At 29.8% G+C, this 144179-nt stretch overlaps 12 protein-coding genes and 1 long non-coding RNA gene across 18 annotated transcripts; 7 read left to right on the top strand and 6 right to left on the bottom strand.

Annotated features, from left to right (window-relative positions):
* The first annotated feature begins 28397 nt into the window (after nt 1–28397).
* LOC113555626 (A disintegrin and metalloproteinase with thrombospondin motifs 1) lies at nt 28398–77432 on the top strand. Of its 2 annotated transcripts, none has more exons than XM_026960091.1 (17): nt 28398–29016; nt 47793–47976; nt 52352–52415; nt 53587–53795; nt 59438–59524; nt 66982–67213; nt 67280–67397; nt 67546–67675; nt 68433–68575; nt 69235–69290; nt 70157–70283; nt 70415–70579; nt 70845–70971; nt 71041–71145; nt 71607–71758; nt 73532–73902; nt 76635–77432. In XM_026960091.1, exons 2-17 carry the CDS (start codon nt 47908–47910, stop codon nt 76826–76828), a joined length of 2349 nt encoding a protein of 782 aa, XP_026815892.1. In that variant the 5' UTR covers nt 28398–29016; nt 47793–47907; the 3' UTR covers nt 76829–77432. The 2 variants fall into 2 exon arrangements, with proteins under 2 accessions (XP_026815892.1, XP_026815897.1); XM_026960096.1 differs by lacking the exon at nt 69235–69290 and adding an exon at nt 68779–68831.
* LOC113555656 (transmembrane protein 14C) lies at nt 67523–87682 on the bottom strand. Of its 4 annotated transcripts, XM_026960150.1 has the most exons (4): nt 87181–87457; nt 80865–81038; nt 80399–80588; nt 77860–78211 (listed from the first exon to the last, which is right to left on the bottom strand). In XM_026960150.1, exons 2-4 carry the CDS (start codon nt 80938–80940, stop codon nt 78148–78150), a joined length of 330 nt encoding a protein of 109 aa, XP_026815951.1. In that variant the 5' UTR covers nt 80941–81038; nt 87181–87457; the 3' UTR covers nt 77860–78147. The 4 variants fall into 4 exon arrangements, 3 of the variants coding, with proteins under 3 accessions (XP_026815933.1, XP_026815943.1, XP_026815951.1); XM_026960142.1 differs by lacking the exons at nt 77860–78211; nt 80399–80588; nt 80865–81038 and adding exons at nt 67525–68378; nt 68523–68598 and having other exon boundaries at nt 87181–87668; XM_026960132.1 differs by lacking the exons at nt 77860–78211; nt 80399–80588; nt 80865–81038 and adding an exon at nt 67523–68378 and having other exon boundaries at nt 87181–87682.
* LOC113555646 (glutamate--cysteine ligase regulatory subunit) lies at nt 81380–84253 on the top strand. The gene is made up of 5 exons (XM_026960122.1): nt 81380–81675; nt 81753–81942; nt 82022–82215; nt 82274–82388; nt 83816–84253. Exons 1-5 carry the CDS (start codon nt 81568–81570, stop codon nt 83974–83976), a joined length of 768 nt encoding a protein of 255 aa, XP_026815923.1. The 5' UTR covers nt 81380–81567; the 3' UTR covers nt 83977–84253.
* A 143-nt stretch (nt 87683–87825) lies between the features above and the next one.
* On the top strand, nt 87826–91049 carry LOC113555641 (PR domain zinc finger protein 10-like). The gene is made up of 2 exons (XM_026960108.1): nt 87826–88193; nt 88828–91049. Exon 2 carries the CDS (start codon nt 88832–88834, stop codon nt 90065–90067), a length of 1236 nt encoding a protein of 411 aa, XP_026815909.1. The 5' UTR covers nt 87826–88193; nt 88828–88831; the 3' UTR covers nt 90068–91049.
* A 2568-nt stretch (nt 91050–93617) lies between these two features.
* LOC113549590 (transmembrane protein 234 homolog) lies at nt 93618–98141 on the bottom strand (the record flags this gene model as incomplete). Its single annotated transcript, XM_026950967.1, has 5 exons — nt 97920–98141; nt 94290–94429; nt 94137–94203; nt 93927–94019; nt 93618–93673 (listed from the first exon to the last, which is right to left on the bottom strand). Coding segments are annotated over exons 1-5 (363 nt in total), but the record flags the coding sequence as incomplete, so codon positions are not given.
* Nucleotides 96794–97926, bottom strand: LOC113549589 (NADH dehydrogenase [ubiquinone] 1 alpha subcomplex assembly factor 3). Its single transcript, XM_026950966.1, has one exon. It carries the CDS (start codon nt 97857–97859, stop codon nt 97053–97055), a length of 807 nt encoding a protein of 268 aa, XP_026806767.1. The 5' UTR covers nt 97860–97926; the 3' UTR covers nt 96794–97052.
* Nucleotides 98142–101497: 3356 nt separating the features above from the next.
* LOC113549998 lies at nt 101498–102268 on the bottom strand. The gene is made up of 3 exons (XR_003404981.1): nt 101940–102268; nt 101747–101865; nt 101498–101684 (listed from the first exon to the last, which is right to left on the bottom strand). It is a non-coding gene; the product is annotated as an uncharacterized LOC113549998 (long non-coding RNA).
* Nucleotides 102269–111490: 9222 nt separating this feature from the next.
* LOC113548173 (protein LTV1 homolog) lies at nt 111491–113839 on the top strand. Its single transcript, XM_026948906.1, has 10 exons — nt 111491–111711; nt 111824–111967; nt 112042–112176; nt 112264–112357; nt 112420–112534; nt 112603–112792; nt 112867–112992; nt 113059–113235; nt 113378–113590; nt 113655–113839. Exons 1-10 carry the CDS (start codon nt 111709–111711, stop codon nt 113763–113765), a joined length of 1308 nt encoding a protein of 435 aa, XP_026804707.1. The 5' UTR covers nt 111491–111708; the 3' UTR covers nt 113766–113839.
* Nucleotides 113840–114612: 773 nt separating this feature from the next.
* Nucleotides 114613–118148, bottom strand: LOC113556408 (SNW domain-containing protein 1-like). The gene is made up of 5 exons (XM_026961334.1): nt 117981–118148; nt 117747–117900; nt 116155–116505; nt 115205–116094; nt 114613–114989 (listed from the first exon to the last, which is right to left on the bottom strand). The coding sequence occupies exons 1-5, from the start codon at nt 117992–117994 to the stop codon at nt 114791–114793; spliced, it is 1608 nt and encodes a 535-aa protein (XP_026817135.1). The 5' UTR covers nt 117995–118148; the 3' UTR covers nt 114613–114790.
* Nucleotides 118149–118701: 553 nt separating this feature from the next.
* On the bottom strand, nt 118702–121444 carry LOC113556397 (tRNA-dihydrouridine(47) synthase [NAD(P)(+)]-like). 2 transcript variants are annotated; one of them, XM_026961321.1, is made up of 3 exons: nt 121312–121438; nt 120965–121091; nt 118702–120594 (listed from the first exon to the last, which is right to left on the bottom strand). In XM_026961321.1, exon 3 carries the CDS (start codon nt 120582–120584, stop codon nt 118824–118826), a length of 1761 nt encoding a protein of 586 aa, XP_026817122.1. In that variant the 5' UTR covers nt 120585–120594; nt 120965–121091; nt 121312–121438; the 3' UTR covers nt 118702–118823. The 2 variants fall into 2 exon arrangements, with proteins under 2 accessions (XP_026817122.1, XP_026817112.1); XM_026961311.1 differs by lacking the exon at nt 120965–121091 and having other exon boundaries at nt 121312–121444.
* Nucleotides 121445–121603: 159 nt separating this feature from the next.
* Nucleotides 121604–125340, top strand: LOC113560856 (protein lin-9 homolog). Its single transcript, XM_026966963.1, has 2 exons — nt 121604–121759; nt 123236–125340. The coding sequence occupies exon 2, from the start codon at nt 123378–123380 to the stop codon at nt 125193–125195; it is 1818 nt and encodes a 605-aa protein (XP_026822764.1). The 5' UTR covers nt 121604–121759; nt 123236–123377; the 3' UTR covers nt 125196–125340.
* Nucleotides 125341–127200: 1860 nt separating this feature from the next.
* Nucleotides 127201–136245, top strand: LOC113548720 (cytadherence high molecular weight protein 2-like). The gene is made up of 8 exons (XM_026949756.1): nt 127201–127538; nt 127862–128229; nt 128298–128517; nt 128586–128743; nt 128953–129197; nt 130603–130846; nt 131149–131278; nt 135968–136245. The coding sequence occupies exons 1-8, from the start codon at nt 127352–127354 to the stop codon at nt 136243–136245; spliced, it is 1830 nt and encodes a 609-aa protein (XP_026805557.1). The 5' UTR covers nt 127201–127351.
* Nucleotides 136246–136792: 547 nt separating this feature from the next.
* Nucleotides 136793–139644, top strand: LOC113549811 (coiled-coil domain-containing protein 40-like). Its single transcript, XM_026951281.1, has 4 exons — nt 136793–136982; nt 137049–137240; nt 137890–138048; nt 139081–139644. Exons 1-4 carry the CDS (start codon nt 136956–136958, stop codon nt 139318–139320), a joined length of 618 nt encoding a protein of 205 aa, XP_026807082.1. The 5' UTR covers nt 136793–136955; the 3' UTR covers nt 139321–139644.
* The last annotated feature ends 4535 nt before the right edge of the window (nt 139645–144179 follow it).

Genomic DNA, 144179 nt, shown 5'->3' with positions numbered 1-144179 from the left:
ACTTTATCGTGGCCGGAAATTGGTAAATACAGGACCTGCAAGGGTTGATTCCCAAGAACGTTTCCAAATATTTTCGCAAACGTTCCAAGTCCGCTCGTCTATGTACGTATTGCAAATACACAGTATGTAAGCTTATCAACGTTAAAATCAAAAATCTATGCTACACGCGTTGCGGACGATTTTCACTGCGGTTCCGCCAAGACCGCCGTAGTCTTTCTGCAGGTCGCCACTTCACGAAAACCGGTCCACGACTCGAACGTTTTTTCTGTTTGGTCATTACAGTGCAGCGGTTGTCCAGGTGTCACGCCAACACTGCGAGATGAAAAAAAAAATATGATAAATGACGGTAAAAAATTTGCAAAACACATCAGTATTATACGAGCGCACTTGAAATTGTGTACAGGCATTGGGCAACCTAAATCATATCACATATCACATTATGTCCGTCGTCGGACTTCGCTTCGCGTTATCCATATCGTGGTGTGCGTAAATATTATATGATACACAATAATAATATAGCCATATCGACACCTCATCGGAGTTATACACCACGACGTAATAATTGAGCGCACGGGCTGACTGACGGTGACGTGCCCGAGTCTAGAGTGATATTGTTACGACACTTGGACCGAATTTCGCGGTTTGACGCTATACGTAAAATAATTTATGTGTATATATAATAAGCTTCTTGCCGTGGCGAAAAAACCGCAGAGGAGTGTGTATTGTGTCGGTTTCGAGTCATTGCACTGACCCGATTCAGGGTGAGCACAGGACACTGCATGCAGTCGACTTGTCATCCGTAACGATTATTGTGATCTGCAATATCGCCACGTGGATATCACAATAATATCGTTCATATTCATTTCGGCGTTTTTTTTTTTTTTTTTTTTTTTTTTTTACCGGCCGATCGCAGTAAAATTCGTATCCTACTCTGCAGTGAACAATAATGTTATTGTCATCTGCAATATTATTACATCGATCGTGCGGTATACGTTGTCGGGGTAGGTGAACCTGTACACAGTGTACACTGTACTTAACGCGTAGGTATACTTTGAAATAACATAACGTATAAAGTCGATTTAGTAAATTGACTATATTTTATATAGTAATACGTACACTAAATTTTAATAAGTCTGAAATTAGCCCCCTCACACTTTGTCCAAATTATACCGGAACGATCGTAAGTTGTGAGAAATTGCAGGAAGTCGCATAAAAATTAACTTAAGAGAGGGGTGAACTTTACACATGGCCCTCTCATCTTGCCTTCTTCAAATCTTTGTAAACCTAGTTGTATAGAATTAAATTTGTAAGTAATTATACGATTAAGCCAATTGTTTGGTGTGACCACCCTCTAGTTCTGCGCATATCTACGTATCGATGTGCTTATAAATTCCAAAAATCAACTTATAATTACTATTATCAATTGAGGTCTATCACTATATCACTATATCTTACACTTTTTCGGTATAATTTAGATAAAGTGGTGGTAGGACTGGCTTCACTCACGCATCTCTCTATTTATTACTAACTAACGTAATATGTTTATAAAATTATAGGTCTAGGTTGGTTAGGTTAGGTCTTATCTATAATTATTGTTACATGTTATACGACTGGGCCATTTGGGTATAATATTATATAATTTATATCGTACAGAAATGATAAATCGGACGGATTCGTTTAGAACAAAACCAAAATCATATTTTAAACTATACGTTTCGTGACTCAAAGATAAAGTAAAATTAAAATAAATGATTTTTTTTTTAAACGAACGATATCTAACCCATATTTTTAACATTGACACAGTTTTTACCACGACGCCGCATATTATTATATAAGTCATAAAAACACTATAGCTACTCGCTATAGAGTCGAATCGGATATATTTGGTGATTTCTGCTTTATTATCTCCCAGTTTTAAATACGGCTGTAATAAACCATATCGTCATAACGAAGATTTTCGAAGTTTTTGGCGCGATCGTGTTTATGTAAGTCGTCGGCAATCCCCATTATCCTGCAAACTCTGAGACAATAAGAGTCGTATCACTACATCGAAGATTATAGGTACATGTAACAATAATATAATATGTATATGTTTATCACATAAGCTACCGTTTGTCTGTTTGGTCAACCCATGAGGAGGTAAGTTTTCGTTTTACTGAATTTCCCGTTTGCTGTAGTTCGCCTTGTTTAAACGCACGATCAGCTGCATATACGGTGAGAAGAGTTTTGCGCGCGTCCAAAGTCTCAAGCCAAATAGGTCGACGGGTTTCAACCGCTCTTACGGTTCATTCGCCGAAGTCGCCTGTACCGGCCTGCAAGTACATATGCCAGCTGCGGATAATTCTCTATATATTGTACATGTATACATATTGTTCAACACACGCGATCGTCGACTATCTATCTGCATATACGCGTTCGTGATCGTGTCGATGACCCCGCGGGGTAAACGACACCCGGCCGGCAATTTACCCTCATTGTGTATCGGTGGCAGGTAAAAGGAAAAAAATTATACTCAGGTACCTACATATATATATAGATACGCAGCGTATACATCTTGTAGTACGCGCGTTCCCTTTAATTTCTCTCTCGACCAGAGATCGGAGTTTGTACACAGACACACGCACATATACTCGTATATATTATATATGTATAATATAATAGATTATTCCTGCAGTATATGAACGACGAGAGACGACGACATTCCGCCGCGGTAAAATATATAATATAACCACTACCGCGAGGAGGGTATGTATAATCGGGTAGGAGGAGGCCGCGGCGGTGTATCTCTCATTAGAGAAAGATACTGTGTGTGTGTGTGTGTTTGTACCTTTTGACCATTCGACCGTGCACCCCGGACGCACGCGCATTACCATAAGACTTATGTGTATGTATGTGTGCGTGTGTGTGTGTGTGTATAATATGTACGTGTCTGCCGGTAGTATAGACCACTTCGGTCGGGTCCCCGGACAAGTACGATATTTTTTCTTTACAAACCTATATAAATACATACGTTGTAGATGTATTTGCGCACCGAGTGGCTTCTCTTTTTTCCCCACCGTCACGAATTTCGCAGTATACATACATACATGTATTTCGCTGATTTTATTTATGAACGTGTTTATTGTGTCCGCGCTCTCAACAGGTGAGGCCCCTGCAATTGGAACTGGTCCAAGTGGCTTTTACAGACTTCTAGTCGTCCCGATATCCGTTCTGACATTCCACGTACACCACACACACATACACATCAACATTCACATTCACGTTCGTACGCGTGTGTGCGCGTATAATATATGTACCGGCCGCGGTATATAAGCCTCACCTCCTCTACATAAAATGCTATACAGGCACTTATCGCCACAATAAAAAAGTGTGCGGCGTGTGTGCGTGTATGTGTGTGTGTGTGTGTCGAACTCATTCATCCACGATTCCCGCGAAGGTTTTCCGCACGATCGTGTTTTTCGGGGATGACTCATTACAGCGCGCGCGTCAAAGGTCAATAACTCGTGCAAGCGGCGAAGAGGTGGCAGAGACGGCCGCGGCGCGATCGCTGGTAGAGCACAAGTGGGGATGGGGAGTCGGGGGGAACGAGTTGACCTTAAACCTCTGCAGCAGCAGCAGCAGCAGCAGCAGCGAGCCAAGGGTCTAACCTGTTTGTACGACGCGTTTCGTGTTTTTCTCGGGAAGGAGTAGAAGAATAAGATGACGATGAAAAAATCATCGTTGGCAAAAAAAAAAAAATAAAAAATAAAAAAAATAACTTATTATATAAACATATGCAGGGCCACCTGCGAAGATGAATTGGCGGTGATGGGCCGCGGACGGTGCAGACAACGGCGGCAACGACGATTCGACCCGATGACGTTCTCGCCGGCCGCTGCAGAATACACGAACTGCACGTGAACGGGCGATGGATCGTCGCAGCGCTGTGTACAACGGTGGCGTGAGAAAAATGGGTTGAACACACTTCACTAAATGAGCGAAGAAATATGCAAAATCGTATGCACATCGCACATACGCCGTACGTATAATGAATGTTGTGTATGATTATTGTATGAACGTGTTATGACTTTGCAGGAGGCGACATTATACTAATTTTTATTACACGCACAACACACGTTTACCTATACATTATTTATTTATTCTATCATAATTATTATCGTTATTATATCATATAACGCCACATACACATAAACCTGCCAGAAATTATACCTATCTGACGCGACACTACGTGGCGTGATGATTATTATTGTATTATGATCACTATATAGCTGAATTATCCGATTTCGACCGTGTGCAGTTTTCAACTAAAATGCAGTTATTTATGTAATATATGCCATCGCCCATTATATTTTTTATAATTTGACAACTTTTAAAAAAAAAAAATCGTAAAATTATTCAAATGCCTTTCCCAAAAAAATCATAATATTTAAGTACAATACTTCTCCTACCTCCTAACCTAAAAAAAAATTGGCGTCGTGGGGACACTCAATGAAGTATTTGGAACCACTCTGTGATGAAAATGAATCGTAAAAAAGTTTAATAGTGTCGTCAGAAACTTAAGTACCTATATATAAAAAAAGAACTGTTCTTTTATATAAATATAAGGATAAGGATTATTATTTCAGTGCAGCGTCGACATTTGTTACAACTTAAAAACGATATATTATTATTGTATTGATTATATTATACAGTAGTAGGTACATTAATACGGCATTCGAAAATATTATGCAGAAATAATATATGAAAATGAATTTCCAACGAGAATAATTTAGCCGCATGAACGATTTGGCAGATTCTCTGCGGCAGCTGTAATAATATTTTAACATGATGTGTATACCTAATGTAGTGTATAAGAGTTTGCTGTATATACTTATAGGAATGCATGTGACCGTGTTCGGATTTTAATAATCTTGTTAATTTTAATAATTTTCTAATATACATTATTTTACGTGTACTACTATAGTACAAGCTCGTGTGTGGACATTAATTAAATTACAAATAATATACGCAAAAACCTTGCGACAACACACGCGTTAAAGTCTCTACGATTTATTCAAAATAATGTATTATTATTATCGTCATAATATTGTAACCAGAAATAACGACAATGATTTTAGTATATATTCGCTAAAGAAACTCGAAGCATGGGAAAACACCATAATCTGCATTTTCATTGAAGTGAGCAATATTTATAATCGAATGTCACCGTAGTTTTTCGAAATTTTAAGATTATCTAAAGCAAGCGAGAACCAACGTTATTCAATATTTGTATTATTGATCTATCGCTGAATCGTCTAAAAACGGCTGCAGTGACATGAATACAACATAATAGATACCACAGAGGATACTCGAATTTGTTGTCTGTGTTTTATAGAACACCATAGAATGCGTTTACCTTCGGTAGTTCAATTTTAGTTTTATCAGCTAGTCTTGATAATATTAAAGTGATTGAATACCGGCCTATTATTTAACTTAAAGATAGACGACTAATATATTTCGATAATTTAATGATATTTTATAACAAATTTTATGCTAGTTTTTAGAATTTTTAAATTGTATTAAAAAAAAAACCGATAGTCAAACCGAAACAAAAAGGGACATATTAAAGGTGTGCTGTAGGTTTGAAAATCAATGTAGTTAGTTATTTTGTTTCATAAATTTATTTAGGTGTTGGATATGTTTATATTTAATTTACCAAATACTTTAAACGAGTTGAAAGGAGATCTAAAATATAATTAGAATCAATAGAACCTAAATAATATAATTTATAGGAAAAAAACATTAAACAATAAATTATCAATAACTACTTACTATAGATTATAGAAACATTATTTTTTTCTCTTTTAGTATTCAAATATTAAAGTAGGTACTTTCAATGTCATTATTTATTTGGAACAGTACCTGTGACATATCCTCTATGGCTGTACATCCAATATCCAAAAGATGATCTCATCTCCTAAAGATACAATCGATGTGCCAAAAATCAACACTCAACATGGGGAGCTGCCCCTCAAACACATATATTATTATAAAATACAAGTATTTCAATCTTGAATTGTATAAATAATTTATATAATTTTTTCTACGGAAATGCGAATTATTATATTCTTATAAATTTATAATACTCCCAATCCGTATTGAGTATAATCAGATTTTCACTCCTGTCCCCTCCATCCGTAGGACATTACAATGTTTTGATTATTCAAAAGCTGTGTATAAAAATGTCCACCATGTCGTTCCCACGTTAGATAATATATTGCATCAAACCCATTAACAGCGATGGAACCGTTTATTATATGTATACAACGCCAATATATATATAGGTATAAAATTATACAACATGTTCACACGCGCGAGGGGACCAAGATTTTGGCTCGATCGAGACGATTTGTCAATCGATTAAGTTATCTTATCACGACGACCTTCTCCTTCATTTACGCACAGATTTCCGGAATAAATTTCGAGGAATGGATGAGAATGATGAGTGGAGGAGGGTCGAACAACAAGGGAGACGACACGTGGACGCGGGTAAACAGAAAATCATCAATTTTATTATTTATTTATTTTTATTCTTAGTGAAAAAAATGGATGTACCTATTTTAAGCAAAAAATAAAAACGTGAATTTTGATGAAATGCCAACAATTCATAAATATTACGATAACGCTCCACCTCTGCATATAGAGTACGGGTACCGATAATGGTGTATGCGATAGCCTTGAACCGATATGCGTTGAGTCGTTATTATATTAAAATTATATTTATGGCGATATAAGTATGATTGACGGTAAATTATTATACTATTTTATACGAATACATACTGTATACATATTTTAGCATACATATATAACGGACGGCTACCGCCAATTTGATATCTATAATAGTCACACTAATATTATTTTGTGTGACCATAAAAACGCGGTATACTTAATTATTATAAAGGTATCATAATATGCATTTTTTCTCCATAAAATATCAAAAACTTATAATATTTTAAACATTATTATTTGAAAACTAAGTTGAACAAAACTTTTAAATGACAAGAGACATGTATAATATGTCTGTGGTGTTCACCTCCCCCCCATTTCCTTTATTTACATATAGACATTAACAGCTATTGATTTTATCGCGTAAATCAAATAAATTATCCTTTAAAAGGAAGTTTACTTCTGTACGACTCCTAAAATACAACGTGTGATCAAAAAACTATAAATAATAAACACTTTTCATGTATTAAAAAAAAACAATACAATTAATATAAAACTTTTTTTATAACTCCCCCTCCGTAAAGAAATCCTGTTCACGGACTTGATAAGTAAATAATCCAGGTTTCAAAAGTCCATCACAATATTAAGGAATTAAGGATCAAAATGTAATGTGCATGGATGACGTTTGCGCGACTGACATCAATATATTGGTCCAAGACTCGAATTGCCTTCTATGGCATGCACTATATGCACACATAATATTATTATTTTTTTTTTGCTTTGCTTCTGTCGTCTCCAAAAACGCCACTTTCGATACCATACGGTAATTATTCATACTGTACCTACTTACCGTTCTAACTTTCTGAGTATCTAAAGTCGCTAAAATATTTTCACAAAACTACTCATGAGTAACGCATCTACCAGCTGGTATTTGGTATTATATTACACAAAATTTATCGATACGTTCAAGTATATTCAACTGATTTGAATAATAACTTTTTTAACCATTGTACAGCAAGATTTCTTACCGAACGTACAAAACATGTAAATGTGTTTTTATTAGTTTAAATACGACAACATGACAATTATTTATTATTATAATTATTTTATTTGACCATAAATCACGTGTTTTATTAAAAAGTATTATAAATTATAATATGATATAATAGCTAGTGCCTAATTATAATATGTCGAATATTGTACGACTTATCGTTAAATTGAATTCAAGCCCTCTGTATAGTGCAAACGTTAATTTTACTGATTCGAATAGTGTAGTATTATTATATAGCTGAGTGATTTTTACTTACAGTTATAAATCTCATAATGTAAATTTTTGGGTTTTAATCTTTTGTTTATGCTGGCAAATCAAAAAATGGTATGAAAACTCATTATTTACGCAACTATAATATATTGTGTTACTGAATAATCGTCAATGTTGGTAAGCATCAGTACGGGCAGTATGGCTTCACCGTAGTATATGTAAATATCATGATCGTACCAGCTGACGTACCTTATATAATGTTATATTGTCCAACCCTTCTTCATCAATTAATTCAATGAATAAATTTAAAAAAAAATAATTTCAATATTCTCTTCCTTATTTCTTTATTATCTCTTATTTAATAAAATATGTAAATTATAAATTGATTACGACTGATTTTATTAAGTTTATTAATAATTTGTATTTGTCGTATACCTACTACATATATTGTAAATATATATTATATACCTACCTTCTATATGATTACATTACCACCCACTAATTCAATCATGACGAACAGTTAGTAGTCATTATTTAGTATTATAATAATAATATAACGTAGACTAAGCACGCTGGAAATATTCTATTTATTTGATTTTAATATTAAATTTAATAAAATACATTATATAACGAGTAAACGTCTTCAACGTGTAATTCCTGTTTTACGTTGTCATTTTTAAAATATTCATCCTAGTCCAAATGTAAATAATAACATCATCTTTTACCAGTTTCTCACTAATCGAATGATAATTTACATAAACGCGAATCCACTTTTACGTGTTTCACTGAAAGAATAATGGCCGCAAAAGTGGTCAATTAACTTTTTATTCGCAATAATATATATAAATATAATATACAGAGATGCACGAATATCGCGCAAACAGCAGTCTTATTCTTACAATGTATTATTAATTATGAATTAATTTAATATGTTAAATAAATAGTATTTTTCTAGTTAACGTTGTCCGGTTTGTTTCTATTTTATATTTACAGTAATTTATTATTATAATATAAATATATACTTAATAATATTATAAAAATGGGAAGAAAAAAATCATAATTTACCTCCATATAGATATAATAATTTGTTGCTCTTGAAATTTTACTTAAACGTTTGATATTATTTACAATGATTGGATTTATAGAGTACAACAACAAAGATACATAGTTAATATTTTACTTATAATTATATTTTAATTATACATTACTATGATACAAAAAATATATATAATATATGATCGCAATCGTACCAAAAATTATTCAGGACTGTTTAACAAACGACCAATTTAGTCATATAATATTTTTTTTACTATAAATACAGTATAGTATATATATTTTATTGTAAAATTGAAATATTGTTAACATTTTTAATGTTCAAACCAGTTGTGACGCCAAAAACAGGTACGGGAGGGCCATTGTGAAGCCTCTCTGAAAATCCCTGTCTACTGGCACACCCTAAAATTTTATGAGCATTTAAAATTTTAAAATGTACATAAAAACCTATAGTATTACTATAGTAATTATTACATATTTTTCATGGTCTTTTATTAATATGTGTACTAGGAGAAAAAATAAATGCATTATATATGAAAACATGATAATAGTGATATTTTCATTGATCTATGTTGCATATAATTATGTGATTATTAGTGAAATAGTGTCGTTTATTTTATAAAAGTAGGAGAATAATATTAAAATAAATTAAATGTATACTTCAATTTATAATGTCAATAGTTGTTCCGTTTATGTTAACAAGCTAAAACTAATAACTTATAATAAATAGTAATATAAAACATAATTTATAATCATTTCAATATTATTTAATTATGTAAATATATTTAAAAGTATGTATATATATATAATAAAAATAATATAATGTTATCAAGTTAGATACAACTATTGTGATATATAATTTTGATTCATACATAATATATATGTATATATTATGTATTATAATTTAAATATAGTTTTGACATTTTTAACATTTTTTGGACGGCTTTTAATAAGCGAATTTTGTAAGTATTTGTAAGTACAAGTTCAAAATGTGTAATACATACAATTTTTAATCAATATATCTATTTTTACCAAATTTGTGAGTTTTTTTTAACCATGTGGGCAGAAGAAAGGGCAGTTTTAATTTTCTTACAAAGTATTTATAAAACTTGTATTTTATTTATTATAATGTATATACTCATATATCATATATAATTATAATATATATTTATACTAACCGAAAAGTATATCTATTTTATCCTATAAAATCTTCATGAATGCTTATATGTATCCTAAAAATTGACTCCCTGCTTTGTCCAATCGATTTGATAAACTTGCTAATAACTTGAATATAAATTTAAAATAATTAAATTTTAGAATTTTCAATTTAGTCATTTTAATATAATATAAGTCTAAAAATTGTAAAATTTACCAAAAACATATATATATTGCTTAGCGAATTTCAAAACTAATTTGCAATTGATTTGTATAACATTGGTCATTTTTTCGAATCGACCAGACCACCAGACTTACATTAATTACAAATTGTGCAAAATATTTTAACTTAAGTAATCAACAGCTTAAAACAGCCAATTGGTTTCTACGAAGTTAAACGTGACTTAAACATGTATATAAATATAACTGGAAACATCATCTGAATTTACAAATTAACAATTTATAGTATAGTATACTTATTTGTTGTATTTACTTACGTGTGACTTATTTTTACTTGCCTATTATTTATTAAAAAACTTGAGAGTTAAACCGTTCGTTTAAGTCTCTATGTATGTAATGGAATATATTTTTTCGGTGATGAGTGTGGTGACAACTGTTTTGGTCTTAGGAATAACAAATTATTATTACTCAAACTGAGTGTTGCCTGTTTTTATTTTTTTTTCTCGTTACCTTGACCTTTTAGCGAACTTGACTATCAAACGGTACAAGTATGACGTATATAATGTATATACATAATATACCCTCTTCCACCACCAATTCTGTATGCAAAGAAATTACAATTCTATCTTTGTTTTTGTATATTTTTCGATGCTCTTCGAAATAATATTGTTAGTTAATATAATATTATAATGTGGCAGTAGAAGAATAAGTGCATATGTTTAATTATATAATACATCGTATACAGTTTTATGAGTGAGTCACTTAAAAAAAAAAATAAAAAATAATAAAATAGTATAGCTGGTACTTACATCACGTTAGTGCGTTACTATACAAGATAAGTAAATACAAAGCTAATATTATTAATTATTATCAAAAAACAATAGTATCTACACCAATAACACAGTTGCTGTACTGTAAATACTGAAGAAAATATAGTTATCTCTAGGCTATAATAATGATGAGCGCAGTTTATTTGAAATTGTTTTTCACGGATAAATCGGGCGTTATGTGGTCAATGGTCATTACATAAGAATAGCCAAAAATATATTTTGAGAAAAACCGTTTATTTTTACGATGAATGGAATTACTAATCACTGTATGTCCATAATACATTACTTACACATTTTTGTATTTAGTATCTATCGCGTTATTACCCGTCGGCGATAATCATTAACACGTGCGTACGATATGTGCATTTTACGCCCTGTGGTCTGAGAACGGTCAATTTTTTGGATGGTACATGATAAAAATAACACTTTTCAGAAGAATAAAAATAAAAAAATAAATAGGAATGATCGATATTTACTGTTTAAGTATGCGACAAGAATACTGTAATGTATTGCGAATATCCTGTGGCCAAAATCTGCATCATATCATCATATGGCGATGATAGGTCCGCGCGTTATATTATCGAAGTATATATATATATATAATATAGGTACCACCGGAGCGGCGTACTATAATAATATACCATATTATTTATATTATAATAAAACCAACCGACTGCAGCCTATAATACACGTGCGCACGACTACCATTAGAATTCCATGACATTGAGCCGGTGTCGCGCAAATTTACACACTCACACACACACACACACGTGAGAGTGTACATCCAATGACCGGTTGAACGTTTGCCAAAGCGAAGTCTGCAGCGTTTATATAGGTACGTGTGCGTTGATAACGATCGTACGAGACTGGCGAACGGTTTAATAATAATAATAATAATAATGTTCGTGGTCCAGTCGGATTTTACGACTTTACCTGCAGTATAGGATATTATGCATATTATGAATCGCATAGCTTTTTCGCGGGCAACGATCAAACAATATAATATAGGGGTCGGACCCGGTCGAATGGGTGTTGGGTTTCGTCGCGGCGTCCAACAGGTTTCGCATGCGCGTGCGTTCGCGTTTTTTGGCATGCACGGTTTTCAAACATCTCGTCGGAAGGCCCTTGGATAGAGTACGGACGTTTGAACGTACGGAAACTATAATTTCGATAATAATCGTTGACAAATTCCCGTCACGAGTCGACGACGAAGACGATGGCCGATAAATCTTATAGTTACCAGCTATAAATTATAATAACGAGTCGAGTTCTATTCCAAAACAATATTAGATAAAAATAATTTATATCACGGATAAGTTCTACCATACTGATATAGAAATCCCGACGACTAGAAATACACGATATATTTTTAAAGGCAGGGGTCACTTTGAAAATCTATAATCAACTAAATATTCATATAAAATATTACCCAACTTCAAAGTCGTTAATTTATTTATTTTTTAATTTTCGACTTCGCCGAATCAAAAATTAATCATTGACTCGTCCAACCTTGGTTTTTAAACGTTCGTCTAGTTGTGTACGAAGTAAACGAATAGCACTATATAGCTATATAGCTTCTACATAGCTCCAGTGGCCATTAATATTGTAATTTTACGCGTGCCGGACAATATTGTTACGAAACCGCTGCGCCGACCGGATGACCAGTCATTATACAATAATATTATTATTTTTATTATTATTATTATTATTATTATTATTATTATTGTAACCTGCTGTCCACCATAATATTATATGCGCATTACTTTACATTACACTTTGATCCGAGGTTTCCATTAATACTTACTGCATAACACGCACGTCCACGTCTATCACCGGACTAGCATTTTACATTTTTACCACGAATAATTATTATTTAAAAAGATGTTGCAATATAATATAACGATAATACTATGCGTGTATGATCTATGCCGATCGAATATTCAAGAATATATGCTATGTACGTGTGATGAATACGCAGTGTGATCATTGTAACGTGGTAAACATACGGTGGGACTGCATCGACATTTTGAGTATTCGACGTTTTTCGACATATTTTTGTAAGGACAATTATTTGAGACACGAACTGGGAATTGTTTTAACATTTTATGTCATACATCTGAATTTTTCACTTTCGTGTTTGTTGGTGAGACCGCACTATTCGTCAAATTTTGATTTGTTAAAACGTAAAACTATTTTTCATTTTTTATTCCGTATACAGTCTAATGCGTAAAGCAAAATATCGTTTTTATTTAAATATATTTAAATGTTAATTAAAAATTGTAAAAAACACAGGACAAGTAGGTAACCCTCAAAATTGTTGTTACATTTTTCAATTTTATTTTATCAACCAACTCAGAGGGATTAAAGATATATTGGGTCATATAAAATATCAGAAATGTATTGTAATTATATATTAGACATTCGTTTCAAGTACAACTTTAGTAAAAGTTAAGAATTTTTGAAATAATGACTGTTTACATATTTACGATTAAAACATCCTCTTTGTGTACAAAATATCTACGTATACGCGTGTGCCTTTATCGAGTATAAAACGCGAGTAGTTAACCTTTAACTCTCGGTATATTTTCACTGTGACATTTTTTTCTGCGACATTATGACAAGTAGCTGCAGTGAACTGATCCATCATTCATTTTATATTTTAAAATAATTATATTACCTATGTAATATTGTCGGTTGTAAAATTAGTATTTTTTTTTTACGCAAACATTATAATGTTACTAAACATATTCATTGTGCGCGTAATCTTAATATTATGATAATATTATACTTGCAGTCTGGTTCCCGTGAGCATTATCGTCAAGTTCCGTGTTATAATAATAATAATAATGTCGCAATAAGATAAGAAGTGAACTTCCTGAAAAACGATAGAGAGTCAGCATAATTATTTTAATTATGTGTTTGATTCTTACCCACTACTAATCTGAGTTTTTATTAATGACTTGAAAGTTTAAATGGTTTTAAAATAAAACAATTTACTGATAGTTTGCAACGACAAAACAAAAATAAATACAACAATTCTGCAATTTAATTGGAAAAAAACATGATACTTTTCAAACTATATCAATTGATAATTATTTACGTGGAATATCCCATCGTTTTCAATCTAAACAATATAACTAGACATTTGCTTAAATATTTTACATAATATAATTTATTTTTTTAATTTTTTTATTATTCTTAACAATAACATACGAGCAGTATTTTGTAATGTTTTATTTATATAATATTTGATTTTAAAATTTGAAGTTTTGAAATAAAATGTTAAAAATTTAAAATCGTATTACACGATGCGCTAATTTTTATTATTAATTTTATATATTTTTTTGTGAAATTTACTTTATAATGATTATAGCATTATATTCCAATATTTTATATTATTTTTATACAAAATATACGATAAAAACGGTATACCGTCGTTGTAAGTGTGAGTTTTCAGTTTCTTCTTAGGACGTGACTTTCTTAAAAATGTTTGTTTTGTTAGTTATAAACATAGATATCGCATATACTAGCTTTATGTTTGTGGACACAAAAACACAAAAATAGATAAATCATTTTTATTCCGAGATATTAGAATTAAAATATTGAATCAAAAAAATAATATACAGAATGTTTCAAAAGTCTTCACCCGATCACAAATTTATATAGCTCGGCAATCGTTAGCCGCAGGTAAATTACCCATATACTAATCGAAAGATAACTTAAAATAAACTTGGTTATCTAATCTTTTCATTAATATATGGGTCGTTTACTAGTGGCTAACGTTTGCCGAGCTATATAAATTTGTAATCGGATGAAGACTTTTGATACACTCTATATTATTATGTTAATATATAAAATGTGTTATAGAGTTAAATAAAATTAGATATATAAATTTAATTAAGTACTATTTATATTTAGTTTAAGTTTAGTTGAAATACATAGACATTAGGTGATGCCTATAGAGTTCAAATAAACATATTTCTTAAAAGCGAGTTCACAAATCTTATTAATTTTGTCGTCGTATTGTGCCATAATATTATATTTGTCTCATGTATGAGCATATTTGTTATTCGATGCGAATGCTAATTAAAAATATACCACCCAAAATTATTATTTAGCTTGTGATCGTTTAGGTGGTTTTATTTTATTTATTACATCCGTCATCGGATATTTGAGCTAATCAAGTTAAATTAATCAAAACTAATTTTAACTAACCGAAATTAATTTAAATTAACCAAATCGAGAGTATAAATAGGATGAAATAATTATAAACCAATTTAATATTATTTGTGAGATCGGATATGCATATATGTGTAAGCATATCTAAATACCTAATGTCATAAAATGTTTGCAAGAGATCGGAATGTAATTTATTGAAAAAAAAAAATCAGGAATCTAAATGGAACAAAATATTCTGATAACAGTTATGTTTTAAAATTCACGAAAATCGTCGTTTTCTCTATACCTAAATTATGTAGTTAAGAAATAATGTTTTAAAAAATAATTGAATTTAGAAATCAATTGTTCTAGGTCACGTATTACATCGTATAACTCAGCTAGTAATTTTATTTTCCATCATCAATCACGAACTTGGTTAAATTTATAATGTTTGCTTAACAATATTCAATGTCAAACGTCACCTTAATGGAAAAGATAATAGTTGTCATAAATACGCATGTAATAATACCTATATACGTATAATATTCTACATTATACATACGCATATGCATTACTACATACGAAAGGTACATTATTGTACATTTTATGAATAGTGCAAATATTATTAATGTCAGAATAATAGATGCTAATAATAAAATATTGTTATAGTCATCTAGGAAGTTATCTAGGTAAGTCATTAAATCGTATGATCGTTTTGAGTTTATAATGTAAAAAACAAATTTAACCGTCAGCCGAACAAAGGTTAAAATCAAAATTAATTAGTTTCGACGTTTGACAATTAATACATAATATATATTATTACTGTGTGCGATCGTTGCGTAAATGATTTACTATATTATATATATATATATATACAATATACGAGACGGTCGGCTGTACGATAGCCACGGGTGGTCGGATGTACGCGGTCACAGGAGGAAATTATTATCCATCTCCATCCGATCGCTCGGATTTTTTAATTTGAATAGGTAATTTTTTGTAAGATGTTACTTATAATAACGATAATTTGGAGTCGTAATTTAAAAAACTAATGCCAACGATTTACCCAAACAAATATACGACGCGGACGTTTCCAGTTACGTCACTGCGGGCACATGACTTTATGTATAGGTATATATATAATTTGATATATCATATTGTTCTGCATTTAGTACGCGGCTATCATAGTAAATTGTTTTAATCTCTAAATTGCATATTTGAATTTTTTTTTCATTGGGAAACACATTTTTTGCTGAATAAAAAACCGTCTAGCGTTTAATAGTTGTATAGACAATGAGACATTTTTAGTATCTAAACGCGTCGCTTGCAAAAATATAAATATTCACATCGGCGAACTGTAAAACCGGATTTTTATCAAAGGTGATTAAATATTTTCATATACATATTCTATAGGCTACTGGCAGAGGAAGCTAAGTCGTTCGTTGTATACTTATTAAAGCTATTTTATCCGCGCAATGTATTATTATTTTACGAGTGTTGAAAATTAATTATCAACTGGTTTTTTAGTTCAAAAACCCAATAAAATCGTACACGAAATTATGTTTGCACAACGATAAAGCGTTATTGTAAAAAAAAAAAAATATAATAAATAAAGCGTACAGCTGATATGTGCGGCGCGCAAATAACGTTTAGGTAACATAATATTCTATAACCGCCGAGTGTAAATTCCATAACTCACGCTTGACGGTTAATCGGACTTTCGTTGGGAATGTACTCGAAATGACGAGCACCCACACTTGAATACAATAATATATTTAATATAAATCGATCGTATTATCAATGGGTGTTCTAGTAAAATTGTCCCGAGCAACAAGCCGCGTATGACGAAAATATCATTATTTCTGTCTCTGCGTTATGATATATAGGTAGGTAGATGATAATGTAATGTAATGTCGTGTTGGTTTTCATACGATAATGACGAATATACATTCGAGCAGTCTATATATTCTTGAAAATATACGAATTTATAATACAATATTATAATATCGTATATACATATAGTAATATAGGACATGGATGTTATGCTAAATCGTCGCGTGGTCCATAACTTTGTCGTTGAGATGTTTTTTGATTCTGTTCCAAATTTTAAACGAACGCGCCGTGACTGTTATATTATATACGATTATGCAAATGTGCGCTTTAATAATAACCATTCGCAATTAAAAAACGGCGCACGAGCAGAAGAAGAAGAAGAAGAAGAAGAAGACGACGACGACAACGAAGACGAAGAACTTATAGTTAAACGTGTCGTCGTCGGTTTGACGTATTGGCAACGAGATGGTCTGCGGGGGATAGGAGAAAAAATCTGAATCCAATGCCAAATGCACACGGTATAATAATAATATAATATACGATGTACGACTATTTAGGTTTGTATTATCGTATTAGTACCGCTTCGTCTAGGAACGACAACTATAGGAATAGCGTATATTATTATGATTATTATTATTGCAAAAGTGAAATTTTGTGTAGTATTAAATTACTGTTGACAAGCAATTAACAATAATACGCACTATATTTCATTGCTATTGACCTCGTAGAACATATAATATATATAGTATAACAGACGTATTTTCTTAACCAATTTACATTAGAAATGAAGATTTCCAAGTGAGACGAACAAAACGACTAAAACTCGTTATGATATTCTACTCTTAAGTCACCGTTATGTAGGTATAAGTACCTATATACAAGCGTTTACGAATATAATACTTATAAGTTATAACAATTTTTTTTTTTTTTTTTTTTTGTCTTATATGCGTTAAAAACTGCGTTTAGTAGTTTCTATATCGTACCAAAGTCGTGAAACAAGTGTATACGTATTTCCGACATACAAATATATAGGTTCAAATGGTTCAATTATTTTCGAATAATTTATAGTAATATATTATATATACATTTAACTAAGGTTAAAAATGTTTTTAGCGATTTCGTGTTAATTTACATTTATTTGTCGGCCATAAAATATATTACACTTATAGTTTAACCAACAATTTACTGAGCTAAAATTGTAAATTAGATACATACAGTATACACATTGTGTTTCAATAATGTATTATTTTATTATTACTGAAATATACTGTAATATGCATTATACTACTTACACTTTCAGAGTTTTACAAATAAGTATTGTAAATGAATTGATTGAAGAACTTCAAACAAGACAAATACAAAATATATATTTAATTGCAGGATTACTCCCTGGTTAAATAAAATTGTTAAAATACAACTATAATCTATATTTCTACTATATCTCTATGTAAAATATAATAATTGTTCAAATTTTAAATCGTTCAAAATATATCTATTGTAATATTTGATATTTATAGGTATAATTATAGATATTCTATTTCAATAAAAAGGTAAATTTAACTGCATTAAATATTTTACAAACTACAAATCGACGATAATATATAAATATTATATGTTTTAAAGACATTATTCTTATTTTAATTGTATTATACTATAATAATTGTATTCAATATATATATATATATTAATGATTAGATAATAGCGTTAAAGTATGTCTGGTAATACTAATAAATAATAATAATAGTGAAGTACTGAAATGATTATGATCATACCCGCAGTATATAATATGAAGATAAATATAATAATAAAACTATAGTATAAAATAATAATGTTATATGAAAGGGTTATTTGTTGAAGTTAAAAAAATAACGGATTGGTGAGTATTAGTAAGTAAAAGTGAATGGGAAGGTGGCGAAGAGGAATAGAAAGTGAGGATACATTAAATTATATTTGTTTGTTCAAATGTAATTACCTATTAGACCAACATCATAATCTGTTATTATAGTTTTGATTTGATATTTTAAATTCTACAAAATGCAAAAAAATCCACAATAATTTGAATTAATCAAAATATGCATTTCTATTACGTTCTCGTGGAAATCGGTGTTCATGACTTTTTTTAAATCGCGTTGAAAACTAGAAAGATTCCTATAATTTCATTTAATATTCATAGCAGTTTATTTTTTTGCAGCTGCTTGTTTCGATTATTTACGATTGTTTATGTAAAATATTATAACCTTATAACCATATGTACGTACTTACCTCACTTTTCTATAAAGTTTTGTACAATTTATTCAATTCCCAATTCAGCACTATTGAGTGTTAGGTAATACCTATGCTGCTAGCATATATTATAATACAAATTTTTTTATTTCGTCACCTATATGTTTTTGTACCATTTTCAATATCAGTTTATTATTTTAATTATTATTCATCAAACTGTCCTCACTAATTAATTCATCGTTATTTACAATATTGCTAAAAACTATAATTATTGCAAAACCCATGTATATTATACATTTATATTATGTAGCTTATGCTGTTACGAACCCGCCATCTCAGTTAGTATATTATGTACATTATACTATATAAATCTATTCAAAGCATATATTTTAAAAACTGAAATCGCGACGGGCAGTGACAGCATCGGTGAAATTTAGTGATTCGTTTATTTTGAACGGCACACTCCGGGAGAATTAGCAATTAATTATTCTGTGATAAATCATTTTACGACATAGCTTCAATGATGATGTGCCAGCTCAGCTGGATTTAGCAAACCAGTCAATGTAGATAATATATACCTATATTACCTACACGTCGTATTTATATTGTTTTTGCCTCACGACGTCCTAATCGTTTCTTCGCATTGATATATGACTTAAATAAAACTCTTACGTAACACTATTCACACTATCCATAAGGATTCTTCATAACAGTCATAACCATTATTTTTGCAATAGTTTAATAAATTATAACTACATTGCACTAATTACAGTTGTTAATTTGCATGCGTATGTATGTAACTAACTGCGGATTGTGTAAGAGCAATTTTATACATTTCTTATCGTCTTCGATTTAACGTAACTTTATCTAAACAGCCTCTTAAAAATCCTCAAAATTTCGGTAAGTCCGTCGAAAAAATAATATCTTCTCTGTAATTCGTGAGATTTTGTTTACCCAGAGTGTCTATTGTATTTATAAGTATCTACCGGACGTTATTATATGCTTGGCCACCGCGAATGATCGCAAACCGGATGATGATAAATGTTAAATAATATTGACCGGTGAGGTTTTTTACACTACCTTTATAGTTTGCGCCAAAGTTTATGAACAATAAACATAATATAAATTTCTGATAAAACCAAATGGTTACTATAGATTCGTACGTGTGTTTAATATACGTATTATCTCGCTCTCGTATCGGGACAAAGGCAGCGATATGTATAATAAATGTCAGTCGGCATATAAACTTAATATGTCATGTACAATATATTTATGTAGCTGCGGCCGAAATGATTTCAATAAAATCGTATAATCAAAACAGAGGCGTATTCAGGAATATTTAATGGAATGGAGGGAGACATTAACAGAACATATAGTTTAGTTGCAGCCACAACAACGTTTATTAGAAATTACATAATAAATATAAAAGTAATAAAACAATAATCAAAATAATAATAAACCGTATATTTACGGTATACGTAGGTAAAATCGTTTAATATATTTCTGACCCTCCTTCAAAAATACGCCCTCGATCGAGGTGCAATCTGTCGACGTCGTTAAAAACGTCGATTTAAAATTTAAAATATTATCCATTATATAATAATATTATTATACAATTGTCAATATTGTAGTAGTTTAAATACCTCACATCAATATACGAGCTGACCGATCCTCCTTTCAAAATCAAAGTCACAAGACTATAATACAGTCAGGGACTACACTGACATCTGCATTTTATTGCGGTCGCACGCTCACATCTTACGACTTTATTATTTTCTACGATCGGAAGAGATGCAAACTCCGCCTGTAATATAATATACACATGCCAAACCACATTCACTTATCAATTTATTATTGAATAACACACAAACATGACACTGAAGCATAACTATACAATTAAACATATATATATATAGTATACAGCATGATGCACTCGCGACGACGAGCCACGAATAGAATATCTGATTGTCTTTGCGGAATTCGCAACCGGTAAAATTAAGCTGTAAGCTTATAATTTATGATATCAACCGTTTAATATTAATTTGATTCTATTTTATGCAGTTAGACATATGATAAATATAAAATATATATACTAATTAGTAATTTGTAGCAGCGCGTGCGATTGATGATCACGTTGGTGGTCGTCACTTACGTTTATACTGTCATTATGTTATATCAGATACCTACATCATTAATCGGACCACGATAAAACGATAAAATCCAACCACTTCTGAGGACTGGTAAGAGTGGAAATGTTTGTAGCGATTGTAGCGCTCTGCAGTTAACTACCCCAATACTGCTACTGCTCGTGCGACAGGTAATAAAGTAATTATCGGCCTGTATAAACAATATTATGCGTTACCTATATTAAATTATGCCCGAGGATAATTGAAGGAAGGGGAATTAAATAGTTATGAAATATGCGACCGTCTGACGGCTGCAGCATATTATACTATTTATGCATAAGGCATCATAACATTATATAGGTTGTACAGTGGCCCGAATTTCTCGAAAATTAGCACGTGATCGTACATTATATGATACTATACAGGCGTAGTGGTATATTACCCATAGTGCCGATCGAACATAACTTGTAACTATTTAGCGAGTGTTATATAATTTCGTTAATATTACGACGACGTCGTTTTATGGGTCCGACAATAAAATCGAACATAATTATAATAATATGTAACGTTCACATAATAACATCGGTCGACCACAATCGACAAAATATTATTATATGGTATAAACGTACGCGATTTCGTGTACGCTATTTTCGCACTATTCTGCAGATGAAAGTAGTAGATAATAATAATAATAATAATAATATTCTTGTTATTATTATTATTTTTTTTTTTGCCGTACCTATTCACTGTTTGTCAAGTACTCAAGCTTGTAACAACCGCAACGCGTATTTATCGAGACACGTCGGTTTTGACGTTTATTTTGAACCATATTACACTGTATACGCTTATTGGTTCCTCGAGTCTCTGCTCGTATGCAGATTGATATTCCGTTTGCGTCGTCAATTTATCGGAACCCCGCAGCACTTAGATCGCGTTTCGACAATTTCAGATAATATTATGATGTCCGCGGTTGAGTGGTTCAAGAATTTGATATGATATAAATATTATATCAAAACGATATTATCAATATAGATTCTAAAATTAGACCAGTCTATTTCGTATAAAAGGATTATTATAATATGCATTTGTACATGTATATGAATATTCGTATAATTGTATATACTTTATTCAACTTTTTCAATTCTGCACGCCGATTTAAGACGAAATATTACAATGGGCCAACGTTTGTCATACTTTCCTGTCAACTATATATGATTATTTGCGTAAACTGACATGACTTTTTTTTTTAATTAATAAATCGAAAAAAAATTATTTTTTGCATTGAATACCTGATGAAATATTAACTGCGTCAATGTACATTTTATCTTACGCCTTTTTCAGTATTCCTTTCCTCTCGCAAAAATTCAGAAACATTCATATACTTTGAGTTTAAGCCAATCTTGCCCGCCCGAGTTTCAGAGGACACCATTTTAACCTTAAAGAATCAAGTTTCTATAACTAGAATAACTTTTGTTATTTATATTGTTGATATCAAATCATGTTAAATTTATGTTGTTGCAATAAACTTTATATTATTATTATTTTAAGTTTCGAGTATCCGAATGCTATAACGAGCATATTATGATAATATGACGATAGGTACTATGCAATTTCAAAACCTCAACGAAAACTGTGCACCGCAAATCCGTTTATTTATAAATGAGCACTACAGAGTTAAATTTAGTTAAATTTTTATACGATAAACCGATTTCACTCAATATATAGTCGTTTTAATAGAATATATTATTATTATTATTATGTACGTTTATAAATATATACCACTACACGTGCGACGTGCAACAAGTTTCAAGTTTCTATACGAGTTTTTGTACAAATAACATTGGTTTGTTTACAAACTATGTTCCTATAACATGCCTGTCGTGTCGTACCTATATATTTTGTATGTTATTATTTTCTCAATAAAAACGGTTTTAACATTCTTCCAACATTACTAGTTACTATACATTACGTTCATCAAATTACAATTACTAGATTATTATGTGCAATGGATATATGAATAGTACATAATGCATTACATTTACTAAACAGCGTTGACAATGCGCATTTACACTGCTGAAATTGTAGATATTACGTTATACCTATCAATTATCGTTACTTATAACGAGCTAAATAACTTAAGCATATTTAATTTACAGTGTTTACCTCATTTTAAACTTAAACGCGTATAAGTAATTATGATAGTACTTAGTAAAGAGTAGGAAATTCATAGTATTTTCAAGCTTTCTTAATAATTAACTTCGTAATAGCAAACAGTGAGAAAACGAAAATATTATTTATGTAACATCAGTTTTAAAACAAAACTTTTGTTGTTTTTTTTTTTGTCATAATTCGGAAAGGAATAACCGTAGTCTTAAATTTAAACTTTAAACTAAATATTTATGTTATATATATATTATATTTAGCTGTTTATAAGCTTTTTAAATAATCAATTTTAGATTCTCAAAGGAGCGATGAAAGTATTAATTTTACAATAATGTGTATTTATTTTTTGTCTTAAAACATTTTTCTTACAATAAAAATGCTCCGATTATCGGAGGTGATTTCTAGTATCAAATTAGATATAGTTTTCGCTTTGGGAGGAGGGTCTTAGTTGTAGTTTTTCAAAAGTAAAAACTTCTCATTACTTTTCAAAATAATACGCAATAAAATAAAAATACTATCGTTTGATACAATTTAAATATTATTATTAAAATTATTGTTTGGTAACCGCGCTCAGTAATAACAATAACAATTGTAATGAATAATAATAACAATTCATGTGCTATAAATCTATATCGATATAAGGAACAACGTTTATTCCTCCGTATACAGTGCACGGGTAACCTACCTGTTTCCGTGTTCCATATCATATATTGTACGCTTATTACGTATTAATGTATTATTATAATATATTATTCGTATATTATGCTCAAAGAGATCCTTGTGGATAGCGTAATGGACGCGGAGAAAACGGTCAGTGGCCACTGTTTTGATCCCTCGAAACCGACCACCAGAAAATGCGGCGGTTAACGTTAATTATGAGCGACGTATAACGCCTGTGATGGACGGCGATTCCCTCGGTGACCACTGTCCACTGTCCACATCGGTATATTTGTGACGCGTGTCGCCGAACTGATTTTCCTCGTCGGTCTAAAATAATAAAAATATGACTGTTGTCGTCATTTGTTTTCCTTTAAATTAATTATGCCATACTGGTAATAATAATAAATTCTTATTGCTAATTTATTATAATATGGATACATAAGGATGTAACGTGCCTAAGTAATAATAATATATATTAATTTATTATACTAGTTATTCATAAATTATTAAAACTGTGCCATTCTACCTGAAAAAAAATTAAAATTGTATCTATTTCTAAATAAATATATGATTGATTTGTAACATTTAATACGTTTGTAGACGATTCACCCAATTGTGAAGTGGATTATACCGTTAAGCAAACTCTTTAGCCAAAAAAATAAAATAAACACTATAACAGACAGGAAAAGTATTACAACCGGACCTAATATCAAACATAAATATATTATTAACTTCCTAAATTAAAAGTAAAATTAAATTATACAACTCATTTTAAGCTTATCGTGTATATTGTAAATAAAATGTGAATATAATTTAAACTAATGGCCTTGGATGTCGATATTATTTAGATCAATACAAAATAATACATATATTATATTAATAGTATTTGAATGCCATAAACGCAACAAGTCCACAATAAATGATTATAGTGAAAGAGGTCATTAAACGAACGGAGAACAATGAGAAAAAAAGTTAATGGCATATCGCGTTCTCCGCGCGTTTGATATGTTTAAAAAAAAAAACAAACCCAACATTGGGCGTTACAACGATAATCATGTCAACAATATACACTGTATATATGTATTGAAACGAGTAATTTCAAAAACACGTGTAATGCAATATTGGTATAACCCGCTACTCGACAACCGCCTACAACTCATCTTGTGCGGGTATGCTGTTTGACCTTCGACAAGGGAGAGTACCAATAATACATCACTCGCGTTTCGCGCACGTTGTCAAACGACGATGGCGGTCGGCACGACGGTGAGGTCGGATTTCACCAAAACAGCACATTATTATCGTTTCGCGCGAGGGCAGAGATAACCGAATGCAGACGACTGTACAGTGGAATCAGTCGTTCTCCATCGTCAGACGGAGGAGTGCTGCTCGCCAGTAGAGTAATAAGGGTTGAAGTCCGACTTAAACATATAGATGCCTACCGTATTCTACATATTCTCGCGATTCATTTAAGGCCGGTATATGTATTTGAGTTTTGTACCCAAAGTCGAATTGTACGTCCGTGCAAAGTATCAAAAACCAAATTATGCGACACGATGTTTTTGTTCAGAGTTCGGTTTGCGTATCATGTACAGCAAGAGCGTCGGTAGACTGTTTACGGCTACAGAAGCATTCTAGATTCTTCATAGTAAACATGCAATTATAGAATCGTAAAACCGCCCGAAACACCTATTCATAAACGTAGAATGATGGTCTGCAGACGTTTATCGTAAAAAATATCAACACCTTCGTTCTCCGTGTATATATATATACCTACTAATTTAAGGTAAGAACAGAAATTATATCATTATTAATGTTGTATGCAGTGGTGTTGCAAAATGAAAATTTTCCAGAAACAAGAAAAAATAAGCCAAGGAATCACTGACCACTATAGACGCAATAAATAGTAGTGTGGGCTAATAACATAAATTGATATAACTAATGCATAATAATATAATATAAATAATTATATTTCAGATCAGTATTGACTTATCTGTTGAGTATAATATTACATTTACAATTAAGGGACCCCTCAATTACCGCACCCGCCTACCCATTGAAAAAAAAACTCAGAAGCATCCTGTTCGTATGACGCTATAGGTATCACATAGGAAAAAATCCACAACTATATTAAATGGTTTTGTGCTATTTTTAAAACTATTTAATGCATTTATTTATTTTTATTATTATTTTTTTTTTTTAAAGAAAGAGTTTCTATGTCTTACATATTATCGACGTTCGAAAACTACCTAGATCTTGTTTTTAGTGCTTCGTTTGTATAACTCGTCTAAAAGATTATATTTCATACATATAATGCTACCAACAAAATCAATTATTGTGAAACGATATTTATAATCAAATAAATATTCAGTGGATTTTATCGAGAAACTATCACCACCTTTTTGCTTTCGAATTCAATTTTAAAATATTATTATTATTTGCATAATATTGTAATTAAATAAGCTTCTTAAAAACCTAAGAAAGTGACACATATGTAGTAGTTGTACCTGCCTATTATGTTTCCATTCATTGAATAGACGGTTTTAAATAATCAATAATCAATATTACGAGTTATGACTACAATTCATTTAATTTGTATTTACCTATTATAGGTTTACAGCAATTAATATGTTTACATAATTTGTGCTGTCTTATTAATTTAAAATCCATTAAATTTAATTGGAACTAAGAGGATTTAAAAATGTTATTTTTAACTCGCATGTATTCATTTCTTACACGTCGTAATTTATAACATACCTACACGCGTTTGTTCAACTTGTTGTATAATCATTTTTTTATTTTAAGTCATCGTAGTCTTTTTGTAGGTATTTAGTATTCACTATGTTCGACGATTAGTATTGAGACTATTATAGTTATTTAGATGTACTTTAAACTTGTCGCTTTTAATCACGGATAAATGCACTAACAAATATAAACTGTAATTATATATTATTGTAATAGCAAAAGAATTCTTCGGATACTTAAAAATTCTTTATTATTTCGTTTGATAATTACAGTAATTTTTTACAACACAAAAACCCGCTATAGATAAAAAAAGTATAATTAAAATAAACCGTGTGATTAGTATTTCATGTAAGGTTGACGTGTAATACTTTGCACAGCGCATATATTCATTATGTTTCAATGTAACAACTAACAACAATCGCATATAATATTTATTATCATAGAATATATTTTTAATTATTTTCCCTTTTAGTTATATGTACTATGTATTTATTATTTTAATTATACACGACTGGACTACTTGAGTATTGCAGAAAAACAAGCACTCATTATTGGTATACGTCCAATATGGATAAACAATTTTTTTTAAGTTTATGCATAAAGATATATACCTAAAATGGCCCAACTATGCAGTATTAATAGTTTTAAAGCTGATATGCAATAATACCTATACAATGTAATATATTTTGGTTTAATACGGAAAAAAATTCTTCTTTATTTTCCAATCAGACGTTTGCGTATATATGTGTGATATGCACACTGACTAAAAAATCAGGTAATAATCCAAACTTGAATTTCGCAAAACCGAAAATCATTTAACGAGTTGCTTATATCATATAAATTCGAATACATAGAGGTAGTCATTAAAACCGTTTAATTGTCGGCAATATAATGCGATGCGATGGACGGTGTTCGCAGACGAAAATTGCCAAGCCTCGCTTCTATATGAAAAAAAAAAATAATAATAAAAAACGACCGTGGTCGCGAGCTGATAAGTATCGTATAATTGATCGAATTTGATGGATTGCGGAAAATTGCGAATTCGTCGTCGAGAGTAGCTCGCGACTTACGCATACACCTATTGCACACACACTCGCACAATACGGTACGGCGCTTTCCGCGGTGGGAGTCGGGCATCAAAAGAAGGAGATACGGGTGAGAGTGAGAGAATGAGAGGGGAGAGAAAGACCGCGCGCGACACGGGGAGGGAGGAGAGTGGGAGAGACCGATGACCACGCGAGCACGCCGTGCGCGGACTGGGCAACAGCGGCAGCCGGAGCAGCAGCAACCGCGGAGACAACAACGGCGGCGGCTATAGCAGTAGGTTCGTCGAGAGAACACGACACGGACAAGCGCGACGCCCGGGGGACCTCACGTCGATATATCATTGTACCGGCGGCACGGTCAGTAGTCATCGCGAGTTGACGACGAGTAGTGCTCGTCGAGTCCCCCGCGACTTATAGACACAAACACAATCGCCGACAGTAACAATATACTAATCGCAAAATATTTTATATCTCACACATCATATTATACTATAAAGCGTCGAGTTCAAGTCGGGCCAGTCGAAGTACGCGCGAATATTAAAGTGTCCAGTGAAAGCAGTCCACACCGTGCGCACAACAGTCGTATAACGCCGCTCGCGATTTTTTTTTAAATTCTCAACTTAACGTCTGAACGTTTTTTGGATTTCCGCCGGTGGACTTACACAGACGCCGGTCGTGCGCGCGCGCCAAACCACCGAGGTATTTTATTCTTTGAAGAAAAACTTTTTTTCGTTCACGTCGATACCATCCTTTTCGATCGCCGAATCGCGCCGGAGTCCGGTGTTTTGTTTTTTGCCGCGCCGGAAACGAGCTAGGAGGACGACGATTCCCGCAGTCGTTTCGGATTTTGTTCCCGTTTCGCCGCGTCTACTGTCAAACGAGTAAGTACTTGCATACATGTTATATCCATGATCCGCGCACAAACAATCCGAAACATTTTTTTTCGACACCCGTCTTTTACGGGTAAAGTCGAATGCTCGGCTTATTATTAATATATATATATATAATATATGTATATATTTGTGATTTAGTCTGTACGGATTTCGAGCGAAATCGAAACCGATCGCAATATAATATTATACGACGTACACATTATACTAGTTTTCAGACGAGTTTTACGTAACGACTGTGTGGCGCAAAAGTTGTTGTTTCGAACGTATATAGAAAGGCGCGCGCAATGTTTTTTTTTCCCCGTACGTGAAATATGAAAGTGAATTTACACGTGTACGTATACGTAAGCGCCGCCCGACAAGCAACGCGCGGCCGCTCATCTTACACTCGACTTTTTCCTCCAACCTCCAGGCCCTCGGAAACGTATATGGCGAATAAAATATTAATGACCAAACCTCCTCCCCAAAGTAGACACGAAGTCTGTGATTCTGATAAATCTCGCGTTTTACGAGAACCGTTTCCAGAGAGCTTTTGGTGAATAAATAAACGTTGAACCTTAGTGTTTTAACTGTAGAAAAACGTGTCGGGCATACAGTATTGAGCGTTATTCGAAGAGCGATCAAGAAAGGCACTTAGCTAGGACGACCACCATAATGCAAAGCGTTTGTGGCGCAAAACCGCTAACCATTCACAACACGGTACACATAAATATTTTGTTAATCGAATAGTGTTGGAACCAATTCACAGACAAAATCCTTTACGTTTAAAAACCACGTCGGGTGATGGATGAATAGTGGTTTATTCTGATAAATCCGTGTACAACACTATAGAATCACCAGTGATTATAATAATACCGTAAGATTCCATTAAAACATCGAAATAATATCGACCCGGCGCCCGGTGCGTTGCGTATATAAGTACTGTTGTACGCGTTAACAAAAACCATTCGGAAGAAAGTAAACACGGTGGGCGAACAAGGAAATAATAATAATATATACGGGAGAAATATATTACAGTGTGGGAGAAAATGTATCAACGGTCATTGTGGTCGGACAAAGCGGAGAAATCATATTTGTATTTGGTAAAAAAAAAAATATATATATATATATATATAAATAATAATGATAATAATAATATTTCGTAACGACTATACTAAAAACGATAATGTCATGAGTGCGCTCGATAAAAAAAAGAATTACGACAATAATAGTAATGACGACTGAAAACGTCGCCACCGTGTGTAACTATCGCTGGAATTTGTCATTAATTTCAGTTACGCACGTTTAAGTCTAATCTCGCGACTATATACACTCAAACAATTCAACGTAATCGCCAGCCGTAGGTTTGATTTCAGAGTTGGAAACAATTGAATGATGGCTTCGTGGTTACTCCAATTATTCTCTAGCACTGTGAAAAACGCAAAAAAAACTCTTATGACGACGATTCGCGGATGAGTCTCCGGAGGATTCGCCACTTCGTTTTGTGACGAAATCGACAATCGAATTTCCCAGACCATCAGTGACGATTTACCGTACCCGGCACTCAGATCTTTCATCGGCGGATCGAATTTCGCGTGACTCGTATTATACACGCGTACGGCAATAATATCATTTGCATACACGCTACGTGTGGTATAGGTATACTACTATAGTATACCATACCACACGCACGAAAACGTCCGGTGAAAACATTTCATCGGGAAAGTCGCATATATGGTCGGGGGGGGGTCTTGTAGGTATATCGAAATCGGATGGGACGGATAAATTTAATTATCTCCACCGAGCTACTGCAGTTGCTGCTTTAATGCGCGTTTAAGTCACCGTCGCATACTGAGGGAAAGTAAAACGGAATTATAATTATAATAAAAACGTAGGTTTTAGGTGTAGGCACATATACATTATACAATTATACATTATTCGAATTTATCACACGCACAAACGTTTTCTTAAAAAAAAAAAAAACAAAACAAACAACCGATGAGTGGAAAATAACGGATTATTAATTTTAGGTATATTATTATTATATTGCATTTAAGTATAATCGCCGATTCGCGATCATCCGCATTGAGTCACAGTGTCCGTATTAAGCCCTTAAAATTTTTAATATATTGCATATTATTGTCATTTTTATTAGGTATGATTTTCGTATTTATATAAAAATACGAACGGCGCTGCGCGTCAGTCGCTCGTTATGAAATCTCACGAGTAGGTATAGTTACGATTTAAAAAAAAACCGTTCGGTCTACGTCACCGTGTCCGAAAATTTCGCAACGCCCGTATGCAGGAAGTCCCCGCGTGGAAGTGTGTACTACAAAATATTATTATATTTCAAGTCCGTAACGGGACGGGGGTAAGATTTCGAGAGGGAGGGGCGGGCGGCGTGCGATCACGACGACGACCGTTCACCTTGATCCAAATAATGTAATCGCACTGTAGTGGACATGTACTATTAATATAGGTACATAATATGATATAGGTACAAGCGGACATTCTTGTAAATTGCCGTGCGCTACCGATTTCGCAATGGATTTGGTGTTGTGTCCTACGAATTGTTGTGCCGGTTCGAAGTGTTTGACACACGCACATATATATATATATGTTATTATTGTGTCCGAGAAATAATCGAAAAATAAAATATAATATCCATTTATACATAGGTATAGGTATGATATATAATATCCATGTCTATATAAATTATTATCGATCTGTCTGTACATAAATATACGCGTGTACCGGGCCCACTGTTTTGACACACCATGTAAAATCCATTACCATTTATTATATACTTTTAAAGCTATGGAATATTATATAATTTATGTTTGCGACCGCGCAAGATCATTGCTCGTTGCGGTATATTGTATCGTGTATAACAATATTATAGGTACTATATTATTGACACTGTGTAAAAACGGATATGCACGGTTAGCGTGCAATATTTTTTAAAAAAAATTTTCGAAATTCTTTTATATCACTTCGTTCGGCTTACAACTCTCGATTACATAACTGCAAAACCATCGTCCGTCCCTGGCACTGTCCTCGGAAATTAACGTAAAAATTGCATACGAAACAAACGTTATTAAACCTATACATATATAGATTATATATATAAATATCGCAGCTTTTATACTGTCATATAAAAATAATTATTATAATAATATAATAAACCAATCCGGACGAACGCTTAAAATATTATTACCGTCAACGTCAGACTATGTGACGGCGGCGGATGTAATGATTATGCGCTTACACAATGCGATTATTATTATTATTATTATTATTATCATTATTACCATTGTATAATATTATGATATAAATCTGCGTACACAGCCGTAGCTTAAACTTAACGAGATCGGCCCCGGCCCGTTACCTACGCGCGCACATTTATTTATGTATTATTATACATATATATTTGTCGCGAAGGATTGTCGACGGCATAGAGCCGAACGCTGTCGTAATTTACAACCCAAATACCTAGCCAACCTTAGACCGCTGCCGCTGTGGATAAATACCGAATATCCACTCGGCGGTCACTCGAGTGTTACGCCGCTAAAACCAAAGGTTAGTTTGTCAAGCGCATTTACGCGAATCGACAATGGTGTTATGTGATCTGTTGCTGCCGCACGGGCTGTGTATCGGTCCCGCGTGCGGTCGAGTCGTAAATGCCGAAAACGAAGTATAACATACCTAATGTACGGTATATGATCCGTTTAACCGGCTATTGCATATTTAAATCTCTGTCAACTCGTTGAACTGTACTATACATTTTTAACAGCAAAAGAGACTTAAACTCATTTTTCAAAACCATTTTTCGCATTCCTGGAAATTTTGTAATTATTTCGACGACGCCTTTGTTCACAGTTCACTCCTTACCGAACATAACATGTTTTCCGTCATAAAATTATTCATGTGTGCTATAAGAGCTATAATATAATATAATTTATAAATAATATAAAACTATTATTTCCATTTTTCAATCTTTTTCGACATTTCGTTATTTTGCTATTGCGTTATTAAACGAAGTTTTGAAATTGAATTTGTCTTATTTTTTAGAGCATTAAAATCCGCGCCCTAATTATTATATAAGGTTATATTATTATTACATCGTGATGTCCGTGGCACGCGCCATGTTATAATAGCAACGACCACGCGGTGAACATTTTTATTTCATTTTGTCACGTTGCTGTTAATATTGACAATATTGTTTACTGTTTTTTCTTCATACTGCACATACTAACTGCTATAAATTTAAAATTACTGTATGGGTGCTATTGCATAATTTAATCAAATAAAAAAAATATCAAGTTAAATTGCAAGTACTTATTATAAATAAAAACATTAAAGGTACTTATCCAACATATTTTGTTTTTATACAATATCAAAATGTTCATTAAAAAAATCAATTCAACAATGCAGGATTTACCAACAAATATTAGTAAGAAGGGTGACAAAATAAAGGACGATTTATAAATGTTAAAATTAAATGTACCTATTGAAGATATCTAAAGATTTGCAAAAATAAAAGTTCATTTTTTGAAATAACAACAATTAGCGTTCAAAACAATCACACCTTATATATAGTAATATAATGTGTATTGTGGGATCTGGACGGGTCAAGTATTGATCTTTGGTGCAACAAATATCCTAAATGTATATCGATAATCATAATATATGTACCGTGCTGGTGTAATTTATTTAATATGTAAAATCGATCGTGTCGTGAGCTTTGGCGAGGATAAATTGAACAAAAAAATGTTTTTTTGCGCCACCGCCGACGCCGTGGGTGTGGGCTTAACAATGTGTGTCAGCCGCGATGGTGTCCAGCGGCGCGACAGCATATTTCTAACAATAACAAATAATAATAATAATAATAATAACATTGTATATCAGCGCCCAACGGACTTGTATTACTTCATAATAATATTTTTATAGTTATTTTCGTGCGTTCTTATGACCGCGCCAGTGACAGCCCGCAGTGCAGTCGCGCGAGTTACGGGTCGTCGGCTGTTACGCGCGCAGACGGATATCGGCACGGATGTCGAACGATGCAATCGTTTTTTTACGTTTTTATATTTTTTTAATATATGTAATATTTTTATGACGAAACTAATTATAATGGTTGGCAACCACCCGATCGTTCCCACAACTTTGAACAAGACATCGGAAGACAAAAAAAAACAATAATAATTAACTAATTATTTATTACAGCTATATATATGTATAGGTATTATGTACTTACATCGAGTTTCGAACAATCTTTATAATAATAATAATAATAATAATTAGTATGATAAAATATTACATAGCCGGTTACATTGCGATTGATTTATTTTTTTGCATCTCGATTTCGTCAATTTGCAGTCTGCAAACATTCGACTTTGAGATTTTTTTAATTTGTTACTTTTTTTTAGACCATTAATTAGTTTAAAATTATTCTTGGAATTTGAACAATCTTCTGAGAATTAAGTTATGTTTTTATATGATATAAATATATATATATATATATATATATAGAGAGAGAGAGAGAGACTGTATAGTTAGTCGGTACACCGCATGATTTTGGTTTTCCATTCCACTCGTCCAAATTTTAGATTGATCATAAATAATTTATTATTAAAACTCAATGCTCAATGTTTGGTATTTTATACGTTATACTATTTGAAAATATTTCGCTAAAAAATACTTGTATTAATGCATGAAAAAAAAATCGTGATAAAATAAAATGTGAGTTTAAAAATTGTACTATATAAATAGAAAGCAAAATCATTTCGTCATACTAATATTATACTGAGAAAAGACCGAAGTCGAATTTACTACACGTGTCTACACCGTCTATGGATATAATCATCGGTTTGTGATTGAAGTAAAAAACATATCACCATATATAGTGTAATAAACACTTTGTTTATATATTTTGTTATGTCGTTTTAGCCCAAAACGGTAAATGGGATTTTCGCGACTCAAAAAACGTAAATCGTATATCATAATAATGTATTCTCTGACCAGTCATTAATATATAGGTCTATACAATAATATGTAACAGCCCAGTGTAAAACAATAATAAATAATTATGGTTGTTCGAAAAATCATTTATAGTTAGAGGTACTTTCTAATACAATTTATAAAAGTTATATATCATTATCTGATGCTGTACAACTGGTTCTGAGACCGTTTCCAACTGCAGACTTTAATATAGATGCGTTAAATAATAACTAGCTGACGGTCATATACACATAATATGTACCTATCTATATGTATATTTTGTTTTCCTATACTCGTGTTTATAATATTAGCGCATCGTTACGAATTTCGTTTTTGTTCTGACTATCGTTTGGCGTATGACGTACTACAATAAACTGTTGGCAAATTCATAAAAAAAAACCGCGTGTCTTACACTTATATTCGTATTTATTAAAAATATTTTTAAAAAATCGACAGACGTATGACATCCAGTCAATAACGTATGATAATAATAGTGTTATTATGTATAATATGTAATACAATACGCATATTAGGTATGTATGTACGGTACATATATGCACGTAGGTGCCTATATAATATTGATATGCTGTGTAACACGAACATTGTAAGGGTCAGCGTTTTATCGGTGTTTTCGGTCGAAAGGAACAGTTTTATCTGTCTTTTTTTAATGTACCTCCTCTCCCCCGTTCGTTCGAATCCGTTTAACCTCGCTGACGAAAGCCGAACAATGTACAATATGACGTTGCCGCGGTTGTCTATAACAATATTATCGTTGGTGTGTGAACTCGCCCGGTAGCTCGTGTACCGATATAATTACCGGGCAATTAATAGCCGTATCATGCGTAAGAATGGTCGGGTTGTACATTATAACATAGTTACGCGCGCGCTGTGATAGACGTAGTTGTGCGAAAGGTCTGCTGCCACCTTGTCCTTGTGGGAAACGACCTTATGACGGCGCGACTGCTACCAAGAGCTATATGGCGTTTCACGGTTGATAATACGAGATATCCTTTGTATTGTTCGTCGAGAAACGGAATAATAACAGCGACGATAATAATGATAGTATAATATGACATTTCGTGGATTGTGTAGTGTACAAAGCAAAATGGGCCGCCGACCTCGCAGCCCATGAGACGCGCAAACCCCCACGCCGAATCACAAACACAATACCGATATTATTTAGCATTTATATGGTATATCAAGCAAAATTACGTCGAATTTCGAGTGATGATGGATCCCATGACGTCAGTTATATATATCCAGTACTGTCCACTACATCGATAAAGTACGCAACGTTTAGCTAATCGGAACGTCCGACAAATCGACTCAGTGTCGAATTTTGTCATAGCAATATAATAGTCGTTCATCCGAATTTTCGATTTTCATAATTCCCCCCCCCCCGGTGTGATTTATAATTACATTATAATTTATAATACATATCGTTTATATATCTAATGTATGCGGGCTGTACGCACAGACAAGTCTTTATGATTACCTATATATACTATTTAGCCTACCTGTAATGACTACAACGAAGTGTTTGTTGTGTAGTGAAGTCAGTACAGCGGTATTGCGCCTATAAGCAATATATATATATATATATAAGCAATGCAACGTATATCGTATCTATACACACGTAGTTGATCAAATAAATATACTGTACAGTGTAGAGTCTACAGAAATGGTATGTGCAATACTGCAATATGTATAATAATATATAATACGAAGTTTGGGCCGTAAAAATTAAGCGCACGCACAACGTTTCGGCTATGACCGCTGCCGCCGTGTGTGTGCATATAAAAACAGTTACGATGTAAGAGGATCGCAAGTATACTATGTATACATATATATTATAAGATTACAGTAAACCCGTCGGAGCGCAGAACCGACATGGCGACATTGAGGATTTCACATATCGATTCCCTCTGGCTGGGATTGCCACTCGTTGATGTTATTATAATTATTATGTTATCTATATCGAAATCCACTAAAGCCGCTTATATTGTAAAAAGGTCGTCGGATGAAAAAATCACTAGAGCAGTCTCTATACCACACCATTCGATCATAATATTGTTATTATTATAACTCATTATATTGTACACGTTCATATTTCGTTCTACATGTTCCATCAGAAAAATAGACTCGTGTATGGCGCGTCGGAGAGAGATCACACGCGCTTACAGACGATAACTGAAATACAAATATCAACGAGATAATATTATATGTGATGAGTGTCTGATTATAATGCGCATTATTGCCTTGTTTATGTTAGTATATTCACACGCATTTTAAGGTTTTCAGACGAATTCAAGTCTCCGCGCGTGTAGCTTTCACCTAGGCAATCGAAACGCCGCGAGACGCGAGAAACGCAAAAAAGTACTTTTGCATATACGTATCTAGTATGTGTACATTCAACGAAGCGATTTTGTATGAGCATTTTATGTATTGCATAATACTATTATAACGTTTGCGATCCGTCCTGGCTCACGTCGAATATTATCATCTGCAACGACTGTGCACAGTCCTAGCGAAAACGATACAGTGTATTAAATAATATAATCAAGTGCTGCTGCAGTTAATGTCGTTTACCGGCGCAATAATTTGTCGTGAAACAACAACAACTGTAATTCAAAGTGTAAGAAATAAAATACTTTTAATTATACTACCATAAATGTATGGGACAATCAAATTTTACTCAATGGCAGCAACAAAAACTAACGTGCATTAAAATTATATTTAGTGCACCAACGCCTGAAAGGCAATTTTTCCCTGCGTACATCGCACAAATATAGATTAATAATAATATTATATCATACTATTATGCAAACTAAAATTGTGTCGGAGACAATTGAATTTAAACCGATTTTGTTTTTAATTCATCGAGAAATCAATTTATAACTATTATATCTGAACAAATGCTTACCTATACAAATATAATAAACGTTATAAATCATGCATTATTATTTAAGTACGTTGTATTATATTATGATAATAATTGACAAGATAATAAAGTATAATGAAAGGTGTTATTATTATGGAATTGAAATAGTAGATGATGAAAGATTATTTAATTATGTTTTTAATAGGAGTTGCATAGTGATATACTTAAGGGCTTTAAAGAATTTGGAGATTTACTCAGACTTTGTTAAATATAAGTATGAATGGTATGATACTGCTTTGGCGCTTTCTCACGGGACACGGGTAACTCCGTTTAAGCGAAAAAAACACGCGTACGTGTATGTTAACATAGTGTGCTGTACACATATTTTATGGTCGCGAAACGTACGGTATATCGCGCGTGCGCACAGAGAGCGGGCAATGATATAATCGAGTGTGGTGACGATACATAATATACAGTTTCGACCGTGCGGATTTCGATTTCAATTGCTACATTATATTTTCTCTTTAATGCAATAAAAAGAAAAAACAATCACCGATCGAATAATGAAGTGTCGTCTGAACTTTGAAACTGGAATTGTCTTCCAGTTTTCATTACCGGTTCCCGTTTCAGTTTGTTTTTTTCGGTTATCAACAAATCCAGTTTTGAGTGTTTGCGCCGCGTATGAGAATTTCTACGTTCGTCGAAATCGTGGTTTCGCGGTATAAATAAATATAATCGTGTATAAATCGCACGTCACAGCATTCACAGCGATAATCTCATTACACGCGAAACGACAACGAATAATTTTCTTCCCCTGTCGGGTCCTATCCAACAGTATCTGTACGAAAATGGGAGGTTTTTAAACATGACCCTCTGCAAGACTCGATCAATATTTTAGGACCAGGCGAGAGCTCCGATGCCCGAGGCTACAAAACAAAGGGAGAAAATGATTAAACAGACATTTTTTGTATTAAAGTACGCTTAGTACATTCACACTTAATATACATTCAGGTGTCGGTATTTTTCAGTCTTAACTTCTTCAGTGATTAAAATAGGTACTTGATATACGAGTTATTGTACTTGATCTTCTGTTGAAAATCTGTATGTATGTTTAATATTATCGTAACACTCACGTTATTCGATTACGGGGGGTAAAAAAAGAATTTGAGAATATTTAATTATTCAAGCGGAACGATACATTTTTTTTTTCGAAAACTCCGTTTGCCAGGCGGGTATGTTAGTCGTGTTTCTTGAAGATTCGAGCAATTCGTTTTATTTCCGTGCAGTTGTATCTTAAACAGTGGACACGGTGGAATACCGCGTGTACCGCGCCGCGAGCCCGATTATACCACGACTCGCGAACGCTATATTATAATAAACACGTTCTTCATTAGCCGCTCCGCACTGGCCTCAGTGTTCGGCGGCAGCGAGATTACAATAAAACGGCTAACTGCAGATGCTCTGCTGCTGCTGCATTAAATAATATAATTTATATCCACAGAGAGAAAAAACGGACGACCCGCAGCAAAAAGACGTGGAAAAAAAAATAATAATAGGCATAAACATTAAACACGCGCGTATACGTTTTATAACAATATCCTGACACACGGCCCGAGACCGACCGGTTTTCAGACATACAATAATATAATAATGTCCCGGGAGCGCGTACGTCTCGGCGGTCAGTTCTACGGCGCGGTGGACGGGGGTGACTGCAGGTTTTCCGCCGCGGGTTTTTCTTCGCGACCGGACGCCCCCAAAACCAGACAACGACAACAATAATAACGCGTCGTGTACAATGACGGTCGTCGTCTAGGAAGAAATTTTACTATCACCCGCGTCAGCAGCACCGCGAGTCGAGTGTACACGACTGTTACGAAATCGGAAGTGCCACGCGCATTTCTCTATTCGCGGTGTACGACTGCAGCGTCGTGTGTGCATATCGTATACCTACTGCTGCGCGTACAACATTACAATATGTGAGATCGCGCGGTACGGCGGGACGACCTTGAAGGCGATCGTGATGGTCAAAAGCGTGTGTGCCCTCCAGACGGCTTTAACGCTGCTGCTGCTGCTGCTGCTGCACTGCTATATAATATGATATTATGTTATTGTATTATTATACGTATGTATAGCGGCTAGAAAGTAAAAACGTCGACGGCTATAGTACGTAGGTATATGTGTACGTTTCTCGGGCGTATAGGCGAGGTAAGGTATAAGCGCACACGGTGCGCCGGGCGAAGGCGTCGGCGGCGCGAGAGAGTGAAAGCAACAGGTGGACGGCGGCGGCGGCGGCGGTCGAAAAAAAAACGCACGCGCCGCATTATTATATTACGGTCATGATTGTTGTGATTATTCGTGTGTACGACTGATATAATAATAATAATAATAATAATAATATAATTATATTATCGCGTCTTATATATATTATTATTATTATTATTATACGAGTATTAGATATACCGGCCATTATAGGTATACGCACGCGCATATATTAAACTGGCTCGGTGTAATGCCGCTGCAGCAGTTGTAAATCGTATTGTGTATATAAATAATAACAACACAAAGATAATACGTAAAGTCGACGACACGGAGTTTGTGTAATACGGTTTTCGAATTCGTGAGCCGCTGGTGGTGTGTGTGCGCGCGCGTAAAGGGCGTCGCCGCAACGTGTTGGAGTGTAATACGTAAGTATACGAGTACTTATTCGTAACCTATTCGTGTCTCGCCACCGATTTTCGAGCCCGTCTGTCGGCCATATCATACTATAGGCACCTATATGCGCGTGTCATAGTATTATTGATATTATTGCTGATGTTGCTGTTGAATGTATTGTATACCATCATAAACGTCATCTACATGTCTACTACGATCAGTCGAAAAAACGAATTTGTTTTTACCACTCCCCGTCCACCGTTTTTCGTATGTTTTCTTCAATTTCTCTTCGTCCGTCCAAATTCAATCACCGCCGTATCGATACGATTAGATTATTGAGTATTATATAGAGAGATCGTTTATCTGTATCACACGTGCAGTCCGCGGATTGCAATTATATCACATTATTATCCAATCGTACGAAAAAAAAATAAATAACATTATAACAATAATGTCATTTCGACATCGTTTTTGTAGGTATATAATACCACGTGATCGACAACGCGCGCACACGACACTTGCAGAGATTCTTTCCGCGGTGTCTGCACGATATCATGATACTATTAGTTATTACATAAAATATTCTAGGCACCTATTTAGTACCTAATCAATTTCCTCCTAGAAAAAAAAATCGCATTTATGTACATATTATACTTTTTACATATTTTAACGTACTACATCCGTACGGCGTACGTCAAATTACCGCTGCGCACGAATAGGATAAATCGTTTAAAATTACCTATCAGCGATTGTATAAGAATTACATAATATGTATTGTACACTCACGTGTCACATAAAATATTTCGATATATTTTTATTTTATATGAAAATAATCGAAACAACTTTTGTGCACAATCGCATATAGATCTATTTGCATGTAATATGTAACTTTTATCAAATTATCGTATTTTTAAGTTTTTTTTTTAAATAGAAACAATTATTTCCTTTTCGACTAACAAAAATGTGTTATAGTTTTTATAGTTATTAGTTATTTATTATTTACAGTATACTAACAGAAATAACGAAAATTATATTTTTCATAATCTGCAGCCCGGAACTTTTAATGTAGGTGTACGTATATGACGTATTTTATAAATCGCGACAAACGGGAGCCATTAGTCCTGTATATTGAATTTTAAAAAAATTGCATTAAAATATTCATACTATACATCATTTTTGAAGTCTAGGGTTACTGACTTTCCAATAAATTAACATACCTACTGTTTAATATCATATAACATCGTGTACATTATAGTTTAACTAATAAAAAACTCTCGCTGATAAGTGTACAACGATAATAGGGTAAAATCCTATTTTTTTTTCACTTTTAAATAATGATGGTCATGTATATTACGATACATCAATGATAATATTATACGTCGATTATACAGCGATCGATAAGATACGTCGCAATAATACTATACCACTATGTATAATAATATAATACCTAATAATAATAATTGACGAGCGAATCACCTCGCCTACGATTCCTTGACCAATTTGATAATATAGTTAAACGTTAAGCAATACGTATATATAATAGGTACCAGGTACCTATTTTATATATATAATAATAATATTATGTATATAGGTAATCGTTGGTAGTACACACGCACTCGTCGTTAATGGTTATTTTTTTTTTGTTCATTTATTCGCCTCGTTCGTGATGATAATAGCGGCTATATCACGTGAGGATTTCTTGCGGTCCGACGTTTGCCAATAAGACGCGTTTATTTTATTTATATAGGTATATTAATAGGTACTATAATAATGGCTATAAACTAATTAGTATCGAGTCAAAAAAAATTATATATATATATATATACTAATTATATTATAATTTATCGAATTTCGTATGTAGTCAATGCAATATTATAAATAGGTACATCGCAAATTATACTTAAAAAACACATACACAGTACACACACAAACTTTCACGTTTTACACAACCCACAGGCCACAGTAGATTTATAATAATATAATAAAAGTAAAACTCTGCGATCCGTTTTTGTGTAAGAATAAACTGGCCGATTTAATTAGAAAGTTTAAGTGGGTAATACAGCTAACCTATAAGTGATTTAAATATTATTACATTTTTCACAAATTTTTAAATTAAACATCGATTATTTCTGACGACATTGAGTCACAAAACTGTAATAAACCCAAATTCCAATAGTAAAATCACGCGAAACCCATCGTAGTTTTCGATTGCTGCAATATATTATAACATGTCGTGGCGTTACGCACACGAGTCAATCGCGATTTGTTTTTGTTTTCTTTACGTTTAGATAATCTTCATTAATGTACGATTTGCAACATAATAATACAATTACGATATTTTAAAACGATACTTTTGTTTTCGCGTGAAATGGCGTGTCTTAAAATTTTTTACCTCGATACGGGTAGTCAAATGTAATGTTTGCGGTCAAACGGTGAAAGATTTTCATTGTTTGGAATATATAAATCATAATAAATTGAAAATCGTTTTTATTTTTTCTAAAAACGACTAATCGGCCGGCAATAATATTTTCACCATTTGCCAATGAAACACATTTTCTCGTCTGTTGCAGCCGTAATTATGCTAGCCAATAAATACCTATATATAATATACGCATGTATATATAAGTACCGTTGATCTACAGCACTATTGTTACTGCAGCTAATGAAAGCATTTATCGCACGAAAATGTATACAATGAGACCGGAGGTGATTAAGTAATTTATAAGATAGCATAATAAATTATAATATATATATACTCGTATTTATAAATGGGAGTAAAATTGTAATTGGGCCGTAGACACTGGGTCGCCGATTGATGTATTTAATGTGTGTGATGAATTATTGAGGATAATGGAAATCGAACCATCTTTTGTGTGCTCCGAAGATCGAACGGTTTTGCAAAAATCTCAAAGATAACTAATTCGTTGCACTATTACTTACTATATATTAAAATATCAATATATTGACGGATGTTAATGTATTATAATAACCGGGTCGTTATCGTTTTTATGGCCGGCTGGTGCAGACTTTCGTTCGAAATGAGAGACGGTGGACATATACAAGAACGGCACGCCAAGGGGAAATCCGTATTTATATATTGCGATGATCGAGTGTATATACAGAGTGTCTACTGTTTTTGTACTCGCACAGTCGTACACGGTCTCCCGCTCGTGAATCATTGAATCACATGTACATATAAACTTCTCTATAATGGCTATAATATACAATGTTCTATGATCACTGCTCGTGTATGTCTTAAGTTTTAGAATTTTTTTATTTATAAATAATCATCCTTTTATAAAATATCGTCGGCTTTATCAATTTTTAAGAAACGCTAAAATACAAGCATAATAATTTAATTAAAATTTAATGTTATTGCGGAAAAGTGGAAGAGGATGACGCGAGTAAAGACAATTTATCGTTGTCTAATCGGTAAAAAAAACTTCGAACGTCAGAGGAAAACAGTGGGAAACAATAATTTCGATTCGATGATGGTGATAATAGTAATAACAATGTCATCGCATACGTCGACCACTCCGGCACAAATAACACCCTGTACAAGTGTACATATATTATACACGCAGGTAAAGTATCTATACACAACGCGGTACGTAATTTGTCTGCCGGTGCTTCGCTGCACGGCGACGCAGAAACCATAATTTCATCGTGTATATACATAATGTACATGGGTGTATAAGTCGTGTCGTGGGTATATTGCGTGTGTCGTATAAATCGTATATGTACGAACGTTTAATTCGCCGCGCGCGGCTGCTGCAGACATCGGAGACGTAGTCGTAAGGTCGAGCGGACGAACGAACGGTGCGACGCACGGGATCCCGATAAAACGTGTTAAACGAAAAATACACGTCGCGGGTTTGGACCTAGTCCAAGAAAATAATATTACAACGTCGGCAGATCGTCGTTTATAACATTATATGTATGTATAGGTAGGGTATAATACACGTACGGCGTATATTGGTTTTGCACTTTTGCGTTTTGGTGTCGTGCCAGCAGCAGCAGCAGCAGCAGCAGCAGGCAACAGCAGACCGACGACGACGACGACGACGATGGATGTATATATTATATATATATAGAAGAATACCGGTGCCGCTGCTGTATATTATTATCATTATTGTATTGTGGGTAGGTCTATATACACATCACACGGTCGTCGATTTTGGCTACCGAATTCGTATTATATTATAATTATTAAGTTATGATTGTGTATATGATGTTATATAAGGTCTCACGCTGGTCGTGGTGCACGCCGAGTTCGTTGCGCCCACATAGAATCGCCGTTGACATGCGTATGCTTGCAAAGCACGTTAATATAAGTTTATGAATACCTGAAATGTGCGTTTTTGGCGATTGCGGTTCGCTGCAGTGTAAGCCCGCTGGACAGTCCGCGACGCGTCTTCGACCTGCACCATGTCGTATTCAGTGTATTCTAATCCGTAACGCGTCGTAACAAACTCGAAAAATATTCCGTCTCACGCGTTTTCTGCTCTGTGATGTGGACGATGTTTTTCTCTTGAAAAATTGAGAAAATTGCCGGTCAGGCATTACTAAGCATAAAGAAAAAAAATCGTGTTCGTAGGAGGTACCTAAGTAATTTCCTAACGGGTCCCACTGACAGATATATTGTAACGGTGATATGACGTGTGTCGCGCGTTTCACTATAATATGTTCCAGTTTTGAAATGTCAGATATTATGTGTTTATACGATAATTATAATTATATAGGTACACTGTAATATTATGTTATCGTTATACATTACGGCATACGGCCGGCGTGTGTGCGGTATGATATAAATTGTAATAATTACGCGCGCCCTTGAAACGTGTATGCATTTGTGTGTGAAGATCACATGTATGTTACATGGCGTCGTACGTATTCGAAAAATTATGAAGTATATACCAACCCGAAGCCTATATATATGTGTAATCATATACAATATATAATGTATAAAGTGCCTATTATCTGTTCATTGTCCTTTACGAGTCATTGTTTCCATATCATATTATTATTATGTTTATCGAGCACACGCGCACGGAGCAGTAGCCGGTAGCCGGTTTTAAAACGAGACCCGTGTATATATATATATATATATATATGTATAAACTTCAAAGCATATTTCAATTTGATACGCTTTAATAATGATAACAACCCGTTCTTATAATTACCGATCTTACAAGGCGAACGCTTTTCGAAACGTCTTTGCCGAATGTTAGTAGTATTAACCGTACAAGGTATACGAGTATAAGTACGCGGGACCGTAAAGGATACATTTCTGAACTTTTTACGTAGATAAACATAGTAATGCGCGCGTTTGGAACGCCACGGTTTCTTGTCTAAAATCGTTACTATAAATTATAATATCGTCTATATTTTGATATTTCACATAGTTGCACATAATTATTTATTATAGACTACACTATAGTGTTAGTGTATAATGTTATATTCAATATTCACTGACTATATACTCTTATATTATAATAATTTATAGTAAGTATATGGTACGGTATCGTCGTGACATATAAATTAAAAAAGAAAAACCATTGCTATATTATATATTGTGTTATCGTAACAAAACATTATAACATGATAATTGCTATGTTATGATGTTTACAGTGATTGCAGTTATTTAACTTGCCAGTTTTTCTGAGTTTGTTAACATTCATCGAGGTTTTTCATAACACTAATAAGTAATAACTGTCATGTACGAGTTAAGAAACTGTGTATAGAATGCAAAGTTAGCCATCCATTTTCAGACCTATATTGTTTAGAGTCCATTCTGACATAAGTGCAGCCAATACAATTATACAAATTTACTTCAAAAACTTTATAAATTGGCAAGTCTTACAAAAATTGCATCAAACCAAGTAATTTATTAGCATAAAATATACCTCTAGAAATCTGTAAAAACGCGAAAAAAAATATATTGACAATAACAATAATTTTACGGATCTCTGATCATAATAATTGTTATTGCTTTTATTAAATATGATTCTTTTTTTATTACACCTCCTATAGGCGTTTGTTATATAGGTATAGAGACGTTTTTAAAGCGACGCAAAGATAAGAAACTTATTATTGTAGTTTATAAAACTAAAATTTTCACGAACACTTTCTTCGGATCATATAAAATGTCGCGACGGACAATTAGGTGTTCACGCGTACAGATCGCTTCCATTTTATAAACTTTTCATTTTATTCGCGATCAAAGCAGCGATTTTAAAATCTTAAATGTCTGAAGAATAATTATTTTTAAAACCGTTGGACGTTTGGCAGGTAGCATGGTTAAGATGTACAAATATACAATCGTTCCCGTTATGTCGACTTTTCCCTGTACTTTTTGAAACACTCAATAGTCTTGACTTTGTATTTTCGGTTTTAGCATATAACATAAATTCGAATACTGATAATCCGATAATCACATCGCTATACAATAAAACTCGTGCAGACGTAACGATCACACCCACACCCCACAGATCGGTCAATGTGTCAAACTTAAATACGCTTCTCAACATCCGGAAAGCGAAAGTGTGCGACACGTGTGCACTAAACATTATAATACGCATATACATGGCGTCTGCGAGAAGATAGTACTTATAGCGAATGGAAACGAATAAACGTATATCCGCGTGCGCATGTGGCATGTGTGCACGAAGCGTGGAATATAATATTCATCCATATTTATGATTACAATTTTACGCCTTGTTATATCTATTCTATGTGTGTGTTTGCATACGCACACCTTTACCGGCGATAGGATGTACGCGAAACTCTTCTTCCGGTTATAATATTGTTTTTACCACATAAAACTTTTATTTTATAATATATCATAAACAATGCGGACGCAGACGCATTTAGACGCGGTACTCGCATAATATATAATATACGTCATTAAATTATACTCAAACTCGTCTAATTACAGGCGGAAAATTTCGCGTTATCGTTCAATTATAATACGTACCTACATTGACTACATTGTTCCTACACAGGAATGTGCATTACTACTGCGCCACACGATATCACTACGTCGTCATCGTGTGCTATAATACAAAGTTGACTTCACGCGTCGGTCGTCTTTATGAGCCATATACACTTCCTTCCGTGTAACGTACAGCAGCAGCCTATTATTATGTTATGACAACTGTATAATATAATCACAATTAATGTGCAGCAACAAGCGTGTAATACTCGCGTTTAGTAGCCTTTTATGATATAACAGTTTTTCGTTTGTAATTTGCAGTCTGGCGACGACAGCGGTGCTCGTTTATCCCGGATGACCGGCGGCTACAGAAGACGTCTGTAACGCGCCCGCAACCCCAACACCATCACCGCGGGTCCGGCCTCGAATTGCCGCCATGGTAATAATATCGACATGGAGTTTCATCAGCATAACAGCGTTCGCATCGCAGATATTCGCCAACACGGTAATAACAAAAACATTACATATATTTATGGATATTATAGACTTGTGTATAGGTACTATATATATATATATATATATATATATATATATATGAAGGTATCGTTAGTTATGTCTTCATTATTAAATACAGGATTTATAATATTATAACAATTGTTTTTAATATTTTCTTTTTCGTTTATTACACTATAATAATATGATATTTATAGTCAAGACAAGAGATCTCTGTAACATTTTCTTTTCGGTCGGAGGGTTATCGGGTATATTGTATTATTCCGATTGACATTGTTGAGATTGGAGAATTTTGTGTGACAGTAGGTATCTGTAAAATATTTTTGAAATTTGATTTAGATTTTTATTTGTACGCTTGTGACTTTCTTCGGATTCTTTAAGAACTATAAACTATAATAAATTATATCTTGTAGACTTTTTATCTTGAAAGCATTTTTAAACTTTTTAATTCAAAAATACTTAACATTTATCAATTTTTCCATATTTCCAAGCTTTAAACGATTATAATCTATGTTATTGTACAAATATATGTATGTAGTTAAATAAAAAAAAAAACGTTTATCTTGGTGACCAAGTACGATTATACACGTTAAGATATTTAGTCGTGTACAGGGAGCGTCGTTGGTCCCATTCATCCCTTTTCGCCCCTCCACGATAACCTGACATAGGAAACGCGTATATATGCAAATGCAGCATGTATATTATAATGTATAATAATATACGAGTTAAAGGTAAACGACAACTCATAGCTAGTTCTTATTATAGAAATTGGTTCATATCGCGCCGCAGGTGTCTACCTATATATTATTATACTATGTACACAGTAAAACAACGTTTTTTTTTTTTTTTTTTTTTGTTACCATATCATTATTATACCACCACCGCCTGCCGCGATATATTAAATGTGTGTGTTATACTCTTTTACCTGCCGCCACCGACTGCTGGCTAACAATAATGCGCGTGCACCGCCGATCGGGTTTTTTACGCAAGTGTAAATAGTGAACTACTTTGGAATACGCATGATAATATTATTATTATACACACGCGTGGCGGTTGATACACTCACAGGCATGCGGCGTATATATAAATTGTACAACGACGTAATCACGGCAGATTCGATCGAGATACCTTTTTTATTATATATATATACATATATATATAACGCACAATGTCAAAAACGAAACTGGGCCCGCCACGTACCTGATCGTTATAGGCGGGCAGGGCGATTGCGTCAAGCCCGGCACATTTATCGTACACAGTATACACCATATAATACATAACACGCGTATATTAAATGTATATGTACACCATTATACCTATAGGTACACCTGCAGCGGTCGTGACTCGCGAGTTCGCAGTATATTATATATCATTATATTGGCGAAAACGAGAAAAAAAAAACCAATTCGAATCTAATAACTATATAATAATATAATATCATATTGTTATATATTGCACCTACGTCAATTGGCAACATTATATTATTATGTTGCCAAATGCTCAAACGGCCGCCCGCAAGTCTCGCGACAGAGACACGCGACGCGCGAACAATAATATTCGAAACGAAACAAAATTCCAACGGTGCGGTAAATCGTCGTCGATCGGTTTTGTCACGATTGACAACCTCCTCCCGTGGCACCGCCACCGCGCATTGACACCATCTCGGTTGATTGCTTTATTGTTTCAAGGATTGTGTGCGCACGGTGCGTTATCGTCATTCGATAGTAATAATTGAAACGCGTTTATGATAATACAAAAATGTTTTTCTATTTCGTTTCTCGTACACGTTACCGGTAATAGTCTGCAATAGATCGACTAGGGCAGAATGTCCCAATCCTTAATCGATATAATAATCGATTACGTCGTCTGTTTCATACTTAATAAATAAAAATAATAATCGTTATTGTTTAAAACCGATTAGATTCGATTTTATGTAAAATACATAAGTTCACATCGATTGGCTAACAAAAACCAACCCATTTCGATTTACATGTCACGAAGATCTCTCTCTCTCTCTCTCTCTCTCAGTTAGTAATATGTTAAATGTATTCAAAATAATGTCGATGTTATTATTTGGTAGTTTTTCACGTTTTCTATTTACTTGACGTAAACCTAACGTTACACCTACACCAAACTTTAATCGCAAGAACAATATAAATAGTAAATATGTATAACAATGTGATGTTTCAACCTTAAACTATGTTTGTTTTAATGTAATTTTACACGGAAGATGATTTATGATAATTGAAGGCCTTGTTTGGTTACGATTCACGATTATTATCTAAAAAATTAAAATTCATAAAAGATAAAAAAAATAATCGACGTATTGTGTTAGGTATTCCATAATGTAGCTATGTTACTCAATACTCAACAATAGTGTAGTGCGTACGCGTATAATATTATACGATTTTTTATATAGTTTATCAATATTTGTTCGTACGTCGTACCTAATAATTTACCTTTTCGATCGGGAAACAATGAAAGTGTTTAGTAACATACACATTTCTATACATTTGCAGATATCCTCGTGTTATGATATTAACATTTTTTTTTTTTTAATTCGTGGCGCCAACTTTCGCCAAACGGTTAATGATCCGAATCGTCGTCATATGTATATCACGACCACGTGGGCGAATTCGCGCTTTCTGCGGTCTCGTTGGCTCAGTATACGTGACCAAATATAATAAAAGACATACAAGAGACATTCCTCAAGGTAAACGAAAATCCTTGTGGTCACGATACGAGTTGGGATCCTGCGGTGTTATCAGCTCTTCAGCGGGCCGTCACAATATTATAATGAATTCATTATAATTTTGTTGGTTTTTTAAGTCCTTGGACTCCGGGTATGGTATATATGTAGTACTTACATCCTAACACACACTCGCGCACGCGCACAATCTTATAGACACGGATACGGGACGACGTCACCCGCTGACACCATCTAGTGTAGTTATCGACCTTCTATACGGGACGAGGTCGGTCTCTCTGCGTTTTCGGCCGTAATCCGTCACTCTACTGCAGCTGAACGAAATAATGCTTTTCTCATTGTCCTGGTTTTTTGTGTTATCGTGATAACAAATAATAATAATAATATTATTATTCCGTGTGGTTTGTCGACCGTATAATGCGACGGCGGCCACCGATATCCACCCTAGACAATGGGCTGCCGTCGGGGCTAACGAACTTATATCTCGTCGCATACGTGTACGCCACTATATTATATTATACGTGTGTGTATGCATGGCGTCATGTGCTCGACCTATAGAAGACGTAATAATATATATTTTAATGACGCATTATTGTACGCGCGGTCCGAATGCCTGATGTCCGAACGGCGGACCTGTAGACACTCATCGTGATATTATGTACATTGTATACGTACACACACACACACACACACACACACACATATATATATATGCCGCACCACATCGCAGTCGGAAAACTGCCGTAATGCGAGGGCGAATTGATGACTATATAGTATCCGGTTACCTTTTTTTATTATTATTTCTCGATACTCAATAATTGTAGATGATGATTAAAACTTGAAATATTTTTCGACATAATGTCCAGTTTTTGTTTTTTAAACCACCGGCTTCAGTGTTAAATACTATCTAAGTCTGTATATATACCTATACACCAAGTCCATAACACTCAGAATGTCAAAAACCAAGTTTATCGATTTTTATTATATGGTCGTGAACTCATATGTCGTCGCGGAGTAAACATATTTTCGCAAAACTGTCTGTAACACTTTTTTACTATCCAATTTACTATTCAAATGTTATAGTGTAGCCGTTTTTTTAAAGAAGTCGCAGTGGAGGACTTTTTCCACAAGAAACCCGTTAGTTGTTCCTATATAGGTACGCGTATACACTCCAGAGATGAGGATTTCTACATTTATTTCTCTTTCGAATCGGATGTATTAAACTACTGTGCCTATGTATAATGATGTATTATCTCCGCCATGCGTTACGCAATCGCGGCTTCACGTCATCCGGCTGGATGCGTTTTTATGCAACTCATAAAGGTATCTCGAGATAACTGTTTACAGCGCGGGAATTGGTTACCTATCAGACACCCAACTAAAATACATACGCAACATCTGTTATAGATACGTACTTCGTACACAGATCATAGGTAGCATATCGATAACATACGTACCTATTATCAACGTGTATACTCATAACTTATATTATTGTATGTACTTATGTACATATTATACGAATTGTGAATTAATATTACCATCAAACGTCATTCCGGTCAAAACAGTTATATTATAGAAACAGACGATAATGTCAATATTATTCATATAGATAAACTTAAACACTTGCTCGAATAATAAAATGTTTTATTTTTGATTTCAGTTACACGAGCATATGGACGTGGACGGCTTGAGGACACTGTTTCACGTGGAACATCATTCGGAAGGTATGCGACTATCTCTTAAATTAAAATATTATTTATTTTGTTTCATTATTTGACGCGGATCATATTATAATTCATAGCCTGGGTTAGGAACACATATAATATATATAGCTGATACGATATCGATAAATTATCAGTATTTCCCGTTTTTTATGATTTTTATTTTGTTCTAATTATTATTATAAGATGTGGGATAATTGAGAAAAAAGTGGGGTGGCCAACTTTAACAGACTTGTGATCGATCTCTGAGTTTTCCCAGGTTGTTGCGATCGACAAAAAAAAAGGAACGCATGTCGCGATCGACCTGTTGGAAACCCCTGATATAATATTATAGTGCTTACTATAACCCGTTATAATATAAGTGTTGATTCTGAAAAGTGAGGATACCCGGTTCTTGCATATCGGACCCTTCATTACACGGACGGTAAAAATAAGTACCTTCAATGTTCACATGACGAGATTTTTGTAGAATACTTCATGATTTTCGCATTTTACGAGTAGGCACATGAAGAGTAGCTATTCCCATTTTATACGTTAATAATATATCGTCATACAGTGAATCGCCCCGAAAACTACATTTCAACGAACCAATGTCGTCATGTGGATCTATTATGCACTGCATGTCTATAACCTAACCATCGGTGATGCGAGGTACACCATATAATATGTTAAATATGGACGTTGTGGAGCTATTTAATATTTATCCGTACACGTTATGATACTGTACTGCGTGAGATTTCCTCCTCTTTTTTGCATTTCTTTACACACCGCTATAACAGGAGTTTCTATTACACTAATGTGCTATACTTATGTAGGTGTTTGCGTAGGTTTAAAATTTATACTAATAATGCTGCCTGCCTCGTTAACACCGGTCAACGTTCTGTCTGAACCCCATGCCACCACTGTATATTTACATACACTTTTGGTACCTACCTTTAACTTTATATCATTTGACTTAGGCACGTTTCACCGTCATAAACAGGAGACTATGTTTATTAATATTAAACGATGAATAATCGAGGGAAAAGAATTTAATTTATTACAACAAAAAATTATTAACAAAAGTTTAAAATTTAAATTTAACTTAAATCTTATCTTATAGATCTTAAATACGATTGTATAATAGTAACTATAGTAGACTTGTATGTGTTAATATGCAGTATTTTGTTGACAGTGCCCGTCTACGAGGTGATAAGCCTGCACTCGGTCGTCAAACGGAATGCGGATGGCGCACACAAGGTTCGACTGAAGGCGTTCGGAGAACACCACGACTTGCAACTAGAGCCTTCCGATCGCCTTTTCACCGGCGACAAGTTGCGTGCCTGGACGGCACATCACAACTCCACCACAGACACAGTACACTACACCGAACTGCCAAACGACGTAAGTCCTCACTAATATTTTAATACTAATTAATTTTATTGCATTATCTATACATATTTTCATTAGTATCTATATCGAATACCTGTAAGCAATTTCAGTAAGTGTAGATTCAGTGGTGGCGCCAGGGACGGGCAAGGTAGGGCCATGGCCCTACTAGCTACTTGAAAATGCCTGGCCCAACCAGTGGCCCTACCACTGACCTAACCTTAGACGTTATAATACACTAATTTTTAATTTTTTGTGACCCTACCATATAATTGTTGGCCTCCCATTGGCCCCACCAAGAAAAAATCCTGGCGCCGCCACAGTGTAGATTACGAGGGTGTACACCCTATACGACATTGCTAATACAAATATTTTATAAATGGCCGAATTCTCCTTTATAAATAATGATGCCACTAAAAACTATCTAGTAATAAAAACAATGCTTTTCGTTTCGTTTAAATATTTTTGCTTAAAAATTTTGAAAAAATAATAATAATTAATACAACACGCATGACTATTACATAAAATAACAAACTAGAAACAAACAGTATCGCAATATATTGACAATTAGTTTTGTTTAACTTTTAAACTTCCGGCCACGGCAATCATGTATTGAATCGGATGTAATACAATATAATGACTATATCCTGATAGAGAATTTAATATATTTGGTTATTGGTATATTATATATACATTTTATTATTATTATCACTAATAAATAACTATTAATCCCGTTGATTGCTTACCGGATAGAAGTATTAATTTATTATACTAACTATATGTACAAAAAATTAAATAACGAACATTTCTGTACATGAGTTATGTATGTAGATTTTGGCGGGACGTTATTTTCTTCCCTTTTTAATCGACGATTTGTATTCCAATAATCATATTATTATTGAATCATGACGCATTTTAATGTTTTACTGTATTAACTATTTACGTATAAAAACATAATAATACTTATTTATGAGGCATTGTACCTACGTCATCGTCGTAATTTTACGGATTATACCGGTTCTGAACCTTATTAATCAGGTACTTTTATACTAAAAAATCATTTTAAAAACGAAAAACCAATTTTAATTTACGTTAATTTTTCAGTCTTAACCACGACATAATAATAATAATAATAATAAATAAATTCGAACGTTAAAGAACATTTAGCAGATTGGTTTCAACGTTTCTGCGAAAGAATTTTATTAAAATTAATATAAAAATATTTTTACAAATTAATTATGATTTTCGACGAAAAATTTTTGTTTTAAAATTTTTAATTCAACAATTTTTCCCGTTTCTCTGCAATTAGAATTAAAATGAGCAACGCTGCTTATAAATATTATTAAATCTCAATATTGTTAACATTGTTTCGCTAAGTAATAATTATAATATTTATAATTTTTTGTCTCCGCACCTATAGCGACTAATGAGTACCTACCTATTATAAACATTAAAATTTATTTAATCCACTTTTTATTGTTATACTTATTCGTTACAATAATATATATATTAGAATGCTTTCTCTGAAGTTCCAACCGGTTTCCAACTTTTTGCCTGTAAACGATAACACTTATCGTAGGATTTTCCTGTTTTTATCCTATCTAAAACCAAGCGTAGGTGACGGTTATATACTATTGTATATTATGTACGTGTGTGTTATTTGTATACACAATTCATGTTTGTTTATGTGTGGTGTTATCTGCGTATTGTGATGTCACTCGTCGAGGTTACTATTCAATACTATTAAATAATAATGGAAACGTTAGATAATGAATTAAGACACATACACATAGCAAGATACTATAATATACCTACTATATGAATAAAACATTGACAATGACTATACTCGTTACGACCGTTTACCATTCTAAATTAAAATAAAATTACATATAGGTAACAATTTATAATGCTGAACTCATTAAGCATTGTCCCTGATCAAATTTTGTATTTTTGTGTTTTTTTATTTTTGTTTTTTTAATGCAAATTATTTTATATTTTACACGATTTATGTGTACTTTCATATAAAAATCTGCTTTAGAATATGTAGTAGGCACCTAAAGTTGTAAAAAAAAAATGACTGGGAAGTGGGATAATGAACATTTTATAGAATACAATCATTTATTTTTTAACGATGTAATTATTTAATATTTAGATTGTAGATACATAAAATACATTTTTATTTTATAACAATTTAATACGCAATTCGCATGTAACAGAAAAAAAACTGTTAATCCAGCGGTAAAAGTATACAAATTTTCTTGCGTATGATAATAAGACATTTTACCGTTCTGTTTAAATAAATAAAAAATAAACCATAATGATACGATTTTAATAAGTAAATTATGCTCTTCCCCTCTGATCTCTGCGACGCAACGTTTTTGGCTGTGTTTCAAATATTCAAATCTCACATTATAACGATGACAAGTATTACCTCCATATAAGTGTGCTCATCGTCAATTATAAGTAGTTTTGCATTGGTTATTGGCTATATTTTCCTTCGTCAGCTGCAGACCAGCTTGACAAGTATTATGAAACGATACAAAAGGTTCATTGCTACTACTATATAAATGGAATATTTTATATTATGTATATTATTATCATAGGGTTGATAACAAAACTTGGCATGTGCAAACTTTCGACGCAACTATAATATAACATATTACATATAATGCGTGTGTGAGTATAATAATATGCATTAAAAATCACATAAAATTTTTTTAACCATGGATTTCCACGTTCCTAAGTCTCGGATAATTGTATTTCGGATATGTTTAGTTATTTTAATGGAATCAATGAAAAGTGTAGTTACTATATATGGTTTCAAAAAACATAAGTTATTTTCGTAAAAAAGTTTTTTCAATTAAAACAATAGTAAATGAAATATTTTTCTGAGAGCTTTGAATTATAAATATCTGGTATCTATATTGGAATTTGAATCAATTATCAATAATTATTAGAATTGAAAATTTTAAATGCCTACATTTTGATGAGTTAGAATAGTTCTAACAATTATTGTCTGGCATAGGATTACCAGTAAGATTTCGATGCACTTTATAACTATGATTATGTTTTCACTTCAATACTCTAAACATTTATTAATATAAATTATTTAAAGTTATAAACAATGAACTTATTAATGCATTAATCCTAATTACAGATAAAATCCCGTCGTCTTGTGATGAAAAAAAAATCTTTTGTATAATTAACATATTCCTATACATAATATTGTGTCCTATAAAACAAACATATTTATTATTAATCCTCACACCTAGTACCTACATCATAGTACACACGCAGTAAAAACTGTAAAACCTACGATAATACGCAAATGTCATTATATTTCGATTGTCAGTTACATCGTATACTACCAAAATAATTTCCGCATTGTAGGTATAGGTCAGCCAAGGTTAATTTTTAATGCTTGCAAATACATATAATGATAAATCGTAATATTATGCATTTATATAAATGTATATTACATAAACGTGTAAACATTATGTCAGTGAAACTTTTTTTTTTTTAAATACCTAATCTATACGCACATTCGTGATTCATCTATAAGCATTGTACAATAATATATAGATATCCTGTACAATAACCGATATGAATATATGAATATTCAAATAAAAATTATGATATTGTGTTCATATACGTATACTAACGCGTACGCGCGTTACATAAGAATAAACACCCACGCATCGTAAGTTTATCACTCTCGCCAAGGTGTGGTACAGTGTTCTTAACGGCCAATACGCATTTGAATTTACTCGATATTTACACCTATATAGTATATTATATATTTATACGCGTGATTTCTCCATGAAATGTAATAATTACCGAACAAAACCAACACACTCTTCTCGCGTGTGCGTGTACTAAATAATAATACCGTAGTATCGCAGTCGTTAACAAATTTATAATATAGTATACACGTAAATACGTATCCTGCACAAAGAGCTCGCATAATGGAAACGTACGAAATATGATTTACCTACCTATACAAAACATAATTATTATGTAACTGCCCGGGGCCGAAAACCGCTCGAGTTGTTATCATTTATATATATATATATTTATTGCTCACATCAAATACCTATTAAATTATTATATGATTGGTCAGAAAACGAATTAGAGAGAAAGAACTCGCTTAAACGACTGAACGTTGTAATGTTTATTTATGTACACGTGTTTCACATGCGTTGCCTTTAATCATGTAATATTATACACTATATGTATATTAAAAATAAAAGAGTCGAATTCAAATTTTAATGATTCAATTTTTAAATGTTTGTAAAATACATAAATAGTCTGTACATTATTCATAAGTACCGCGTTATGCGTACGATAGACACAATGATTCCTGATGACCTATAAATATTATAAACAATATTATGCATTATAATTTGTAATTCCCATTAAATGATGAACACATTTTATGCATTACATAATTCAGTGTGTTCGTGCGGCGTGAAATGGATTGACTCGTATAAATCAACGAAACTTGCATCGAGAAATTGTGTTTACGAACAAAAAAGTGAAAAAACACTTTGCCACGGTCAATTATTATGCTGTTAATACACAAGTGTACGTTTATATTACAACACAATACAATATCGTGTGTACAAAAGCAGATTCACATTAATTGTTTAGTTTGACACTTCCTACGCGTTACAGCCTAGATAATATCGCCAGAGCTTTATTGTCAAGGAGGCTTATGGTGTGACGTGGTTGACACACACTTTGCACCACTCCTGCCATATATCTATGCATTTCTAAACAACACCAACTGACGAAAAAATTAAGTAATTCTTATTGATAAAATCTATATTTCTATTTTTTTTTTTTCATTATCTATTAAATACGTATTCCTAATTCGAGAAACGATCTTTTAGATAAATTTTAACACGCCTCATCAATACAAAAAAGTTTGAAATTATAATAAAATTGATAAACTGATATTGAAATAGTTTCTACGACTAGTATAATATAGCTAATTATGTACCGATAGAGATTGGTTTTTGTAACCCATTTTTTCGAATCATAAATCTCAAAATGAATTATAACAATAGTATTAAGAATTCGTTATTTAATGCGTCAGTAGTAAATTGTCTTCATCAATTACAAAATTAAACATAATATTTTTAAAGAAATATCAATACATAATATTATTTTGATATTATAAGCTTCTAATAATTCATAAAATGAGCAATATTTTTATGACTTATTTTTTATAGGGGTGGTTTTTATATGGTCCTCTTATGGTAATGCTAGACTCTTAGTTGCTATCACGTGGCGATAAATCGTATTTACGATATAGGTGAATGTGCTTTTACCAACCGACTAATTACTACGGTAACGATAACGATTATGTATACCCTGCACGTATATTGTATATATAGTATAATACATTTTACTTATTTTGATTTACAATCCACCTATATTATATACCCAACCGTAATACACCGATATCGGTATGAAGATGATATAGACAACCAAATGCATTGCAACGTATCTATTCAAGATAATTTGATCCTTATATATATTGTTACGATGTTGGAGATTCCATGTACCTTCTGCTACCTATATAAATTACTTTATTATACGCCTATAATATATAAGTATTTTTTTAACGAGTTGTTTTCGTTTGTCTTTTGCAGGAACACATCGGCGTGCCGTATCAAGATGTCGATAAACGAGCAGCAGTCGTCTTACACAACGACCACGAGGACGGAACGATTCTTATGGTAAGTCAGTCGCGTCTCGTCGTGTGACAAGGTCAAGTCAAAGCACCATAATACTATAATATAACGACATTATTATAATAGAAGATAATACATAAATAATAAAATGTCAGGCCGCGAGACGGATCATTGTCGTTGTTGTAATCGAAGTATAAACCCGGCCGCGAGCCGCTAGAGTATTACGTTGACAAACACAATGCGTTTTCATTTAATGTATTATACATAATTAAGTTTAAGAAAATAATGTATAAATAACGCGAGTCTTATTAAATGTCGTATAATATATTTTTATATATATATAAATAAGTACAGGTAATAGGTATAATTAATATATTATTATAAATGCGCAACGAGGCGACGAAATAAGGTCGTTTGAACATATATATATACGTGAAACGGTTTTTTTTTTTTTTTTACTCAGTGTTCTTCTTTGACTAATGAATTGGCACGAAGACCGAGCACAGTCGTTATTGGGTCATTGAACAATATATATAATTGAAAAAAAAAATAATTATTATTGTAATAACGAATATTATTCTTCGGGAGCCGTTGCGCAACCCGATTTCGATTATTTTATAACAATAAAAATATATATAAATGAAACGACGAGACATCAGACAATAATACACTTATAATACGATGGTATCGTATAATATATACATCATCGCATACTTCATAGATGGTCAGACTTGTGAAATCGCCACCGGGAACCATGATTCGGACTTGCGATGGATCCCACGACAGCGACGCTCTCGTCGCGTCGTATTGTTGTAAATCGCCCGCTAATATCGAACACTACGGGCGCAATAGTATAGGAACATAATATAATAATAATATTACGGATTGTACGCATCGTACGGTGGATTGGTGATTGGACACGGAATTCGTTCCGGTTACGCGTGGTGTCTGACCCTTAGACGAGGTTACTCAATGCTATATAAATTATAATACCGTAGTTGTGTGTTGCGGATCTGATTACAGACAGATGTAAATCGGCGAAAAAATCAAAAAAAATAATTAATATACTTACCTACTTATACATAGATACATGCAACTTGGCAGATCTCACGGATTTGCATACGGTATACCTATATACTTACTATTATACACGTTATATAATGCTATAGGTACGTATACCGCATTCGCACTTGTGTGTGTGTGTATATATATACGCAAATACAATATACAATATCGGTGCCATTCAAGAACGTGCCGTCAAAAAATTTGCAATTTGTATGTATATATAATAATGCGCCGGCTCAAGGTTTGTGCAGAAAACAATAATATTCAGATGCGAAGTCGACTATATTTCGCCTCCCATCCTAAATGCCTATTATAATTTGACACGAGGTTACCTACATCTATTCTATATGCTATACAATATATATATATAACTATAATATAGGTATACCTTATTATTATGTAGTTATGTACACGCACGCACGTGCGTCGTCCGTATGACATATTTCGGTTTCCCTAGAAATTTGATTATTTGAGCATTTATTACGTCGAACGTCGATCATCTCGTCAATGTGTAAAGATATGTATACGTAACATATATATATATATAACGAGGCATAATATTTTAATATGATCGAAAATTGTATTCATCGATCTCGATATGAAAACTTGTACAAATCAGACTGAAAACAAAAACATATTCCGTCGTGTAAGCATGATGATATTCAAATAGCATTGTATATCTTACGAATGCCTGTATCATAGTAATAATAATAATCTATAATGATACTATATATATATATATATATATAAGTATATATGCATTCAGAAAATCGTCTAGAATTCAAACCTATTGTCTTAGTACTGTCGGCCGGCTATAAATACCTATATTGTAAATAAATATAGGCGAAATAACAATATAATATAATAAAACTGCTAAAATACAATAATATATAATATTATAATCTATTTCGGCGACGAACAACAATAAAGCCAGCGAGAGACTTTAACGCATGACATGACGTAATAGCACTGAGGACCGTTTTGGATCTAATTTATATGCCAGCTACGTATAAGACAATAGAGAAATTAATCGAAAAAAGCTTAGACGAATATGGATGACATGTGCGTTTTCTATGTCGACGGGATGTCGTTTTCTATAAAAGTAAAATTTGAACTTATATTTGCTAATCTTTAAAAAATATCTATATAATAATAGCGGCTTATCGTAGTATATACTATACAACGTAGGTATACAGGTATATAATGTCATTGAAACGTTTAAAGTGGAGAAATACAACACATAACAATAAATATCATAATAAAGAAGTCAAAATCCTTAAACGATATTCGCCATTCCTCCGTGCACTTAAATTACTGTAAAACGAGTGAATAATATATATTATTATAATACCTTCAATCTTCATAGATTGTTTTTTAAGTAATATTTACTAGTTTTACTTGTCATACTTAGTTATTTACAGTATTCAATAGCCAAAAAGTTTAGAAACTAATCTAATGACTAATTAGGACTGATAAGCGACAGACTACACTATATAATATATAGTATATATATTATTATAAATAATACATAATATATTTATACCTACATATTTTTAAATTAAAAAAATTAATTAATTAATTACACAATTTGTAAAAAATTAGATTTATTGGTTCAGTTATAACATGCATTATATAGTCATGATTTGAATAGATTATTTTATTTCTTTGCATAATTTTTGCAAAAAAATTAAAGTAGGTACCTATATCATAATTTTTTTAAATATCAAATTTAGTCTAAGTGGTTTTCGTTTTCACAAACGCATCGACCAATAAATAAATAAGCTATATTAATACTTGTCCAGTAAAAATGTTTACCTTGAAACTTCTACCAGATAACATTTAAAAAAAATTAATTTTAATTTTGTTTTATATTCCCACGGAAACTTAACAAAACCACTTACTCTCACTTTTCTTGTGGAAACCATTATTGTAATATGAAAACAAATTATCATTGTATAACGATTTGTTAAAATAGCTTGGTCTGGAAAAAAAATGTGTGATTAATATTTATCAATGGGTATACCTACGTGCTATCCTTTGCGAGTGATATATAAATAACATTTTTCTGAACCATGTATGATACTGCAATAACAACAATGAATAATGATTATGATAAAGTATACTATATGTGTTATATTGTCAACGTTGGTAAATCAGCTTATTAATACTAGCAGTCTAGCACATAAAAATATTATAATTAATTTTAATTAAAGAACATAATAAATATTCTGATTTTATAACCTGTTCTGGGTGCGCGTATTAGGAAATAATATACATTTAAATATCTTGTAATTCTCATCAGATAACAATTTGTTTACAAAACATAAACATTTGAATTCGTTAACACCTGCAGCGAACACATTATATATTTTGATTGTATAGGACATAAGCAGACACCGCACGAGTTCAATAACGACAATGTGCTGAGTAGTATCGAAAAAATTAGTCAAAATTAATGAAACCCGAATATGCACGCGACACACTTATGGAACACGGTGATATATTTTTTTTATGTCGTTCTTCGTCCTTACGTCCAAAATGTTTAAATATATATGTTTATTTATCATTCAAGTACCACATATATATATAAACGACACCGGTATACCTATGGCTACATTATAACAGGGACATAACAAATATAACCGCGAGGTGTTCCAAGTAAAATAACGCGAACGATGAACGAACTGTATTGAGTTATTTTTGTCAAACAACGAATAAATTGTATAACCTTTGCATATAAGGTATACTATAACAAACAATAAAAAAAACGCAAGTGATTTGTAATAATAAACTATATATTTTTATTGTCAGAAAAAATATTTTGGAAACTTTGAAAAATCTCGCATCTCCTCGATGACTTAATATTTAGATAAAATAAGGGCAATCGCATACCAGATGATTTCTTAAATTATTCGTAATTTACTATTAACCGGTATATATACTAGATACTTATATATTATAGAAAAATTATGTTATTTAAATCAAATATTTTTCTTATCAAATAATTAAAATATAAAATATAATAATAATAATAATAATATAATATGATACGTGCCCATGTAAATATTGTATAATATTAATATATTTAGGGGCGTAAAATGTATAAATAGGTACCACCCTGGACTATGGAACGAAAAATCTCCACAGTGTTGCTCATACACGATATTATATTATATAATAACATCTCATTAATTTTCTATTATCACAACCCAAAGTTAAATATTATACTAAGTAATATCCGCTGTCGAAGGATGCTTCAGCGTTGGTTACTGCAAGGCGGTTGACCGCTGGCGAGATTACTGACGAGCGCTTATACGATACTATGCGATATAATAATATTTATAGTACCTAAATGTGTCATATAAAAATAATATAATAAAGCCATGTATGTTGTGATAATGTGATATTGTATTCCATTTATAGCGACGAGCTTATTAAAGCACTTGCAGTTCACGCGTAAGTCGCCGTCGCTTACGTACCTATATATTTTGACTATTATAATAGTAATAATAAATGTATATACACTAAACGACTAAACTGTAGTGACTTCGTTATATTCGTTATAATATATTATAACACTGTGACGTGTTAATAAAATAAATGCCATATAAACTATTATTATTTATAAATTTAACTCTTTACACCATGTCACCATATATAAGATACCTAAATAAATTAATGTTTATAATGTATATAATATGTTAAATTATTAAATACAATATTTTCATCGAAGTTATTATAAATTTCAATTTTTAATAAAAAATATATAACCATTAACACACATGAATTACTATGAGTTAGACAAGGAACACCCGTCAAAAAGCTATGGTGCACTACTCTGCTTATTTGTATGTCTTAAATTACTCATATATAAAAACCAATTTGTCCAAAATGCTTCAATAGATGTTTCCATTAAAAATATTAAAAAAAAAAAAATAAATTCACAACTTATCTTAGCTAATATTAACCGTAATACACGATAATATCCAAGTTATACCAGGTACGATTATAAATATAATAATATTAGAAATCACGTACCAACGATATAGGTACGTGTAATTATTTCGAGAGCGTAAATTTTTCGCTATGAACTTTTGTGGTTCTATAAGATTATCCCCCACACTCTACAATATGCCTAGGTATAGATGTTATATACAGGTATAATATCAACAAAAACACAACGGTTCGCCCAAGCCTTAATCGCGTAAACGTAATAACAATAATAAATAATAATATACATGAGCTGGTAAATTAGTGCGCATAATGCATAATATTAATGTACTACTACGTGTCCACCGGGCGCATATCATTATATTGTACGAGATATATAGGTGTACGTAATAAGCAAACGCGATACCGTGCGGTTTTATATACGTGCTTTTCTGTTTCTATTCCTTTTCAATTTTTTTTTAGTTTCTTGGCTTTGACTCAAAAATCCGTTTTTGTTTCAACATTTGAACGAACGTCTAACGTCCGTGTTTGTTATATCTAACCGTACACGTGTAATTTGTTTATTTTACGCTCCTTCAATTACTCAAACAGCATAATATATTATAAAGATGTACCTACTTACCTTTCTCTGCCGATCGCCTAACCCGATTTTATTAACTTTTTTTTTTGGTTGTTGTTGTTACTCTGAACAGTCTTAACACTCGGCCCCCGTCTTCGCCGCTTTTTACCACTGGTCGCACGAATTATACTCTACTGCCGTTATTATTTTACGACGCGCTTGCAATGTAAATATTATCGACCAGACGCTGTTGAATAAAATATTACATTATGACCGCATCATTGAGAGGTGGATACCAACAAAACGTTTACGCGGTGCATATAATAGCGTGTTTATTTTTGTTGTTTAGTTATGCATTTTTGTTTTTTGTTTGTCTTATGAACTGTGGAGTATTGCGCTTCGGGACGTGTCTACACTGCATCATTGAAACCAAAATCATCGTATTATTATTTACTATACCTCGTGGCGTTCTTCACATCGTCCAATACCTAATAGAGACAACAATAATTTATACACGGACGCTACATGTTGTCATATTGTATTCAATGAAATTTGATTCTGAAAAGAAATCATTTTTTTTTTTTTTCACGAACTCTGCCTATTGTTGTTTAATTGCATTGCAATAACCCAGGCTTTATAAGCCACGTCATTGTTATCAACATAATATTCTACTCTTGAAATACGATTCGGCGCTTAGTAGTTACTAGTTAGGATACTAACACATCACAGTTATTTACTAAGAATATTATTTTGTTTGAGCTACAGAGTTAACACAGACGTAATAAAATCTAATGGTCGTTTTGAATGTATACATGCATCATGCGTATATATATTATATTATATATAAATTAATTTTAATGAACTTTGAATATGTATTATAATACAGTTTGCCAAAAACAACTATCTAGGAAAGTGGAAATGTCATTAATACGGAATATCAATATATTTTAATTTGCTATAAAATTGTTTTAACATGTACTTATAATAGTAAAACATTCTACAATCTTTAAATCGACTATCGAGTACATAGGTATATTATATGCGCAGACACTGTATGTTATTGATTTTGAATTCGATAAGATAAATTAACTATTAAATCGTTTACATTTTAATTTACTTATACGACATGCACACGAGAGATTTGAATCATTGTTGTTTAACCTATGAAATTATATTTGTCGATTGCTATATATTTAGTTGAGATGTGCAAAGTCTTGTATGTACGTTCCGTAGCGTCAACAACACCAGTTTTATTTTTTTTTTTAATTAAGACATAATAATCGCATACATTATATACACACATATATATACTTTTATTACCGTACTCGTCGACAGTATATAATAATTATAGCATAAAAAATACACCGAACAGCAACCCAGTACACGCGTAGTAGCCTGCAGTAGGTCGTTATAGTTGTATAACTACAGATATCGGTACAGATGAATTCTTTTACGCGCTTGAAATTGAAGCAGTTTACCGCGTCGGTAAGATGTCCGTGCTAATGCTATTGCACTAAATTATTTTTATAGAAATTTGGGACGCAAAGCGACTTTCTCGGGTAAGACGGCGGGCGGGCGAAAAAGGCCAATACGTGCAATTTCCAGTTTTTACCATAAATCAGTATAATATTATGGTACATACGAGAATCTAAAAAACATAATAATTATGTATATTACGATTTGTCACGTGAAAAAAGAATAAATATTAAATTATAGTCTATTTGTCTGCATGGCAACCGGTTTCCACGTACATGATTGTCTCCTCGTCTTAATCATATCCGATGTACCAAAACTTGTGTCGTATTAAAAAATAATTAAGTACAGATAGCGCTAACCCGGATTCAATGGTCGAAACATCGAGTAGATTATTGTTTTTAAAAACGTGATCGTGATTTGTATTTCAATTTCACACTCGGTTGGGTTTTAGGAAGGTACCATTGGCGATCACTTGGTGGTGAAGCCCGTGCCGGCCGTATATAGGAGACACGTACAGTCTGCCACCCCGGACGACGAGATGTTCTTGGACCAAGAGCTCCGAGACGGCGAAAACGAAGTGTCCGACCAAGGTTTCCCGCTGAAGTCGCAAAAGTTCGTGGCCCATCACAAACACGTAGTATACAGGAGAAATCCCGATACCGACCGGACAGCGGGAGATTACGGTAAGACACAACGACAATATTAATAAAAACTACCGATTTGACTCGAAATCGTTTCGTTTTCTGTAGCGCTAATGGAACCGGACGCGTTGCCGAGGAGCAGGCGGAAAAGATCGATCACCAAGCGGGAAGCGCCGTACGCCATTTATCCCGAAATAATGGTCATCGTCGACTACGACGGTTACAGGTATGCGCCGCCGAAATTCAGATTCAACGGATGATAATAATAAACTGTTTATGATTTAACACACGATAAATTGATATCTAATGATTTATTTATACATAATAACTATGGTACACATTTTAAACAGAACCATTTTGTGATTTCTATACAGGTTGCACGGGGGAGACAATGTACAGATTAAACGTTACTTTGTATCCTTCTGGAATGGCGTGGACCTCAGGTACAGACTACTCAAGGGCCCAAAAATACGTATAAGCATCGCGGGAATCATAATATCGCGGGTAAATAAAGTTTTAGTATTACAGACAAAAAAATAAAAAATAAAATAATAATATTTTTAACCCTGTGGTCGCGCTCACAGTTTTGGCATGCCGACGCTCTCGTCGGTTTCGATTCCGATCTCTTCGAAGAGAGCTTTTTTCGGTTTCGGACAGTTCTCCAAGATCGAGTCCAGTATGTCTGTACACATACGTTTGCGTTTCCTATACTCTTTAGTAACCGTTTCGTATTCCTTTTTCACTTTTTCTTTATCCTTCGACGACACCACGTTGCCACTTGTTTTGGACATTTTGTCCAATTTCGATTTTAGTTCCGATACGATTTTTTCCATTTCGGACACCTTGCGCTTCGCTTCCTCGGTACTATAAGTGCCCTGTAGCGTTTTCACTTCGATTTCCGATTGTTTGTATTTGCGCTCGACTTCGCGCAGTGCCTCGGTAGTTTTTGCCAATTCCTCGTCGATTAACTGGATTTCCTTTTGGTCTTCTGCCGTCGAATCCGGTTGCACTACACAGTAAATCTTCTGCTTTCCGTTCAACTTCATGAAGATCTTATCTTCCTTCACCAACTGATCGAGCGCTTTTTCCACGGCTGACTTTCCGATACCCTGCCGCTGTAAATTTGAAAACACGTCGTTGCTGCTGAACGGCCTGTTGGCCGTGGCCATGAAATCGTAAACGTTCTTCTTGTCTGACCCCATGTTTGCTGCAAAAACAATAAAAATTTAAAAAAAGGTATTAATAAATATGCAATTTTTAGGCGAGAGACGCCACGCCGTATTTGGAAAGAAATAGGGTCGGTAGAGACGCTATTGACTCGGCGGCTGCACTCACGGACATGGGCAAATACCTGTTCAAAGAACGAAGACTGCCCGTGTACGATATCGCCGTAGCCGTCACCAAGTGAGTAGCTGGTTCTGAACAGTCTATGAATTTACATAAAAAAAAAAAAAAATCTAATTAATCAGTTTTTCAGTTTTTACTTTTTATTAACATCTCGAGTAAAAATAGATTTATTACTTTTACTCCGAGACCGTACAAAATGATATTTGTGTGATAATTTAATATATTATATGGGAATTATAACCGACAACCAATGCATTTAGGTACGACATGTGCAGACGTCGAAAAGGAGGCCGTTGCACAAAAGGAACGGCTGGTATGTGGTAAATAAAAATAAGAGGGGAAAAGTGCTTGGTAGTGTGATACGGGAGAATTTGTACATAATGCAAATTGTCGGTCTACGAACGATATTATAAATTACTTATACTAAACATCCTTCTGGGTACGATGGGACACAGAGTATGTTATTATTGTGGTAGTTGACGGAGCTTCTAACGTGTGTAGATGGTAGATGATTAATACTTTATACCATAATCTATATGATATTATATAATTAATATGTAAACATTTGACGTGTTATAATAATTATTATGATAATTATTATTATTACGAAATATGTTTAAAAAACAACGTATTAGCGGACCGAGAGAAGTGTTATTGATTCCAGAGAAATGACAATTCAGTACGGACTAAATAGCAATATACTGTTTCATTTTCAGATTAGACATGTGCAGGCGACAATACCCACACGATACATGCAACAGGGGTACCGCAGGTATGTCCCTGAAAATCCAAAACACATCAGTGCACTTGTAATTTATTCGGCCCCCATATATCATTTCGTTTTCCTCTCAAACAAATCGCACTTAAAATTAAACATTGTATTATTTTTATTTTATTTTATTTTTTTTTTTTGGCAAACAAAGGTTACAACAATCTTGATTCATTCACTGTCTGGCACTGAAATTCTGAAATTACCTGGAAATTTATGTATTTAAGGTCACCATTATATCTTCTTTTACACTGTTTTATATATATATAATACAAGACAATCAACACGTGTCTATTTTTAAACGCTATCAGCAGAAAATGTTTTTAAGCATTTCGTTATACACACAACCACACACACACAAACGCGCGCTCGCACTTGTATACCACCGAGCACGCAAACGCGTGACATGTGGTAATACGGCTGCGAAACTGGTTAGCTATAATGGTATAATGTCCACGAAGCTTTCTTTGCGGTGATTTGTTTCCTGAATAATCAAATCAATTATAAACATATACATTTGTATATGTTTTTCTAACAAATATTTTATAAGTACTTGCATGTGTATAAAATACATATAAATAAATATATTTAACTTAATCAGCCACTCCGAACAGGTGTACCTAATATTGTATATACAAGGTAAAACGGTTTAACAACATTTACATGCTTTCCATTCGATCAAGTTGAATTAACACTATAATAAATGTATACATCGACGGCCCGTCCGCCGGCAGAGATTGCATGTTAATAATAGTAATAATAATGTTTTGCACTCTTTTTTTGCGTTTGGGTATTAGAAAACAAAACGAAACGATTTTATTTAATCTAAAAAAGATCGAGTGTACTAATCACCGCGTTCACGTGTATAGGATTCGCGTACGTGGGCGGTGCTTGCGTAGTGAACAAACGTCTCGAGAAAGTCAACAGCGTCGCGATCATCGAGGACACCGGCGGCTTTTCGGGCATCATCGTAGCGGCGCACGAAGTCGGTCACCTGTAAGTCCGACCGCCACTATTTACTAGACGGATAAGCCGCAAGACTTGTACATCGCTGCAGGATTTCTTTTCTTAGCAGTGGTGCACAAGTCTTGAATCTGATCACGATCAGTAACCGTATCGTTGTATAGGTTGGGTGCCGTGCACGACGGTTCGCCTCCGCCGACCTACCTGGGCGGACCAGGAGCGGAGAAATGTCGCTGGGAAGACGGATACATCATGAGCGATCTGCGGCACACGGAAAAAGGATTCCGGTGGTCGCCGTGCAGTGTGTCGTCTTTCCATCACTTCTTAAAGTTCGTATACAATATTCATTCGATAAATAAGTGTATATGTGCGCGTAAATACTCGTAATATGTTAAGTCAAAGACGCTATAATGTGCGGTAAAGCGACTTCAACGCTCTGGGAAATTTCCCTGTCATTTGAAAGTGATTAAAACCGTTGCCCGACCGTGACTATTGGCGTTTCTGACCAGCTACTAACTACGAACCGAATAAACATATCATACTGACTGTAGTTTAAACATTTTAGTAATAAAAATAAAATTTAATTTTCCACAGCGGTGACACGGCCACGTGTCTGTTCAATTCACCGCACGAAGACGAGTCACTGCCCAGGATGTTACCGGGAAAACTATTGACTCTGGACGCCCAGTGCAGAAAAGACCGAGGGACCAGTGCCTGTTTCGTAAGTTCACACAATATACGCTCAATATTGAGACAATAAAAAAATAACGTTTGTTTGTTTGTCTTGCAGAAAGACGATCGGGTGTGCGCTCAGTTGTTCTGCTTTGATGCGGGTTCGGGCTACTGCGTGGCGTACAGGCCAGCGGCCGAAGGATCGCCTTGCGGAGATGGACAAGTGAGTACATGAGATAGCAAATTAATATATTATATTACTATAGTCTATGCTATTTCGTTTTCGAAAAACAAAACTCGGTTGGTCGCACATATCTATCGTATATCTTACCTATGCTAATCGTGACATATAAGAAAACTAAGATATTGCGGCAATAATCTTATATTATTCAATAGATTAAATTACATTGAATCAAATTCAAGTCTAACATTCAAAGGTTTAATTTAAAAAATAACGTTCAATTCATCTGCTATAACTATTTATTACTCATACTATAATCGATGATATTAAATTGTATATTTTAATCCCTTTCACATACCGAGCAAAACGACAAACCCGTTCATGTCGAAAATAGTACCCAGCTAGTTGAATTATATAATATAATACATTAAGTGTATTATACATGAACGTTGTACACATTATACGCATTTTAAGTTTTACTCATCGTCGCCACCCTGTTGTAGCATTGCACCAACGGCAAGTGCATAACGGAACACGAGAACATAATACCAGATTTTTCGCAAAACACACCGGCTTATCTGCGCCGGCTGGGAGACGAAGGGGAAGCGACTCAAGACTGGCCGCAGTATTTGACTCCTAACATCACTACACAGAGGTAAAATCAAAAACAAAACCATGCAAGTCACAAACAACGCGTATTATAATAGGTACCTATTACGACGATTCCGGCGACCGCTGCGGTGTAATTATGACGGATCGCCTTAAATCACTCTATATATAAAGACGCACGATTGACGACGATAAGTAACAGTGTGTGTGTGTGTACATTAACTGTTATTAGATCAGGGATGGGCAAACTTGTTTAACAGAGGGTCAACAAGTAAGCCCGCCCCTGGTTTAGATATTCGTTAGCTATTCGTGTATGTTTATAATATTCGTACCGGTATCGCAGCGACGACAATATTATTGTTATTGTAGGTACACCTTATTATATATGACCAGTAAGTACGCTTGTCTCGTACTTACATTTTAAATCGATAAGATATTTCTTGTGCATCACGTTTGATTGGTTGTCTAAGATTTTTATAAGAAATGCGAAAACCAATTAAAATTTAATTTTAATTCGAGACGGCAATTTAAAAACAAATATATATTAGTATTATCGGTTAATGCTTACCTACAGGTTAAGTTTTTCGAAATAAAAACAACACAAATATTGAACCGTTGACGATATAGTAATCTGTACTGGTGTGCAATAACAACACATAATGAATGATAAATGAAAGATATTAATAATATTGTCGTCGTAAAGTACCTAGAGCGGTACGCATTGCGCGCATGCTTGTGTTATATATGTTTATATTTATAATACACGGTGTTCAAAGAAAGCGCGCGTTTTCGAACAAAGCTATTCGGGATGTTAGCGTACCGTAGATGAGCCAAAAATTCAAAATATATTGTAACCGATATGGATTTTGGACTCTACACGGATGCGTTTCACGATGTATTTTTAATCTTTTTTTTCTAAACGTTGAATTTCTTACTCGAAGAATACACTTTTTTCGACGGTAAATTAAAAAAGTAAAAATCAATAAGCTTCGTAAATCCTGAAGCGGGCTATGAATTAAATTATACATTAGTAGCTTCGAGAAAATGTTGGTGGTTTTTCAGATAAATCCATATTATTTTAAGTTCAACTCGGAAAGTCAGAACACAGAATCTTTTCATCACCGTTGATTTGTAGTCGAAAACGCGCGTTTAGCACATGTTTTGTTGTTTGTGAACGTTATATGTTTCCTATTTGTATGTGTACTGTAAATACAACATATTATCACATACAAAGGTATTACACACAGGTTGTGCCACACTGCCACTGTATATTCCCATAAAGCTAACACATGGAAATGGAAACACACAACAGTGGCCCGGCCTAAAATATCACACCTACATATTATTTAATACTAATGAGTAGATTCTAGATATACGCACTTAAATACGATTTTATTTTTTATATAATCAGAGACGGACACGGTCAGATGATCTTTTATTTCGGGGATGGGCATGCGTATATCATCATATCTGGCCCGTGCTACATTTTCAAATTTAGTACTCCAAGATTTAAAAATTTAAATTACTTCATAAAATGTCGTTTACCTGTATTTATAAATTACGTTGTTCGTAGAATGCAGATGTTAATATTTTTATCTGATATGGAACTACAACTGAATTATTAAATATCTTAATACCTTAGGTACCCCCATGCCTGGTAATTACCCAACCTAGGTAATGGGTATAGTAAATAATATATCAGTCTTGTCGTCGTCTTTATAGATACAGCGGACGTATTATACACATATACATTTTATATGAATAGGGATCACTAAACATAATATTAAATTTAATATTGACAAATTTGGCGGCGTTTTAGGTCCGTGTGGAATGACTATTGGAGAACAACCCAAAAGACTATTGCCACCACCACCAATACTAATAACAACCTGCAACCCCGAACGCAAAACTTGTACATTCCAAACCCTTACCAACAACCCCCACAGATAACCACGACTAGCGGAGACACTCATGACGCGCGATTACCGACATACAAACAACTACTACTACAACAACAACAACAACAACAACAACCACAAATTAAACAACTATCACTAGGTAACGGCGACAAAAACGAAGACCCTTTGGCCGCGTTGCTTAAAAACAAATACTACCATTCGGGGCCGCAAGAATTGAAAACCGTCGATCGACCGCAGTCGTCGTCCAAGAGTAACGGCGGCGGACCGTACGGTAAGTGATCGAGTCTGCGCGAACAAGTGCAACAAAATAAGGGGGGCAAAAACCATCCAACACATCGCATTCGATCACATCATCATCATTTTATTATTATATTTATCATTGCGCATACGACGGCAACAAAAAATAATAATAATTTATTGGCTGGAACGAAACCACTTCGCACTATATCTTTACGCCGACGGTCTTCATACTATTATAATATATTACACCGCAGAGAGTATATCCATATATTACGTAATATTATAACATTATAACAAAAAGCTGCACGGACGACAACGCGTCGTGGTAATGCCAGCGCGTCACTTATATAGGTATAGGTATATCTGTACAGTCTACACGTACGCGACATCGTCGAGTATACAATAACTATGTAATGTACACGTATAAATCACGTACGTTATTATCGTTATTATTTATAAAAACGTACCTAATATATTGTATACAGCTGCGGAGGAGTCCGTGTTTGGCGTTATAAAAAATATGTTCGGTCGGATGATATTATATTATCACCGACTCGGTGTAAACCGAAATCGATCCGCACAGGCATTTGTAGCGCGAAACACGGACACATCGATCCGTCAGCGACGATATTATATTAGTACGTCCGACAGTTTCATACACACCTATAGAATACTTAACACAAAATTCCATATTTTTTCAATGACATTTTTACGTATCGATCGTCTGTTATTTTATTATACATATATATATATATATATATGCAATCGCTTGCACGGTGGCAACCGTCACCATCATCGCCGCCGCCGCCGCCGTGTCGACACGCTATAAACGCCTATACCTATGCAGTTCACGCATTACCTATATAATATTATTTATTAAGTACTCGCCTATTATTATTATTATTATTAATAACAATAACACTACACGAGGCGCTGATTTGTATCTATGCTGCCTATGGACGCGATGATCGTTTTCTCGGTCGGCCGGTCGTCGAGTCGTTGATAAGAGGAAAAAAAACTAATTAGTTACTCCGTCAACGACCTAGGGCGAAAAAACTAGGCACCGAGAAAACTCGCGCTGTACGCCATTGCCGATCGTTCGAATTGTACGTGATATTCAAATATATTTGTATTATTATACACCGAACGTATGGCAATACGGCGGCATAGTTATATAAAAAAAAAATTGCATACGAAGCGCTCGAATAACACACGCTAACAGCTTGGGTGGTGATAGGGACGGTTTCATTGTTGTCGTACGTAGTTATGACAGCTAGTCGTCCAACAAACACGCTTGTGTACCGATTATTATATTTTATAGCCCGTGTCAAGGTCGGGTCACGGCCCGGCCTTTTTGTTTGAAAAATGTGGCCGGTACAATTACACTGACGTCATAACTTTATTATGGGTAGGTGTATATTTTCACACCCTCTACCCCAAATTGAATATTATTGTCTACGCCAATGGGTATTGAGGTCACGAAGTTTTGAAATCGCCCGACCACATTTTAATAACTTCGACGTCACTGATCTATAATAACAGAAGTCGGTACAATCTCGTATTCGTTCATTAACAACTAGCACAGCATTTACTGTTATGTTACGCACTTATTATACAATCTAACACAATAATAATATGCATTAATACTGATTTAGCACCGCTAAATTGTGTATAACATTGACAGGGCGATTTTTTATCCGTATAATACAACCAGTCTCGGTCAACTTTGTTTGAATTTAAAATGGAAAATTACGTTTTATATAAATTATAAATATATGTATATATTATATTTAACGTATCACTTACATTTTTTAAAAAAGTCAATTTAAACGTATACTTTTATAGTTTTGCGAGACAGTCGTGTATTCCTCACGACTATTTTAAGAAAAAACATACCTACTTATTACAACAAAATGAATACTTCTTTAAACTGTGTTTATGATGTACATTTAAATAGAACCTTTTATATTTTTCAAAAGGAAACATGCAATGTAGTACACACGGCGATTGAGGAGGATAGGAAATCAATTTGACTACTTCAAATACAAGTGAGAGGGTTGACTTTTAGAAAATCTATAAATAGATAATAAGTAATTTGGATGAGTTTTAGGGGAAAAAAGGCGATTAGTGATTATGTCAAGAAGACAAGAAAGCAATGCATCGCATGTATTATACTAGTATACTCCCTTCTTTTTAATTATTGTTAAAAATGATTCATTTAACAAATAAAGATTTTAGCATTTTGGAGGGTGGGTGTACAGACTGGAGCGACGTATTGACTTGACTACTAACACTTTATCAAAACCCAAAAACTGGTTGAGAAAGAAATAAAAAATCGCCCTTCGTTATCTTCACTATACTTTAATGTCATATACCAGACATACTACTATAAGATAATTATAAAAACAGCAGCTATATACTCGAAAAGTATAGACGAATTTGGAAACATTCTTTTTACAAAACAACACTTAAATATTATATTTTTTATTATTTCCTATTTAGTTAATTACTTTTTTAAAGCATACGTTTTGTACTTTATACTCCAAAGTAGAATATTTTTCTAAAAATCTAGATTTACAACAAAAAAACCCCCATACTCTAAGTTCAATCAGTTCAGATGACTACATCGTAAAACTGTAGTTAGTTTCGAACGTCAACACTTTTCGAGTAAACGCGAGCGTCGGTGAAAACCTATACAACAATATTGCGCACTGCATTATGAAAATCCATAACACTATTTTTCTTTTGCCGTTTCGCCCGCAGCTGACGAGTGCGTGGACCGAGCCGGAGCCATGGACATGCTGGGAGCCGTGTCCTGTTACGACTACCTGTCTAGGTACGGCATGGGACACTGTTCGAATCCGTACATCCGGGAAAACTGTTGCGCCGCCGTCAAGTACGTGTGCAACGGCGGTCCGTCGCGACAACTGCAACCGCTGCAGCAGCAGTTCGGCTGAGTCATCGAGAGAGTGCATACACGCAACACGACACTCGACGCTCGGACGCAGTCTGAAGTTTACCCGTTCCCGTCCCACCAGCCAGCCAGCCCGCCCGCACGTACCTATCGTCAAGTTTTACGATATATATGTATATATATATATATATACACATTATATATAGAGAAAAACAAAAAACAAAAAAAAAACCATATACAATCTCTGTGAGATCAATCTATTATTATTATTATTATTATTATTATTATTATTTATGCATCGTTATACATATATTATATTATCTTATACTATACTCTTTTTGAAAAAAATTATTTGTTTAAAAAATAAATAAATAAATAAGCCACTCATAACTTCAATGTTGTGTTGTGAACCTACGCGCGGACCTAGGCACTAGGCACACGCTACGCGTACCTATATCATAACCGCGGTTGAATACATCACACACACACACACAAACACACTGGAATACGATATTATTATTTATTGCTACTATATATTATGTTTATTGTTTTTTCTGTTTTATTTTTATCATTATTTATTAGTTGTGGTGTGACTCGACGACAAACAGAAATCTTTATGAAAACCCCCCCCCCACACACACACACACACACACGTTGTCCGCATGATATACTCATTCTCGATTCGGAGATATTTTTTTGTGATAAGCCGCCCTATATGATATTATATAACGACATTATGTATTACGTTCTCGTGTTTTGAAATCTTTTTTTATCCGATTCAAATAATATTGTTCCTCGACAACTCTAGGATAAAACTGGACTGAAAAAGATTTCGAAACCACGACATTTATGTGATTCAAAATTTATTTTTGTTTATTTTTTATTTTTATTTGTAATTATTGATTGGGCAAACGCAACTTTTTTGCCCATGATATTTTATTTTTAACTGATTAAGATGTTGTTTAGTCTAAGTATTTTAAGTGACAGAAATGTACATATACAAAAAATATATGATGAATAAGTTAAACAAGTATACTTAGTTTTTTTTGTTGTTTTTATTTGGATACAAATCATTGTAAAAAAAATTATTATACATAGCAGTTATCATAAATAATATTAAAAATGACCCAAATCACCAAAAACAATTAAAATATTATTTAAGTTTAAACTATTCTAATTTTATATTTTGCAGAGTTTTGACTAAGATCTTTAATGTATGGACAATCCTGGAGGTAGGAAAGGCAAAACAATGATTTTCAAACATTTGCATTATTTCCCTTTAGTCTTCTGGCTTGTTAATTTGCTCTTGTACATTTTGAAGTGATGGTTGCTGTGGTACTTCAGCAGTCTCTCCAGGATTGTCTACTCGTTTTTTGCCGACCAAACAATAACTTGTCTAGCGCCCAATCTGATTACCATGGCCAAGCTAAAAAAAAATCAATATTAATAAATAATCACACATAAATATGTATCTGTAACAAAAGTTTTTTATGAGTTCATAAATCATTTTTTAATTGAAAATGTAATATCATTTCATTAGGATTACTATTTTACTTTTAAAAAAATGGTTTACAGAAACTATTAAGAAAAATCTACCCACATTGTGAAATTTACTGAAGATACTAGATTAACAGGTCAGAATGCAATTTACTGTTTTTAAAGATTATATTAATAAATATTTAATTCTCATAAAACCATTAACTAATGGTACACTTTTTGATATATATAAATGCGTAAATACAGTCAAAATAACATTATTATAAATCACATATATTTGTTTATAGTATTAGCCTTGAGTCAAAACTTTCAATTAAATATATGACCTTAATACTATTTTTACAAATTTACAAGTGCCTTAGGCCATGATTTTATTATGCAAAAAAATAAAAGCAAATTATGAGTACCTCAAATGTTCTTTTTAAAATACTTAAATTCACTAATTTTACTTTACATGGATGTTCTTTTAAAAGAAACTTTTAAACATTCCAATATTATTATCAACTTACATCCTCACAGTTCAAAAATGTATCAATAGAATATCAATTTTTAATTTTTTCTCACTGGTTAAAGCATTGATTATAAACTAATAAGATCAGACCATTTTGTCCATTTTAACAACTCAAAAATACATATCTTATTAATTAATAGTTGTTGCTTATTAAATATTTAAAAATATGTATAATTTTGTTTAATAAAAAAAGATTAAGTAATATATCAAAAATAATCAATAGTCACTTTGTCAGATATTAGTGACCTCAAAACGAAAATACAAATATAATATAATATAAAAGTAGGTATCTAAAACAAAAAACATTTAAAAGATTTAATTTTTTCCAATTGTTTTTGATTTGAGTGATCTTGAAATTATTTTCTAATTTCTAATTAATTAATTCAAAGAAATCAAAGATTTAATAGTGAATTAATTTTCAATGTTAACATTTTAGTTATAACACAAGTTAGCTAATTATTATTTTTTTTTTTTAAGGACATCATCAAGTATATCTAAACCTTTCTCATTTGACCTATAATTCTAGAATTATTTTTTGACTAAAATGATTTATAATTTATTCTAAGTATGAAATAATATTATACAGCAATAACTTGTAAAGGGCAAGACTAGTTAATTTATGTATTCTATCCAAATAATTTTATTAAATTATTAATTTTTATAAGATAAATAATTTTAGATTATAAATATTATAACATTAATCAGAAAACTTAAACAGTCTTCAAATATGTTTGTTATTAAGTGTTACAAAATACAAAGTTCAATTATTATTAAAAAAAAATAAAAAATAAAAATGGCATACTAATTAAATTAAAACTGCCTTATAATTAAACTTTTCTTTGATACCAAGTTTTTTAGATAAATTAAACTATAATCTGATGCTACAGAAAAAATAATTCAACAAATTACTACTAACTTAACTTAAATATAATGATATGAATGATATAAAAATAAATGTTGATTCGTGTTTGGTCGCTTACATTTCTTTAATTAAGTTTGTTCTTTCCAACAGTTATAAAATTTGTTGTATTCAATATTTAAACCTAACTAAAATTGTTGTAACCTATTTATTTATTTAAATTCCATATAATGAATTGATATTCGTGTTATATGTTATAATTTTTAATTATGATATTATCAATATCCGATCTTATTAAATAAAATTTTTCTAAACTGATTAATTTAGACTGAAATAATACTGTAAAAGAAAAAAAAATTATAGTTAATATTAATATGCTGTTTACAAGTTACAACAAATATTATAATATTACTTTATATAAATCTATTTTATTGTAAATTTTGACCAAATTTTTTTCTCAAAAAATGTATTTTATTATTTCAATAAAAATTTAAAATAATCTGATAAACAGCAACTATTTATTTTTAATACACAATGATTGGAAAGTGCAAAACATTCTTTAAAAAGTAAACATAAACACAACTCAATAAAGGATCAACATTTACAAACATAAAAAACATTTTAAATAAAAATTCAACAAATACACACTAATATTTATGACCCATCTCAAAATGTTAATGATGCATATTATGCATTATAATCAACTAAATATGATGTAAATCATTAAAATAATTATAAAAATGTACCTTAACGCTGCCAGTATACCAGCTGGCATGATTTTTCCACTATTAAGATAACGAACACCCATTATTCCTCCAAGAACTGCACTCGTACCCAATGAAAGGGCCAAGTTATTAGGATTTTTTGTTGTTTGATATGCACCATACCCAAGTAGTGATCCAAACAACAAACCAGCAGACAGACTTGGAATACTAGCTGTAAACAAAAATATCAATTCAATTACATTTTTAAATAATCTCACACGATTAGAAAAAATTGAATGACTCAAAACTAAAAAGAAACTAAATCCCTTTCATTTGTAGATGTACCACTAAATTGTTTATTACATTTATTCTTTAGTCTTTATAGTTTTGAGTCGTCGACTAATCAACCCATGTACATCACACAACACTATCATGTGTTTATATGAACCATAAGGATATCATAATTTATAAGTACAGTATCCACTTATTAAAAATGAAAGCGTCATACCTGCTTTCGCATAGCCGATAATGCCTCCGGCAGCCACCGTTGCAGCGTACGCAAATCCAATGTAATCGACGGGCATCGTGAACGAAACGCCGGTCGTGTGTTGACAATAAATTTTCCGATAAAAAACTTGCGATTATTTTTTTTTTCTTTAGAATAAACAAGCACCGATAACGACTAAGTAACAAGTTAATATTTTAGATAACCACTCGCTAAAGTTTATTGATTATTCGTACTTAAATCTTATCGTCAGTGACTAGTATTGTTATTATTATTTATTAGTCATTAGTTATAAGGCACTATAATTAATCGTCGGTTTAAATTGCGTGTTTTCCGCATGTATATATATAATATTATGATAATAAGCGATTGGCGTGTAAAAAAAAATATAATAATAATAATAATAATAATAATGTCCATGTGATAATGTATGCGCAGGTACATACAACAGTTGTATTTCCGCGGATGACCTTGGAATTGATAACAGAAATTGTGCTACTATATAGGACGGCTGAATTATCGTTTCCTTTTTACTTCAATTGTGTGTCGTGTGTGGCGTGTACGCACGACATAGTTATAAGTTAGTTCATTTTGCTCAAATAATATCCATCACAACCTTTTTCGTAATTTATTTAGAATATTGATTTTTACTCATTACATATACATTATAGTAAGTGTGTGGTTAACTATCAATAGTTATTTTACAATGCCATACGATATTCCAAAAACTGTTTCAAAAATTTATATACATACTGGAAATGTGTTAAATGCTAATGAATTAACACAAAAGGCTGGTCAAAATGCAACTGAAGAGGTAATAATTATTAAGTTTATATTTAGATACCTAAATTAATATTTTATATTTAACTAGTTGCCTTTATATAATTTTAGGTAATTGAATGTTTAAGCATTTGTCTGTCCAAGTATCCATCACCATTTGCATTAAACGAAAATAATTTACATTTAAAATGTGATGAGTGCTACAACACTGATAATGAAGAAGATTTAGCTCTCAGAACAAGTGTCAAGATTTTTCTTACCACAAACGAGGTGGATGTTTTGGAAGATTCGTTAAAAAATCGTAAGATACTTATTCATTATCTAGTATTGTATTCTATTTAATAGAATTAATAGAAATAATAATTAATCTAATGTTTTAGTTTTTAAAGAATTGAACGAAGAAGTTGTAGATTCTGTAATTTTAGCATTTAATCATGGTAAAGATACCTTGTTAGCAGATTTATTAACTCTGTGGTCTATACTTGAAGGATATGTTAACCAACAGAAAATCACGCGTATAGGTGTGAGTGACATTGACACAGATCTGTTCATTTCTCTGTACAATAACTCAATTGTAAGTTCATTATATTCTATTTTGTATACTAAATATTAATAAATTGTTTTGATCTTAGATTAAACCAACAATTGTACAAATTAATTTGAACTCTTGTTGTGTTGTACCAGAAGCCCTTCAAGAATTTACTAAAGATAATGAAATACAGTTATTGACACACAGTGATTCGAAAGGTATTTTTTTTAGTGTATCTAAATATTAAAAGTATGCTTATTTGCAATATAATGTATATACATAGAATTTATAAAATTATAATCATTAGAGCAATTTAAATGTTTTTAGAATATTTTATCATTTCTAAATAATATCTTATAAATGTTAACAAGGTTTATAAAGAAAAATATATTTTGAAATAGGTTTTACATATTTATTTATTTTTATAGAGAAAGAAGTATAAATACCTAATATCATAAAATGAAACATCTGTATAATTATTACATCCAATATTTTATATATAGTATATTGTAAATATTGTGATCAGATATAAAATCCAAGAATAAAAATACATTTTAAAACTCTTTCCTAAAGACAATTAACCAATATGTATACTATCTTAACAATTTATCCAGTAAAAGAATGCGCCAATTCTGCATAACCCCCCTGCATTACTTCATGTGCAGAAAAACTGATTTTGGTTGGTCTGTGACGCATTCTCTTACTGGACAGAATATATATATATATATTTTTAATTGGTTACTCTATATTTTCAATTTATATTATCAACTATTATAACTAATTTTTAATTATAATTTCAATTCTACATATAAACTTATTACATGAGTTTTTTACAATAAAAATACTTTGAACTAAATACATTGAAAGTATAAAAAATATTTGTAAGTATGAATATTGAAAAAATAAAACTTTAAATACAAACATGTATTAATAATATGTGCTCTACAGACATAATTTCAATAACAATATATCTTGAATTAATATATATTGGGTTAAACCATAAAGGATAAATTAATAATCAAATTATAAAAAATCATCAATATATATTATTTTGTAATATATTTAAAAAATTAGGACATTGCATATAAAAAGAGTACTGTTCTATGAAAAACAGTAAATCTGGTCACCATAATTATACATATACTTATTACTGTTGATATAAATAGGATATGTTTAATTTCGGTTATAATAGAATTTTGCTATTTTGTTAATTTTTAACAGGTTAAACTATAACTGTCTTATCATTAGAGAATGGATAAATATGCAAACAATATGCAACATTCTTTGAAATAGATATTCAAGATGAAAAATTAACTAATTAAATAGGTATGCATAAGTATCTAAAATAAAAAAAAATATACTTAAAATATGCTATATAAATAAAATTTATTTTGAATCTATGATAAAATTACCTAATAAAATAGTCTTGAGAACAATGACAAAATTTAATAAAAATTAATCACCAATTAATTAAATTCAATTTTAAAAATTAAAATATTGTATTTGTTTATTAAATGTACAGTTGCAAATTTGTACTAAAATAATAAACAAATAGTTATGTGGTAATACATTTTTAAAAACCATCACTTTTATTTTGCTAAGATGTGTTTCATTTACAAATAAGTATATTTTTTTTATTTTTCAGAAATTTTACCCCAATCGTGCTTAGCTGAAGTTTTTGGTGACCAAACTGAACTAAAACAAAAAATACCTAAGCTCGAATGGATGATAAGATACCTAACTCATGTAAAGTGCAGAGGAGTTTTAGCAAGTAAAGGGTATATAGTATGTCTTAAAAGATCATAGAGTGAATCCACGTGTCTGGAAGGCTAATGATGTATACACACATTTTTTTATTATTAAAAAAGTTTATGAATTTTATACTTTTTTCTTCAAACAAACTAAAATTGTTACTAAACAAACTAAATAAATTGTTATCATAATATTTTTATACTCTTGTGAAGGCATCTTAAGGTCTATAACTTACACAAATATTTGTAACCTTGTTGAAGTTATGATAGTTACATACTTTTATGAATTATATAACTATCCTAAATGTTAATAAACTAAACATAAAAATGAATAGATAATTATTTAATTTTATATTTGATACATTAACACAGAATTAACATTGCATACATTTTTTATTGCAAATAAATTGCTAATTTGATATTATTGTAGTTTAAATATTACTTGATTGAAATTATATAAAAGTTAATTATTTGTTCTAAATTATTTAAGTAAATAAAAATTAATATAATAATTAAAAAATATATCAACCGGCCTTACTTTAACTAAAAATATTGAAACAAAAAAAAAACAATTCAAATTATTTCTCAAGGTTACGTATAGAATACATTTTACTTGAAAAACTGAAAAATACCTTTTAATGCCTTATTAATGTTTCAAAGTTTAATTATTGTTATTTTCACAAAAGCTTACTTATGTGATAAATCTCAATAGTGTTGGCACTCTGTATATATCTTGATAAATAATAATACAATCCACACTGTACAACTTTAATTTGTATTTTATCAGTAAACTATATATTTTAAGGGTGCTCATAAGATAAAATCATGCGAGATTTATAAATATAACTTATGCAAATTAAAAATTATGATTTATAGTATACTAAGGATCAATAACATTATGCAATATGTTGAATACCTATACGGATTTGTTAAATTAATAAAATTGTAGATACATTTTAAATAAAAATGAATTATGTGTGTTTGACCTATATATTAAACATAAGGATAGTGCGGCACATAAATTATTGTATTAGAATATTATAGCATTTTTCAAACTTGTATTTTAAAAAAGTAATGCCGTAGAATAATTAGTATAATTGAATAATATGCCTTATATATTAATGAAATAATTACAGCTACTATACTCTATCTTTTATAAGACTAAAGTTAGACAGCAACTGATTTTAGTGTGGTTTGATCAAACTATACTTCTCATTAATCGGATTTTATTGTCAGCTATACTCCACTTAGGCCACTGAAAGAGCGCTTTTGGGTGGTAACCAAAAATGTATCCATTCTTGAGCATTCCCACCATTAAACTCTTTAACTGACTGCTGTAGTGGTAGAGTGGGAGTAATTTGGGTACAAAACCGCGGAGCTCAATCATTTGTATGCACAAAGGAGTAGCGCTCTCTCAGTGGCCAGAGTATACCATTTATTACAATGGGTTCCAGTAAACACAAGCTAGGTGGTTGTTGGAATAATAAGATAATGTTCTCGAGAACGTGGCACTCACACAAATTGATGAAGTGTACTGAGGTATATCAGACAGATTATAAACTATAGTTGATAATATTTTAGGATAAGTATAAATTAAAATCAACAGCATTACATACCAAAAGTAATATGTTTGCATAAAGAGATTTCTGATATATGTAAAAAGTTTTTGATCAAACGTTATACACTAATTTATATAAATTAAAATTATTTTAAATTGACATTAGAACCCAATATCATTATTTTTTTTATTATGATCATTCCTGAGCAATTGGTTACCTACCACAAAATTAATTTAATTTAATCTATATATAAACTATATTTTTATACATTTAATTATGATAATAATAATTTATAACCTTATTTATAATAATAAATAAATTATAAATTTATTAATGAAAAAAATAGTTGGATTTCTTTGAGAAAGCAGATAAATTATGTCTTCTAATGACTGCTGTTTCAAGCTAAAATTTTAATCTCATTTTTAATTTGAGAACATTTAACATTGGAACACATTGGAACTATTAAAATATTGTCATACAGAATAATATGAAAAATGTTCATAAATAATTTACTTAAATATTTTTAAATTAAATAGGTATCAATTTGTAATGAAATAAAAATATTATTGTTATTTTAAAGTTGTAACAATAGTAGTTTCGGGAAGTTGTGGGAGAAAATACATGTATTTATATTAAAAATTAACTTAAACTTAACTACAGACTTTATAAACGTAATGGCCAACTAATATTGTTCCTAATAATCATATAAAAACCTCAAGAAGGAGCTTTTTTTTACTTAGGCAGGTATTTTCTAAAATCAATGCCTATACCAACCTTACATTTCAGGGGGGTTGAACCCCTAACCCCCCTATATACGCCACTGACAGGATTTGTACAACTTCACTTTCACATCCTTCCTAATCCAGACCAAAATTAACTATGAAGAAGTATTCCAAAGTATTCCCAAGTGTGAAATCTAATTGGAAAGTGGTCCACAAATTGGAAAATTAAAATCAATACTAAATAATCTTTCTTCACAAGTTTCTTTTACACTTTCAAAAAAAAAATATACATATTTACAACTTCCAAGATCATAATTCCTTTGTCTCGAATTAATATAATTCTACACAAAAAACGTTAAATACTCGATTTTACTTAGAGCACCCCGCTATGACAAGATAGTAAAATACATTCTCATTTTAAAATAAACCCCTTACTTCTATAAAATGACATTGAAACCAATTTGGATATATGGGAATGTACTAAAATAACCCATTTAAAACATTTGGGTACAAAGTTTCTTATCAATTTTAATCCGATTAATCATATCTCCTCTTTGATTTGTCTCCAACCAAGCTCTCTACAACGATTTTCACATTGAAACAGATGAAACATAGTTAAATCATATTATGAAAAGTTCCACTCAAATTCACTAATCTCAAGCAAATTCCAGGAAAGACACTGATGATCTTTTAGATTAACAAATTATTACTATCCTGAGTTCTAGGTTGTAACTCTGAATCTATTAAGAGTCCTGTTACTAGATAATTTACCTACTCTCGCTTCTCCAAGCATTGCACTAATTTACTTTAAGCTTATTAGCTTATTGAATATTTGTTTTATACAGATTGTAAATGTGATACATATTTAAAAAAATATATAAAATATATTATAAAAATATAGTTGTTTTGTTACACATTTGCTTAATCATTTTATTTAAATATCAAGGATAATAGATAACATAGGTACTTAGTACTTACTTCTGTATGTATTTTCACTTGAGCGCATTCAACATAGAAAATTTGTAAAATAAACAACTTCAAAAATTGCGTTAAATTTTCTTATGAAAATTCTTGACATGTACAAATTAAATAATAAAAACCGAGTTAAAAATTACAAAAATGAATCAAAACTGATATTTTAAGAACATTTATAAAATATTAAACACTGTTTAGTTACTTAGGCTTTCCATTTCATAGAAACGTGGAGCGGATAGACGAATGTCGGACAAAAATAAAACAACATATGAAAAATGTAACACTAATTTATACTACTTTATTATTATTATTGGTAATGAGTTTATTATCATGAATCCCGATTTTGGCGCGATAAATACAAAACAAAAATGGTTTCCGCGTTAACTCTACTCCGAGTAGGAATTCGGTCGCGATCCCAGGTTCACTGATAATAAAAAAAAAAATTCACTTCGAAAATTGTAACATACTCGAACAATTTCAATTGGCAAAATAAACTATTTTAGAAAATATTTCGTATTTTATTCTCTGCACAAAACGAAATTTCCTCAAAAACGAATGCGTAACAATGTTGCCAAACTTAAACTACAATTGATCCACAACTGAACAACATTGTAAAATAGGTATTTTGTTTGGTATCATTTTTAGACTTAGTATGTTCGACTTTGTAAATTTCTTGGTACTAACTACAAATAATTTTTTTTATACTTAGATATTTTAATACTTCTTTAGTACCTAATACATACTACTTAGTATTTAATATTTATCAATTTATTATTACTATTTTATTATGCGTGCAATAAGTTATTTATACCTTCCGCGTCGATTCGAAACAATTGAGTACTTATTTGTTTAGTTGGCTGGTGCCAGGCGCCACACTTGTTGGCCCCTCGGAAATCATCTTAAGCCTTTTAACTGCTTTTACATTTTAGTTTTGTTAGACAACCTATGCTTATTTAATGCAATATGAATGAATCGACGGCAATAGTGTACCCAATAAAATATTAAACCAAAAACGAGTGAGTATTTGGATAATCTCTAGAATTTAAATACCGGATAAAACGCACGGCATATAAAAATAATATAATAAAGGCATTTTATTTAATAATAGTTATAAAGTTTAAAATAATGAATTAAATATAAAAGTATACCTCTCAGTGCTGAAACGTAATTTAAAAATGTATATATAGAAGGTTACAGAAATAAGAATATTAATAACAATTAACTTTGTAATTTGTTGATATATCTCATTATAGTTGTGTAAACATTTACATTTTTTCTTATCTTTAAATTTATTAACTTAAGAATATCGTAATAAGTGCTAAGTGTACACATTTTTAATCAATATTTTATTTCTGCATTAATATATATATATTTTTTGCAAATTACTAATTATAAAAATAATTATGTTTTTTTTGTTATTAATAGGATTATTATTTATCTAGTCAAAATAACTAATGCACGTCAGCATGTATGATTAGAATTATTATTAATTTATTTAATTTTTATAAAACTATGCCTTTTTACATAAGTGTGTTAGTTATCTTAATATTTCACAGAAATATTCATTTTTTTTTCTTAACAGTGTACCTAAACAATTAATACACTAATTTCTCAGATTTTATCTACCTATATTATTTTATAATTGTTTAGAAATATGGCTGAGCTGGATAGTGAAGATAGTTCAGATGGTACGTTAGTTATTGATGAACCGAATTATGATAATCAAACAATTGAAATATTAGATGATTCTGATTCTGATTCTAATGTGGAAGTTGTTGAATTAAATGATGATATTGAAGATAATTCAGACGTGGAAGTTGTTGAATTAGATGATAATGTAAACAATAATTCGGATGTGGAAATTGTTGAAATAGATAATCATGTAGAAAATGCTGCTACTTCATTGAATCCTTCAGGTTTAACCTGTAAACCCTGCTCTAGAGTATTTTCTACTAACAATGATTTACTCAATCACATCAGAAAGTTTAAAGGAAGAATAGGAGGTTGTACCAATATACCAAATAATACATTTACTAAAAGGAAAAATGTTGAATGCCCAAAATCTGAATGTTTAATAAAAAAGAAACGTGGCAGGCCTCCAAAAAATAATAATATTACTGTTCCTCCAGTTCCTTTACCAGTTCTCAAACCTGTTCCTAAAACTATTCCCCTAAATCGTCCATCGATACCAGAATTAATACCAATAATATTCAAGACTGTTACCAAACCTACTACTGAAACCAATAAAACTATTTTACCATCTCTTAGTCAAATATTAGTTGATGAAGTTGAACCAGAATATCCATGTACAGTGTGTGGTGAAGTATTTCGTCATAATATTGCTCTTTTATGTCATTTGAATACTGAACACAATAATGAAACAATTAATAAAAAGGATGAAAACAAAGATAAAAAATCAACAAAATTGGGTGTAAAAAAACAGATTATGAAAAAACATCATGTTAATGAAAATAGGCAAATAGAAAATTGTGAGCCCATATCAGACACTGTTGATTTAACACTATTACCAGATTTGAAAAAAGACAGCTTGATGAATAGAATGAAATCGTACATTAATACTTCAGACAAAGGTCAAATAACTTGTCTTCTATGCAATATAGAATTTAAAAATACTAAAAAAGCATTAGCTCATGTCGAAGATAAGCATATAATGGATAAGCTAGAATGTGGTTATTGTAATATGAAATTTGTTTTTCAATTAAAACTAAGAAGTCATATGGCAAAAAGACATAAAGTTATTGGTGTGTACAAATGTGATAAATGTTCAAAAATGATAAATAACGAAGAAAAAGTTTCTCATTCAGAAGAATGTAAAGGAAAAATGAACCCAATAATAATCAAAAAAGAAGAAATGTCTAACAGTTTATAAATTTAAATAATTATTTAGTGGTAAGTAAAATGTCAACAATCTAATACCAAAGTAAAAACATACTATAAAGTTTTTATTTAAAATATATAAGTAGTTATAATACTTGAAAATATATATAAAAACAGTGTAACGCCTTTGTGTCCGAGTCCTAAGGGCATAAATATAATTATATATATATTATACATAATATAATGCGTTAAATGAAAGCTAAACATTTTATTTTAGAATTAGGGAAGTTAAATATGTAGTTGAATGTTTAGTTTTAATTTTGTATTTAAAGTCAGCATTTTACTTCTAAAAAGTCGAGTTAGGAATTCTGTGAAAATGAAAAAAATATTCAAATACTGTGTGTTTCTTTAACAGAATTGATTTATAACATTTTACTCTAAGATAGTCATGTAATTATTAAACATTCAATCAGTATATCCATTGTCCAAGTGTCTTTAATAATAATAACGATAAAGTAGTTTATTAAGTAAATCAATTAAACGTTTTTTTTTGTAATGTTCATGGATCAAAAAGTATTTATATTAGTATCTACATGAATATTTACATCAAATTAGTTGTAAACTAAAGTACTTGGCATGTCTAAATAACTAAATTATATTCTGATAATAGTACTCAGTTTCAATATTATTATTAAATATTTTTGTAACTTTGTAAGTAACTGCATTGAATTACAAACGGCTCACACATATTTGGTTGTAGTTGGATATAATTGATATAAAATTAAAAATATTTTAACTGAAACTTTTGTACATTTTAATTACTTAAAATATTGAGTCACTTGATGTTTAGAATGTTTTATATGATAACTATGGGAAAACAATAAATATGGTAACCCATTTTATGAATAACTAAATTAAATTAAATAATATTTAAGGAATATAACCATTCTTTGTTACAACTTGCTGTCAGTTTTTATATAAGTTAAATAAATGATATATTATTGTAATACTAAAAGTTATGCAACTAACTGTAGAATTTATTTAATATAATGTTTTATTAAAGCTTATGGGTAACATTACTTTTAGTGCTCAAATTTTAGTTATCATATTATTTTATCACCATTTAATAAGTGGGTAACTCAAAACTAAATATTTAGATTTACAAATATTGAAAACAAAACAGTTATTTAAATACATTTATGAATAACGATCAAAATGTTTCACTTATAGTCAAATGATACACAATAATTTTTAATTCAAGAAAATAATTTAGTTTTTTTTACTTAAAAAACATTATTTTATAAACATAAGTTCAATTTAAACTCAATTATTTTGATAATTTTATCTCATAGAAAAATATTACATCATAACTTTTAGGTGAACAATATCACTATATAATTTGAGTTGTATTAATTTTCTACTAATATAATATATTAGTAAAACATTAATAAAACTTTGTTATAAAATTATGTTCCTAATGTATTTATTTGTTTTGTCTTATGTATGTCCTATGTTATTTGAGTTTTGTTAAAATAAGAAGAAATTATCAAAAAACAAAAATTCAGTAACATTTTTATGTTTAGTAATTTTATTTAAATAATGAGCAATTTGTATTTTGCATGGAATAGAGCATATTAATTTAGTTGAATTATTTATTCTACATTTAGAAACTATTTTATTATCCTTAGTGGTTATTAAAATAATCTCAAAAATTTAAAATGTAGACATTTATCTTTATTAAACTGTTTTTCTAATAATAATTGTTAAACCTTGTGTACCTAAAAAAATTAAGTACTACCATTTGAAACACATTTTTTAATTTCATTAATGATAAAATACTGGCTCAATAATAAAAATTGTATATAAAAATAATAACATACATATATTCATATTTATAGCTGTTCTGTGTTAAATTTTAATGCTACTAGGGTAACAGAAAAAATGTAAATACATATTATAAAAACAGTCATTTGTTTTCACAAGTGTAATTTAGTAAAGTTTCTACTCTTTAGGTGGAAGCACCTATTTAAGTTAAAAACAAAAATTGCCCATTGTGCATAATTGATTGAATTTTATTGTATAGTCTATATCACATTAATTTGCTAAAGATTAACGTAAAAAATTTATGTTCCTGCCAATAATAATTATTTCTATGATGTGAACTATCACATACACACATATACACAAAATAATAACTAGGGTTAGGATGTTTTTGATTTTGCCTATTTTTTTTAGGTTTTCTAATAGCTCCCATTCTTGTATAGAAATTTTTTCATAATATCCTTATTCAAAATATCAAAATTTCATTTTGCATATAATGGCATGTTTTACCATTTTTTTATTTAAAGTGTTTTCTGTTTTTAAGCACATATTTGACGGTTTTCAATGCAAAATGTTGAAAAATACTGTAATTTTATATTTTATTAATCTGAAATAAGTTTGATTATCTGTATTTTACATATTATCACTTATATATTATTGAGAATTGAATATGATTATACGGAGTAAAGGTACCTACTTAAATATATAGGTATTAGTACCAAATAAACAAAGATTTACAACGGAACATTTATAACAAACAATAATTATTTAATGCAACTCTTTTAGAACATTTTTTTTTTAATTTTGTACTCATATAGGTAGTAAATAAAAAAATTTAAAAATGTATAACAGACTTTAATAGTTAAAATAACGAGTACATAAAAATAGTACTGACCTAATTTGTTTATATTCAATTAATAATTAAATTTGACTATTTATTGCATTTTTATTTTGTACACATTTCTTTATTTTGTAATGCATATTAAACTGTTTTTTAGTGCATAAGTGCATACATATTTGTACATTTTTTAGTGCATAAACATCTTAACTCTAATAATAACCTTGTAAATGAGTAACATACAATAGATCATTTTAAATTTGGCAAGCATTTTTCATCATTTATTAATATTTGTTGCCTTGTTGGTTAACAGATTAATATATTCAATATTACTTGTTTTTCTATAATTTTTAATAGCAAGATTTTGTTTAATATAGTGAAGATTTATTTATTTTTAAGTTATACCTATTCACCAAAGTAATACAACAATAATATAAAATTAAAATTAAATACATTTTAGGTATTCTTGTTATTTGCAGATTTTATCTTCTTAATCTTTATATAAAAATGAAGCAATAACAGTTGATAAATTCAAAATATATGAATAAATATAAAAAATTATTCATGACCAAGTAGTTATTAATCAATACCAAAAAAGACTAGTACCAATAAATGTATTTATTTTATTTTTATTTATTTATAATTAGTCAAATTATATCTAGACTGATGTTATAATTTATTTAAATGCTTTTTGTTTATTTTATCATTTATTTATTTAAGTTATTTTATTTTGTTAAAGCTTACACATATTATAATATACTTTATAGGTATAGCATATACTCCTATATTCAATGTTATACACCTAGTCACATGTATTTGTTGTTTTTTTTTTATTTATTTAAAAAAATACAAATTTGTTATATTTTATTTGTTTAAATAGACTTAATTGTAAACATGTTTTTAAAAAAAAAATTAAATTATAAATAATTGTTCATGTTTTCTTATCTATAATTAAACAAACAATACCAAATAATAAAAATAGTATTCCAACCATCGTTCCTGAAAATAAAATATTTAATATTTATTAAAACAATATTCCTTTGAAATTTTTTTTCTTAAAATTCTATTACATTTATAATAATAAGCTTCAGTGATAAAATGAATAATGGCATTTAAAAAATGCCTTCCAGTGGAAATTTCTTTGAAATTTAAGATTATTTATTTATTTTTTTTAATAAAACATTATTAACTAGAATATAAAAAAAAAACGGTGAAACTCGAATAATTTTAAAATTTACATTAATGAACTTACTAAATTTTGGTTTTTCTTCTCCAATCAAGGTGCCTACTATTGATGTACTCGCAAATGAAACTCCATTTGCAATAGGAACAGCCAAAGATATGTCTAAAAGAAGTTATTAATCATCTTATTTTCGAAGTGCACATAATACTAATTACCTACTAACAATTATTAATAATTTAAATTTGACATGTTAAAATTAAATGTTCTTTTTCTTTTTACCTGAATATTTTAAAGTGAAATAGAACAACAAGGAACCACATTGGTTGATAATAAATGGTATCAAATACTAAAATAGAACATGATTTAATTTACACAGATTTTTATTATAATCAAAAATCATAGTTTATTATATATATAATATTCAGTACTCACATGCCAATTGGTTACATGATTAGTAACCTCAGAAATTATACTAAATGTCTTATTTCTTTTTATTTTACTGGTAGCAGCTTTCAGAAATGGATTCGTGCTGCCCCATAAAACGCCAACAATAAGTAATTGAAGTATTGAGTCTATAACAAATTGTATTGTTTTAGTGTGAAGAAAATTTAAATTAGGAACACGATTTCACCAATAAGGCAATAAATAAAAGTAATAATAATAAGTATTAATATTACACACTTAATCAGACAGTAGCAGTTGGCATCCAAACCCAATAATTTTTAATTTGAAAGTAAACTTAAATTATAGTATTAATTAACTATATTAAGTGTGTACCAGTGTACCTACATTTTTGAAATAATCAGGTTCTTATAAAAAAAATCTGTAGTCGCTTTGTCATACACTAAGTACACGGAATGTAATATTATGTTCTATGGTGTGTATCTAGTATACCTCCTCTATTCTCCTAGAGTACGCAACTGTAATGGGTGTGTTAAATTTGAATTCAATGATTATAAATCATTGTTATTTATAAAAAGAAAAACAATTAGCAGAGTAGTTAGTCGGCTTTTATGAATATATTATAATAAATATAGGTAAATTGAAAATTTTTCTATTAGTAATACGGCAGGTCGGAAAAATGTTTACAAAAAACAAATCTCATATTATTTCATTAATATAATATTAGTTATTACTAACCGTTATATTATCTTGGAAGTTATCCCGACGTAACGGTAACTATGTGAATAAGTTTGTGGTATAAGACTTATTAGTATAATCCTTAAGTAGCTTAAATTGAAACTATTTAATATTTTGAATATTTCATTGTTTGAGAAATAATAAGTTATAGGCAATTTAACTTTTTTATACAAAATCAAATCTACCACGTTTTTTTTTTTGTTTCTCTAAACATTTTAACATAACTTTTTTTTAAGCTATATAATATTATCCTATAAATCAACATATGCAATTTAAAAAGAAATTATGCAAATTGTTATTATTAAATTGAAAAAAAATAAACATTTTTTATTAAAAGTTAGAATTTTTAAAAATAAATCTCGTATTGCTCCAAATAATTTAATATTTAATGTGGGTTTTTCGTTTGTGTATTATTTTACTGAATAACACCTAAAATACCGTATAAGTTGGATTTTCATATCGTCTATATTATTGGCTATTTATAATTTTACTAAACATCAAGCCTAAATGTGAAGTTTGAATAGTTTAGTTTATTTTTTAAAGACAAAATGGAAACCAATTAACGTATAAAAACAAAATAATAAGTGGCAAAAATTTAGTCCGTATGAAGTTATGAAACATGAATATTTTTTAGTAACAAAATTAATAAAATTATTATTTTTTTGTTTACGTATACAATTTAATATAGGTGCCTATGTATTTTTGGAACTAAAAAAAGATTTTAAAGAAATATTGAAATATTGAAATAATTTATTATTATGTATGAAAAATGATAATTTGAAGTTAATCTTTCAAAAAAAAAATAAATAGTAGTCCATAAAAACGTAAAATAATTCAACCAAGTTAAAATCGTATTTCAAACACACCGGAAGGTTTGGAACCAAACGCGTACATCTGACAATTTGGTCATCCACTCTACATCTACGAGTCTATTATAATTGCAACATTGCAAGTTATAAGATGGATAGTGAACATGAATCGCAAAAATGTTTTTAATCTTAATTCAAAACATTTCAATATAACAAATTACCATAAAAGTCTTACCAATCAGCTCAAAAAAAGTAGGTACGAGTTTATTATAATAAGTATAAGTATTTGGTGTTCTATCATGTGAAAATTGTGTTAAATTAATTACATAATTTTAGCACCTAAAGTCGGAAAATATTCACTACCTGTCTACCTAGTACCTATCTACTATAAGGTAACTTTTTTTTTGAAAAGTATATTTTCAAATTACAACGAATACTGAATGCGCATTAAGTACCTAAACCCGATGACAAAAATTAAGTTACATAATATTATGATAGTATCATACCATTGATACCTCTACACCAAATTATAGTTTATAATTTGAATGGCAATTTGCATTGACTATTATCATGATAGGAGTTTGACTACATTTGTAACTATTATTTATTTATTACTTGCATGTAGAGCAATGGCGCTTCTGTCTATTATATTATTTTATTTTATGTAATATGTCAGTCGTCAGGGAATATTATGTGTTATTATAGTTGGTTGATGTGTACGTTTGATAGGCAATAAATAATAGCGCAGAATAAAAATAACATTAGCCCTTCAGAATATTTGTTGGAACAACAGTTCTAACTTGGATATACATTTAAAAGCTTCCATAAAATAAAGACATATTATTATTTAAGAACTATACTACCCTATAGTCTCCCTTGACAGTCTTCACTCTTGAATACCAAATTCACCTACATTGTGATGGTATTAATGATCTCACCACTTTAAAGTATAGGGTTCACAGGTAGGTAGATAGTATGTGTACTGTGTAGATGGTACACGAGCATTTTATTTCGAGAAATAGAAAAAAAACAACGAATCGTTTTAAAATTTACCGATCTCTATATACATATAGTTGCAGAAGGGCAAACAAATACATTATACGTATATTTATTACAGCAACAATAATTCCGTAGTCTGGAATAACAGCAGATCCGGTCTCGACAATAAACGGGGGCAATTATAACAACGGTTAACTACAACAAACGTGGCACGGGGATGGGGGTATAGACTCGCGTTGGTCGCAGATCACCGGATCTTTTTCTCAGCTCCCTCATCCTGCTTCCGGTCACCGGCCAATTTCGCCCGCCTCTCGTGCTCGGCCGCCTTCTGCGCGCCGACCACCTCGCCGAACTCCCGGTAATTGGCGTTTATCAGCTCGCTGCGCTCCTCCGCGTCCTGCCACACGTCGGTGACCGGCACGCTCTCTCCGTAGAGGTGGACGTGACGCGCGTTGGCCGTGATCGCGTCGTCGTCCATCGCCTGTATGAACCGCGGCGGTATGAATGCGCCGGCCGCGTGCCGTCCCTCGCTGATGATAAAGTTGTACGTGGCCAACGCCGCGTCCACCGGCAGTATCTCGACGGTGCACCCGTACTGACGGGCCGCGGCCCACACCACCTTGTCGATGTGCTGCCGGTTCAGCTGCAACTTCCGGTGGTTGTCGTCGCGGCGGTTCCGCTGCGGACCGTCGCCCAGGCCCAGCACGATGACGGCGGGCGCGGGTTCCAGGTGGAACAGCATCGACAGCGAGTCGACGTTCACGTCCCGGTCGTCTTCCACGCGCCAGGCCATTATCGAATTGGCGAAGCACACGACCGGGCCGAGCACCACGAACCCGTTGTTCAGCCGGAAACCGTACTGGCTGTAACCGGAAATCATGATGCCGTCCCGGATGTTGTTGTTGTTCAACATGGATACGTACGTTTTGCCGTCGTTCTCGTACGCACCGACGGACCGGCGGGGCTGCTGTTGCGGCGGCGTCGGGACGTGACCGGCGCCGAGTATCCGTGAGCGCGACAACAGCAGCTTTCGGGCGACGTTTCTCAATGACATAGCGGAGCGATAGGAAATGAAATAACACTAAAAACTATAGACAAGCAATGATGACCGTACCTTCCATCGTTCGGTAACGAGACTGTTCAAGGCTCCGCAGTCGTGTGGGGTATCAGTGGCGATGGCAGCTCCGTACAGTATTTTATTCTTTTCTGTGTATCTACAGCGAAGACTGTCTCTCTGATAGTCAGTTCTTACTTCTAATTAGTCCCGTTAAAACTTAAAATTCAAAAAAGGTATTTTTTACGAATTTTAAATTGTGATTTTTTTCCTTATCAGACACCACTCACCGCTACGTAATGCTTATCGCTAAACCACCGATACTAACCAGTGTTAACCGAATCGCGATTGGTGACGGTTACGTACCACCTAGATCCCGCGACAAATAGATCCACATACGTCAACTGGATTCCTTTGGACATTTAGAACCTCAAAGACATTTTAGATTCCATATTAACTATAATCTCCCACGTGATTTAGATACCCAGATATCGGCGGTAATTTTAAAAACTTATCTAAAAAAATACTTAAATAACAATTTAAATTTTAAAAATATTATGAAGTATAAGTAAGTTACATGGCGATAGTAAAATCTCTAATTCCATTAATTATGATATTAAATTCGATGTTTTAAATGAGTAGTAACGTTTCATTATATTCTAATATACACGATATATGAATTATCGATTATGTTAATGTAGAATTTATATATAATTTTTAAAAGAACTTGCTTAAATACCTATTTATTATAATAGGTAAGTACATTAAAACCTATAGTATACATGGTGACTATACTTATTTACAAGCATTGTATGGCCACTTATTCCTTTAATGTTAAATTTATGTTGAACTTTTAAATTTTAGAGTTAACTTTGCCTAAAGGCCATATTTTTCAATTCAAATACACAGAAGTTGTACATTGTTTAAGCTATGTCATGTAACGGTATAGACTTATATTTTCAAATGAGAAATAACCTTTTATAGCAAATTATTTTTTTGAAAATATTTATCAAACTACATCCACATAATAATCCTGAAAAATGGTTTTAAAAAACTTAAAAATAGAGGTAACTATGTGAGTAATATTTAATCTAATAAATACAATAAAACAGTTTTTGCAAAGTATAAAATATTGATGAATTTATACTACCTAATCAACATACTTTTTAAAATAGTATAGCCCCCATATTTTCCAAAACTATATACAGTAGAACATCGATTATTTGCATTAATTGGGATCGAGTGGATGCGGATAATCAAATAAGCATTAAAAATAAAGTTAAAAACTAATTTACTGTGTGTAAGACGTACCTATAATATGATATATTAGAGTGAACCGTAAGCCCATATAGTAGATAATAAAATAATCTCGCATTTCATATAATATAAACACGACAAAACGAACATAGCTAACGATAGAACTCAATTAAATTAAACTAAAAATAAATTTGTACAACAATTTTGTGGTGCGGATAATCGACGTTTTACTGTATTATCATGGATGGACGGTTGTCTTATTCTTAATTCACTACATAATGTTAAATAACTTAAAAACTACTCGTTCAAATGTTAGTTTGGATACAACTTTGAATTTTCAAAAAATTCACCTATTTGACTATTTAACAATTATTTGGAATATCGAATATAGGATAGTAAACACTGAGATCTGACGCACAGTTCGCAAATGTCGATGACAATATTGTCACTAGCGCTATTAATATAAATATATTTCTTAAACACAATTATTTCTTACATACAATATTGAGCGTTGAGCCCAATAGCTTTCAAAAGCTAACGGAAAAAAAAATCTGCCCCCTACACCATTAATCTATACACATAAATGATAGATAAGTGAAAATTTATCTATAATAAAATTTAAAATAATAAATTAATAACACATTAATGATTAGCATATTATAACAATAATCAAACAAATATAAACAGTCAATAGTTATTTAGTTATACCTATAAACAAATAAATCAAAGCTATAATGCTCAAATATGGCTGATGCTAATTTAGTTATGTTTAAAATTTAAATACAATAGTATTTAACATAACTATACAAACTACACAAGAATACTGAATAAAAAAAATATTGTATAAATTCAAAATTTTTAGTTAAGAATTATATGTATTTATAATGGTAGTTTTTCCTATGTATCGTTTAAATATAATAATCACAGATAGATAAAATATTCTTAACATGTATTGAATAATTCACGCAAAATAAACGGTGAATTAAATTTACAAAATACAATACGGTTGTTAGTTGTCATTGTAAACTGTTGCGTAATGAAGAGTATTAATTCAATTATCAAGGATTTTGACCCATTTATCAATTTTTGCTACTAAAAAACACTAATAAAGCACGCAAATATAACTGTCTATAAAGAGCTCAAAATGAATTACAATTATTTGAAAATTATACCATTTATAGAAAAAATGATAATATAAATACTTAGTAAACATTTTAAATTTTACGGCTATTCGTTTTTGAATTTTAAGAAAATAAAAAATCAGTTTTGTTGAAAACTGGTTAGAGGAATTATAGCCTATGGTTAATAAAATCCAAATGTGTACAATCGCATATTCACATGCAAACATTTGTATTTTATTATAAGACACAAATACCTACGTAACCAATGCGTTAGTAAAATATGAAATTTCAAATTTACGCGAAAAAAAATAAAATCATTAATAAAATACACAATAATTAGTAAATAAAAATATGTGTACATTCAATGTTTTAAGTAAAGTAATGGATACACACAATATTTCTGGCAATATTAAACTTGACCTGCTTTTGTTAGTGTCATTGTAAAATAAGAACTAATATAATAACTACTTGAATTTTTTTTATAACAAGTCAAAGAATATTTTTTTTTCAAAACTATTTTATTGTAATACTTTATAAAACGTTAATATTTCTCGTTTCTTGATATAAATAATTATTTAATTGGTATTTAATAAAAAAACATTTTTATACATATGCAAGGTAACTATAAAATAAGAATAATAGTATTAGGTAATTTTCCACACCACCTTTATTATTAAACGACGTACAATAACATTGTCCGTATTGTTTAATAACATTATGAGGTATTACACGAGGCGCGTTTTTTTTATTGTGGTGTCCCCAGTAGGCCTAATCCACATCGTAAGCGAGAACGCATCATATGCAGAGGCATATTTAGGTAGGGGCTTTGGGTCCAGTTTCCCAGAACGGCAAATTTTTATTTCGTACTTTATGAGTACTGGCGCAGTGATGTATGCCATAGAGCTATAGAATACTATACTATTTATATAACATGGTATTCTATGGTATTAACAGTTTCACCATTGCGCGGCGTAAAAGTTTTTTAGTTTTTTTTTACTGGAAGGGGGGGTGGCAAAATATGTGTTGCCCTTATCCTAAAATTCCTAAATACGCCACTGATCATATGAATGCATTCAATTAATAAAAAAAAAAAAATACAATAACTAAAACTACTAATAATACTATATAATTTGTTTCAATAAGGAAACCTAGGAATAAAACTACGATTTTCGCTATTCTACAAGCTACAAAAACGGGTAATATGTATATTATGTGTGTTGCCGGCCGGCGATAGTCAATGTGTTGGATGAGTGGATGAGAGATGAGCTATTAAATAAATATGTAAAGAAATAAACTACTTAAATATTATATACTACATCATTACAACTACAATATATACTACTAATAATATTAAGATGAGCTTCTCGTCGATGCTGCCAATCTTCCTCCGGGTTGAAACGAAGCCGCCGACACATTTCCCATCAGCTTTGCGACAAATTCTTCTTCACTAATAAATATTATATATAGTATACTGTACCTACTACGGTTCTAAAAATTGTAATATAATACAAACAAATCCTTTCGACAGTTGATTATCAGTTGAATTTCTTTTTGTTGCTGCCAGACGTCCTCCATGTTGAAACACAGCCAATACATTTTCCATCAACTTTGTGACGAATTATTCTTCACTAATAAATATTATATATTTGTATATAGTATACTGTACCTACTGCGATTCTAAAAATTATAATATAATACAAACAAATCCTTTGGACAGTTGATATTAGGATGAACTTCTTATTGATGCTGCCGATCTTCCTCCGGGTTGAAACGAAGCCGAGTGCCGCCGACACATTTCCCATCAGCTTTGTGACAAATTCTCCGTCGGTGGGTAGTCCATGGTCAGCCAAATGTTCGGTTCCTATAAAACTTCAACTAATGTGCTGATTAAATGTAGTCTAAACTTATAGAAAAATTTTAATGTTTAAGAAATCTATGTTGGTGTCCTTTTATTTTTGAATTTAAATTAATTTTAAGTTTTATATTCATAATTTATCAGTTAAAAATGTAAATAAGAATTAAAAAGATTATAGTATATTGCAGTTTAACTTTCTGTTCGGTGGCCACCTTTTTAATTCCTCACTCTTTTTTATAAGAAAGTTAAACAGCACAATAACTATAAAAAATATAAATTTAAACATAAACAAAGATGAACTAGCTATGTGATAAGAAAAAAAATTGAAAAAATTGTAATTTATCAACGTATTATTAAAATAAAAAGAACACCTAAAACCGTAGTACAGTATATAATCTGAAAAAAACCATAAAAATTAAATATAATTTAAGTAAATATTCATAATATACTGTGCTACTGTTCAAAAAATTATAGTATTAAACAAGCGACACTTATTTTTGTTATTCAGATGAGCTTCTTAATGATACTGCCAATCGTCCTCCGTGTTGACATTATACAAGGATATAGCGTAATTATTTCAGTTTTTTTGATTTTCCGATATTATGGCAAGATCTGAAATTGTTTGTTTTATTTTACTATTTACCACCCAAAGTACCAAATTGATCCATATTTGCTACAAAAATTCATGATAAACAAAAAATAAACTACGTAATTGTAAAATCATTATACATTTTTCGCTACGTCCACGTCCAGGATCTAAGGTGTACTATTCTACTACTATTCTAATATAATATAATCGCGAATAATACGAATAATACATCGTTGTTATTTCTCACAATTTTTATCTACTATAACTAATGAGTAAAATAAGTAGGCATTGTGTACTATTTTTTCTTTGGACCCTGGAGAATAAAATATGCATATACATATTTATCGTCCGACTAGCGCGAATTGTTCATATAAATTAATATATTTTATTTTAAGTTTAAAAAATAATTTTAATCCCAAAAAAGAATAATAAAAAAAACTTACCTAAGCGTCGACTCTTCCCGGGAAACCAAGTTGTACCAATCTACAGTGTATACGGAGTAGTGCACCGCCGCCGAAGAAACTCCAAATTTTCTTCATACGATCTTCATCACGATTCTAAATGAGAATAAAAATACATTTGATGAAAATAAACAGCACGAAATGAAAATGAGAGTACTTGTCATGTACTGAAGACTGTTGTTTAACGACTGTTCATTAAGACTATTATAGAATTGTTAATCGTCTTCGACGAATGTCATCGATTGTCGTATGCCACAGATGACGAATATTATAATATGATAAATCTATGGTTTTTTTTATTGAACTCTTTGTGATATTAAACGATATATTTTTCTATTTTAGATGTTTGACGTATCAACGTAAAATTGAAACATATAAACTATAACCCAAATCTTTGTAGATATTGCAAAGTATTAATATTTTATTCTAATGAACATGATTGAAAATTATTTTATTTAATCTATAAAAATAGTGAACTAAACAAAAATAATTATATTATTATATATATTAAAAAAAAAAGGAATTATTGTGATTAATATCGTTATGTTTCTGAGTTATTATTTCTGCATTATTTTGGTTCTAATCACGCAGTACTTTAACTTAATGTTACATATTCTTACATGTAAACTTACATATATATACATCTGAAGACACCTATCATAATAGAAACAAATTCATACATTTCCTTTATACATTTACATTTTCATGTAACAAATAATACCTAGTCAGTGCTTTGAATAATTCAATTTTCAGTACCATTTTACAAAACAATCAAAAATTACATTAAATTAAAGATAAAGAAGTAATTAAAGTTGCTTTATACATTAAGTTATATAGTTATTAAGTTTATTGCTGTAATTAGTGTTTGAAATTTTAATTTAAAAGAGACAATCAGTATACTATAATTTTTTCGGCTTAAAAAATCAAAAAAAATCTTATTGTTTTAAATAATGAAAATAGAGAAATCATAATGTAGATAGTTGGTAAATTTTTCAATATTCTATAATTAGCATTTTTTAATTAAAATTAAATTAATAAATTAATTTTGTCGATATAATTATAATAATAATAATAATACAATTGTTTTTTTGTGTTTTCGATATTATGACAAGATTCGACATTTTTTATTTTATCTTACTATTTACCAACCAAAGTACCAAATAGATCATATTTGCATAATTCATGGCAGACAGAAAATAAACTACATAATTGTAAAATATTTAAAATTTAAATCATTATTTAATTTATATTTAATATTTATATTTTATATTTAAACGTTTTTCACTACATATCCAGGATCTTTGGTGTACTTGGAAAAAATTAATAATAATTAATAAATAATTTTTGGAAATTTTATCATTAATTTATGATCGGTAACGTTTTAGAACTCTCAAGCCACATTCACAAATTAAAAACAATTTGCGGACCAGATAAAATTAAAAATTTTATATTCTTAAATTATTGACTATGAAAAAAAATATTGTCTAGAACTTTAAAATAATAAAATACAAATAAAAAAAAAATTTCAGTGTTTTAGAATTTAAAACGGGTCGTATATACAATAACTCGCCGGTTACCGACCACTTTATGTATAAAAAGTCAATTTATTACTACCCCAAAATTATAGGACGATTAACCTACGTAAGTATCCTTCGAAGCTTTTCGGCGAAATCAAGCTGTGCCATATTAAAGTTCAAAAGTGCACCATCACCGAAGAAACAGCTAGTTTATTTCTTCATTCGTCATCTTTACGCTTTGGAATGGAATTATTGAAATACTTTATTAAAATGAGAGTACTTGTCATATACTGAAGGCTGTTGTATGAAGACTGTTCAATAAAATTATTAGATTTGTTAATCGTCTCCTACAAATGACAACGATTGTCGTTTGCCATGGATGATAAATATTATAATAATGTTTTTTTTATAGAACTCTTTGTGATTTTTTAGGATTTATTATTATAATGTTTTTTTATAGAACTCTTTGTAATTTTATAGGATTTATTATTATATTTCAGCTGTCTTGCATAAAAAACTTTTGGTATCTAATTAATTTCATACGTAAAATCATAATAATTGTATATTATCCTGAATTTTTTTTTAAATTATAATTTTACAACGGTTGTTAACGGTTTTTTATACGGTTTGGCTGAACTAAATGATTAATAATTTTAAAAATACTTAAATGTTTAATCATTAAACTGATATTACATACAAAATAGTTGATAGATTGTGATATAGTAGATATAATAAAGAAGGACTTAAAAAATTAATAAAATTAATTTCTAAATACAAGCAGTTATTTACATTCTACTCGTTTTACACATATAGTTACATATAATTTTCGTTTCGGTACTGTCTTGTTTAAAAATAATACATACTCATATTATTTTTACTGATTTTAAAATTATCCGATAAATTCTAATTAATATACTCAGATAATTTGCAATAAGTGTATATATAATAAATGCATCTATTTATGGTATTATGGTATATTATATTATATTGTATTATATTATTATTATGGTATTATGCTATTTTTATTTTATCCTATAAGTGAATAGTCAAAATATTTTGAAAATTATAATATTTATAAGAAATGCAAACATTAACATTTGGTAAAATGTTCAAATAACTACGAAAATCGGTTGAACAGAAATAGTTATCTCAGAAATATGAAATGAATATCCAATGTGTTAAAAATTCAAAATTCAGACAATTATAAAAAAATATTAATGCGTCTTTTCGGAAAACTTTTTATTTTTGTTAGCGATAAAAAAAACTTATATAAGTCAGGTACTCGGCCAGTTAAAATGAAAAATGCTATTTATACAATTAATATAAATATAAATTATTATTTTATAAAATAGGTCTGGTGATATGATGATTATATATTTTCGGTCTCACGTATTTTATGCATTGCGCGTTGAGGAATAAAATATGCATACGTCACCCGGCGTGAATAGTAGAATAAAATATGTGCTGACGTCGATTTCATCGTCTGGGTAGCCGATTATTCATATAAATGAATATATTTTATTTTAAGTTTAAAATGTAAATTTAATCCTAAAAAAGATTATTGATAAAACTTACGTAATCGTCGACTGTTCCCGGGAAACCGAGTTTTTTTTTTTTAGATTGCTTCAGTATATACGTAGTGGTGCACCGCCGCCGAAGAAACTGCAAATTTTCTTCATATCGATCTTCATCGTAGTTCTAAATGAGAATAAAAATACATTTTATGAAAATAAACAGCACGAAATGAAAAGGAGAGTACTTGTCATGTACTGAAGGCTGTTGTTTGACGACTGTTCAATAAAATTATTAGAATTGTTAATCGTCTCCTACAAATGACAACGATGGTCGTTTACCATGGATGATAAATTTTATAATAATGTTTTTTTTATAGAACTCTTTGTGATTTTATAGGATTTATTATTATATTTTAGCTGTTTGACATACGTAAAATTGAAACATAAACTAGACCAAATCTTTATAGATATTGCAAAGTATTAATATTTTATTATAATGAAGATGATTACAAATTATTTAATTTAACCTATGAAAATAGTGAACTAAATAAAAATAATTATATCATTAAGTATTAAAAAAAATAATTATGTTTAATACCGTTATGTTTCTGAGTTATTATTTCTGCATTATTTTGATTCTAATCACGCGCAGTGTTTTAACTTAATCTTACATACCTAGATTAGATGCAATTACCTCTGTCTGTAGATATTGTGTCTGAAGACACCTAACATAATAGAAAAAAATTCATACATTTCGTTTATTGTGGTTCCTTGTAACAAATAGTACCTAGTCACTAGTCAATGCTTTGGGGAATCAATTTACTTTTTAAACTTAAAATAAAATATATTCATTTTTATGAAAAATCCGCTACCCGGATGATGTAATCGATGTAGATGCATATTTTATTAATTTATATATAAATTATATAAGACTGAATTTCAAACAGTCATAATATAAGTTTCCAGTGAGCATTTTATTTTCGTTTTTACATTAAGAAAACTAATGAGAATTCTATTAAACATTTTAAAATTTATTGTTTATATAAAAAGAAAATACTTATATAAATACTAATGAAAAAAATAATTTGAACATTTTAAAAATTTTAAAAATTTTAAAAATTTATAATGCTAAAAAAATAAAGAATATAGTTTGAAAGTATTTTTAAAATAATAACTTAAATAAGAAATACTTTCATAAAAAATTAGTTAAAACTTTAAGTTATCGATGTAGAAGATTATTTGTTTTTAAACTATATAGTATTATATATATAAAAAAAAAACAATATAAAAATCGTTTTACAAGAATAAGTTTTTTTTGGGATGAAAAATTTATAATCAATAAGCCATAAAATATTGAACTTCAGTCATAAAAAATAATGTGACTTTCCAGTATACCTTTTATATTTGTTATATTTAAAAAAAACTAATGAGAATTACTATATTAAATTTTTGTATAAAAAGACAATATTATATCTGATGAAAAAATAATTTGAAAATTGTATAGATTTAGACAAAGTTTGTCAACATTTTGATTTTAAACGTTTATAAAAATATATCGTGACTATACATTTTTTATTACAGTAATTTAGTGACTGATGAGGAACACCGTATTAAATTTTAATCATATTTGCTGTCAATAAATTGTAACGGCTTAAAAAAAAAATAAAAATTTTAATTATATAAAATTGTTAAAATGTTTTTATAATTATGCAATGTATAGGAAATCATAATGTAGACAGCTGGTAAAATTTTCAACATTCTATGATAAGCATTTTTGAATTAAAACTTAGTAAATGAATTATTTTGTCGAAATTATACAAGTATATAGCGTAATGATTCCAATTATTTCGATATTATGACAAGATCTGAACTTTTTTATTTTATTTTACTATTAAACACCCAAAGTACTAAATATATCATATTTGTTACAAGAATTCAAAATAAACTAAATAATTTTAAAATCAATATACATTCATTGCTACATCTCATACCATATTCACAAATTAAAAATATAGTTTGCGGACCAGATAAAAATAAAAATTTTATATTCTTAAATTATTGACTATGGAAAAAAATATTGTTTAGAACTTTAAAATAATAAAATATAAATAAAAAAAAATTTCAGTGTTTTAGAATTTAAAACGGGTCGTATATACAATAACCCGCCGGTTACCGACCACTTTATTGGACTGGACGATCGGAAATGAAAAATAGGTCTGTCATCGGGATAACAACTCGTAGAAGTCAATAAATATTTATTTTATGTATAAAAAGTCAATTTATTACTACCCCAAAATTATAGGACGATTAACCTACGTAAGTATCCTTCGAAGCTTTTCGGCGAAATCAAGCTGTGCCATATTAAAGTTCAAATGTGCACCATCACCGAAGAAACAGCTAGTTTATTTCTTCATTCGTCATCTTTACGCTTTAGAATGGAATTATTGAAATATTTTATGAAAATGAGAGTACTTGTCATATACTGAAGGCTGTTGTATGAAGACTGTTCAATAAAATTATTAGAATTGTTAATCGTCTCCTACAAATGACGACAATTGTCGTTTGCCATGGATGATAAATATTATAATAATGTTTTTTTTATAGAACTCTTTGTGATTTTATAGGATTTATTATTATATTTCAGTTGTCTTGCATACAAAACTTTTGGTATCTAATTAATTTCATACGTAAAATCATAATAATTGTATATTATACTGATTTTTTTTTTAAATTATAATTTTATAACGGTTTTTTATACGGTTTGGCTGAACTAAATGATTAATAATTTTAAAAATATTTAAAAGTTTAATAATTAAACTGATATTACATACTAAATAGTTAATAGATTATGATCTATTACATATATAATAAAGAAGGACTTACAAAATTAATAAAATTAATTTCTAAATACAAGCAGTGATATACATATCATTTCCGTTTCGGTACCGTCCTGTTTAATACATACTCATATTATTTTTACTGATTTTAAAATTAACCGATAAGTTCTAATTAATATGCTCAGATAATTTGTGATAATAATATATATATATATATATATATATATATAATAAATGCATCTATTTATGGTACTATGCTATATTGCAATGTTTATTTTATCCTATAAGTGAATAGTCAAAATATTTTGAAAATTATAATATTTATAAGAAATGCAAACATTAACATTTGGTAAAATGTTCAAATAACTACGAAAATCGGTTGAACAGAAATAGTTATCTCAGAAATATGAAATGATTATCCAATGTGTTAAAAATTCAAAATTCAGACAATTATAAAAAAATATTAATGCGTCTTTTCGGAAAACTTTTTATTTTTGTTAGCGATAAAAAAAACTTATATAAGTCAGGTACTCGGCCAGTTAAAATGAAAAATGCTATTTATACAATTAATATAAATATAAATTATTATTCTATAATATAGGTCTGGTAATATGATGATTATGTATTTTCGGTCTCACGTATTTTATGCATCGCGCGTTCGGGAATAAAATATGCATACGTATACGTCATTCGGCGGGTAGCAGATTGTCCGGTGCAATAAGTATGTATTTATTTTATGTCTAAAAATTTAAATTAAAGCTTTAAAATTATAGAAAATCAAACTCACGTAAACATCGATTTTTTTTTTTGTGAAACTTAGTTGTGTCAGATTTAATGTCCACACGTTCAGTAACCATATCGCCGACCCAGGAACACTTTTCCTCGTCCGTCTTTACCGCGTTTCGAATTGAAGATATTGAGATATTTCATAAAAATAAGATGAACAGAACGGCATATGCATGTAAAATATTATATATACTAAAGTACGGTTTAACGATTTGCACGTCTATTTTTTTTCTCCGTTAAAATTATTACAACTGTTAATCGTCTCCGACGAATAGCGAGGATTGATGACTGCCATAGATGATAGATTAATATGATAGATCCATATCCATAGATCATATACCGTATTATTATATTGTAATATTATTATTAACTAGACATTTAAATTTATTCGGGAGTCTGCCGGTTGAGAGACTCAATTGTGTACTTCTTATAAAAATTTTATATGCACGACAAAACGGAGGGTGGGATAGATTGTATAGATGTTGTTCAGTATACATTGCGACTAGACTCATTCAAATTTTCTTCCATTGGCATCGCATAAATTAGTAATTAGTTATTGTTATCGATATTGTTCGCCCGTCTTTTCATTATTAATGTAAAAATATTATAACATTATCAATAATCAATATTAATATCGAAACCCATCATAATTATACCTATAATCGTTATTTTTCGTTAAAATATCCAGTTTTGTCAATATTCAAATTTGGTATATGCACTAACAGTAGCGCCGAACACGGGTATGAACTGGGAAAACTTCCACAGAAATATTTTTGGGTGGGTAGGTGGGTGACAATCGAAAATAGTTTGTTATGCAGTACCTTATATGCACATAGTTAGAAATAAATATAGTACCATTCGAACGTAACTAACTAACCTTTTTTTTAGTAGGTGGGTCTACACCAGCATATTTTCCCCATAACATGAAATATAGATCGGCGCCACTGGACTTACGATTAACCTTTGAGACTGGGAGTGATAATATGAATAAAGTTAAAACTTTTAAGCAATAATAATTATATAATGGTAGCTATAGTTATACTAAGTTATATATTATTCTGATTAATATAAAAAAAACATAAGATGGTGACCAGACACGAGTTATGGCTATTTTAACTGAGAAGTGAAATGTTCAATAACTTCAGTTACTACATTTTAATTTTTTATTAGATGTTTAAACGAAATCTAACATTATGAAAGCTTTATTTGTGAAATAATTTATGCGTATCTTATTAAGCCATTAGGTTATAATAGAAAATATTTTTTAATTGTCTATTAAACAAAAATTATATGGATTATGTTAGATAACAACTGTATTATACTAGTGTTAATAGTACGATAGTACGATACAATAACGTAAGAGCATTTAAATATATTGATAATTAAAAATTAATAATACTAATTACAAAATTAATTAATTTGTAACATCCTTATGATTATCTTAATCCCCGGTCAGTTAGTAGATTCTCATGCGTCATTTTAATCTCGCATCAATTGGATCCTCTTGCGTCAGTTAGTCACTTGGATCTAGCTGTCGAGGGATCTATGTGACCGTTCACCATTGGTGACTACGAGGTTTTATCATTTATCGAACAAGTGCTTATCACTCAGGGTTGTTGATAATAATCATGATAATAATATAGTAAATTAAAAAGAATATTTCTTTATCAATCACGAGTCTATACGCAATAATAATATACACAACACATTCTACGAACTGTCCACTACGTATTTACATGCACTACATCGTGAGGTGAGGCACGTGAGTTTAAAATTTGAGTTTTTTTCACAGATAATTTGTGAATATTGAATTGACTTATTTGACTAGTGTTGGGTGACCGTAAGTACACCAATATACCAGACGTTTCAGCATCTTTAAAACTACTGCGAAAGTAGGAACTAAAAGATCAAAATGGTAAGTTGATTTTACCATACAAAAATATGGTAAAATCTTTTATTTGGTAAATTATTTTAAAATCCATACAATATAATTTATTTTTTTAATTGTAAATATTTGATTTTTATAGCCAAAATCAAAAAGAAAATTTATTGAAAAGAAAAATTCTGTTACTTTCCATGTAGTACACAGAAGTCAGCATGATCCACTTGTTACTGATGAAACAGCACCACAACATGTTTTGGTACCTCAACAGCCAACTCAATCAAAAGGAGTAATTTGTTTTATAAATATAATAATATATTAAAATATAATTTATTCAGCTTTATAAAATATAATATGTTTTAGAAAAAAAATAAAGATGAAGAAGCTAAATACGGGATATATTTTGATGATGATTATGATTATTTACAACATCTCAAAGAATGCCGATCCAATGATTTTATATTATTGCCCGCCCCTGCCAATCATAATAATGAAAAAGTATAGACATTTTTTTAATACTTTATTCTATATTAAAAAACAAAAACACCATTTTTTAAAAGAATTTTTTTTTTTTGATTAATAAAGAAAGAAAAACCTAAAGTTATGTTACCCTCATCAATATTTGAATCTGAAGTCGAGGAAAAAGTAGGCTTGTTGAATAAAGCTGCTCCTCAATCAGGTAACATTCAATAAACAGTAGAAGTTCAACAAATTAATAATATAATAAATTATATTATGTAGGTTTACGTCTGGATTTGGACCCAGATATAGTTGCTGCAATGGATGATGATTTTAATTTTGAAGATCCAGATAATGAATTGGAAGATGATTTTGTGGTGATGGCAAATCAACCTGGGTAAGTTATCTTATTGCTGTATTTTAATTTTACACGTTATATATTCTTTGGTTATTATTTGGCTTCAGATCAGATGACGATATGGATGAACTAGAAGACATAAACGAAGAAAGTGATCAGTATGACAGTGAGGCATACGATGATGTTGGTAGTTTAAACAATGATGATACAAAATCGCGTTTCACTGATTACTCTATGTCCAGTTCTATTATAAGACGAAATGAAAATTTAAAATTAATAGATGATCAATTTGAACAAGTATTAATAGTTTTACTTTTTAATAGACAATTAAAAAAATTACATAAACTTAAAAACTAATGGTATTTCATTAGATGTTTGCTGCTTATGATGATTCAGAAATTGGAGCTTTAGAAACTGAAGAAATCGAAGGTACATTGACAATGGAATCTGATTTGTTAAAAAAAGCCGCTGAAGAATTTGAATTAAATATGAAAAGGGTAAAATATTAAATAATGACTTTTTTGTTATAAGAAATTTTAATTTTTAATTCTTTTATATTTTAGGATGAAATCCCTACTGACAGAACAGCTGCTTTGATTTTTGATAGCGATTCTGATCAAGAAGAACCTACTTATAAATTACCAGTTGAAGACCAAGATATAAAAAAATGGGATTGTGAAAGCATCATTTCTACGTATTCTAATATTTACAATCGTCCTGCTCTTATCAAAGACCCACCGGTTAGTTTAAAACATATTTAATATCAAGTTTTATTATGAGTATTAAAACTTATTGCTCTTCAAGAATTACAATTATTAGATTAAAATATATTTATAATAATTAATATAATATGATTTTAATGAAAACAAATTTATAATTTAGATTCAGAAAATACGAATAAATCCTAAAACCGGTGTTCCAATATTACAACAAAGACTTACAGCTCAAGCATTGAAATCCTTGGACAATAAAGATGCACCAAAATCTGGTTCTAGATCAGTGATATCAGCTCTTTCTGTTTTATCAATAAGACCAAAAGATGAGACACCCGAAGAAAAACTGAAGAGGAAAAAAGCACTAAAAGAATTCAGACATGTATGATTCTTTATTAAGTTTAACTTACTTTAAATGTATGTAATTAAACTCATTTTTTTTTTAGGAAAGAAGAGTAGAACGAAAGGCAAACACTTTGGCATTTAAAGAACAAAAGAAAAAAATGGAAAAAGAATTAATCAACAAAAATGTTAACAAAACTGTACGTGTAATATAAGAAATTTAAGTATTCTGAGAAGTATCATATTTGTTAATGTTTGTATAAAATAAAAAGTTGTAAATTCTTTATTATTGGGATATAAATTTATTGAAAAACTTTTCAATAGTTCATAATAATTACCACAACTTATTCTGTATTATGTTATTTTAAATAATTGTATGATTTAGAAAGAAGTTTTAGTTAATGACAATCCATTCTTTTTTTGTACATGAAAATTTGAAGCAATATATCACAACAGAATATAATAATAAATTATTATCATATTAAATAATATAATAATAATAATATTTTTTATTATTTTAAAAACTATTGTTTTTCCAATTATTAAGGTTTTCAGAATTAATTGAATACTATTATACTAACCAAATTTAAATAATTTATATATAAATTAACTTGGAATTATTATTCTAAAAACTTAATACCTTTACATTAAATTTTATTGTGTGGTAAGTTATAAATGTATTTATAGTTATAAACTTATAACCATTTTTAATTTAACTAATAATCATAAATGAGAGTAAATTGATTCTCAATTGAAAGTTAAAGAAAGTATAATGATTCTCATTATAATTAGGACACTTTATAATATATATATGATTGGCTTCGTTTATGTAGTGTTTATCAGTATCTAACATTACAAAAGTGGTTTTAACTATGCGATAAAAGTTTATAGTACCTTATTATGATTCTATTAAATACTGTAGAAAAGGATGAATAATATATAAAAATATATAAGTTAGAAAGTCCCAGTTTTAGCTGTGTTTACTGTTTAGTATGATTTAAAACTGAATAAAGTTTATGATCATATATGTTTATCTATAAAACACGTGTATCCACGATCTGTGGAATATGGAAATTAAAACTTGTTTTACTTAAAAGATGTTTATATTACAGAATTCAACATTGTTATGGAAATAAGATATTTTTAATTAATTTCATGATAGGTACTGCACTTTTGTGTATAAGTTAGTTTTTAAGATAAAAAAAATACATTTCTAACGCAAAGAATACAAAAAAAGAGATTAATCTTTTCTACGACGTTTATCACGGTCTTGTTGTTGTGGTTGTGACCTTTTAGATGCATGCTTGGCTTGAGTTAAGAACTGATCCAAACCAAATGGATCCTCTTCTTGTTGATGTTTTTCAAATTGAACAGGACCAGATCGACCACTAGCTTTAGGATCACGATCGGTTCCACTAAATTCTTTGTTAGGGACAAATCTAAATAAAAACAAAAATAAAAATAATTTAAATATTTTTTTTTTTAAGATAGATAATACATAATTGCAAGTTAAATTGTATTTCTAACAAATAAAATTATTGTTCTATGAAAATAGAGCTGTCCAACAGCTTTGAATTATTTAGTTTTACTGTCTCTTAAATTCAAGATACATTTAACATAAATTAATAATTATTAATTATAATTCCAAGCTTACCTATTTGTCTTAGCAATTTTCTCTAAATCATCACCATACACGTCTTTATCAATATTAGCAGATGGACGATAAATATGTTGAGCCAATGAACTATTTCCACGCCAAGGTTTATCATACACATTGTATTCTTCATCATCACCAAATCCAGTATCCATACCTGCTGTTGTATTGAGCAAACGTTGATCATACTGAGTATCTCCAGTTTTTCTAGTGATTGCTGGGAGTCCAAGAGCAATTTGTTCACTTATATCTCGATCTCTCAACACTTTGTTTTTACGGCTGTCAGCATTTCTAGCAAGATTACGATCACGAGCTCTATCTTTTTGACGTTCCAAACGTAATTGATCACGTTCACGTGATTCATCATTCTTAGCGGATCCAGGAAGCCTAATACCTGCCCTTTCTTCCCTGGCTTTTTGAGCCATTGCTCTAAGATGTTCCTCTTTCTTTTCCTTTTCTTTTTGTGCCATTTTCTTTTCCAACTGAGCTCTCATTTCAACAGCTTCTCTGGCTTTACGATCTGCTATGTATAAAGCCTCAGCCAGCTTAGCAAACTTTTCATTTATATGATTTTGTTGTAAACCTCGGCCATCAGCAGCTAACCTCTTATCTAATGGAATTGTATAACCTTTGGCATTTTTCCAATTTGATATACATGGTGGAATTTTCCATTCTTTCTGTTCTTTAACAGATGTCTTTCTGGTTGGAGAATGCATTAATGGTGCAGGAGGTGATGGAGGACCTCGAGGTATTTTTTTATTAATTTTGAATTTCGGGGGTTCCATAGGATCTTTCTGAGCCTCCACTAATCTTACTACGCGTTGTTTTGAACCTGAATTATATTCTTTTCCTTGTTCAGTAGGGGTATAACGGAACCATTGTACAGGAGCCTAATCATAAATATTTTAAAAATAAGTATATTTATAAAAATTAAAAACCTTAAGACTTACAGGTTTATCTGCCGCTCGTACTGGTAATGCAGCCGAAACTTTAGAATTAGTCAGCTTTTCTAGTGCTGCCCTTGTTTTTTCAGTAATGTCTGCAACTTCATCTGAATCAGGCTTTTGCAGAGAAGGGTCATCTTCATTGATCACCTCCGATGGAAGCATGTCAGATAGTTTTGAATAAATCACTTTATCTTTTCTTTGACCTTGACGAGCAAGCACATCATATTTAACTTTACCATCAGAAGTTAACTGTAATGCAAGAGCATTTGAAACAGATTCTTTATTTTCTTTTCCCATATTCAATGGATATTGCGCAACTTGGATTTCTGGAAAAGCACCTCCATCACCAAAATCCTAAAAAAAATATTATTTTAACAAAAGTATAAATAAATAGTATTATAAGAAACATTTTATCAACTATATTTTAATAAAATTTATAGTTTAATGAAGGTTTTTAATAATGTAATATTAATTTACTATTATTGTATTAGTATACTAAAATATAACTTAACATAGTCCACAATAATTGAGTGTAATAAAATCATTATTTTCAAGTTTTACACTTTGACCACCAGGAGGCCCAGTTTCGGATTAAGACTGACCATAGCCCTAGGCAAACATTTTTTTATAGACACTGTATTAAGATTTAAAACATTCACCACAGATGACAGGTTAAACTCTCATAGTGCCACTATTACAAAAAATAGCCACCTCTGATGGCCACTTTTATCTAGCATAAGGCCTACCCTGCCTATATTATGTTAATTCAGCACTGTCAGGTGCCATGTGATTGTCGACTGTGATTTAACACCAATGTATTTTTGCGTATATCAAATAACAAGTATATTTCATAAAATTCATATTATTTTTAGTATTTATTATTTATTATTCAATAGAAACAGTTTGTTCTTTAACGGATGTTGTTGCTTTTGTCTCATGAAAAATTCTATTACATTAACATGTTGACTGCAATCCAACTTATTATACAAAATATTGTAGTATGACAATAGACTACTACAAATACACTAAAATCCCATAAGGTGTTATGATTAATACATGAGCAAGATTTTGAAAAAAATCTATCATTATGTAATTAGTAGAGCGTAGATTTGTATGTATTTGCATAGTTATTTTGGTTGATTGTATAATATAAGTGAGCACAAAATTTGTTTCACGACATAACGATTTAAAAAATGAAACTTTTTTAGTGCAAATTTCAATATTTATCTAAATGTAAAGACTTACTTTACAATTTTAATTGCATATTTCAATGTTTTTTTAGACATTTTTGAAATATATATTGTCTATTAAAATAATATTTTTATAATTTCAATTAATATCAAAACTAATTAATAGGGATACTTGTAGGTATAATTAGTTTTTCCAAATATGAGCTTAGATCAATAATCAGGGAAATAAAATGCATAAACCAAAATGATGAAAGTGTCGAAAAAAATGAACAAAAGTAGATTAGTATCTATAGTTCTATAGTAGGGTTCCGTAATTTTTTTATTTTCATGTAAATTTTAACATTTTTGTGCATCTGCGCTCTAGTAATTAGTTACTTGACTAAAATATAATATTTAAAACATTACTTCAACAGTCCTTGGTACCCATCCATTTCTGTTACCGTATGGTGGGATTTTAACAGCATACACTTCAAATGTATTGGTTTTCTCTGCAAGTGTTTCGTTGGATTCGTCATCTTCCTCCAAATCCTGAAGGAATTGTGTAGGCGCTGGTAACACACTAGGGAATTATAAATTAATATACATACACAAAATAGTAAGCCACAATAGGTTTTTAACTAAAACCTAACTTTTGCTTACCTAAATAGAGACATTATTTATCTTCAATCTTGTAAAAAAAGGTAATTAAATTTAATACAACAAGAGTTAATAATTAAATGAAGATAAATAACAATAATTATGTCTCAGAAACACGAATTAAGATAAACCAATAGATATGAAAAAGAAAGCAAACGATCATTTGATATCTATATTATTCGATTTTGACTATTGTGTATATTTCATAATCTATGCTACTGAAAACAATTATGAAAATTGCTTATCAGTGTGACCATCCCATCCTGCACCGACAATTATTTCTGTGGTTATATGTAGTTACTATTGATAAAGATAAACTGTTTATCACGATTTAAGATGTTCGACCGCGAATATTCATTATTCAAAATATTCAGATATTATAATTTATATAAAACAAGATGTTTACATGTATACTCTTTTTATTTTGTTAACTATGTGTATTTCACATCTTTAAACGTAGATGGCTTAATGTTTCGACTATCGGCGTAGTTATAATACAATTATTATAACTACAAGGAACAATGAACTGTATTAAATACATTTTATAAAATTGAACGAGTAAATTGATTACATTATTTCTATAGTCATAACGCTCAAAAAATGAATTTGATAAAATTGAATAGGTTCACTTTCACGTCGCCCAGTATTTATACATTATGAATTTTGTTTATTGAAATATTTTAAATTGTTAAAAATAATTTTAATACATATGTTATGGTATACACACATTAAAATATATTAATTTAATACACTGTCACAAAACCTTAACATGATATAATATTATAATATTAAAAACATAATACGATAATATGAACAAAGATAATTAAATCATATAATATAAATTAACTATTTCCAAGAATTTGCCTTATGTTTAGGTAGAAATTGAAATCCATTAGGTACTGGTCCAAGTAACATTTTACTTATTTCTATCCAATCAGCACAATTTCCGCTAGCCATTAATGTTTCTAAATCGTCTCTTCCTTTGTAATTTGGTGGTCTTTCGTTTACTTTTTGAGGTACGCGTTCTAAAATGCCAACAGGAATATATCGGTAACAAAAAGATAGCCATTCCAATAAAAACCTTCTTGTTGTTTCCACACCTCGAGTATCACTACCCCAATGTTCAAGACCATAATTTACAAATTTTCTTAAAATACCTAATCGTTCACTACTACTTATGTCCCAATGCCGATTTTCTTTAATCTCTGTAAATATCCAAGGTTTTATCAAAGCTCCCCGACCAATCATAGCACCAGTTATATCCGGAAATTGTTGTTTTGTATTTATGTAATCTTCATAAGACATTATATCTCCACTGCTAAATACTGGTACTGGACTTGCCAATTTGGCACATTCATTAACATAATTCCAATCAGCCATTTTGGTGTATCTTTGATCTCTTGATCTTCCATGAACTGTTATAAGGGATACTCCACTATCTTTGAACATTGGTATTAAATCGTGTGCAATATTTTGATCTTTATTTACACCTGAGCGAGATTTTACTGTAAGAGGTACATCAAGTACTGTTCTCATACTTTTTAAGCAAACTTCTAATTTTTTACTTCTAAGTAATAAGCCACTACCAGCTCCTTGCTTATAAATTTGATCTAATGGACATCCTAAATTTAAGTCTAAAAAATCCATACTTACATTTTCTTGTAAGACTTGTGCACTTTTAGCCAACATATATGGATTATTACCACATATTTGAATCCCGAATATGTCTTCTGTTTCATGTCTTTTAGTTAATGCCCATTCTTGATTATGCCCTTGTAACAAACTTGATGATAAAACCATTTCACTGCAGGTTATATCAGCCCCTAACTCTTTACAAACTCTTCGAAAAGGTAAATTACCAACTGTAGTCAAAGGGGCCAAATATAGTTTATTTTCCCAATTAATTTTTTTATAACTTTCCTCAATTAAAGGCCCCAAGTCTTTATCCTTATCAATTTTTTTAACAGCATCTTCACTTTTTGTAAAATTGTATAATTTTTTTCTCAATTTTAACATATTTTCTTTACTTAAGGTTTTACCACAGTTTTGATTATTAGTTTCATTTTTACATTTATTCCATGTTTCATATATAGTTTGGTTAACAATATTTTTGCCATTTTCAATGTGGCTACTTCCATATCTACAGGTCAGTCCTCTAGGACAACGACCCTTAAGAGAATAAACATAACATGTTTGGTCAATATCATCAGGTTTTTTTTCCAAATACTCTGTGACATTGTGTAAAAATTTACATTTCTCAAATGTACAAGAGCCTGTTTCTATACCATCAACAAGATTTGAGCATAAGTTTTCTTGTGGAATTTGATAGTAAGTACAATTTCTAGATTTGTTTTGACCTTTTAATACACTCTTTGTACACTTCTGTTTTTTAGAAGGGGGTTCATCTTCATTTAATTGGTTTTTATCTGATTCGGAAATATAATTTATTGCTAACTTAGGTACATGTCTCTCAATGATATATTCTTTTTTTATACACGCAATTCCCTTATTTTCTTCTTTTACAATTGATGTAATATTGGTATCAACTGTAGTATTTGTTTGTTCATTTAGTTCATTTAAACACAAGTCTTTATTGATGGATGACATTTCAAAAAATCTAAATAAAAAACAGAAATATAAAATTATTAAAAATTAAATTTGTTGTCCTATTTATAATTAATTTGGTACAAAAATGCTATAGAAACTCTCGTTTTAATTATTTTAAAGCATTATTAATATATACAAATTAATTAAGAAACTAATTTATACATTATTTGGTAATTGGGGATCAAATGACAGAATTTAAATACCTAATAATTATTATACTTCAAATATCAATACTCATTAGTTATTAAACATACATTTGCATTTGAGTCCTATAATAGTGTTTTTCAATTGGGGGGTCGCGTAAGTCAAAAATAATAAAACACATGATTTACATTCAAAATTTTTTATTTAACAAAAAAAATATTGAAAATTATACAGACTCTCTACCGCTAATGGCTTCCCCAACAATATGATACTTTCATTGTTCAAATGTATACTTAATAGATAAGGAAGGATGGTCTCAAAGTGATTGCCCATAATTTATACTTTATTTGGTGGTTGGCAAAACTAAAAAGGTTAAAAAACAATATTTTTTAAATATGTTTGGTGATTATAGAAAACAAATATTATAACAACTTAATTTAGTAAAAATTAATAACCTAATGTATATATAATGTTTTATATTATAAGATATTATATTAATTGTAAAATATAATACTATTTCAGTTTTATTATTAAATGTACAATTGTAATAAGTTACAAGTTCAAAATACAACTTATAAGTTACCTGTTAACTTCTAAGGAAGATAAATTTTTTTATTAATATAATACTATAACAAATCAAATAGTTTTAGAGTATTTGTGGCTTTCCAAAACACAAAACAATTAACACTAGTCTTAAAAATTAATTTGATTTTTTTGAACGTAACCAACAAAATAAAAATTTGTATTTGATAATGTAATTGATAATGTATTGATTTTTGTTTTTTAAACTGTTTATTTGATAACAATTTGTTTTTAAAATATCGCATCACTGTATAGCATTCGTGAAATGTTATTGGTGCACCTGGCGATAATGTGGAATTTAAACTGGGAAATGTTTTCCTCCGCGATTTTTACGAAATTTATAAATTTACGAATCATTTCGTATTTGATTCCGTATTATTATTTCTAATACGTACATCCATTGCTTGCAATTTATTTCATCATCGTACTACATTCACCATGGAAATAGCGTAAGTACATTTAAAGTATATGGATAATTGACGTTTTGGAACGTTAGAGAATTCATTCAAACGACAATTGATACAGTTGTTTGCGCCATTTCCTTTCAAATAGTAATTCGTTCAAATATCTCGATTAACAATCAACTCAAAATGTTTCTGTAGTTCATTTTTTGCCATTACTTATAGCCGATAATGAGTTGTGTGATATCAGTTGAACAAAACTTATACTGTTTGAACTTTGAATTGGTAAATGTTTCTGGTTCATAATTTTTCTTAATTACTTTCACTTTAAACTTAAATCTACAAATATAAGGTACTTTATATAGTTTGGTTTCATTGTGTGGATGTGGAACTAAAAATGAAATTTCATGTATTTCGATAAATTAGTATTGTATGTGTGAAATTTGACCTGATTATATTACTAATGCCGTATTATAATTTATATTATAAGATGTGGCAAAGTTTGGTGAACATATTCCATACCTTGTGTAATAGATTAAACAAATAATTTAAATTTAGTAATTAAATATTAAATAATATTTATTAGAATATCTAGATTTTTTAGATAAATTTGTTAAAATTTATATTTTTCGTTTATTCTTATTTAAACTAAATGTTTTAACTTTTTTAATAACTACATCTAATTTTAAAGTTCATTGTATAACATATATATCTAAATAATTTTTGTTATCTATTCTTCACAATAGAAATCCTATCGATTAATTTAATTTCTTTGTTTTTATTATATATTCATTTTATATACAAATTAATTTCATATGGATCTTTTTTTAGATTTATTTTTATTTAATACTGTTATTTGGCCATTATTTTTTTGAATAATAGAAGTTTTTTCATGCAAATATATAGAAATTATTAGTTGAAAAGTTTATGAATTAAGCCTTTGCCCTATTCATAGTTACTTAAATTAATATAACTCATGAATCTTCAAAATATTAAATCTACATTAGTCTTGAGAAATCAAATGTATATTTAAATATAAAATAGTTAAAAAACTAGCTAAATAATTTTATGTATTTGTATTATACATTTACGATTGGTATCTCCTTCAAATATTTGTTTGTTTTTTTTTTTATTGTAAAACTACTAAATTCTTGATTATAGTGTATTAATTCTTTTAATAAAAATTATACAATTTTATATTTATTAGAAAAACAAAAACTTATAATTCAAAGTGTTAAAAATTATGTATGGTTACTTGATAAATTTTAATGTATATCTAATATTTATTCGTATAGTAAAATAAAAAAAACAATTAACTACTTAATTAAAGTTGTAATCACATAGAGGCAAACAATTGTCATAAAATTAAAACATTAGTTTTTATAAAATGTACAGCCAATATAAATATAATAGTATTAATATTTTTCAAGTTAAAATGCATCTTATAGGAATTACATACTTATTTGTCAAAACATCCCCAGTCAAGTTTGGAAAAAATTAATAATTGTTTTGTTTTTTTTTCAGGTTATTATGGGATTGCTGCAATTTATTGAATTGTCAATGTGTATTAATTTGAAAAATATTTCTTGATACATTATTTTAATCTATTAAACACAGTGTTTATAATAAATTGAATTATTGATTAAAAGTTATTAAATAAACAAAAATGGATTCAGATAGTAGTGATATGGAAGTAGACGATGAATATCGCCAAACAAAATTATGTCCAGCAGTTTTAGGTTTGCAGCCTGTAAATAAAAGAAATAATCCTAAAATTATAGAATCGACAAATTCGGGAAAAGATAAATTAAACAGAAGAGGTATGCCTGTTCGAATAAGGAAAAAAAATAAATTATTTTTTGATGAAGAAGTATTCAACACATCTAAAAATCCATCTGTGAAACAAGAACGCATGATGTATGTGAATTCTCCTAAAAAACAAACACCAAAAAAAATTGTTGAACCTAAGTTAGAACCAAAAACACCAAAAACACCTAAACAAGAAAAAATTGTTAATCAAAAATTATCAACTCCAAAAGTTGCTGTCAAAACAACACCTACAATCAAACTTAAGACTCCCAATGTGAAAACACCTGTTAAAAGTGCTTCTAAAAAATCTACCGAAAATGGTGTAGCTAAACCAAAAATTGTAAAACTCGAAACTCCTAAAAACATAATGTCAACATCCAAACCAAAATCTGACTCTTTGGAACGTAAACGTTGTCAAAATGTTGGATTAAGACTGAGGAAAATTTTTCAATTACCAAAAGCAAAGAATTGGATATATTACGAGTGGTTTTATAGCAATATAGATAAACCTCTTTTATATGAATCTGATTTTATGATGTGTGTACAAGACTTTTTTCCCTCTTTTAAAATTAAAACTATGACTAGGACTGAATGGTGTATGTTACGGAGAATGATGGGTAAACCTCGTAGATGTTCTCAAAATTTCTTTGACGAAGAAATTCGAGAATTGGATAGAAGAAGAAGAAAAATAAGATTGTTACAACAAAGGAAAGCTAGAGATGAATTGTTATTTAAAGATATACCAGATGAAATACCTTTACAACTTAGCGTTGGTACAAAAGTAACAGCAATGTTAAGAAGTAACACTGAAGATGGTCTGTTTAATGGAACTATTGAAGCTTTAGATGTTTCTAACAATACTTATAGAATACATTTTGATAAGCCTGGCTTAGGTACACACTCTGTCCTTGATTATGAAGTATGCTCCAATCAACCTCCAGAAACTATTTCAAAAAATGTATTATTACAAATGTGTCGTCCACGTGTACCCTACCATAACCGTTCAATATCACCTGAAACTAAAGTAGACGTACATAAAACTGATCAGAATACAACTGCACAATATTCAATGAAACTTTTAGAATCTACTGTAAAATTTAGAAAAATTTTGACCGCAAAAAAGCAATATGTACAAACATTACGTAACATGAATTCTGAAGCCGAAAAAATGATTTTATACAATGAAGATATAACACCAGAATTTCAGAGTAGATATGCTAAAATTGTTTTGGACTTGGATAATTTAAATCTTCATTTAACATCAGTAATGTGTGTTCTTAGCGAAGAAATTAAAATATTAGCACCTGAAGAAGCTGAAACGTGGCCATTGATAACAGATTATTTGCAAAATCAGTCATTTGATGAAGCTGAACAAATGATTGAGCATAACAAAGAAGTAACTGATTCCCGTTTTATGATTGATGACCAGCCGATGTTAGCTTTAATTAAAGATTTATTAGCTTTAATGCTTCAGGTGAAGACATTAACTGAAAATGAACCTACTGCATATGAATTGGATGCTTTAAAAAGAACCATGGTTGAAATAAAACTTAAACTTAGTCAATCTAATCAAAAATCTTTTGAAAATTGTGTAGAAATTCATATGCAGCAAATTCAATCTAGTTTAGATACTTTTCATACTTTATCTCTTCTAATAGAAAATAACATCAAGTGATTGAAACATTTATTAAATTATATTTAACAGATATATTTTTAAAGATGTAAAAATATTGTTATGTATACAAAGGAGATTGATTATTAATAGAAGTAACAACATTTAAAAAGATTATTGATTAATGCCATCATAATTGATGTTTTAAGTACCTACCTATATTTTAATGAATTTATCCTTAACCAATAATTTAAAATTATTTGTAAATAAATAAAATAATGAATATATAATATCAATAGGTTTTTTAAAATTTAAATACGATTATATTTTAAATAAATATAAAACAATTCAAATATTTCATTGCTTAAATTGAATTTTATTAATATTTTTACATTTGAAAGATTCTGTAGGAGACTACAAATTATTGTTTTGTAGAATATATATTTAATTAAAAAAATTTGGTTTATAATGTTTTGATAATTGAATAAAATTCCTTAAAAACCCTGGTATACTCATCAATAATTTATGATTAAGTAATTTTACATTATATAATAATTGAAAAATAAATTTGTTTCAAAGTATTGATCTCCTTTAATTAATAACATTATTTTTAACAAAAAACTAATATGTTAAAACAATTTATTGATATAATATCTTTTTTATTATTATTATAATGTGTTATTAAATTAATATGATATAAAATTTATTTTTTTATTTTTTTTCATAGCAATTTATTTTATTTTAAACCATTCAGCATCTACTTAAGTTTAGTTGTATATGTAATCAGAAACATATTTTGTCTATACTTATAATTTAAATTATGAGTTATTTATTCACATTATAGTACGTAAAAATACTATTATTATAAATTATAGTTTATGATTGATTTGAGTTATCTAATTATAGAGTAGAATGCACTGGATTGTGAGACAATTATTCTTAGCTTTTAATTGTAAATGTGTTTGTGACAATTGTAGAAACAGGTAGAGTTATATTATGTTATATTTGTTAATTTTATTAGTAAATATTAATATTATTTTACCCTTAAATTTGAAATTATAGATGTAAGTTATTAATAATAATTTATAAAATTCTTAAAGAACTGAACAATAATTGAATACTGTACACTATATTATTTACATTTTCTTTTAAATACTTGCAATTATGTGAGAATTTTAAAACATATTCTTAATATATAATATATTTATTCAAACAAGTGATTAAAGTTTATTATTTTTAATGTTCTGATTATTCCAAAATTATTAATTAACAAAAATTGATTTTACTATATTTTTTCCTAAAATTTTAAATTAGAGCTGTTAAAATAAGTAAGAGATTAATATCGTGTAAGCATTTATGTACATTTATGTATTTTAATTACCTATAATTTTTATAAATTGGAGTATTGTTTATACGACCTGTACTATATAATTTTATTATTGATTAAAATGTTTAAGAAATACAAAATATATATAATTTTAAACTAGCAAAATATTATCCTTACGATTGGGTAAAATTTAGCTCAATACATCTACCACAAATGCATGTGGCATTATAAATATATAATAAACAAAATTATACATATTAGAATTATAAACATATTGTGTGAATAAAAATTATATATAATATTATACATAGAATTGAAAGCTTTAATATTTTATCATTCTTCTCTTTGTCACCTATTACCATTAACAGTATTGCTTTTTATATTTTAAATCTGTAATTTTTTAAATGTTTATTGTATAATACAATTTGTATTGTGAACAATGATACAAGCTCTACAAAATGTCCATACATATGTAAAGTGTATTTACAACAATCAATATTGCCTTAAAAATATTTTTTTAAAAGAATATACCTATAGAATTTATTTAATGATATTCGTCAATGGCGTATTAAAAATGAACATGGATGAAATTGATTTCACTATTTTTTTATTTTTTTACCTTAATAAGTAGTATTATGATAGATCTTTATTCTTTATTAATACCTTAGTGGTAATTTTTATTTTTTATTAGGTACTTTTTTGATTTTGTTTTACACCCCTTGAAAAATTATAAATACTCTTGTTGTATTAAACTTTAAACATTGCCATAGTAACCACTTACCAATGTGAATGTAAGTACTGGATACTGCATATTTACATAATATTATTATTATAAGTGCATGTAAATATCATATGGGGTCTTGTCTTAGTATTTATTTTTTTTAAGGGTGAAATGTCCAAATCTGAAATGGATAATATTGAGACAGAAAATTATAAATTAAGAGACAAACAAAAAACATTAGAAAATGATAATGATATTGAAGATATTCATAGAGATAATATATGCATTGAAAATCCAACTGAATTTACATCAAATCTATATGAATCACAAGATAATAATAAAAGTTATGATCTTATGGGTGAGTAAAAGTTGTAAGACATAATTAATTTAAGTAACTATGCATTTTATAGTATCATGGGCATATCTCAATTAAAGCCCTCCTTCCTCATCAGTAATCGTTTTATTTTATTCCTATTGGCCTATCAAATGTATTATTGTACTGTTTGTCTGTATTTATGCATATTATACAAAGCAAAAATGATGATTTAAATTTAGATACTTTTAAATGAATAGACCACCAGATAATTTACATTATAAATAGGACAACCAATATTGACTAAGTATACAACTAAATGGTCATACGTTTTTGAACTGATTTTAAAAAGTTTAATAATATTTCAGCAAAAGAACAACTTGAAAATATATTCAATCATCAATCTAATGTAATGGATTCAACTTCACCTACAGAATTACTGCATTTTGAAGATATGTCATCAGAATCAGAAAATCTAGTTAATAATTATTATTCACGTGCTCTAGAAATAGAAACAGAAACATCCAAAAAGAGTTCAGATGATACATCATTAGAGTTTGAAAGGATAAATAGTGAGATGACATATGTAACCCCTAAATCCATAAATAAAGAAATATATAATAGTCAACTAATTGTACTAGAACCAAATAATCCCGTTATGGTAAGATTTCAGAAGACACTGAAATTACATTTATTAAAGCAAAGAGAAAATATCAAAAAAGAACTACAAACACTCGTAAGTGTATTTATTTTTATTTAAATATTTCTGTATTCTTTGAAATTAATTCAAAAGATTTTGCTTAGGATGGCTCAATTAGATCCAGACAAAAAGAAAAATCTTCATTTATAAATGAAATAAATAACGTAGCTTGTAGAGTTGACACTCAACATAAGTTATTGAATGAATTCCATAGAATGAAACTAGAATTAAAAATAACTAAAGACCGTGTGGAAGAATGTACTGAACAAAGAAAACAACGCTATACTGAAATTCATACAACAACTACAATTGAATCTAAAAAATGTACAATATCTTTTTTTTTAAGGTCCAATTTATTATTTTGTATTTTAATACATTTTATAACTTTTTAGTTTCAACTTTAAAAAGACAACTAGAATGTAGTCGAGGACTTTTAAAAGAACTATTAAAATACGAAAAAGAACAAGAAATTACATTTAATATTTGTAATCAAAAAAAATCTGAAACTAAACAATACAAAAAAAAATTATTAAATGATCAACAAAAACAGGTAACTTTTAATTCTAAAAGTTAATTCTGAACTTTTCTTTTCATACAGTTAATTCTAGATAACTTTGTGTTCATACTAACATGAAATTAAATTTGAAATATCAAGAATTAGAAGTTCACAAAATAAATATTTTATAAAACATGACAGATATTTTCAATTGTTGGAAATTTCAAAGTATTAAAAGATTATTTATGTGTCATATTTTTTAGGATTTGTTATTACTATCTTTAACCCAAGAAATTCTTCGATTAGAAGATCGTATGAAACAATTAGGTGAACAAGCAGAGACAAAATATAATGAAAGAGAAGTTTTGAGACAAAAAGTTATGAACAATTCAACAGAGCTTGATGCTATTAATGAAGATAATGCTAAAATTACATTATTATGGAATGATGTTTTAATTAGTATTCAGCAGTGTGATAAATGTTTTCTGAGGACAAAAAATGATTTGCAGTAATTATTATAATTTAAATTTATTTCTTTGAATCATATGAAAATGTTCTAATTTTGTTAATATTTGTGATTTAAAAAAAAATGTTGTTTATGTTTAAGTGTAATGATTAAGAATTTTTAATTATATTAAACTAATAGGGTAGTATTTACTGTTTTTATTGTTTATCTAGAGGGTGATTCACAAAGCATGTACAATGTACATCTTCAATTTTTTCAAATAATTTTGATGTTTAAAAGGTTTACATATGCTTAATTAAAATCTGTGATGGTATAAATTTCCGTTTTTCCAGTGAAAACCTTACCCTCACTACAAGTGGCATAGCTTGGATTATAAAATGTGAGGGGGGCAAACACAAAATACTAAAAAAAACATAATCAACAATTGACAATAACAATTCATTTTTATATTAAGTTGATACAACCGATGGGGGGGGATAACACACTACCTCCCCGCCATGGCTATGCCACTACTCTCCATCTATTATAATGTAAATTATAATGTGGATATATATTTTGATGTACCTATTTCAAAATTTAAACAAATAGTTTTTCAGTTATTAATGTTTATACTTAAGATAAAAGTAATAAAAAGTAGTCTTACAAAAATATAAAATATATGAAATATTGAATCTAGAGTTTATTTACATTGACCGTATTTTTAAAACTATAAATGTTAATAGATTAATATTAATTACTAATATGTTCAAGTCACTATTGTTTTCATACCTTTTAAGCCCATTAAATAGACCTATTGATATTAGTATACAAAGTTAAATAAATCAAAAATTATTTCTTTGAATTTTGTTTTTGATATGTCAAAATTAAATCTACTAAGTAATTTATAGTAGAAATTGGGGTTCTCTTTAGAAAAACAGAAGTTTGTATCTTCGCAGGACACTTCTTAAGTACCTAATATCTTAATAATTTGAAAATACCTACATATATGTTTTATAGATTTTGAATAACTGCAATGTTAAAAAAAAATAAAGGGGTAAATATACTTTATAAATCACCTTATTTATCACAAGAAAAATATTCTTTTTCAAAATATAAACAGTAAAAATAATATTTTTTAAAAACCTTAGAATAACACCAAAAGAATCAATATGATAAACAAAAATTACAAATATTTATGTGCTATGGCTTTGTTTATTATTATTAATTAAAATACAAAAATGTTCAATGTGTACATTAAGCAAATTTAAGGGGAACAATCAGCACCTAACGTAGGAGACGTAATTGAGGAAGTTTCCCAAGGTCAGGTTATTCCAGATTATAACTCAATATTAGGTACCTACTTAAAAATAAATGGAAAAACAATTGTTGTATTACAAAAATTGTAGCATATTAAATAGATAATCTAAAAAATGATTTTGTATTAAATATATTTTTTTACATTTTTCAGAGAAGCAAAAAATAAGTATCATACATTATTAATGGAAGCCAACAGTTACAAACGTAGTGCCAAAGAAGAATTTCGTAAAAATAAAGATCTATTCAATTATTTGAATAAATTGAAACGAGAACAAAATAACTTACAAAATAGTTTTAAAACTTGTTTGGATAAGTTAAACTGCTTGAAAGAAGAATATTCTAAGCTAATACAAATGACAGAATTTCAACAACAAAACTTAGATCAAATTACATTAGTATAGTATATTGTGTAACTAAATCTATTAATATAAATTAAAAATTAAATTATAATTGCAGGATCAAATATCTATTAAAAATGAAACAAATACATCATTAATTTTTTTAAACAAAGTATCAAATCAGAAATTAAAATATGAAGAAGATATTTTAAATGAAATAAAAAAACAATTATTTTCAAATAATTATTGTGTTCAGATAAATAACAAAATATCAGAAATAAAAGTTCAAAATAAAGAGCATGTATGATGTATCTTTTCTTCACTTAAAAATATATTAACTTATTTAATATTAAATCTAGGAATTAGTATTAGTTGAAGTTGAAAACAATTTATCTAAATCTTTATTAAAACTAGAACAATATCGTACAACAAGTTCTAATTTAGAACATGATATAGAAGAAAACACTAAATATTTAAATGATCAAGGATGTGCATTACATAAATTAGATTCTGAATTGAAGAAATTATATACTGAAATTCAAAATAAAACAAAACAAATTGATTTAGAAAATAAAAAATTGGAAATAGTAAAAAATTTACATGATGTGAGCTAAAAAAAGTTTAATTAATATTTAATTACATGATAATTACCTTGTATTTAATTTTAATTAAAATTTAGGATGGTCATATCTTGACCCCTCAAATGCAAATTGATCAAGTTAGAAATAAAATTGATGAAGTAGTAAAAGAAACTAATTTTATAAAACAATCTTGGATTCAACAACAAAATAAAAATGTACAGTTATTAGCTCAACTTAATAATCAATTTAATGAACTGGTAAAAGTACGCAAATGTAAGTATACTTATAGATATTAAGTAATTGTAAGTTATGTGTAAAAAATAGTTTTATGTTTAACCATAGTCAGTATTAATTTTTTATTTTAAATCATCAGTGGCTTAACTATTTTAAGGTTTTAATATTTTAATTTGAGATTTACTAGCCTATATAGTATTTAGTATATTGCTAATAATAATGCATTATATTATAATATGTTGAATATATTATTATGTATATAATATATTATATGTTATGTACTTATGTAAGAGTTATTTAAACAATATATATGTATTCATTTTAACTTAAATAAATACTTATATATAGTTATTAAATATATTATTTTAACCCAGCAGTTCCCAACCCATGGGCCGTGAACCATATAATATTAACATTAATAACGTATTTATTTAAAATAATATTATTGTCTATTTTTATTATATACCTAATAATATTATACATATATATATATACACGTATATAGGTGTGCTATTAATCATTAGTGAGCCTCAGAGATTTTTTTACAAGATTAGTGGTCCTCCCAACTAAAAAGGTTGGGAACCGCTGGTCTATGCAATAAACAAGTGCTCTAACCATTGCACCGACTTCTCACTTCTGTACTTATCAATTAATTCATTATTATACATATAGAAGGTGATTTTTTAAGCATGCTTACCCCCTTTCTATGCTTAAATTATGCATTTATTCATATTCTGATTTTTACACAGTTTCAAGTTGTTTAAAAACAACGTTTTTATTAAATATTTTTTACCTTTAATTTTTTTGAACGACAACATAGAGTTTTAATTTCATATTCCAAAGCAGAATAATTTTCTAAATATTTTGATACATAAAAAATCAAAATTTAGGGTGAGTAGTTTATGAGTTATACATATTTAAAGTTTTAACAAGCGGAGTAGTGGACAAATATTTTTCGGGGTACCTAACCCCGTGCCATTCCACACCGCGCATCTAAACTTTAAATACTTATAACTCATAAACCATTAGCCCAAAATTCGATTTTTATGTATTAAAAACTTAGAAAATTATTCTGCTTTGCAATATGAAATTAAAACTCTATGTTGTCATTCAATAAAATTAAGGGTAAAAAATATTTAATAAAAACGTTGTTTTTTAACAACTTGAAACTATGTAAAAATCAGAATTTGAATATATGCATAATTTAAGCATAATAATGGGGTGAGCATGCCTAAAAATCATCTTTTATACGTGCTTGTCACCAAATTATTTCTACGATAGTCATTATTTAATGTTAATGTAATATAAATTATACGAATCATCTATAATGTTATTATATTAGGCCCCCACACGAGTCTTCTAAATGGGGCACTGGGACCAGTATTCATATGTATATGAATTTAAATTAAATAAATAAATAAAAAATGGATTACATCAATTTATCAGATAAATTGGACAAAATCATATAATAAATCAATGAAATGATATCCATTCGAAATTAACTTATCGCCTAAATTGATTTCATGTCAAAAATTTACTGATGTTGATGGTAACTGCATAGTACCTATATTTGATACTATTTCTAAGCAATTTGAAGAAATTCTGGCTAACAAAAACCACAATGTTTCACATAAAGTCGGGTATAATAAATCTATATTGTTATCCAATTCGAATAAAGAAGTATCAACAATTAAAAAATGTGAATAATTTCTTAATGGTATATTGAGTTAATAATAGATTAGTTTTTATTTTGGTGGTTTTACAATTAATTTAAAATGTCTAAGTGTATCAATTAATGGAACGTTTCTAAAATGAAATCCCCTAAAAAGTGTAATTTATGAGTTAAATAATAGAAACACCAAATACCACTGCAAGTTAAATTAATTAATTTATTAAATATTTTAATATATCTAATAAATCTACTTGCCACCTCAAATAACAAATAAAACCCAATGTTAATTCAAAGCAATTATATTTATATTTTATTCTATAAGAATGTCTGTTGTTTAAATACTAAATTTGTTACTTTAATTACTCGATATTTTTTTTAATAATATTGTCATTATGAATTACTTAAGATCTTAATTATATTATTAAGTAATTATAATTTTCTAATTATTCAGTAACGGTCTTTAAATAAAAAATGAAGCTGTTTTTCACTTTGGTAAAAACGAATTATAAAATATGTCGGTAGGTATTAGTTATTTTTTCTTATCTTTTTTAATACAATAAAATTATACAAATCTCCAACATTCTATTATCTAATTCAGATTTTGTATGTGAACTATTCACTTTGATTTCAATAGATTACATCTTATATACTATATAATATATAATATATAATTGTATAATATCATCCAGTTCTACTAATTAAACTTCCTATCTTTGAAAATATTGAACCGTTTGAACCTTTGTATTTAAATTATACTGTTTATGATTATTATATTATAAGGTTATCATTATCTAATTATTAATTTAAATCTTATGTTTAATGTATTTTATATTAAGGGTTCGATCAATGACTTTTATTATAATATTTTTTAAATTATTGTTAGTTAGGTATTATGAGAAAAATATAAATATATATTTTAGTAGTAAACATCCTTTATGGTTTAGTTCGATTTTGAGGAATTTATAATTTATAAAGAAAAAATTGCTCATACGATATTCAAACTTCATACACTCTTTTTTAAATAAATTACAATAATTTTCCCAATTTACGTACTAAATTAAAATTTCGATCCAAATTAGATTATAAAACTCATATTTTTGAAATTCAAAATTTTATAAATTCTAATACTAAACTATTTTGAATCTTCTTAATAAAATAATTCATTCCTATCCCAAGTATTATATCTTATAAAAATTGTCTTTTAATTGGAGTTAAAGATATTATATTAGCTAAATTATTTTGCTCGATAGTTTTCTATTGTATGTCTAACGGCAATAAACCATTTAACCACGGTTTAAAGTTCGCCAAACCATTGAACGTATTAACGTCACTTCCTCAAAGAACTCAGTTGAATATAAATTACTCATCCTTAACAAAAGACATTACTTTACTCGCTGTTACATTTAATAATTTCATAACTACCTATACTTAGTATTTATTACAGAACATAATATAGAGGTATTCAGTGAAGTTAACAGACATTTTTTTCATACAAATCGAATATACCTAATTAATCTTAAAAATGTTTGCTATTAAAAATTATAAATAATATACAAAAAATTTGAATTGTAAAAAAACAAAATATTTCTTTGGTACCTACCTATATGTAATATGTACATGTACAATAAAATAAAATAAAACTAAGTCCTTGAATTAATATTTAAGGTATCTTAAAAATTAAGCAGATTCTTTTACAATAGGCAAAAAGTATTTTTATTAATACAGATATATTGGCTGTAAAAATGGCTTGAAAATTTTTTAAGATTTTGAAAATGTCTTGATTCATTTTTGGAGGTTTTAGCTAATACAAATAGCAATTGTTATAGTATTAAAATTTGAAAATGCATTAAAAGCCTTATTATATCTATATTATTTAATGTTTATAGTATTATAATATTAGATATTGATACATACTACACATGTAGTTGCAGTTATATTTTATCTATTTTTTAATTTTTCGAACATTTTATTTTGATTTAGCATTTTAAAGATGTAAAACTTGGTTTTGCTATTCATTCATCTTGTTTTCAATAATGCAATTATGAAAATGTTACAATACATGATAAAACACAAATTAATTTGGTTTACTACTTAACCTATACCTTAATTCTAAACCAATAAAGCAAAATACATCGATATGTTTAATTTACTTATGTACAAAAAAAAATTAAAACAATATTATATCTATTGTGGAATCTTTGATTTCCCTACCTTAAACCCGCCTTTAGTGTAAACAAAACAATTTATCGTTAAATATTAAGTGCAATGTGCAAAATAATGCAATCGCAATCTTGCAATCGCGTTCCAAGTCCATTTCTCCATAATTATTATTATTTAGATAACATTTTGCTTTATCAGGTGGTTGACACAATACTTCAAATTTCGATAAACATTATTATTTTAATATTTCAAAAAAATTGTCATTAATGCTATGTAAAACGTATAAAACTTTTACTAATCCTATTATCTTCTAAACAATACAACTATGTGATTATCTAGTGATATCCAAATTGATTTATTCAATTCTAACTTTATATTAAATGTTTTGTAATTATACCATTACGCTTTAAACATGAATTATTTTTTATTATATTCTTTAGTCTGTTATTTATATCGCCTTTTCCTGTTTAAATGCACCTTGTTATTATATTTATTTTTAAAACTATCTATCTAAATAAATAAATATTTCAGATGATTTAGTAATGGAAACAAAAAATAAAAAACTAGATAAAGAAATTGCATCTTTATCCAAAGAAGTTTATCAGTATAAACAAACACTTACAAATATGAGAAATACAATGTTGAAACTTAATGAACAATTTAGCCAAAATAAAGGGAAGAGTAGTATGCTTTTGAATGAAAATGAATGGATTCAGTGTTCTTATTTAGCTGAATTAAAGGTTAATGTGAACACTAGAATAAGTAATGTTTTGCCCAATTATCCATACAAATATATAAATATTTACTAACATATGCTAATACCTACAGTGAAACTTCCATTTAAAAACATATTTTTGAAATTTAACCAAATATATGCAGTGGTGTACATAGAGTGGGGGTCACCCCCTCAAAATTTATTGTTAATACGGCACACGTTGCAAACTGTGATCCTGCCTCAAAAATTAACGTAATATAATAATCACCCCTAAATTATTCCTATATACGCCACGGATGTATGTAATTCTATTTAACGAACTTCTATTAATACATTTTTTTTTGTTACCATGAGACTTTCTAATATAGAAGTTTCACAGTAGTTTAAAACTTCAAACATTTAAATATAACGAACATTATATGTATCTATGTAAAAACTTAACTCAAAATCACAATTTTATAATTAATTAAAATAGTATGTATTTGTATATAGTTGTATGGTAAATTTTTACGTAACTATTTACGTAGTTGTTTATGTTTAATTTGTAAATTATATTTATTATTATATACGAATGTTTATTGTTTATCTCCCATAGTACTATATAATTTGTTTTAGGAAAATGAAAAATTGTGTTTAGAATATATAGATCAATTGAAGTTATTAAAAAATGAATTGAATGAATTAAAAAATGTATGTCTGGAAAAACAATGTGAAAGTAAAACATGGGATACCAAACTTCAATTACTCATTGAAATTAAAAAAGAAATTAAAAACAAAGAAGGTGATTTAGGTGATATTGATATTATGAAAAATGAAATTCATAGAATGCAGGTAAAATGAATCATTATAAATTATAATAAATAAAGTTTTTGATACATACATATTATTTTTTTATAGATAAGAGAAAGTCAATTAAAAAAAATATTGGAAAAAATAATGTTAGATTTAGAAGTATGCATATCAAGGCGTGAAACAATTTATAATAAAGTAGCAGCCAAGGATATTCGTTTAAAGGGAAAAAATGAAGCTAAACAAAAATTTTTGAAGAAGCTTGATTATTTACGAATAAATATCAAAAAAATTAAAACTGTAATTTTACTAATGTATTATTATTAAACTTAAATTATTATGTTTGTTTATATTTTATTGTTTGGTATTTGTTGAATATAATGGCTTAAAATTTACAATTATTGGGTCTGTATATAAAATCACAAATTTACTAGATTTTCTTTAATTAAATTAAATTCTTGAAATCAATGAATTATTATAAAAAATATTTGAATGTTTATTAAACATTTTTTTTTAATCAGTGACCTATCAAAAATACTATAAATCATTGTTCTCCAACCTATAGGTCGTAAAATACTTTTGACGAGTCATGAATTGTGGTGTTTGTAAACTAATTAGACAACTTTATCGATACTAATATATAAGAATACCTATGCAATTTTTTTTTTACTGGGGATTGAATACCCAACATCCAGTAAATATCTGAGTCGTCATTATAAAAAAGGTTGAGAAATAGTGAAACACTGCTATAAATGATTAAACTATGAATTTATTTTTCATTTAATAGTGAATTTTTCATAATTTATTTTTAAAGAAAATTATAATAAAATATAGGTACTAAGTAAATTATGATAATTTTATATTTATAACTTTTAAAAATACTTTTTTTTAATAAAATATATTTAAATATAACCTTAGTTGCGATTAACAATTGTTTACTGTTTTATAGGAATGCAAAAAGTTAGATTCAAATATAAGTGTTTTAGAAAATGATAAAATGAAATTGGATAACAAACTTACATATTTAAATAATAATATGATTGATATTCAAAAGAATATTAATGATATCTTAAGGAATATCGAAGACATTGGAGCTACAAAAATTAAAGTGTGTATTTTTCTTAAAATGTATGTTACAAGTCGTTAAGCTTAGTTATTTAGATATTAGATAGTAGGTATTTAAAATAAGGCAGTAACGCAATTAAGATTTATTTTCAAGAAGGGGATATAACGCCTAACTCCTCTCTCCATGGTTGTACAAATGCTTTATGATTTCTATACCGTATAAATATTTTGAACATTACTTAACAAATCACTAAATCAGCGAAAAGCTATGTAGATAGTACAGAATGATGAAGCGTCCCATACGCGTTTTTCTTAAAAATAGTAGTATAGAGTAGAGATACGCTAAAATTTCTGAAAAATGAGTTGGGGTAATCCATCCATCTGCGTCTTCATCCCAAGTCGAGCATTAATATTATCTGACTTATTTAATAGGGAAAAATGTAGCCACTGTGTATTTTCTTTTTTTTATACAACTACTTGACAATAATACCTTTCTAATGATACATCTTAAGTATCTAATATTCCTCTATTATTATATGCTTATAAACGAAGTAATTGGTTTGACAAAATAAATGCTTGCATATTAATATATAGATTTGTATAAGTATAATGTAGCATAATAGACTTACCATAAATGTTGCAATTTGATTAATTCAAATTATGGGCTTGGTGGGTGTTCTACTGGGTTTTTCTTATTAAGGTATACTTCGATGCCATTAAAGCTATGTTTTAATTTGTGAACAAATCGTAATTTTAATTTAAAATCTATACAAAGGTATTAGTTAGGAAATTAAATGCAAGCCCTCGACATTCAACAAGTTGATTAAAATTTATCTTAAATATTCCCTGTCCAATCTCTGACCATCGTCATGGCATCACCATGTCCCATTATTGTGTTTAAAATAAAATAAAGTTTATTATATGCATGTAAATAGAAATAAATTGGGATACCCATATAAACTATCTTTTATAAACCATTTATATAAATATACATATTAATTAATTTGTTAGTTAAGTTCATTTTGTAATAATGTTCTCATAATACTAATTCATAATTGTATTTACTTTTTTTTAGAATATTCATATATTAAGCTACAAACAAAACTATGCTAAATTTTTGGATGCGGTTAAAAAAGGACACTACCGTTTACTGATAAAAAATGAATTGAAAATGGATGATGAATTTTCAGACGAATGGAAGAAAAATTCTGATTTAATAAGTGTCGTAGAAGCTTTGAAAAACGATTTTCCATACTTGGATTTTCAAATTACACGTTTATTATATATTCTGAAATCTATTGAAAATAAGTCTTAAATTCTTAATTGATAATAATTTATAAAAATGCTCTATTTAACCAACAACCATATATTGTTGGTAATTTAAGAGACAGTCTGCACGATATTTGTTGTATTTCCCAGATCCACGAGCAACATAGATAAAACCTATTCACGTAAAAATTTTTTATAATTTTTAATAATCTTAAAATAAAATCACCTATTATCAAAATCGTTGTAAAAAATAAAACAGACATCTCCATTTTTATTATATCGGATTTGTCTGGTTGTTGTACCAATTGACGCGGATTTTTTTTTTATTAATGAATAAAATTTGATATTATTTTATATACAAATACAAAAAAGTGATTTCCAAAAAAAAATGTAGATGTCTGGTTATTGCACCCACGTCTTCAATAGTTATAGAGAACAAAATTTTTTAGTATTTGGTATATTGGTTTTATATTTTACCTATTATTATTTAAAAAATAAAAATACAATTGTAAATTTAAATGGATATTACATTTTTTGAGACAATATATTCAGAAAAATTAAATATTTGTACTATTTCCGATTGAATCTAAATCCATCCTTCAGATCGAAGATCAATTAATATTATCGTTTTAATAATGTTGCATTAACATGATATCACTAATAGTAAGGTAATTCTATTTTCTATTACATCTATAAATTGTTAGTACTTATTATTGCCCCGCCACCAACCCATATACAATTTACTTCTCTATCCTCGAATTATTATTTGTTGTACTTATTATGATATTTTTTATAGCTATAGCGTTTCAAATAATGATAAAAAATAACTAAAATAAATTATTTACAATTAATAATTTCAAAGTTAACAACTAGAATTGTTTATTAACATACAAACAAATAGGACAGTTTTCTAAAGATCCTTAAATATCACACATTTTATTTGTTCTAACAATAATTGTTGCTGTAAAAATTGAATTTCGCTAATGCCAGTATTAAATATTGCCGGGAATAGCTTATTACAATTAATTTTTAACAGTATTTTAAAATAAGTTAATACTTTTTGTAAGATATCAACTTTAAATTACAATTATGTATAATAATATAGTAACAAGTCGAAAACATATTATACTACTTTACAGTTTACACGATTAACATAATAAAATAAAATTTCAAGTATTATAATATATGAAATATTTGCTCTTTTTCCTTAAACCAGTGGTGGATTAAGCTATTTGTCGCTTACAAGCAGGAAATTTTCTGCCGTCTCAAATTATAATATATTAATATAATATTATAATTTTTAATTTTTATTTTTTAAGTGCGCCAAATTTATTGCTCCAATCACCTGATTATTTTGCCAGGGTGACCCGATACTGCCATAAACAGATGAAATAACAGTCATAACATACGTGTATATGACTAGACTAACCTTCATGTAAGATATCATAGAAATGCAAAGATGTAAATTATGAATTGAAATGTTAGATTTGAGATTTAAGACTGCTGACGTAAAATGACCTGGTGGTCGCTGGATTTATATAGGTTGTGGCGGAGTGAGAGCAAAAAAGTAGATATTATATTTTATTAGTTATTACTAGGGTTTATAAGTTATACTAGTTATAGCAGTTGCATATTATATTCTGTATATGCTCTCGACTTATAGCAGACCAAGCTAGAAATTCGAGCTATACAATATGTTGAGTTTAAAAATTGAAAATTAAAAAATGTATATTTTGCATAATTGAATAATTCGTCGATTTTAAAGAAAAAATTGTATATTTCTTGATTTTTTAAAAAACTTCAAAAATAATAAAAACATATTTTTTAATTATTTTTTTTATTTACAATAATACAATTTTCTTTCTAATTTAGGTTTATATAATAGTTTTGTATATATTAATAATAATATGTTTTTGCATAATGAATTTTGGATAATTTTTTATTATTTTATATTTTTCATGCATATTTTATGATTTGTCGTGCATATTTTTCTTTTTTTTTAGCTCCTATAACTTCCAAACCCTTAATGTATTACCACTGATTATACATTTTTGTAATAAATAATTACAATCAATGTTTTTACTAATACCAGTAACTAATAGTGATTTACATATGGAGATGGTTGTCGGAATTAATCCTCTCAGGCCTCTGGGCCTCAGGCCGCCTGAGTCAGGCGGATGGGGATTCATGAGGTCTGGAACTCTACAGGACTCCCAGACGCTTATATAATATTATAAATTATAATTTTTATTTATTATTTTTCAGGATTCCCCCGCAAAAATTGTTTCTGAAAATCTGCTACTACCTCGAGAGAATAAAAACATTATTTTTTTGACTAAAGTAGTTATAAAAATCAACATTGTTGTAATTAACATAACAATATTATATAAACATTTAATAATACCATTGGGCATTGATTATAAATAGTATTTAATATTATCAAAATATCAATGATAATAATAATAATTCACGTTATCGATATAATCAAAAATAAATATAAAATTAAACATTACATTATACCTATTATTATATTTAAAATGTATAATAATACAAAGTTTAAACAATTATATAGTGGGCATTATGTTAATACGTTCAATGAAACTATTTTTATAAATTCAATCTTAGAGATTTATCCATTTTGATATGCATTTAAATTTTCATTTAGCAATAAATGTTATTCATATTTGATATTTCATACATCGTCTTTCGTCTATATATTTCTGTTCTATCGAGTACTTTTGATTTTAATATAAAAATATTACATAACAAAATTATTTATGACTTCAATAAATTAAAAAATATTGGGAAGGTTTGAATAGAATATTCAAACCTTTTTAGGAAAATTAATCCCTATTTTCTGACGACTAACCGATTTCTTGAATTTTTCGCCATCAACTTTTACCAAGATTGAAGTGGCAGCCTTTAATCACTATTCTCATGGGTAATTTAAGTGTGGTTTTAGAATTATTAGGTTATAATATTACGGTGTGTAATTCGTTATCTTAATAGTCAATACTCAATAATTAAGATACTCGTAGATACGTAGATAGGTACAAATCACAAATGTACAATTGTTGTAACTCTACTGTGTGCATTTTAAAGTATTTATTCACAATAATATAATAAAAAGATAGTAAAATCTATAACCTACCTACTTGATTACATTGCATTATAAATTTTAAAGAGTATAGAACTTGTGTACAATAATATTTTTTTCCGTTAGGACTCAAGTTGTAATAGTCGTATATTTCTTTTTATTTCATCGAGACACAACTCGTGTATAGTGTAGTATATCTTTCTATTTTCGTCAAGACATGGCTCTTATTGTACTAGTAATTTTTTCGGAACCATAAAAAAATTAGAAGTAATTTAAATTTTTGACTCTGAAGGGTTTTACATATTCAAATAAAACAGACTCACTAACAATTTTCCTACCCGATTTTACAGACTTAGTAGAACTGACATCAAAAGTAAACTGTTGGATTTGTAAATATTATATTGTTTCATATTATGACATTATAGTCATTAGCACACAAGAGCACAAGACATAATACACTGTTTAAAAATATTAATGTTCAAAAAACTACATACGTCTGTCTACTAAATATGTACTTTATACATCTAGATTATTATCATTTATTATCTAGACATCTAGTTATTGTATTATATAGACTATAGCCTATAGGATATTAGTCTTGAAAATGCTTTACGTATTTATTTTATATATATATTGGGAAAATACAAATGTTTATTATGTCATGTATTAATATTTTTAAATTGTATATGGGAAAAGCTTTAATATGATTACATATTTACACGTACAACCTACCTCTACTCAAAATCGTTTTTCTTATGCAACAGGTACCTAGTTTATCATAGCATTTAAATTTAATACATCCATTAAAGTTATGTAATCAAATATGAGGTAAATTAGAAACTAGATTGAGAGATCTATTTTTATAATAATTGATATAAATAAAGAATTTTTTAATGTCCATCAGAGGGGAAAGCGAAGCTCTTTTCATTGCTTTGTGTTATTTGCATATTATGAAGGCTAGTTGCTTTTTGGATTCCGTCGCCTATGTCCCTATATATATAGATAATCAAAAAGATCTATGAACGAATTTATTGTGTTGGACGAAGACGTGAAAGCGTGAAGTACTCTAAATTCCAATAAATATGTACCTATGTTTAAATCTCCCCGTAAGAAAATTGAATGTACTTCGTTGATATCTAGTATCTAGTATTGATACTTTTTTTATGGGTCGCGACTGGCTAAACCTACCTACTTACCCATAAATATATAATCATATTTTTTTTTAGTGTGGGTGGGTCGCAGAGCCTGGATTAAGGGGGGGGGGGGTGGCGGGCTCGGGCTCACAACGGATATTAAACAATAGTGAGCCTCCGGCGAATAGTACTTTTTTTTTTTATAAATTAGAAATATTTGGATAAAATAATAGTTTTATATTTCGTATATCAAAAGAAAATTGTACAATTATTTATACAAATAACATTTTTATTATTGTATTTAAAAAAGTAAGAAATAAATTTATAAATGTAACTTTTTTTTGTCTGAAATATTATTATTTGTGGGTCACCAATATTTTGATTATGATTATTGGCCCCTAAAAATATTGGGCACAAAATTATCTTAATCCGGGTTTGTGGGCCGCGTAACCAACAGGGGGTAAATTTGAGCGTCACCATTATAAAAAGGTTGGGAAATACTGCTCTAGTATATAGTAGGTATGTTTTATAAACTCAATCAAAAAATTACTTTTCATGTCAAAATTCAAAATCAATTTATTATTTAACAAAAAGCATAAAAGTACAGAACATCGTCATTCTAACTTGTAAATAAATAGTCATTAGATATACATATAGTTATTAGTTAATACTAAA

The sequence above is a fragment of the Rhopalosiphum maidis genome, chromosome 4 (assembly GCF_003676215.2).
Source record: "Rhopalosiphum maidis isolate BTI-1 chromosome 4, ASM367621v3, whole genome shotgun sequence".
NCBI lineage: Eukaryota > Metazoa > Arthropoda > Insecta > Hemiptera > Aphididae > Rhopalosiphum > Rhopalosiphum maidis.
The sequence above is the reverse complement of the archived record's forward strand: the minus strand, read 5'-3'. Positions and strand labels throughout refer to the sequence as shown.

Bases quoted from the DNA above. Each gene is read 5' to 3' on its own strand.
- LOC113555626 (XM_026960091.1), top strand. From the start codon at position 47,908: ATGGTAATAATATCGACATGGAGTTTCATCAGCATAACAGCGTTCGCA. The intron at 70,284-70,414 runs GTAAGTCCGACC...ATCGTTGTATAG, and splicing joins GCGCACGAAGTCGGTCACCT to GTTGGGTGCCGTGCACGACG. The intron at 73,903-76,634 runs GTAAGTGATCGA...TTTCGCCCGCAG, and splicing joins TAACGGCGGCGGACCGTACG to CTGACGAGTGCGTGGACCGA.
- LOC113555646 (XM_026960122.1), top strand. From the start codon at position 81,568: ATGCCATACGATATTCCAAAAACTGTTTCAAAAATTTATATACATACT. The intron at 81,676-81,752 runs GTAATAATTATT...ATATAATTTTAG, and splicing joins GTCAAAATGCAACTGAAGAG to GTAATTGAATGTTTAAGCAT. The intron at 82,389-83,815 runs GTATTTTTTTTA...TTTATTTTTCAG, and splicing joins GACACACAGTGATTCGAAAG to AAATTTTACCCCAATCGTGC.
- LOC113555656 (XM_026960132.1), bottom strand. From the start codon at position 87,208: ATGCGCTCAAGTGAAAATACATACAGAA. The intron at 68,379-87,180 runs GTAAGTACTAAG...TTGTTTTTGCAG, and splicing joins AAGTGAAAATACATACAGAA to CAAACATGGGGTCAGACAAG.
- LOC113555641 (XM_026960108.1), top strand. From the start codon at position 88,832: ATGGCTGAGCTGGATAGTGAAGATAGTTCAGATGGTACGTTAGTTATT.
- LOC113549589 (XM_026950966.1), bottom strand. From the start codon at position 97,859: ATGTCATTGAGAAACGTCGCCCGAAAGCTGCTGTTGTCGCGCTCACGG.
- LOC113548173 (XM_026948906.1), top strand. The intron at 111,968-112,041 runs GTAATTTGTTTT...AATATGTTTTAG, and splicing joins AGCCAACTCAATCAAAAGGA to AAAAAAAATAAAGATGAAGA. The intron at 112,993-113,058 runs GTAAAATATTAA...TTTATATTTTAG, and splicing joins TTGAATTAAATATGAAAAGG to GATGAAATCCCTACTGACAG.
- LOC113556408 (XM_026961334.1), bottom strand. The intron at 116,506-117,746 runs GTAATGTTTTAA...TATTTTTTTTAG, and splicing joins GGGTACCAAGGACTGTTGAA to GATTTTGGTGATGGAGGTGC. The intron at 116,095-116,154 runs GTAAGTCTTAAG...ATTTATGATTAG, and splicing joins TACGAGCGGCAGATAAACCT to GCTCCTGTACAATGGTTCCG.
- LOC113556397 (XM_026961311.1), bottom strand. From the start codon at position 120,584: ATGTCATCCATCAATAAAGACTTGTGTTTAAATGAACTAAATGAACAA.
- LOC113560856 (XM_026966963.1), top strand. From the start codon at position 123,378: ATGGATTCAGATAGTAGTGATATGGAAGTAGACGATGAATATCGCCAA.
- LOC113548720 (XM_026949756.1), top strand. From the start codon at position 127,352: ATGTCCAAATCTGAAATGGATAATATTGAGACAGAAAATTATAAATTA. The intron at 128,518-128,585 runs GTACAATATCTT...ATAACTTTTTAG, and splicing joins TACAATTGAATCTAAAAAAT to TTTCAACTTTAAAAAGACAA. The intron at 128,744-128,952 runs GTAACTTTTAAT...CATATTTTTTAG, and splicing joins TAAATGATCAACAAAAACAG to GATTTGTTATTACTATCTTT.
- LOC113549811 (XM_026951281.1), top strand. From the start codon at position 136,956: ATGAAAAATGAAATTCATAGAATGCAG. The intron at 136,983-137,048 runs GTAAAATGAATC...ATTTTTTTATAG, and splicing joins ATGAAATTCATAGAATGCAG to ATAAGAGAAAGTCAATTAAA. The intron at 137,241-137,889 runs GTAATTTTACTA...ACTGTTTTATAG, and splicing joins ATATCAAAAAAATTAAAACT to GAATGCAAAAAGTTAGATTC.